The sequence below is a fragment of the Oncorhynchus masou genome, chromosome 17, assembly GCF_036934945.1.
Source record: "Oncorhynchus masou masou isolate Uvic2021 chromosome 17, UVic_Omas_1.1, whole genome shotgun sequence".
NCBI lineage: Eukaryota > Metazoa > Chordata > Actinopteri > Salmoniformes > Salmonidae > Oncorhynchus > Oncorhynchus masou.
In genome coordinates, this window is record NC_088228.1 from 21,489,349 (window position 1) to 21,618,440 (window position 129,092).

The 129,092-nt window shown below is 41.8% G+C and overlaps 2 protein-coding genes across 3 annotated transcripts; both read left to right on the forward strand.

Annotated features, from left to right (window-relative positions):
- The first annotated feature begins 11,592 nt into the window (after positions 1 to 11,592).
- On the forward strand, positions 11,593 to 94,548 carry LOC135558236 (tenascin-R-like). The gene is made up of 22 exons (XM_064991963.1): positions 11,593 to 11,780; positions 30,650 to 31,197; positions 31,504 to 31,980; positions 38,263 to 38,526; positions 39,625 to 39,740; positions 42,711 to 42,861; positions 45,140 to 45,409; positions 47,063 to 47,266; positions 47,994 to 48,083; positions 50,164 to 50,427; positions 53,233 to 53,499; positions 55,697 to 55,816; positions 56,282 to 56,425; positions 62,448 to 62,567; positions 63,216 to 63,359; positions 70,420 to 70,550; positions 72,907 to 73,039; positions 73,336 to 73,487; positions 73,649 to 73,745; positions 84,914 to 85,075; positions 85,537 to 85,700; positions 87,055 to 94,548. The coding sequence occupies exons 1-22, from the start codon at positions 11,593 to 11,595 to the stop codon at positions 87,175 to 87,177; spliced, it is 4,329 nt and encodes a 1,442-aa protein (XP_064848035.1). The 3' UTR covers positions 87,178 to 94,548.
- A 19,106-nt stretch (positions 94,549 to 113,654) lies between these two features.
- Positions 113,655 to 119,068, forward strand: LOC135558691 (uncharacterized protein KIAA0040). 2 transcript variants are annotated; one of them, XM_064992731.1, is made up of 2 exons: positions 113,655 to 113,794; positions 116,041 to 119,068. In XM_064992731.1, the coding sequence occupies exon 2, from the start codon at positions 116,639 to 116,641 to the stop codon at positions 116,954 to 116,956; it is 318 nt and encodes a 105-aa protein (XP_064848803.1). In that variant the 5' UTR covers positions 113,655 to 113,794; positions 116,041 to 116,638; the 3' UTR covers positions 116,957 to 119,068. The 2 variants fall into 2 exon arrangements, with proteins under 2 accessions (XP_064848803.1, XP_064848802.1); XM_064992730.1 differs by having other exon boundaries at positions 113,656 to 113,949.
- Positions 119,069 to 129,092: the final 10,024 nt, after the last annotated feature.

Sequence of the window (129,092 nt, forward strand, 5' to 3'; positions counted from 1 at the left end):
TGCTGCACTGAAAGTAAAGGGGCTGAATAATTTTGCATGCCCAATTTTTCAGTTTTTGATTTGTTAAAAAAGTTTGAAATATCCAATAAATGTCGTTTCACTTAATGATTGTGTCCCACTTGTTGTTGATTCTTCACAAAAAAAATACAGTTTTATATCTTTATGTTTGAAGCCTGAAATGTGGCAAAAGGTCGCAAAGTTCAAGGGGGCCGAAGACTTTCGCAAGGCACTGTATTTAAATGCAAATAATATATCCCCTGTGGTTGTCTTGAATTAGAAGTTTAATGAACACTGATTTTAAAGATGATTTCATAACTGTGACTTTGCCAGTAGTTTCGAGGACAGCATCTTCCCAATAAACTGGAGTATTGTTGTTGGGTCTCACCATGTAAGTACTACTCGTTAAATGTGAAGAAACTAAATATCCAATAGAACTACAGGTGTCCATGTTTCCTTTAGTTTGTATCCAACAAAAGGTAACTTGTAACATATTTTTACCAAGGTAAAAATAAACACCATGAGATACTAGATGAAAAAATACTTCTTGCATCACATGATTTTTAATGAAACAAGTATAGTTTCAATGAGCAATTTCCGTTATATCAAGTGATGCTCTCTGAGTTGTTATTTATATGGTATTGCTCATTCACAAGTGCACATTGATGATCCGTGAGGTGGAATTCTCATCTGATAACACATTTAAAAAAACAAATCAATAAAAAAATAGACAGTCTAGTTCATAGTGTTTTTTCATTAACAGAGAACGCGTTATGGTACAAGGCCAGAGTACATAAAGTAAAATGTAAAGTTTCGTTGGTCGTATGAATGGGATACACATGGGATACACATGGTATACACCGTCCAACGAAATACTTACTTGCCTGTTTCTTTTCCACAACGCAAATTCCTGGTGTTCCAGTGTTCATCTCCCCCCTTTGAGGAATGAGGCTGATGTTAGGACTGATTCACCAGCAGTTCACCTGATACACATCCGTTCTCTGCGCTACATCCACAAACAAAACTGGGGCAACTGATCTCTGTTTAGAGACAGCATGTGTTCAAGGGCAGGCAACACCATCAATGCTTCCCATGCTCCCCCTCCACACAGCCCAACGGCCCAATGAATCCCAATGCATTGATCAGATCCTAGCCAGTTCTACAAGCTAGTCCAATATGCCAATCCAGATGTGACAGCCAGGCCAGCACAGTCAACTTTTGTATAGATACCACCAGGGGGTTGGTTGGCTTCGTCACCCACTTTGACATCACAGCCAATAGCCTTGTCCTGGACGCTGATTAAGTGGAATACTGCCTGTGGGGAGGCATACAGAACAAACATCTATAAAGCTCTATCACATCTATCTATCACTGCCTCGTCCCAGCAGAAATCAAGATAAACCTCTTTGAGCTGCCTTGGTTTATACACTGTAATCCAAAGGTCAGATATTTGCGGGCTAACACATTGTCGGTCAGAACTCTCTCTATGAGCATACAGAAATCAATTTGGTTGTGTGCCATACAGCCTCCAGAGAGGCAATGTCGTCTCTGAAGTGATAGGAGTGCGTGTGACAGTTGTGACAGGAGCCTTCAGAAGTCTGCCTGTGCCGTTGTCATGCCACTACCAAGCTGACTGGCAGAAGAAAGGCCTGATGTGAGTGTAGCTGCATAGATCCCAACTGGGGTAGCCTGCTCAGCAGAATATTGAGAGATTATTTTCTCACCAAATTATCTTATTAAATAATTGGTTTATTTAAGCGTGCAAACTTTTCAACACACTTTAAGAACATATCATAACCAGAACTTCCTATACAGCTTCACCACAGGAAATGGACTGTTGCATTTGCATTTCTATCCCAGATGCATAAGTTATATATAGAACGCAGAGAGCTTGTAATGCCAGAGTTGATTTGCTTAATTAATTGAGTGAGTCATGCAGGAAATATTCTGAAGCACAGGAAGGAATCACTTTCAGCATATTGGTTGTGGATCTTGAACACTACACATGAATCCACCTTATTTCCTCTAATGTCCTCCACATGTACTTCCTCCAACCCTCAGGTCGGTGGCTACTGATCTTTGTAACTCACGAATCTAAAAATGAGTTTGGCAAAGAATGTCATGTATGCCTGTGTTCGGTCATTTGAGACTTGACTATTTGAACAAGACAGTAGAACTGGGAACCGAATCCATGAAGATTGTATGACAGCATCCGATCTGAAATCAATTGCTAAATATCTATGGAAGACAAACAAAAAGGCATTTGAAATTAATCAGAGATTTGAGGTGCCTTTGTGGGTTAAGAAAGCTGTACAAATAAATATTAAAGGCTAAATTGATTGTGTTAGACTTTCCAATTATCTTACCCAATCACTCATTCCTAAGGCTACTTAAGTAATGATCTGGCCAATTGCTGACCCAAACAATTCTCACAATGTTAATTGACAGGACATCTTACTTGTTTACAGAGGGCAGAAATGTGTAATAACACAGATGGTACTGTATAACAGACAGGGGTCAGCAACAACAACAACAAAAATACTTGTTTTTTTTAATCAGAGGTAGGCATATTCATAATCCCTTCCCTACTGCAATAAGGGTCAATAGCAACTGATTGAGGAGTGCAATTTCACTCTCTCTCACACTCTCACCCTTTCTGTGTCAATCTGGAGGAAATATAAGACTGGCCTCCTTTCCTCACCTCCCATCCCAAACCTCTCTGCTCCCCACACGTCTCTGCTCCCCACACCTCTCTGCTCTCCACACCTCTCTGCTCCCCACACCTCTCTGCTCCCCACACCTCTCTGCTCCCCACACCTCTCTGCTCCCCACACCTCTCTGCTCCCCACACCTCTCTGCTCCCCACACCTCTCTGCTCTCCACACCTCTCTGCTCCCCACACCTCTCTGCTCCCCACACATCTCTGCTGCAGTTCAAGGAGAGAGTGGGGGCTGAGGGGTCAGTGTTTTCTCATATATTATTTTAATCGTTGCTGCCACTGCAAAAACATATATAATAGTATACATATATTTTTTAAATGTCTGCTGAGATGTGCTTTTAAGATCAGTGACAAGTTACAACAAATGACATAAGAGAAACCTCCAAGGTAACTATCTAGCTAGCTAGTAATCCTGGAAGTGTAGCCAATCTTATATATAGATGTATGTAGTAATTGTTATCTAAAATACAGTAATTTTATGCTAGTAAAATTATTATGGGGGTTAATATATAATTGGTTACTGATGTCAGTGAGAATTCAAATTAAACTGTCCTCGATTTTCAGAAGAGTTTCAAAGGAAACTTGTTTGCAATAGAATGTTCTTTAAAGAATTCACCAGGAATGGGAGATACCTAGTCATTTGCACAACTGAATGCATTCAACTGAAATGTGTCTTCCGCATTTAACCCAACGCCTCTGAATCAGAGAGGTGCAGGGGACTGCCTTAATCGACATCACCGGCGCCTGTGGAGAAGTTGTTGTTGCGGGTTAACTGCCTTGCTCAAAGGCAGAATGGCAGATTTTGACACCTTGCCGGCTTGAATCAGTGAACTTTCGGTTATTTGCCCAATGCTCTTAACTACTAGGCTAAGTAACCTTCTCACGCCCCCAACCCAGCTCCAGGAATACCCCACATGCTCCCCTTAATTTCCAACAATTCTATAAACCTTTTTCTTTTTTATTTATTTTGCCTTTATTTAACCAGGCAAGTCAGTTAAGAACATTCTTATTTTCAATGACGGATTTGTACCTTGTCAGCTCGGGGGTTTGAACTCACAACCTTCCGGTTACTAGTCCAACGCTCTAACCACTAGGCTACCCTGTGGCTACCCTACCCTGAGTATTGTAGATTGAGGTTGCAAGCAGGGAAACATTCTCAAAACCAAACCAATCTCTGATGTGCAGAAAAATAAAATAAATTCAGGTGCATCGCTTGGTGGGTGTATACAGATGTGGGATCTTAATTTGAGCCAGTTGGGGAAATTATCCTGCAATGTGTAATGAAATGTGAATTATTATGTGGTTTATAATTAATTGACATTTCTATTAGTTGATTTATTTCTCGTAAGGGAAAATCACGTCTGAAATGTCAAACCTTTTTTTAACCTCAAATACTCTACAAGTTTAAAATGTCCTGTTATTCTGCAACAGCGTGATACAATTAAGATCCTACGTCTGTAGCATTTCGGATTTTTCCAGTGAGGGAATGGGACTTGTATGCCTCCAGAAGGCTGTTGTTGTGCTTGCCACAGGCCATAAAGCCATTAAAAACCTCTTAATCAGATGTGGCTTGCCCACAGCACATTACTTGAACTGTCAGTTCTTTTACGCTGACTTTGATGGATACATTTACTAGTTGAAAGCATGTGGAAAACACTGCTCGTAGCGCCCAGCATGGAGTGCATGGGCTTATTTTAAGGTGTTGCTAATGTGGTGCATTTTAAGAAAATAAATAACTAACTGAATGGACTTGGCAGGTCAAACATTTACCTTTAGGATGGGTTTTAGGGTATACATTCTTGGGTTTTGAAATGTAGCCCATTGCTAGTTCACTATTTGCTGCTTTCTGACAAATGAACTGTGCTTCATTGAACCCTGCCACTCAATGAAATGCAAGAGATAAAAGCACTTAGAAGATCCTTGCGTATGCCAGGCAGGTAAAAATGAAAGTCTCTGCTCCTGGAATGAAGACTCCTTTAAAAGCTGAAACATGTCTGCTTTTTGTTCACCTCTAAAGTTAAGAGCAAGTGTAAAATGTCATTGTGCAGATACATTTTCCATCAATTATGTCACGCCCTGGCCTTAGTATTTTGTGTTTTCTTTATTATTTTGGTCAGGCCAAGGTGTGACATGGGTAATTATGTGTTTGTCTTGTCTAGGGGTTTTGTAGATTGATGGGGTTGTGTTTAGTATAGTATTCTAGGTAAGTCTATGGTTGCCTAGAGTGGTTCTCAATCAGAGGCAGGTGTTTATCGTTGTCTCTGATTGGGAACCATATTTAGGCAGCCATATTCTTTGGGTATTTGGTGGGTGATTGTTCCTGTCTCTGTGTTTTGCCCCAGTTAGGACTGTTGTTGGGTTTAACGTTTATACTTTTGTAAATGTTTCATCTTTCATTAAAGATGTATAAAGATAACCACGCTACATTTTGGTCCTCCTCTCTTTCACCAGAAGAAAACCGTAACAAATTATTTTTTATTTTTTTTGGTCCCTATCACTCTGCTAGAGTTTGGCTTATGTTGTTGCCTCTAACTCCAGGGCTCTAATTTGAAGAGGCCTGTGCTAAGATATTGATTTATGGATTTTAATCAGTTGTCTTATTTGGCATGCAGGAATGTCAGATAGTTATAGATATGCACAGCCAATTTTTTTCCCACCCTTGGCTTGGCCTGCCCTGCTGGGAACTGGCAAAGTCCAGATTAATGACTGTGGAAAGGGCCTGTGGTCTGCTGGGTTCAGGTTAATCATACCTGGTACTGCTCTGTGAGAGTTGGCATCCTGATTAACTGAGGATTCGCTTAACTAGCTTAGCTCTGTAAACACCCTTCAGCAACTATTTTGTTTCCTTCCATATCTCATGGACTAGGCTAATAGCTACATAAAATTAATTACTAAAACATGTCTAACAAGAAATACTTGGCCTGGCCTTGCATAAAACATGTATTTGTATCCCTGTGACATTTTTGTATGCAGTGATAGCTAGCGTATAGCCTGTTGCACACAGCAATAAACCAAGAAAACGTCAGACAATTGAAAGATCAAATGACAAAATAGCAAGTTTATGTAAATAAAGCTGATATACTAAGCCTATTCTTGGACTAAAAGGTTTTTCTTCTATGGTTCAATAGACTGTGTTTTTCCTCCTACTGTAATGCTTAGAATACAACACACTACTGCTGTACTGTGCAGTCTCCTAATTCAGCAAGCAAGTTGGTGAGTGTAATGGATTTTGCAACCAGTGTTGAATTCATTATTTCAGTTAGTAGTTTCTGAAATAAAAGCTTGTGTCAAAAGTCTAAGATACTCAGGAGAGCTTTGAACCGCTAACAATGGCTCTTTCAGCTTGCAATTATCCCATCAGCCAGCCCAAAAGATCCTTTGTTTCTAGGATGAAAAATGTATCTTAAATTAAAATGCTCCATTTATCCAGTAAATTATTATGCGTATAATCATTTGTGTATTGAGGCATGACGCATTTTCATTATCTAAAAAATAGTTTTTCACTAGCACGAGAAGTTGTCACATTGAGTGGCTTTTCCTTTTCATTTTGTTATGCATTCTGAGGTTGAACTTGATATGTCATAGTCAAGGTTTTAAAACTCCAGTTGTGGAACTAACGGTTTCAATATTGTTTGAGGAAACCTTTAATAAATACAGTTAATAACAGCTTTTACCCCCCCTCCAACCCACCCCTCCCGCTACCCAATTTTTTGTTGGTAGAAAACGACAAAACAGGTTTTCCATGACAGGTGATAAATGGATGCTGTGGGGGAATCTATCTGCTGCATCAACAAATTGAAAATGGGATCTCCAAAAGATAACAAATTACAAGAAGCCAGCAATGATTCACACAGAGACCAGCCACAAGTAGTATTGTAGAGATCCCATTTACCTTCTCCTTATAGTCATACTGCTGGCAAAGTGACAAATTCCCCCCAAAACAATCTGTTATGTATGATAGTTTGAAGTGTAATGCATTTGGTGTTTGAATTAATACAATGCATTTCTGTTTGCTCAAAATGACTATCATTATTATTAGCTTTGCTGACCTGCTCAATGAACACCAGGAAGCAGTATGAATTACATTTAAAATCCCTTTCTCTCACAACCATATATGAAATAGAATGACCTAAAACAGGATTACCTGCATCGTTCTCCTCCTCCAGGACTGGGACAGCAGAGAAATAGTAAACAGTGTGTGTGCCTGTGTCTGTGGGTTTGCTTTTGTGCATGTGTGTGTGTGTGCGGCACAATAGTACAAAGTGGACAGATGCCCTTGTGGCCAAGGGCCTTTCTTTTAGGAACACAGAGATAGGTATCATCAGCACCATGTCGTATTTCAGATCTAACCCTGCTGCCGTCCTCAGTGTATAATAAAACTGAATAGCTGTCGGAGAGCGAAAATGAAGCAATTTTGGCATATTTGCAATTCCTTACAGCTGACAACACAAGTTGCAAAGGCTGTCACTTCATCTCCCATTAGGTGAGGAAAGGCCCTGAGGATGAGACAAGGTGAGGAAAGTAAATGAGGATTTCTCTTTTCATGTTGAGAGAAGGATTGTCTTCACTACTTTGTTTATTCCAACAGCAGGAGGGTGCTGGCGTAGTATGCATGTTCTTTACCCTGGCTGACAGAGAGCTCATGTGTAGGGGGATAGGCTACGCGTGTGTGTGTGTTTTGTCTGACTATAACACCTCTCCTCTCTTTGTGTGTTGACAGGTGCAAGATTAGACATCGAACACAGGAGAACCACCGCTTGAATTTAAGGTAAAACAGCATAATCCATAAAGCTATGGTTTATCATTCAGTATTTATGGTTTGGAAGTCAGCATGTATATTGTGTTGACATGCACAGTATTGACTTTTTAATGCATCCCTCAGTAAAGGAGATGAGTGAAAAAGCACTGGTTTGTTATTTAAAAAAAAATATGTATTTCACCTTTATTTAACCAGGTAGGCCAGTTGAGAACAAGTTCTCATTTACAACTGCAACCTGGCCAAGATAAAGCAAAGCAGTGCGACACAAACAACAACACAGAGTTACACATGGAATGAACAAGCGTACAGTCAATAATACAATTTAAAAAAGAAAGTCTGAAGAAATGGGATGAGGTAAGGCAATAAATAGGCCATAGCAGCAAGTAATTACAATTTAGCAAATGAACACTGGAGTGATAGATGTGCAGATGATGATGTGCAAGTAGAAATACTGGTGTGCAAAAGAGCTTAAAAGTAAATAAAAAACAATATGGGGATGAGGTAGGTAGTTGGATGGGCTATTTACAGATGGGCTATGTACAGCTGCAGCGATCGGTTAGCTGCTCGGATAGCTGATGTTTAAAGTTAGTGAGGGAAATATAAGTCTCCAGCTTCAGCAATTTTTGCAATTCGTTCCAGTCATTGGCAGCAGAGAACTGGAAGTAAAGGCGGACAAAGGAGGTGTTGACTTTTGGGATGACCAGTGATATATACCTGCTGGAACACGTGCTACGGGTGGGTGTTGTTATCGTCACCAGTGAGCTGAGATAAGGCGGAGCTTTACCTCGTTATAAAGCTATCATCCCTACTACTATACATTCGATGAAGCATTTAGAGACCAGTTTTCTTTCATCTTCAATTAAACCTCTAACTTTTCTAAACTGGTTGAAAAGTTATCACTTATTTCATGCTGCAAAGTATCCTGGTGCTCAAGAGGCCAGAGTAACTGTCTGACTGACCTGGCCATGCTTAATTGTTACTAATGTGATCACAGCATCACAGCTGTAGACATTAATTTATTCGTTCCACACAATAGCAGATTAGGATTTTTTTAATGTATGACGGGAGGTAGCCGGCTCAGAGACTCTAGATGCCTCTGGGATATGGCATCTTTAACTTCTTAATGAAATACTTAGAGGGATTTGTTATTGTGGTGGGGCGGCAGACATGAGATGAAATGGAAGTAAGCCACTGGAAGCCTTAGATCGTGATGCATGCACCAGTCACACACACGCACACGCACACACACAGCCCCTAATGCTGATGAGTTGTCCTCCCAGGGCAAGGTACACTAGACCTGGCAGTCTAACGGGTGGCTGCCTGTTAATGAATTAGACCTGGTGTCACCTCTCTGGGATATGTTGGGAACTGAACAGATCAGAATCCAATGCCCCTGGTACAGGCAGTGGTGATACATGAATAATGGCTTGATCAATCATGGATGATTGGGAATGGATTGGCTTCACTTTCTACACGTTCCGCTTCCTACACTGTATCATAAAGCTTGTTTCCAAACGAGGTAAATCCAAATGTCTTATTAATCATAACCAGTCAAATCTTACTAGGTGGAAGTCACGATGAAACAAAGTATGCAATTTATGAGTCTGCAATTGTTAGCTATGTCTGTTATTTAGTTGTTAACATGCTCCTGTTGAATTGCTTTCAGATTCTCTTCTTTTTTCCTCCACTCCATATACAAACATACACATACGGACAACAACAACTTACAGACGCCACAAACAATGACTCCGTCTCATTTGCCCAGGCCTGCATGCTCACACCCCTATCTCTGGTGCCTGCTTTATTGTTTCAATGTGTTTTTCCTTGCTCACCAAAGCAATTTCAATATTTCAACAATACAATTATTTGATTTTTCATCGTGTTAATGATGGAGGATCTTCCAAGAGTCTGGATGATCATCCAGGTCCTTCCAGGTGCTTTTAGGCAAACTTGAGTCAACGTTTTGGACAAGATGGGTCCCATTATGTCTGGTGAAAATCAAACACTGCCTTCCACAGAAATAGCAGTGTGGTGGCAGTGTGATGCTTTGGGGATGCTTTGCTGCCTCAGGACCTGGATGACTTGCCTTCATAATGCCAATTGAGATGTTGTGGCAAGACTTAAAACAAGCAGTTCATGCTTGAAAATCTACAGAAGTTGCTGAGTTAAAGCAGTTCTACATGCATGACTGAGCCAAAATTCCTCCACAGTGATGTGCGAGACTGATCAACAACTACAGGAAGCATTTAGTTGTGGTCAGTGCAGCTAAAGGTGGCACAGCCAGATAGTAAGGGGGCAATTACTTTTTCACACAGGTGAATTGTGTGTTCAATAACTTTGTAAATTAAATAAATAAAATAAGTATAAAAATGCTTTGTTATTTGTAAATGTATTCCTTTATCTAATATTAGCTTTTGGTTGAAGATATGATAACATTCAGTATCAAAAATAGAGACAATCAGAAATGGGGCAAATACTTTCACGGCAATGTGTTTGTTGTCACTTATTAAGCATCCTAAGTATTCAATATTGTTAGTGGTCAACTTACTGTAGATTGTGATTCTTTTCTTTTTCCTATTGCCATTATTTAATTCTTTCCACAAAAGTTATATCCTGAGATTTTTGAGCATTCTGAAAATATTTTTAGCAAAGTGGACATTGAGTTTACAATATTGGTCGTTTATATCAGAAAGATAATCTCCACATTATCAGGAATCAAGGTAAGACCCAGATGCAGACTGTCAAAGTAACACTGTTTATTGTAGCGACAGGGGCAGGCAAGACAGGTCTAACCAGGCAGGGGCGAAGATCCAGGTTAAGGCAAAAGTACAGGACGGCAGGCAGACTCAGGCTCAGGCTCAGACAGAGGGGTCAGGTGGGCGGAAACGATAGGAGCTGACAGGAAAAACGCTGGTTAGCTTGAACGAACAAGACAAACTGGAAAAAAACAGACAGAGAACACAGGTATAAATACACAGGGGATGATAGGGAAGATGGGTGATACCTGGAGGGGGATGGAGACAAGCACAAGGACAGGTGAAACAGATCAGGGCGTGACAGTACCCCTCCCCCCGCCCTCTAGGGATGCCACCTGGCATTCCACCTGGGCAAATACCTGGTTGACTGGGGTGCTGGCGGGGAAAGTCGGAGATGAGGACTGGGTCCAAGATGTCTTTAGCACCTCTCTTCTGGGCCATAACCCTCCCAGTCAACCAGATACTGGAAACCCCTGCCCCGTGGTTGAACCCTCAGGAGGTGTTTCACCGTGTACGCTGGCTGGCCATTGATGACACGAGGGGAGAAATGGGCCTAGAAACAGAAGACAAGAGACAGTTAGACATGGCTTTGACTCAACACAGAAAAGGTAGTAAAATACGGAGCGTACAGGTCAACAGTGGATGAACAGCAGAGGGGCTAATGGTCTTGGAGTGGGGGAGACAGGTCTCGGCTTCTGGGGGTATAGCCACGGCCCTATAGCAACTTTCCAGTGCCCCAGACTTGACCTTCCTGGATACCGGTCGGTGCTGCAGAATCGAAGTGGCACGGGCCATACTGAACCCCTCCTGGAGGTCCTGGTACTCTGCAGAGCTGGCGGAGAGGTCCAGGGCAATTTCCATGCCCCCAGGAAGACATCCCAGGGCAGGCAGAGCTGACTTCAGGCAATGGGTGTGGCAGGACTGGGCTCCAGCCCACGATGGCACCAGTAGCCCAGTCAATGGAGGGATTGTGTCGATGGAGTCAATGAGTCAATGGAGGGTTTTGACTCAACCAGCAGGAACTGGATGGCCTCACTGTGGTTCCCAGACACACGCAGGCTGACGGGGGTGTTCTGGTGGGTGACACGGTCTATAAAGCGCCCATCCAGCGATCTAACACCCATGGGAATGGAGAGGGGTTGAGTGGGGATGCCCAGCTCAGACGCCATGGTAACTTTCATGAGACTCACATTGGCCCCCGAGTCGATGAGTACCTGGAGAGACTTGGACTGGTAGCCCCACAGCAGGGTGGCATAGAGAGTGGGGCGAGTAAGGGGAGGAGAACAATTATCTTTCAGACCCACCATTGTACTCACTCCAACGAATGAGCTAGCTCTCTTGAAGTGACAGGTAGACACAAAATGACCGGCAGTACCACATTCCAGGAAACTCTGGGTCTCAAGTCTGCGTATGCGATCGGCTGGAGGCAGCCTAGCCCTGCTGAGCTGCCTAGCCCTGCTGAGCTGAATCGGCAGTCTCCGGAGGCTCTTGAAGGGACTCGATTAAGCACGGATCCTTTCGGGGACTTCCAGAGTTTATTAGCTGCAAGGTGAGATCTGAGTGAGCGATAGGAACCGCAATCAAACCTCTTCTCCCTCCTACCTTCCCGTAGCCGACTATCGATCCAGATGGTTAAAGCGATGAGTGAGTCGAGATCTGTCGGTAGTTCTCGGGCTGCCAGCTCATCCTTTACCTCTGCCAATAATTCATACAGGACCGTGTCGAACAGCGCTTCCGGTTCCAGGTACCCTCCCTACACTCCACCTCATAGTCTGCCACATTGAGGGTGTCCTGCCGAAGCTGGAGTAACGTCCGGGAAGCCTCTCTCCCGGGTCGCTCAAACTTTGCATACTTGAATTAGTCAGTAAAGAGGTAAAGGAGTTGAAGGCAGGCCTCGAAATGACTGAATATAAAGCTGTGACAATGGATAAAGAAACAAGCTAGAAGTGACAGTCAATACAATAGAAAAAGATGTTAATGAATTTAAAAAGGAGAACATCTTTCAGAGAGAAGCATTCCTTGATATACATACCAGATCTATGACGGAAAATCTAACACTTTCTGGTATTCAAGAAAGAGAACGAGAAGTTCCTGAAAGATTAGTGAATGAATTCTTTCTTACAGCGCTTCAAATCCCAATCGATGCTGTCGATAAAATCCAACTCGAACATGTACACTCTTTTGGACAACGAGGACAGAGTGATGAGCACCCAATCGTTGCCAAATTTGCTTTCTTTAAAGATAAATAATGGTTAAAAGCCTGTGTAAAATACTCGCTGGCACGAAAATAGGCATGAATGATCAGTTCCCGAGGGAGATTGCAGAACGGGGCAAATTTCTGTGTCCAATCTTCAAGCAGAATAGATTAAAAGTGAAGCGTGTAGCTCTCGTAGTCGATCAACTGTATATTGACAACCAAATGTTCAGAGACACAAAGACTACTCCATTGCTATTCTAAAAATGTAAAAGTTCTCATAGATGAGTCGAATAATGGAACACCAAATTCTAGCCATGGTAGGGATTGTAATATATATTTTTAAATAGATAAAAAAGCAATACATTTAAGAAAATGTTAAATAAACTACAACTACACTATACCATTCAAGATAGGGCATGTTGTACAATAATTATTATTTAACTTTCCATTTAAAGCATTTTATAAGTGGATAAGACAGGATTAGAAGAAAGGAAATCTAGCAAAATAATATATCTTCAAATATAATGAATTGGAACACAAAAGTACTCAATCAACATGATGGAGATGTGTGGATGTATTGTGATGGAAGGTGTGGTGTGTGTTTTTGTGTTTGGAAAGCTTGGCATTTAAACCTGTTATGGCAAGGCGATCCCCTAGGGGAACTCCCCCCCCCCCTCATTCAGCTAAAAAGGTGGCGCAGGGAATTCAAAAATATTCTTTAGAAATATTTAACTTTCACACATTAACAAGTCCAACACAGCAAATGAAAGATAAACGTCTTTTTCATCTACCCATCATGTCTGATTTTTAAAATGTTTTACAGCGAAAACACAACATATATTTATGTTAGACCACCACCAAATAAAAATAAAAAAGCAATTTTTCCCAGCCAAAGATAGTCACAAAAGCAGGATTAGAGATAACATGAATCACTAACCTTTTGAAAATCTTCATCGGATGACACTCATATGACATGTTACACAATACATTTGTGTTTAGTTCAATAATATGCATATTTATATCCACAAATCTCAGTTTACATTGACACCATGTTCAGAAATGCCTCCAAAATATTGGGAGGAATTATAGAAAGCTACGCCAGATAACAGAAATACTCATCATAAACTTTGACTAAAGATACATGTTCTACATATAATTAAAGATACACTGGTTCTTAATGCAACCGCTGTGTCAGATTTGTTTTAAACATTACGAAAAAAGACTACCATGCAATAATCTGAGACAGCACTCAGACGTAAATATATTTCTCCGCCATGTTGGAGTCAACAGAAATACGAAATTACATCATAAATATTCCCTTACTTTGATGATTTTTCATCAGAATGCAGTGCAAGGAGTCCTAGTTCCACAATAAATTGTTGTTTTGTTCCATAATGTCCAATACTAGTGTCCAATTAGCTGCATTTGCTAGCACTTTCAGCTCATATGCCCAAAAGCTGACGCTGGTCCAGGAGAACTCGGACGAAAACTTCAAAAAGATATATTCCAGGTCGAATAAACTGGTCAAACTAAGTAGAGAATCAATCTTCAGTATGTTATTTTTATATATTTCCAATAACGTTCCAACCGGAGCATACGTTTTCATCTGCAGCCAAATGGAACGATGGTGACACCCACAGACAAATGTGCCACAGGGAAATGGCATTCTATCGGGACAGTGACTATTTCTCCTCCCATTCGGTCAAAGTTCACACCAGATGCTCCATTCCACGTTCTACTGAATGAGGACATCTAGTGGAAGGCGGAGGAAGTGCTACCAGATCCATATCTTATTTGGAAGTGGATAGGCGATGACTTGAAATTAGATATGTATTCAGAATTTCACTTCCTGTTTGGAAGATTGCCTGCCCTATGAGTTCTGTTATACTCACAGACATAATTCAAACAGTTTTAGAAACTTCAGAGTGTTGTCTATCCAATAGTAATAATAATATGCATATATTAGCAATCTAGGACAGAGTAGGATGCAGTTCACTATGGGCACGCAATTAATCCAAAGTGAAAATACTGCCCCCTATCCCCAACAAGTTTTAAGTGAGTGGGTAAGGAAACTGTTGCATATCCCAGAACCTGCGAGCAGGGTTTGCGAGAGAGAGCTTTCAATGTTGTTCAGATGAGGGTTATACATCTTAAAATAATAAGTATTTATTGTCCTATCATGATGGAACGGTCCCCAACCCTATACCCCAGACACCCATGCACTAAAGAGAAGTCCTTATCTGTTTTATGGGCTTACTGTATGTTGCCTATATGCAGACACAACAGAAAGAGGAATGTGGACAGAGACCTATTAGAGCAGCACAGGCCCCTCAAGATTCGGAGCATGCCTGGCAGGGTTGGTCCTATAAAGCCAGAGCACCCTGATGGGAGAGCATAATATACAAATAAATTCTCAAAGCTGCTAATGAGAACCTTGACGACCTTGTACCTAGCCGGTGGGGATTCCGGTGGTGTACCCCCTCCCAGGTAGTGGCAGTGCTGGCAACACTGGCTGCAGTAACCCATGGGGAAGGGGTCACAGTCGGACAATCAGAGAGGGGGCATATTATTGTGACCCCTGTGGCACAAAATAATCAAAGGTCTGACTGCACAGAAATGCTTGGGAAAGTGGTCACAACAGGGGACCAGTGTGTGTGTGTTTCAGGGAAAGGGGGTGTTTAGGACTTGACATTGGTCAATCAAATCACTCCATTTTTGCCAATTTTGCTCAATCTTGCATGCTTTCTCAAACAGCTGTAACTGTATATGCATTCGTAAATCAAGTCCTTTCTTGAGTTGGGCTCTGGAATGTAACAACCGTTGAGCATCTGAGCTTATGGTTGATTTGGGGGGGAAATGGGTTGAGTGTGTAAGAGTGTGTGTGTGTGTGTGTGTGTGTGTGTGTGTGTGTGTGTGTGTGTGTGTGTGTGTGTGTGTGTGTGTGTGTGTGTATCCCACATCTGTTGCTAGGGGGTAAGGATGTTCGGGACAATATTGAATGAATCACAATAATTGTTGGCTAAAATAATAATTGCTTGACAAAAATGTAATGCAATGACATTCCTGGTTATAAGTAACAATCCTTTGCATGAACGCTCAACATTATTATGCAATAATTAATTAAGATGCACAAGATTTTTGAATATACGTTGTTTTTAACAGCTATATATAAAGCAAATTGTGTTGAGAGCATTGGAAATGCTTTCAGAGGTTGATCTGCTTCTGTTCTGTGGGTAGTACTGTGTGCTCTTTTCGAAGGATGGGTCCTCTCAGGTGGCCTAGGGATCCGGGGGACAGGGGTGGCCTGCTGGTTGATGGGATGACAACCCAAATTGGGATGGGGAGGGGCTTTAGCGGGTGGAATAGTGGAGAACAATCGGAGGGTTATTTAGTAGCAATGCAAATATCATAGTACAGCTATATATGGATATTCAATCACTATGATACTTTTTAATGGTCAATTTACAAATAGAAATTATGATACAAGTTTCAAATATATGTATCTCATTATGGTAATTTTATAGCCAGTTAAAAAATGTAATGGCTTCGCAGATAATAAGAAGTCTAACAATATTGATCTGACATAAAGAGAAGGAATTTAATACAATTTGGGGCGGCAGGTAGCCTAGTGGTTAGAGCGTTTGGCCAGTAACCGGAAGGTTGCTAGATTGAATCCATGAGCTGACAAGGTAAAAAGCTTTCGTTCTACCCCTGAACAAGGCAGTTAACACACTGTTCCTAGGCTGTCATTGTTAATAAGAATTTGTTCTTAATGACTTGCCTAGTTAAATAATAATAATATCTATTGTTTACAGGAAAAACTCATTTAACAATTTTAGATGAAGTTGTGTGGAAAAAGGACTAGGGGGTGAAATATACTTCTCCCATGAGCAAAGAAACTCAAAAGGGGTGAAGATATTAATTAACAGTCATTTTGATCCGGATGTGCAAATCGTCCAAACAGATCTGCAAGGTAGACGGATGATTTTAAATATGCTATTGGACCATTAACAGATATGGCTCATTAACCTTTACGGACCAAATAATGATCCACGTTTCTTTGAAAATATATATAATAAATGATCAACCCTACAAGCAATACAAGACTCTATTATTATGGTGGGAGATAATTATACTGTTTTAAATACCTCAATGGACTGTAAAGGAAATCACACTACAAACTATCACCCTCATGCTCTTAAGGAAATCATGAATGTCATGGATATATTGTAACTAGTGGATATATGGAGGCTTAAATATCCTGACCTAGTGAGATATACATGGCGGAGGCTCAGTCAAGCTAGTCGTCAAGCTAGTCGTCTTGACTACTATGTCATTCTCGTTGGCACCAATAGTTAAATACGTGTTGATAGGGGGCAGAATTTGGTCGGACCATCAGATAAATTGACATACACATTACACTGAATTTCCACATTTATTCAAAGCCTATTGGATGATAACTTGTTTTTAACTAGGACAGAGCTATTTATAACTGAATTTTTCCGACATAACATAGGTCCAGCAGATCCCCTTATTATATTGGACACTTTTAAATGTGCCATTCGAGGCCATGCAATTCAGTACTCGGCTCTAAAACAAAAGCAATTTAGGTCAAAAGAGTCATATTAGCAAAGGAAATAGAAGGTCTAACAGAACAGATAGATAGAAATAAAAACTGTAGCATAGAGGCTCAGAATAAGTCAGAAGAAAAACAAAAAGAAATGTATGAACTTATTCAAGAAATAACACATGTAATAATAAAGTAAACTGGATGGAATATGGGGAGAAATGCAACAAATTCCTTTTTCATCTTCAACATAGAAATGCTACCAAATACAATTTACTGAAATGTGTCACCCATGATTCACCAAATTATATTTTGAAAGAGGAAGCAAAGTACTTCAAGCATATTTGTTCATTTCATTTCATAATTTTGCACGCCCAATTTTTCAGTTTTTGATTTGTTAAAAAAGTTTGAAATATCCAATAAATGTCGTTCCACTTCATGATTGTGTCCCACTTGTTGTTGATTCTTCACAAAAAAATACAGTTTTATATCTTTATGTTTGAAGCCTGAAATATGGCAAAATGTCGCAAAGTTCAAGGGGGCCGAATACTTTCGCAAGGCACTGTATGTTCACCTTCTCTATGTCTCACAAAGACACGGCGGTTGGAACCAAAAATCACCATTTTTACTCATCAGACCAAAGGATAGATTTCCGTTAGTAGTGGTTTCTTTGCAGCAATTCGACCATGAAGGCGTGATTCACACAGTCTCCTCTGAACAGATGCTGTTGAGATGTGTCTGTTACTTTAACTCTGTGAAGCATTTATTTGGGCTGAAATATCTGAGGCTGGCATCCCAAATTATATCGGGGGTCGGCTTTTCTCTGTCCAATATCTCTACAATTGTATTTGTAAAGGTTTAAATTTTTTCATTTACGTATTTAAATATATTTTGGGTCTCCAAATTCTGTCCCGAAGTGTATTTTCTATTGGTGTATTGGAGCATGATACCGGAGAATGATCTGTTATCACTATATCGTGAATTTTTGTATACAGTCATTTTTTTGGTGCATTTTTGAAAATGTAGTCAAATCTTGAGTAAAAGAAAAAGTATTTTGTTGTTGGGAATAGTAATCTCCAGGTGTCCTGTAAATGATTTGTAGAGATTACATTTTTAGCCTCTTTGGAGGATGCCCGAAGTTGCCTTTTTTATTACTACATCTGCCAATCTTGTCAAATTAATGATTTATGTCCCCTGCTAAAAAATTATTTCTGTCTGGATTTGATCTAATATAGCTGGAATTCTATCTAAAAACATCAGATTTTCCCCTGGTGGGATATACAATGAAATCAATGTATATTTTTCACCACGCAAGGTACAGTGCAACATTAGAAAACAGCCTTCTTGGTCCATGTGCTGAGATAAAAGGGAAAATTGTGTATTCTTATTTATCAGGATGCCTACACCTCTACTGTTACTAGAGTACGTGGAAGCATAGGCCTCTCCAACCCAACTCCTCTTTAAATGTTGGAGCCCGTGCACACTACATTCCATCATGGAGCCCGTGCACATTCCATGTGACAAATTTACCTGAATAGAATCAAAGTTAACCTTATCTGTTCCGTCTACAGTGTTATTGAAGAATCAAGTAAAACATTTTAGCAGGCATGACATAGGAAGGCGGTGGGCATTCTATAATATGGGAGGAACATTGTATAAATACATAGTTATTGTATACATTACATACAGTTTATACAGTAGACAGTGTGGGCATGTGGGCTGAGTAGACATTTAACAAAAAAAAACACAAAAATAAACACATAAAGCAAAATACGTGTACTTGAGATTCTATGCCTTTTTAGGGCTATTAAGCAACGACTCCTCTCTGTTTCAATATGATATGTTGGATACAGGAATAAAGACAGACACCAATGTCAAGTTCAATAGCCTTGTTCAAGCATTGTACAAATCCCTACATGCGGAGTCTGGGGAACAGTCCGGCTAGTCGATTACCTATCAACTAGATTCCGTAGCACTCTCCTAATGAGCCCCCCCATAAAACTGTGGATACATTGTACATACATTTGATTAAAGACTGCCACTTAAGTACTGTGGTTAGTTTGTATAGCCCTGAAATTAAATTATAGTAGAGTGGCTGGTGGGGGTCTACTTGGGGTGAGAGGGTCCTCCGAGAGACTGAAATGGGATGATTGGAGGCCCCACACACACCTCAGAGAAGTGTCTTATGTTCTCCCAGTCAGCCCATCCCAATCCCCTGGACATAGCCCTTCTCCATTCTCACCAATAACAACCATTAAATTAGTTGTAATAACAAACCAGGAATAATAATGATTCAACATCCTTTTCTAATCTGTCCAGAAATCGTATTAATTTTAAAACAGGTTTACGCTGTAATATAATTAAGTCCTTCTCTCTCTCTCCCAAACTAAATATATCTCTCTCCACCACCCCCTCCCAGTTTTCCTCCCTTTACCCCACCCAAGCAAAGCTTATCCCCCCTCCCATCTTTACTCACCCTTTCCCCCCCCAACCAAGCTTATCACTTCCTTCCATCCTTGCCCTCCTTTACTCACCCAGACCAAGTTTATCCCAACCTCCATCTACCCCCTCCCTTCTTCTCAGACACATTTGCACCCCTCGATACATTGATTATTCATCCATTCTCATTCATTCACACACAACATACACCCTATTCCTCCGCACACCCATTCTCTCCCGCCCTCCTGTACATGTACATATTCACATCGTTCACAGACCCACACTTGCCAACATACACACACATCCATAGAACAATTATTGACAATTTTTGACTTACATGCTATATTTCCTCTTATATTGTCTTTTCAGTGACATGTATATCATTGGCTAATTCTATTGTTACTTCCTGGAGAAGAACAATTGCATGGGTAATAGATTGTATTGGGGTGAGAGGGAAAGAATATTGTCTCAATTTACAATAAGCTGGGTTTGGGCATCACTGTATGTAGCCTAGTGTGCTTTTCTCTTCTTTTCTGCTTCTACCTCTCCTCAGGGAATTGAGCTTTCTTTCAATTGGAAAGGTTTTCTACAGCCTGTTCAGGGCTTCATCGGCGCTTGTGAACTCCATTCCCTGTGCTCTCTTCCATACCCACAGTACTGCCGGGAATCACAGTTGAGACTTGATTCCTTTTTCCTCTGGTGAATCCGAATGAATTTCTTGCATTTTTTCCTCAGCTTAGCAGACAGGTTCTGGACCAATCAATGCACTTGCCATGGATTTTGATTTCCTTTCCCCCCTATGCCTTCAGAATGTTGACTTTGTACTGATAGTTGCACAGCTTAATTATTACCACTTAAGGGTATTTAGAGTTCTTCTGTTTCAGATTCTCAACTAGTCTAAAGAAGGCCAGTTGTATTGCTTCTTTAATCAGAACAACAATTTTCAGCTGTGCTAACATAATTGCAAAAGGGTTTTTTAATGATCAATTAGCTTTTAAAATTATAAACTTGGATTAGCTAACACAGGAGTGTGAAACACAGGAGTGAAGGTTGCTGAAAATGGGCCTCTGTACACCTATGTAGATATTCCATAAAATATCTGCCGTTTCCAGCTACAGTAGTCATTTACAACATTACAATGTCTACAATGTATTTCTGATCATTTTGATGTTATTTTAATGGACAAAAAAATGTGTTTTTCTTTCAAATAAAAGGACATTTCTAAGTGAACCCAAACTTTTGAATGTTAGTGTACCTGCCAAGCTTCTCAGATATCAGCTTGAATACTTAGCTGGAAAGGTCTACTTTTTTTTCATCTTCCGGTAAAGACAATATTCTCATATTATTTTGTGTTGTTCTGTTTTCTAACTGGTCAAGTTCATCTTCTAAAGTTTGCACATTTGTTTCCAGAGGCCAATTTTGTTGTCTTATTTCTCCACTTTTGTCTGTACTCTACTTTCCCTTCGAGCAAATCTACTTTTTTTAACAATAGATTTTGACAGTTTGCTTTGGTGAGCATTGAGAGCATTGAGAGCATTTAGCAATGTTTTCCTGGATATCTTTCAGCTGTTCGTTGCTCTCATTTGCATCTCCAAGTAGTTTTTTCCTCTAAGGGAATCCATGTCTTGTTGGGTTCGAATCGCAACATTGCTTTACCCACAGATTAGTACATAATATGTACATAATATATTTTTAAATGAACCTTTATTTGACTAGGCAAGTCAGTTATTAAGAACAAATTATTACTTACAGTGATGGCCTACCCCGGCCAAACCCGGATGACGCTGGGCCAATTGTGCTGCACCATATGGGACTCCCAATCACGGCCAGATGTGAAACAGCCTATAACTGACCACTCACTCTCTCCTGGTTGCTTGGGGATATATTGATCTATTGATTTTAAAGGATTAATTTCAACTATGTTGTCTGGCTGTTACATACAGTTGAAGTCAGAAGTTTACATACACTTAGGTTGGAGTCATTAAAACTAGTTTTTCAAATTTCTTGTTAACAAACTATAGTTTTGGCAAGTCAGTTAGGACATCTACTTTTTGCATGACACAATACATTTTTCCAACAATTGTTTACATACAGATTATTTCACTTATAATTCACTGTATCACAATTCCAGTGAGTCAGAAGTTTACATACATTATGTTGACTGTGCCTTTAAACAGCTTGAGAAATTCCAGAAAATTATGTCATGGCTTTAGAAGCTTCTGATAGGCTAATTGACATAATTTGAGGTAATTGGAGGTGTACCTGTGGATGTATTTCAGTGCCTCTTTGCTTGACACTATGGGAAAATCAAAAGAAATCAGCCAAGACCTCAGAAAAAAAGTCTGGTTCATCCTTGGGAGCAATTTCCAAACGCCTGAAGGTACCACGTTCAATCTGTACCAACAATAATAGGCAAGTATAAACACCATGGGACCACGCAGCCGTCATACTACTCAGGAAGGAGACACGTTCTGTCTCCTATAGATGAGCATACTTTGGTGCGAAAAGTGCAAATCAATCCCAGAACAACAGCAAAGGACCTTGTGACGATGCTGAAGGAACAGGTGCAAAAGTATCCACAGTAAAACGGGTCCTATATCGACATAACTTGAAAGGCTGCTCAGCAAGGAAGAAGCCATTGCTGCAAAACCACCATAAAAAAGCCAGACTACGGTTTGTAACTGCACATGGGGACAAAAATTGTACTTTTGGAGAAATGTCCTCTGGTCTGATGAAACAAAAATAGAACTGTTTGGCCATAATGACCATCGTTATGTTTGTTACGACAGGGAATTTATACTCAGAATAAATGTCAGGAATTGTGAAAAACTGAGTTTAAATGTATTTTCTAAGGTGTATGTAAACTTCATCTTTATAATCACAGTTTTGATGGTACAAAACAGAGCTGCTCCCTCCCCATGCATCCTATCGGTACACGCATGTTCCTCTGACCATTGTTGCATCCCATCAGGAAGTGTTCAATATTTATGACAGTCGATTCAATGTCCAACTTTTCTCGGAGCATGTAGACAGACTTTTTTCCCTTCTTCTTGCACTGTGTTATTTTTTAACCCTATCTGAGTTGACATGTAACTTACTTTCAGTGGATCTTCACAAGGTGATTCTGAGTAGTTCTCACAGACAAATTTCCATTTACAAGTGTGGAAGATAAACATTGCTGGTTGCACACAGGAAGTTTGCACTTTATTTCATTTATTATTTATTATGCACTTTATTTCACTTTATTTCATTTATTTCATATTGATATCATTCCATAAAATATCATGTTACACCTTCCAAGTAAAATCAGTGTATCACTGTGATGTGTATAGAAACTTATTTTGATGATTGAATGAAATCCCAACCAGGTAAAAATGATTTATGATTTCCTCTGGTTTGGCATCTAACTCAAACAGGCACCAACAACAAAACACATTTATCCCGTCTTGATTCCTGTATTTATTTGATCATGTCTCTGACACTTTGTGGTATTATGTTGTTGTGTTGCGCCCTCATTTCTAACTACCTTAACCCCTGATTCTTTCTCGTGGCACAAAGGCATAGAGAAGACATTTCAAATTATAATGACAGGAAGAACAATAACAGCCAGTTCTGGCCCACAGGAAACAGACTCTTCTGAAAAAAATGACTTAGGAGAGGGGGTTATGGAGACCGGGCTGTTTGGGTTGGATCAGAACAGTGATGTAGCTTACGAGGGAGGAGGAGGATATTAGTGGTTGTCAGGCCACAGCATTGACAGATTATTGTATGCTTTGTATAAGTGGGATTCACTGTCAGGTTTGCAAAGAAAGAGGAGTTACACAAACATGGGTTCATTGGAATGCCATAGTGTCTGACTCATTGGCAGTCATTGGCTTTACATATACTAAATGGGGATTCCCTTATCAAATACTTGAGGACTACACTTAGCTGGTTAAGGCCCAGCAAACTGCTGCAGGACTCAAGGGACAGAATTACGTCTTTTAGTGAAATAACATACATCCACTCAAAAAGCCACCCTCTAGATAACACAATCATTATTTTTGAATCCATATTTCCTCGTACTGTAAATGTGTTATTTTAGGCTCGGGCAAAACAAACTTACATCATGACAAAATTAGCATAAAAAGAAAACAATACATAGCCATATATTTAGACATATCCTAAATATATGGCTCTGAAACAATACATCACAATAGAAGAAGTAGTTCATCTAAAAGCCATCACCATGGCGCCCAGCCCCAGTATGCCTGCAGCCTCTGATCTGAGATAATACAGCCTTGTTCTGGTGATACAAATATGAAATTCAATTCGTCCTGAATCATAGCGTCATAAACCCAGTGATTCTTCATTTAAATGCACCGTGGCTGTTTCCAACATGACACCATGTTCCCTATAAAGTTCTACTACTTTTGACCACAGAGCTCTATGGACTTTGGTTAAAAGTAGTGCACTGTATAAGGAAGAGGGTGTCAGTTGGGACACAGCCTGTGTTAGGTAATATTTTTTGAAGGCTATTGAGGACTGATAAGGTCCTTACTTCATTTGGAAATATAGAATGTACATCATTTGTAGACAGGAAACTTCTCCAAATATAATGTGTTAAGATATACTTTTTTTAACAATGTGAGTAGTATTGGTATGTATACTTCTGCAAAAATGGCCTAAGGAGTGAGGAGAAGAAGAGACCTTCAACCCCTATAGGTTGCAGGTGCTGCAAATGAACAGTGGCCAATGATCCTGAAATACAAGGCAATTTGCCAAGTGCAGCTGGAGTAATGAGAATACACTGAGTATACCAAATATTAGGAACACCTTCCTAATGTTGAGTTGCACCCTCCCTTTTGCCCCAAGGAACAGCCTCAATTCATCGTGGCATGGAAAGTGTTGAAAGTGTTCCACAGGGATGAAGGCCTATATTGATTCCAATGCTTCCCACAGTTGTGTCAAGTTGGATGGCCTTTGGGTGATGGACCATTCTTGATACACACGTAAAACTGTTAAGCGTGAAAAACCCAGCAGATTTGCAATTTTTTACTCAAACCGGTGTGCCTGGCACCTACTACCACTTAAAGACACTTAAATATGTTGTCTTGCCTATTCACCCTCTGAAAGGAACTTATACACAATCCATGTCTCAATTGTCTCAAGACTTAAAATCTTCTTCTTTAACCAGTCTCCTTCCCTTCATCTGTACCGATTGAGGTGACTTTAACAAGTGACATCAATAAAGGATCATAGCTTTCATCTGGATTCACTTGGTCAGTCTATGTCATGGAAAGAGCAGGTGTTCTTAATCTTTTGTAAACTCAGTGTAGAATTGTAATGTTGCTAGAGAGAGATTTACAAGGTAGAGGGGCAGAGTGCCAGTGGAGGCTGGCTATTGGTATAGTGAACATGTCAGGGTGTTTGCACATTAACCTGTGCAAATAGGGGTTACAGATTCACTTCCCAGGGCCTGGGTCTGTCTGCGGTTAGCCAGAGCCTGACAGAGCTCTGTAGCAACCCAGCTCCATTAGGGATTCAGCACCATACATGCAGACATCTCTTTATTCAGCAGCTCTGGTCTGGACAGATACTGTATACTGTGTGAAATAAAGGAGGACAGTTTGAGAGATCTCAAGAGAAAGATGGAGTTGAACAGAACCAGGGGGGAAAGGAACAGGTATAGGATCGATCTTAATTCGACCAGTATTGTGGCAGCAAATGAACCCTTTAGCAACAGGATTTTCATGTTTAGTCCATAATGTTGCTTGATTGGTGGTTAGGCTAGTAGCTGGCCAGTATTAGGCTACATGAAACGTGCAATACTGTTAATACAACTGTGTGTTAGTGGGGGTTTTCAGTGAATTTATGTAAGTCACGAAGCTCATCTGCGTTTCCTGCGGCACAGGAAAATGTTCAGCAACAAAATTAAGATCCTACATCTGTAGCAGCATTACAGAATTGCTCTGGTGCTTTGCCCCCCCCCCCATGTTCTATTGTGACACAGGACACTGGGTATGAAGAAATAGTGACACTTCATTCCCCTAGTACAGTATGTTAAACAGGCAATTTGACCTCCTGAAAGATCCAGGCAGCCACTAAGCCACCAAGGCAGGCATTTTTTTGTAGATAGAAAGTCCTCAAGGGGAAAGATATACACATGTGGATTTTAAAACATCTCACAATGTTCAGTACTGGGAAAAGAGGGGGCTGGGCAGGAGGAGTCAAAAGGCTTTAGGCCTCTGTCCCACTCAGATAAGCTTATAAAGTGTATAAAGATATGCAGAGCGTCGCCTCAGTGTTACAACAAGGATGCTATTCCCTGAGGGTGCCGGGTGACACTGTGATCTAGCACGGCACCAGGGAGGGAAGGAACATCAATGTCGCTTTCATATATAATGCAGCATGTGCTGTAATAGCTTGTGTAACCCCTCTTTAAGAACCTCTCAGTGTAATGGCAGCTGAATGAGAAATGAAAGAAGATCGAAATGGGAGCAAGGTGTTGTATAGACACATTTTACAAAAAGTATATTCTCGTCAGATGAAAGTTTTGAAGTTTATTAGAAGTATATATAAAACAAGAGGTAGCCTAGTAACATGATTTATTTCTAACAATTATCCGGGCCTGGCTTTGTGGTGTATCCCAGCCTTCATATTCTTCTTCAATTTCTGAGAAATTGATCTTTGTGCCTTTTTGTCTAATATAAAACCTGACTGCAGGTAATTCAGAATGTCACTCATTGCACACTGAAAGGTTGCAATTGCAGCATCTCTGCTATCTCTTTATTACATTATGATTTAGGCTTCTCAAGTTTTAATAAATAGGATTCTGTGTTATGTTAAGGGAAAGGTTCATGTATTTCTTGACCTACACTAGTTGGTGTTACCACCATGTAGTTTTCAGCATATTACTGTACATTTTCTTTTAATACTTCCCTACAGTATTTCTCTATTGATGACGCATTAGATGGTAAATACACTCAGAGTCAGTGTCATAGGACAATTTCACAAAAAACACAAGGACACCCCAGGATTTTGATTACTGTTGATCAGATCAGACACTGACACATTTTCCATTTGCATCATAACCATAAACATCATATTCTTTATTTATTTAACGAGTCAAGTCAGTTAAGAACAAATTCTTATTTTCAATGACGGCCTAAGAACAGTGGGTGAACTGCCTGTTCAGGGGCAGAACGACAGATTTGTACCTTGTCAGCTCGGGGGTTTGAACTTGCAACCTTCCAGTTACTAGTCCAACGCTCTAACCACTAGGCTACACACATAAACAAATGTTTGCATATATTTAACAACATACAACAGTTGTACCAACCTACAACAATCTACCACAAACCTACAACAGAACAATGGTGTTACTTGTGTAATTTCACCATTACTACACAGGTATAAAATAACTGTAATAGAATTACATATATTTTGTTACATACTGTATATATTTGTACATTTTTATTTAGACAGTTGGAAACAGATGGGGAAGACAGTCAAGTTGGAGAACAGTAGGAAAGGTGGACACAGCGATTGAACCCCGTTCTGCAGTGGGGAGCAGTGTGACTGACCAGCAACGTTACGGCTGGCCCACAGGCTCAGCACCGAATTCTATTTTTCAAACGTCCAGACATGCTATTTATTCCACTTGAGCTTTTGTCATACATGCTCCTTGTCCTGACATTTCAATCAAGCCCCAGGCGTCCTGGTACCTGTTCTCTGTAAGACTGAAAAGTGCTATTGGTCGTCAACAGACAGGAGTTATTTCATGGTCGAGCTTGATGGTAATGTTATGTTCAAGGTGAAAGTAGATGGACGGGACATAGGGGAGGCTCAGTACATTTGTTATTGGAATGGCGGCTTAAAATGCATGACAAGATTTGTGTTTTCATTATTGCCTGTGCTGATACTCTGCTTTTGTTCCTCTGTGATCTGTGATGAGGAGTGGAGCATTTGTCTCCAGTGAAAGTGAAGCACTCTACTGTCGACTCTCGTGAGTCATCCCTCTTCACTGCCTTCAATGCAACTTTATAAGAAAAGTTCTCTTTTTAGACCTCTCTCTCTACATCGTTAAGACAAAACCTGAATCTTTGCATAATTGGAGTATGCATATTTCAACTCTTTTCTTGTATCATCTCCAGCCTGAGCCATAAAAAGAAAGCTTTGGATGAAAGGGATATTCAGCTCATGGCTCTGAAAGAAAATACGTATCTGACAAAAATCCAGGCTTTTCAACTCTTTTTAAAACACACTTTTAAGCGTGCTTTTGGGTGCACGGTGAAATTAAAATGACTTTCTTCTGGTGAATTATTTGCCTGCTCAGGTCACTTATTGATTTTGCGTAGTGCTTGACAATGGCATCCCAAAGCTGTCGGTGCTTACTGAGTGTCCTGTCAGAGTGTGTTGTCAGAGGGTGTACCCAAATGTGTATTATGTAAAGTACAGTTTGTATATTTGATATTGTTTCTGGCAGCCAGTTTTATAGGGTTCATGATCATAAACTTTGAGCAGAATTGCTTTATGCCTCAGTGTTTTTTTATCATTCCAGCTAGCAGGGGGCTGAATTGGGAGAACCAATTCACATTCAATTTCCAGAGAAAATGACCACTTCCAGGAAAACTGACACTATTCTTTTCTGGTCATCTCCCTTTCTGGTTCTCTACTCACTTTCACACTACTAGTCATTACAAGATATAGCCTTAAATGGCAATATGCCATAGTAGTGCCAAAATAATTTCCTTACTTGTCAACGTGCTCCCAGCTCCCACAGTGCCTCCTCACTTCCACCCGTTCAGCAGTAGGCAGCCCGGAGGACGTAGGATTGTTAGTCGCCACGCTGTCAGTTCTCATTACGGTCACGTCAGGAGGATGACCATTAAGTGCATCCAGGGCGGAAATGCGTGATAAAACACCTTGCTCTTGAAGAGTAAATTGAGATAGTCAATGGTGTTGCCCCGAGCCGTTGATCCTCATCCTCCTCTTTGTCGCTTCTAATTGAGAGGCATCCTAATTGAGGCCTGACAACAGGCCTTGACGAAACCCAATTGTCTCCAAACGATGTGGGCCCACTGCAAATGTAGAGACCTAAATACCTGAGGAAAACGTCCTATGAGTTTGTAGTCTCTCTATACAACTTCAATACATTTAGCCCATATGATGCCTGAGCTGGAAAGCAGGGCAATGAGGGCATCAAATCAAAGTGAATTGTCACGTACACAGCTTTTCAGATGTTATCGCGGGTGCAGTGAAATGCTTATGTTTCAACAGTAAAAAAGTAAAAAATAAATTAAGAAATATCAGAACGAGCAACATCAGAACACGCAATTATATAGCATATGGTGTGTATAGAGAATATTGGCAGTATATGCAAAGAAAAGGTGTGTACAGAGTAGTTATGTAGGATGATCCATGACTAGAATCCATGACTACAGTATGTACATATAAAGTAGGTAAAACAGTATGTTTTTTACTCACAGTATGCATATTTGTGCAAATAAACTAAACTAAACTTGGTGGATCTCAGTTGCTGTGGCATAGAGGAGCAAGACCATTATGCAAGTCCCATGTGTGTGGCTGAGAGTGAGTCAGAGAGCCATTCAGGGCCTTTTATTGAATATGTCAATTTGACTATAGAACTGCATGTAACACGTTTCACTTTAATCAAAGGAACCCTGCACTAGTTAATGGGTATGAAAATAATTTTGTCCATTTGATTTATTTCTCATCTTTCTGGTTCTCATTGATTTGGTGGATTCGCTGGTTAGATGGCTTGGGTTTTTCAAATGAGGACACTTCCTATTATCTACGGGCGGGGGGAGGGGTTAAAAATGTACCTGTCCCAAGGCCAAAGTCATATATGATCATATAGCAGCTGAACCTAATATGTTACAGTATATCACAAAGTATATTTAAGCAATAAGGCACGAGGTGGTGTGGTATATGGCCAATATACCATGGCTAAGAGCTGTTCATACGCACGACGCAACACGGAGTGCCTGGATACAGCCCTCAGCCGTGGAATATTGGCCATATACCACAAACCCCCGAGGTGCCTTATTGCCATTATAAACTGGTTACCAATGTAATTAGAGCAGTAAAAATAAATGTTTTGTTCTACCCGTGGTATAGGATCTGATATACCATGGCTGTCAGCCAATCAGCATTCAGGGCTCGAACCACCCAGTTTATAATTGAACATATCTCCCAACTCTCAAATACCTGGAGTGACTTACACACCGTCTCGTCTTCAGTTTTATAATGACTGTTTCAGTTCAGCACACATGCGCCAAGTCAGTTGTATGTTCTCAACCTGAGGGTGCAGTGCTCATAAGTAACCTTTAAAGATTAGCAGTAATGACATGAACTGCAAACCTCATGCCTGTGGTTGGTTTCAAATATGCAGTCTAGGGGAATTGCCCTGCTTTCTGATAAAAAAAAAAACGAGAATAATATGAAAGGTTGACTTCCCATTTCAGTTTAAAAAAAATAAGCAGATTTTCAATCAGATATATTCTTTTGAAAAAGGCTTTAAGTATTCAGACCCCGCAGGCGTCATGGCATGCTGTGTTTGACTTCCTAAAGATACATCTGAGAGACACAACCTTATACACAGTTCAATTTGTGTCCTCTAAAAAATGAATTGTTCTCCCATGAACAGAGAGCATGTGTCATTTAGTGTAAGTCTCACTTTTATTCTGCTGATTGAGCTTTGATAAAATACTTCATCGTTTTAGAAAAGCCCTCTGTCTAGTCTGTCTCACAGAGATGGTAAAATGTCATCGCAGATAATCACTTTCTGACCAGGGGCTTTTCTAGTTTGGAAGCAGTCCCTCAATGTGATTCATTCTGCGGTTTGTTCCTGTGAGAGGATTACAGTAGAAGGAAAAATCACTAAAGCCATGGCTCTATTGAATCCCTGTATCAACATGTTCTATGTGCTCAATATTTCGACTTCCATATCCTGTGGGAAAGATCAAATATTTGGTATTGTGTGCAGAAATATATTTAGGCGTTCTGAACATCGCATAAGCATCCAGTTCTTTTCCACAGCCAATTATTCTTTCACAATAGATCAAAGACTAGTTTCAATTTTTGGAACAGAGGCAAACCCCAACACCCTACTCAACCACCCATCACAGTTTTTCACTATTATCTCTTCCCTGTAGATCCTATCGGAAGTCTGCCGGTAAGCACGGTGGTGTCAGGAGAGCCCGATCTCTAGGTACGAGGCTCTAACACCGTGGTGGTTCACCATGAGCCCTGTACGAGGCTGGCTGCTGGGCCAGGTTCTACTCCTTCTGGGGACCCAGGCTGCTCTATCCCCGTCCGGCGAGCAGGGGAAGCTGGTCCGGACCATCAGGGTCAGACGACAGGCACCTTCAGATGGCCCCACCAGCCAATCTAACAACCAGACCATCAAGGACCAGCCAATGGTCTTCAACCATGTGTACAACATCAACGTGCCCCTAGAGTCTCTGTGCTCAGTGGATCTGGACTCAGCAGTGCCTCTACCTAGCCAGGCCACCAGAGGGGCTGTGTCCAGTGAGGGTGGGGAGGGCGCCACGGAGTTCACAGAGCAGACAGTGGATGCAGACAGCCAGGTCATCTTCACCCACCGCATCAACATCCCCAAACAGGCCTGCGCCTGTCCTACAGCCAACATCGTGCAGCAGCTGGCCATCCGCATCGAGATGCTGGAGAGAGAGGTGTTGCTGCTGAGAGCACAGTGCAGCTCTGGTAACTGTGGCTGTGGAGAGAGTTCAGCCATGGGTAAGTAGGGAATAATAGTACAGCTTGACAGTATTATTAGAGCTACTGTACCCTGGTCATAGGCTAATTTGAGGCCAATGTGGAATGTCAGGGTTTCATTTCATTCAGTTACTGAGCATCTTGGTTTGAGTAGAGAGCACCAGGATATGAAAGCCTGGCGATTTTTAGTGGTCATAGTTTTATTTTAGACTGTTATTTGGTTAAAAAAAATAAAAAATGTACACTGTTACAACAGATGATGTTGACATTAGAAAGCCATACGGTATCTTTAGTGATGTTGTTTTGTGTCCTCCTTTCTTCCTCTAGGTCACCTGGACTTTATTCCCCAGTGCAGTGGCCATGGCAGCTTCAAAATGGACCTGTGTGGCTGTGTGTGTGAGGACGGCTGGACGGGCAAGAACTGCTCTGAGCCGCGCTGCCCAGACAACTGCTCCGGACAGGGAGTGTGTATGGAGGGTGAGTGTGTGTGTGACCGTGACTTCGGGGGGGACAACTGCTCAGAGCCCCGCTGCCCGGCGGACTGCTCCGGTCGAGGGCTGTGCATGGATGGGGAGTGTATCTGTGAGGAGAACTTCACTGGAGAGGACTGTACACTGGGTCGCTGCCTCAATGACTGTTCTGACCAGGGCCTGTGCACCAACGGAACCTGCCAGTGTCGCCCGGGATACGTAGGAGAAGACTGCTCCTTGGCCTACTGCGCCAACAACTGTAGTCAGAAGGGCATTTGTAAAGAAGGCTTCTGTGTCTGCCAAGATGGCTTCGCTGGAGAAGACTGCTCTGCAGGTGAGAGAAAGAGGAAACCGTAGGAAAACAGACAGTAGCTCCTCTTAGAGAGGTATTCATTTACTTAAAAAAGCTTTTTGCTATTGTAGTTTCCAAGAGTGGATATATATGGGTGGATATTTGGTTATTTGAGACAAGCCTCATTCACATTAACTATAAGCACTCGGTTACGTTGCGCCGGATGTCATTCACTTGAATGGTGACGGTCCTCAATGGAGTGGAATCGCAATGACCCCTTGCTGTTGAAGGCTCCGTTGTGAGACGGATGCCACATACATCCTTCTTCTTCAGTCCGGCCAGAGTAAGAGCAACTTGTAAATAATAAAGTACTATTTTAATAATGGCTGATGAGCCAATTATATTTTATGACTGTTGCCTCCCGTTTTAGTTCTTTTTAATGGTAATGACGTTTGTTTTGATTATAATTATTAGGTGGAGGTCACTAGCTACAGTATAGCCTAGCTCAGGGTTCTCCAACCCCGTTCCTGGAGAGCTACTGTCCTGGTTTTCACTCCAACCCTAATCTAGCAAACCTGATTCTAATAATTAGCTGGTTGATAAGTGGAATCAGGTTAGTAACAACTGGGGTTGCAGTGGAAATCTACAGGACAGTAGCTTTCAAGGAATTACATGGGAGAGCCCTGTCCGAGCTTTAGCTGCACTGTAAGATAGCTTGCCTTGCTGGAAGGTTATAGAAACAAGTTGAGGAGAAAGTAACTAAATAAAACAACATGTTTCTCCTGTTGTCACGCCCTGTTTATTTCTCTATTTGGTTAGGTCAGGGTGTGATTTGGGTGGGCATTCTAGTTTTCTGTTTCTTTGTTGGCCGGGTATGGTTCCCAATCAGAGGCAGCTGTCTATTGTTGTCTCTGATTGGGAATCATACTTAGGCAGCCTGTTTTCCACTTGAGTTTGTGGGATCTTGTTTTTGCACAGTTACTAGGTAGCCTGCAGAACGTTACGTTCGGGTATTCTTTTGTTGTTTTGTTGGTGTTCATCAAAAAATAAAGAAAGATGTACACTTTCCACGCTGCGCTTTGGTCTCATTCCGAAGACGGACGTACCGGTCCCACGCATCAGGCCTCCAGTGCGCATTCACAGTCCAGAGCTTCCGGCGACAGTACCCAGTCCAGAGCTTCCGGCGACAGTACCCAGTTCAGAGCTTCTGGCGACGTTTCACATTCCGGAACCTCCAACAACGTTTCACAGTCCGGAACCTCCTGAGATGGTCCACGGTCTGGAACCTCCTCAGACGGTCCACGGTCCAGAACCTCCTGGACGGTCCATGGCCCGAAGCCTCCAATGATGATTCATGGCCCGAAGCCTCCAGTGATGATCCATGGCACGAAGCCTCTAGTGATGATCCAAGACGGTCGGCAGTCCAGAGCCTCCAGCGACGGTTTGCAGTCCAGAGCCTCCAGCGACGGTCGGCAGTCCAGAGTCTCCAGCGACGATCCACGGTCCGGAGCCTCCGGCGACGATCCATGGTCTGGTTCCACAGAAGCAGAGGAATTAGCAAGCGGAGCGGGATCTATGCTCCGAACCGGAGCCGCCACCGAGGCTAGATGCCCACCCGGACCCTCCCTCATAGAGTCAGGTTTTGCGGCCGGAGTCCGCCCCTATGGGGGGAGAGGGTACTGTCACGCCCTGACCTTAGAGAGCCTGTTTATTTCTCTATTTGGTTAGGTCAGGGTGTGATTTGGGTGGGCATTCTAGTTTTCTATTTATTTGTTGGCCGGGTATGGTTCCCAATCAGAGGCAGCTGTCTATCGTTGTCTCTAATTGGGAATCATACTTATGCAGCCAGTTTTCCACCTGAGTTTGTGGGATCTTGTTTTGGCACAGTTACTAGGTAGCCTGCAGAACGTTACGTTTGTGTATTCTTTTGTTGCTTTGTTGGTGTTCATCAAAAAATAAAGAAAGATGTACACTTTCCATGCTGTGCTTTGGTCACATTCCGACGACAAACGTAACACCTGTCTTGAATAAGAAGGTCATATTTTGCCATCTTCCAAAATCTCTGACGAGAGACTCTCCTCCACATTGTCTTGCGTTGTGGAACCCTATGCTCTCAATCCAGTAGCGGAGAATGCAGGAAGATAAGATATTATGTCACAATGTAAATGGGGAATAAGGCTCTGCATCCCATCATATCTACAGATAGTGAATTTTCACAGAAGTTATGGTAAGCAGTCTTTTTTAACTTCATGCGACGAGCAATCCCGTATTCGGGATCCTATTTATAGCCTCAAGCTCATTAGCATAACGCAACGTTAACTATTCATGAAAATCGCAAATGAAATGAAATAAATATATTTGCTCTCGAGCTTAGACTTTTGTTAACAACACTGTCATCTCAGATTTTCAAAATATGCTATTGAACTATAGCTAAACAAGCATTTGTGTAAGAGTATTGATAGCTAACATAGCTATAAGCCTAGAATTCAGCCAGCAACATTTTCACAAAAACAAGAAAAGCATTCAAATAAAATAATTTACCTTTGAAGAACTTCAGATGTTTTCAATGAGGAGACTCTCAGTTAGATAGCAAATGTTCAGTTTTTCCTGAAAGATGCTTTGTGTAGGAGAAATCGCTCCGTTTTGTACATCACGTTTTGCTACCAAAAAAAAACGAAAATTCAGTCACCAAAACGCCAAACTTTTTTTCTCCATAATATCGACTGAAACATGGCAAACGTTTTTTAGAATCAATCCTCAAGGTGTTTTTCACATATCTCTTCATTGATATATCGTTCGTTGAAGTCTGCTTTCTCCTCTCAATCACATGGAAAAATACTTGCAGCTGAAGTTTGCGCACCAATTTCGACGCAGGACACCGGGCGGACACCTGGTAAATGTGGTCTCTTATGGTCAATCTTCCAATGATATGCCTACAAATATGTCACAATGCTGCAGACACCTTGGGGAAACGGCAGAAATTGTAGGCTCATTCCTGGCGCATTCACAGCCATATAAGGAGACATTGGAAAACAGCGCTTCAAAAATTTTGCTCATTTCCTGTTTGAAGTTTCATCTTGGTTTCGCCTGTAGCATCAGTTCTGTGGCACTCACAGATAATATCTTTGCAGTTTTGGAAACGTCAGAGTGTTTTCTTTCCAAAGCTGTCAATTATATGCATAGTCGAGCATCTTTTTCGTGATAAAATATCTTGTTTTAAAACGGGAACGTTTTTTTATTCAAAAATGAGATACTGCCCCTAGAGTTCAAAAGAAAAGTCTATTTAACAAGTCAGTTACAAACAAATTCTTATTTACTATGACGGCCTAACCCAGCCGACGCTGGGCCAATTGTGCGCCACCCTATGGACCTCGCAATCACAAACAGACGAGATACAGTTTGGATTTGAACCAGGGCCTCTAGCGACATCTTTTGCACTGAGATGCAATGCCTTAGACCACTGCGCCACTCAGATCCCATTGGTTCTTTGGGGATATGTAAGCTTTTATTTTCTGGAAAATACTTCCAAGAACAGAATATTTCCAGATAATAGAAATGCTCTCCATGCAAAAGCAGTTGAATCCACAGCGCTTGACCAAAAACAGGACTCCTGGAGTCAAACACCTCATGCAAATACCCTGTGCTTCTAACAGTAGCTATACAATTGGTGACTGTTCGCCGGTGTAACAGCATTCATTTGTCAAAAGTCACATTCACTAGGGAAGATGTGTCACATTAACCTATGCTGAGACAATATCTGAATCAAGCTAGCTTGGGTTCACAGCTAGTTCTCAGTAAGGCTTCTGATCTCCCCCATTGCTGTAGACAGCTGTCATCTCACAAGGGAAAGGAAAAAAAAAAAAAATCATATTACCTATCTACTACCTCACTCCCTCTCATTTTCAGCAGGACCTGCCGAAGCCAAAATTGCTTATTTCTTTGCAATTAGATTTAAGTAGCAGAGGCACGTTTGGGGGTGGTTGCAGAATACAAAAATAGGCCATTCCATTACCAGGGCCTATTCAGGGCTCATAGGGTGGCAGGCATGGTAAGTGTTTCATATTAGCAAAGTAGAAAAATCAGGATATGCTTTTGTGGCCCCGTTTTCTCCTGCTATGAGAATAATGAGACTATGGAATTGAAACAAATCAGCAGCATTCACATGATGAGTTTACCATTCAAAGTGCTATTCATCATTACTCCACCACTTTCGTAAATTATCCTATTGGAAAATAATTATGCGTGACTAAAAGGTTTTCAAAATAGTTTTTACCCCCCCCCCCAAAAAAACAATAATAATAATATATATACACCTAATGCAAATGGTTTGAAGTTTATGCCAGAGAAATACAGGAGTTCTCACTAGTAGTCAGGTTGTATGTGAGCCTGTCCATCCTGTCACCTGTTGTTAACAGAGTTGTTCACTGACTGACAGCCACTTTCAGCCAGACAGAACATATCAATGACCTTGACATCCATAATACCAACAATATTGAATTAAACATATTTTTTGACAAAGCCTTGACTTCATACAGTAGCTCAACTGCATTAAATGACAATAGATGTTTATTTTTTATATACAGTCTTCATGACATCTGCATTTTGTATCACACTTTTCAATTATTACTCAACTTAACTGAGTGATGGTGGAGAGTATGAATGTGTAATCAATAGCTCAATCCAGCAGAGATAGAAGTAGCTTTGCTTACCCTCCTCCAGAGCCATATGACATCACTGTGTCCTCATTCATGCTTTCACTCCAAAACGTATATCTAACTCAACATTAGCTTCAATGTTATGGATCATTTTTAGGATAACCACATTTTTGTTGTTTATACAACGCTGTTTATTAGTGCTGTTTATTACCTTGCATAATGTTAGCGTAATACAATGACCTATGACCTATTTATAATCTCATCTCTGATAAACAGTCCCTAAAGATTAAACTCCAATCACGCTTCTATAAGTACTCACATTATCAGTCTAAACCCAATGCAACAATATGAGATGAGTTGAGGGAGTTCACCCCTCCTACTAATTGTGTTTTGTCCTAATGTACAATATTGGAGGGCCAACCGCTGCCCCGTAAACAGAAGATCAGTCAAGCAGCGAAAGCTGTATCCTGTGAGCAATAACAAGTTAAGTGGATGGAAACAAAAAACAGTGATGTGATGTGGTCCTCAGCTGTGCTGTGGGGCCTTGGCCTCATCATGCCAGCATTCTGACCCTCATGACCCCAGTGTAACACAGTGCAGCAGTGCAGTGGTTCACTCCCCTCCTCTCTCTGTTGATCTAGGATGGATCATCCATCCCAATGAAAGTCTGATTAATGAGAGGCAGACAGCACTGGGGGGAGGGCCTGTCCTGGCTCAAATAATGCATCCTAAATGGCACCCTATTCCCTTTATAGTGTACTTCTTTTGACCATGGTCCATAGTTTTGCACTATTAAGAGAATAGGGTGCCTATTGGGATGTACCCAAAGCCCTTCAGCAGGACCGCTGTTCTAAGCATCTAGACACTGCGTCGCGTGGGCACTCTCTCGTGGGTGTCCTTCATTCTGTTGGAAGGCTTAGTTACAGTGCTCACTCCCTATAACCCATATCAATCACTTTACCACTGCTTCACTTTTTTGTGTCTTACTTAAGACTGAATCTGGTCCATGCGATTAATCTTCCTAAGTGAATGCCGCAGGAGTTTTCCTCACTCCAGGGTCAGTCTTGAGGAGGAGGCAGGCTCGGTTCCATCTGTCGTGTTCGTGTGGAAGTAACTCAAACGCTTCCTCGAGTCCCTCAACGGCTCCCCTAGGAGGGCTTAATGCTCCACCACCACCACTACCACTGAGCCCAATCTACAGAGTAAAGTCCCACACCACTAGCTGCCTTCAGGACAAGATCTGTTACTCACTCTCTCTGATTGAGCTATAAACTTATCCACTCTTGTTGATGCAGGGCTTCATTTGCATTCTACACTCAAACCCTCTCAGGTTTATGGCCTGGCTCTGTGTCCGTTGCCCACAAGAACATCAAAGCCTTCCACAGATCCAAACTCGTATGCAAGCTTAGTTGTGGTGGTGGCCCCACTGGTGTATTGTAAGTTAAAATGAACAGGTCTTGCACTGTTTGTTTTCTCTGCATGTTGAGTGATGCTATTCCAACACGAAATTGGAAGTCAAGTGCAAATCAGAATCTGTTGTTTTTGTAGGTGGGTCAAGTGGGACTGAACAATAATGAATAAGATCACCTGCTGGATGTAATGTAATGCATGTTCCTGCAAGGTTGCAAGGTTTTGATTTCACACTATGCAAATTACATCTCACCCACAGTGGCTCCGGCTCTGAACCTGCGCATGCGGGGAGTGACGGAGCATACCATTGACCTGGAGTGGGAGGGGTCAGTGTTGATGACGGACTACCTGGTCACCTACGTGGCCACCAGCCCAGGTGGGTTCCAGCTGGAGATCAGGATCCCTGGGAACACCACCACCTGCAGTATCCCAGACCTGGAGCCTGGCATCGAGTACAACATCAACGTCTACGCTGTGCTCAACAACGTCATCAGTGCCCCTACCAACACTCAGGTGTCAACCTGTGAGTACAACAGGCAGCCATTTTCTCTAATTATATTCAGGCCTCATCATGCCAAGTGGACCTCTGCTTAAAGGGGGAATCTGGTGATTTATAATTGGCATTCTTCAAGAATCAATGGGTAGGCCTGTATATAAATAATAACACATGATCTAAATGTATGTACCAAATGCAGATTAGTCCTTTAAGTCCTCCACAATGTATTCATTTTCTGCTTAGTTTTCCTGGATACTGTGAAATATCCATGCACTTAAAGCTCACCTTCAAACAAAGTAACCATATCATACATTATCCTAGGTATACATCTTGTCCTCACTTAAAAATGTTTAAAGTTTTTGACAACAACAATACAAAAACTCCCATATACGTTCACAGCCACATCTTGAGTGAAATCTTGTTGGAAGGAGGACAGACATTTTTGCCTACAGGATGTGACTAGACTCCTGCCACCTGCTGGGTATAAATGTCAGATGGGCAAATTGCTGCAGTCTCTTAGTTTCCATTCAATGCTTCTCAGACATATGCAAAACTCTCACTCCGGCCCAGAATAGAAAGCGTTTTTTTAAACAGTAAACATTCAATTATCTGTCATGGAATGATTGGTCCTTCGCTAAAAATTACAATTCCCATCGGCAGGCAGCACTCCTAGTTCTGATATGATCACACATTTTGAGTATGTTCATGCAATTCTGCTGAAGCTTTTTCTCCCTATAATACAATATATTTGTGAAGCTTTACATAGTTAGTTCTTTGCATATCTATTTTAGTCCTTCTGATTAAGACTGATCTAGTGTATTTGGAAATGTTGTTTTCATGATGATGTGTTTATAGATCAAAGCTTACCCAATGAGGAAAATGTTTACATAGGGGCTATGCTCACTACCACAGTATTCAACTGTTTTTTTAAAAGCAATGGATGTGCACCTGCTGCCTGGCCTGCCCTCCACTATGAAAGACACATGGTTTAACCACAGGGTGGGTGGGGTATTCTTCCCCCTGCACCTATTCCCAGAGAGGAATTGTCTCTGCCTTTGTAAAGAGGGTGATTTATTGAGCATACAGAAGATGGACGCCTATAATACATCTCTCCTTGCCTCCTAGATCTCTCAAATCCAGACGGTTTACTCTTCAAATCCATCACAGAGACGTCAGTGGAGGTGCAGTGGCAACCTTTCTACTACTCCTTTGATGGCTGGGAAATAAGCTTCATTCCCAAGGTAAGGTTTCACAGGCAGAGAGGACAGATGTGGATGAATATTCATCTTTAGCCACATACTGTAAATAAAGCATTTGAACGAATGCAGAGTAAATAGTACAGGGTAGATATGATTTGTTACTTTGTACCTACAATTGCTGGAATCCCCTATCATGCAAATAATCTGTCTCTGTCTACGGATTTGGGTAAACATATTTCAGGGTTTGGAACCAGTTCAGGTAACAAAACCTGAAAAGACGAATCAAAACCAGGATCCAAAGTGATCTATACTGTTCCGGAACTGAACCGTTATTTTCAAATCATCGGAACTGGTTAATAATGCTATTTTACATTCCAAGCATTTTGCCCCCACAAAAAATGCTACAACGCAAAGTCCTCACTCTGTCACTCAGAAATGTATTCCAGTGTGTGTGCGTGTACCCAGATAGCAATGAGGAATCGGCCCAGAAGCGGCCTTCTTCCGGGTGGCAGGAAACGATTGAATCGGCCCGGAATCGGGTGTCGGACTCGGCCGCAATCAAAATGAATGACTGCCCAGAATAGGCCCAAGTACATCGGGCCGTTTCTGTCTACCGGAATTCAGCCAACTTTGCCTGCATCTTACCAGAATCCCCTCAGAATTTTTATAAATGTATACAAAATTACTGGTTAGAGCCAGTTTGCGCTGTTCTGTGAAGGGAGTAGTACACAGTGTTGTACGAGATCTTCCGTTTCTTGGCAATTTCTCGTTAGGAATAGCCTTCATTTCTCAGAACAAGAATAGACTGATGAGTTTCGGAGGAAAGGTCTTTGTTTCTAGCCATTTTGAACCTGTAATCAAACCCACAAATACTGATGCTCCAGATACTCAACTAGTCTAAAGAAGGCCAGTTTTATTGCTTCTTTAATAGGACAACAGTTTTCAGCTGTACTAACCTAATTCCAAAAGGGTTTTCTAATAATCAATTAGCTTTATAAAACTTGAATTAGCTAACACAACGTGCCATTGGAACATATGAGCAATGGTTGCTGATAATGGGCCTCTGTACGCCTCTGTACAGTAGATATTCCATAAAATAATCTGCCGTTTCCAGCTACAATAGTCATTTATAACATTAACAATGTCTACACTGTCTTTCTGATCAATTTGTTGTTATTTTAATGGACAAAAAATGTGCTTTTCTTTCAAAAACAAGGACATTTCTAATTGACCCCAAACTTTTGAAAGGTAGTGTACATATGCAGCTTCCCCATGGAGATGAAAACATTCAGTCACTCTGGCTTCAAAACATTCAGAACATGGTTAGCGATGTTCTGGAAAGAGCAGCGTGACTCTGTACACAGGCTTCAAAACATTCAGAACATGGTTGGCGATGTTCTGGGAAGAGCAACGTAACTCTGTACACGGCAGTATGCTGAAGAGCAACAAATACAAAAACAACAACAAACTGTACAATAAAACCTGTCTTTGTCAGCTCAGGTGAGTTCTATCTCAAGAAGCTTTTTTTTAATACCAACATTATATTGCCAAACCAAATTTAACATGCACTTTTGATATGCCCATCCTTGGCTAGAATTTGACTCTCAAATTGTTGAAAAAGTGGAACATTTTGGGAGGGGGATTGATTTCTCACCGTTCAACTTAAAGTCTCTGTCAAATTAGATGATGGATTGCCCAAGGCTTATTGACGATTAGGTGGATCAGCAAGCAGGAGCCGTCTTCAAACTCATAACCATAATAGCTACAGGTTCAAAGTTAGGAGAGCTTTCCCTTTAATTCCCTCTATAAACACAAGGTACTCTAATCCTCAGTACCTCTCTCCATAATTGGCTTTCTCATTTAGGTGTTCCCGGCTAGGAAGGATAGAAGTTTGGCTGGGCTCAAAGACTTTAAGCCTGGGGCTTTTAGATGAAAAGCATAAATGCCATGGACATTAACTTGGAAAGCTTTTTTGGAGGTGACAGGCTATGAATACCAAATGGCATGGGAGTAGTTGGGTCACAGTGCACTTCAATCTACATCATTTGGTGTGATTCTGTCTAAGAGACTGTCTGCTATCTATCTCCTTCCCCATAAGGGTTTGAGGGGTTCAAGCTCAACGTCAACACTTGGGAAATCATATTAGAAGTCAGTCTCAACCTCTGTGGGTTTAATCCAAAGCGCCCTGAAACTTGACAATATCGTAATGGATGTGAGCAGAAAAGCAGCGACTAGTGACAAACAAGAGTTCACAGTGCCAAAAGCAATGAGAGATGAGAGCTCACCCACCCTACACCAACAGCAGTTATCTGAGACAAGGTAGCCTGACAATATTACATATTCACAGTTGTTTACACAATATACCATACCAATGTACTTATCAGGGTTGTTCACTTCTCAATCATCCAGTCAATCAATCAATCAGTCAATCAATCAATCAGTCAATCAATCAATCAGTCAATCAATCTATCTATCTATCTATCTATCTATCTATCTATCTATCTATCTATCTATCTATCTACCTCTCAATCAAATGTTATGTGGATCAACCTTTTTACAATGTCATTTATCACGGAACTCTTAACAAGACCTCGAGCTTAACTGCCAAAAGAACAACTAACTCAAGCTGAATTTATCATAAAGTCAGTCACAATATTATATTTATGGACGCCATAGCTTGGTGCTCGTCAGAGCAGTGAGGGTTGAGGTTTGTTCAGATCCTTCCCCTGCACTACCGTCTGTCCAGGAGTAGCCCAGGTGGAACCATAAATCACTCCTGCACGGGCAGCAGGTGGGGTTGTTTACCTGTGTATGTATATTATAGTGAAGACACAATGTGTGTCCCAAATTGCACCCTGTTCCTTTTAGAGCGCACTACTTTTGACCAGAGCCTATATTAAGTAGTGCACTATATAGGGAATAGGATTCCATTTGGAAACCATACTATGTACTGTATGACAAGTGGAGCCCAAGTGAAGCCAAAGCGTTATGCTCGTTTGTGTTCTCTGACAGGACAATGATGGAGGGATGACAGCCCAGCTTCCCAGCACCATCACTTCGTTCCACCAGACAGGGCTGAGGCCAGGGGAGGAGTACACCGTCAACCTGGTAGCTCTGAGGGACCAAGGCCGCAGTCAGCCTGTATCCGCCACCGTCACCACATGTATGTATGGTTCTGTGATTTCTCAAATCTCACCAAACCATAATTCACAAACTTCTATCTATCTAATATGTCCATCAACATTTGGTTGTTGAAATATCCCCGCTGGTAGGTTTTTGAGGGTTTAGACCTGTGGGTGTCTTGTGTATGGCATCCATATTAGGAAGTCCCACAGTTTTCAGACTTAACTCCCGCAGTTGGTCCACAGTTTCCATATACCTACTGCAGCTTTTGTTTCTGTATTATCCCCATGTCACTGAAAATGAGTCTCTTTGCCGCTGTTGTCTCCACAGGATGTGTTCCCTACCCTGTTCTTTCCATGTGATAGTCTTCAGGCTAATCAGTGGAGCTCAGAAAAAGACCACTCAAGATGTGGGGGACTCACACATACACATCTCACATACACTACATGCATCACACGGCTGAGACTAATGGGAAATGTCACCTTGACGAATGACTTGGTCTGCCAGCAATTATGCACTTAATGTAAACTTCACCCGGGAATTCCTCAGACTGACAGTTCCAGACAGTGGGATTAGATTCAATTGAACTTTTCCATAACAATTCAAATTACGTGTCCGCAGTGAAAACACCATTAATTTTCCAACCCAGGCCCACTGTCGGTTGTAATTAAGCCATTCATAATTCATGAGCCTTCATACATTTTTCACCATGTCCACCCACAGATACCTTATTGGATAAAGAAAGACAAATTTTAAGTCACTCAATTATTTATAGGTGTAAAGATTTAGCCATCCTTCTTTGAGGAAAGAAAAAAAAGAGAGAAAGATACCAAACTTCTGGTGAGGGAATGAGGGAATTCGTTCTTGGCCAAGAATCTTGAAACCCCTAGTGTGAACTTCGAGATAACACAGCAAACGGTTTTCTGTCTGGTTTATCACATTAATAGTTTAGCAGTCAATTACAGTAGGTGTTTCAGGTGTTAATCTTCAGGTCAGAAGAAATGGATGCGGTTTAGCTTAGTTACAAGGCCTTTTGAAGCAGCAGATGTTCCCTGCAGACTCAGTGAAAAATGAGTAAATTACAAGGACAGCCAATTAGCACTCTCTGAGAGAAACGTGACCAATCAGAGGGCAACACTTTGACATTGGTCCCTCACAGAATGACAACGCTATAAAAGTAGTGTACTGTTCAGTCGAGCTAACTACACTGCAGCAAATGTTCCTCCACGTCCAATAACATTTAGTTGTTTATGCTTGTTTAACCAACAGCATCATTTGTTTTCTCAGATGTAATCAAATTATTTAACAATCCACACAATTGCCATGGAAACTATTTGATTATTGGGTTTATTTTTGTAGTTATTTTAGTAATGCCCCAAGTCTCTTGATTTGTTTTACATGGTCAGCAATTACTAAACTGCATTCCCTGCCTATCATGACACAAGGCGAGACCCAGATGCAGACACAGGAGGCAGATGGTTGGAGTCTTACAATATTTATTAATCCAATAGGTTAAGGCAAGAGAATGGTCTTGGACAAGCAAAAGGGTCAAAACCACTTCAGAGTCCAAAAGGTACCAAAGGGCAGGCAGAATCAAGGTCAGGGCAGGCAGGATGATCAGGCAGGCGGAAAAGTAGTCCATAGTCCGGCAGGGGTCAAAACCGGGTCAAAACCGGGAAGACTTTCAAAAAGAGAATGGCAAAAGGAAAAACACGCAGGAAAGACACACGGGAAAACATGCTGGTTGACTTGACTAACATACAAGACGAACTGGCACAGAAAGACAGGAAACACAAAGATAAATACACTGGGGAAAATAAGCCACTCCTGTAGGTGGTGGAGACAATCACAGGAACAGGTGAAACAGATCAGGGCGTGACACTGCCAGCACCTCCATTTTACTTCTCTAAATGTGAATCAAATTTCAAAAAGGCACTCAGGCAAACATCTGATACACTGTACATGTATCTTGTTGCAGGTGCATCATGGGAACAGCGATAATTTCAAAGAAAAGAGAAACCCACACACTGCTCTTGCTTGTATAACTTGTTTTTTATTGTAGCTTATGTTTCTAAATGTGCAAAGCAATGGTTTTAATTAATTCTGGTGCTACTTGGTACAGCAATAGTCATGTAGAACGTGCCTCTTGCAGTATTAGTGTGAACTGTATAGATGCTTAAATGGAACCCTATCCCTTATATAGAACCCTATGTGTCTGGGTCAAAAGTAGCACACTACATAGGGAATAGGGTGTGATTTTGGAATCACATTAGATCATGAACCTTGTCATGTAGATTTACCTCTCATGTCCCCTACAGTGATTGATGGGCCGACAAAGCTAATAGTGCGTGATGTCTCGGACTCGGTGGCCTTCGTGGAGTGGACCAATCCCAAGGCCAAGATGGACCAGATAGTGCTGCGTTATGGCCTGGTAGGAGGGGACAGTCCCAAGACCACTTTCCGTCTGCAGCCCACCCTCAGCCAGTACTCCCTGCAGATGCTGAGGCCAGGCTCTCGCTATGAGGTGTCCATCAGTGGTGTTCGCAAGGGCAATGAGAGTGGAACCATCTCCACAGAATTCAGCACCGGTGAGGACCGTACAACAATAGGACCGTACTGTACAAGTAGCTGCTTCCACATTATTGTGTTTGATGGAATAAGATGTTTTCTTGTGAATACATACAGCACTGTAGACACAGCCATCACTATAGACACATCCATCGAATATACACTACCGTTCAAAAGTTTGGGGTCATTTAGAAATGTCCTTGTTTTTGAAAGAAAAACTAATTTTTTGTCCATTAAAATAACATTGAATTGAACAGAAATACAGTCTAGACATTCCATTTTAAGTGGAATATCTGAATAGGCGTACAGAGGCCCATTATCAGCAACCATCACTCCTGTGTTCCAATGGCATGTTGTGTTAGCTAATCCAAGTTTATAATTTTAAAAGGCTAATTGATCATTAGAAAACCTTTTGCAATTATGTTAGCACAACTGAAAACTGTTGTGCTGATTAAAGAAGCAATACAACTGGCCTTCTTTAGACTAGTTGAGTATCTGGAGCATCAGCATTTGTGGGTTTGATTAAAGTCTCAAAATTACCCGAAACAAAGGACTTCCTTCTGAAACTCATCAGTCTATTCTTGTTCTGAGAAATGAAGGCTATTCCATGTGAGAAATTGCCAAGAAACTGAAGATCTCGTACAATGGCGTGTACTACTCCCTTCACAGAACAGCGCAAACTGGCAATAACCAGAATAGAAAGAGGAGTGGGAAGCCCCGGTGCACAACTGATCAAGAGGACAAGTATTTTAGAGTGCCTCACAAGTCCTCAACTGGCAGATTCATTAAATAGTACCGGCAAAACACCCGTCTCAATATCATCAGCGAAGTGGCGACTCCGGGATGCTGGCCTTTTAGGCAGAGTTGCAAAGAAAAAGCCATATCTCAGACTGGCCAATAAAAATAAAAATATTAAGATGGGCAAAAGAACACAGACACTGGACAGAGGAACTTTGCATCCCAGAGTCACCTCTTCACTGTTTACGTTGAGACTGGTGTTTTCCACTCCTTTTTCTATCCTGGTTAGAGCCAGGATAGAAATGTATACAAAATTACTGGTTAGAGCCAGTTTGCGCTGTTCTGTGAATGGAGTAGTACGCAGTGTTGTACGAGATCTTCAGTTTCTTGGCAATTTCTCGCATGGAAAAACTTTCATCTCAGAATAAGAATGTACTGACGAGTTTCAGAAGAAAGTCCTTTGTTTCTTGCCATTATCCATGTAAAAGGATAAACTTGGATTAGCTAACACAACATGCCATTGGAACACAGGGGGGATGGTTGCTGATAATGCGCCACTGTACGCCTATGTAAAAATCAGCCGTTTCCAGCTACAATAGTCATTTACAACATTAACAATGTCTACATTGTATTTATGATCAATTTGATGTTATTTTAATGGACGGGAAATGTGCTTTTCTTTCAAAAACAAGGACATTTCTAAGTGACCCCAAACTTTTGAACAGTAGTGTAGCACCTACTGTACTCTTGGCTCTTGACATTTTCACAATGTCTTCTCTGACAAATACAGTAAAGAATGGCATAGAAATAGTCATTAGTAATTTTATTTCTATGGTCATATCATCTTTTTTTACGATCTGACTTGCTGATGAAACTGCACGTGGAAACTATGTCTCACTTCTGACGATTGGTCTCAGTGGCCCCAACATTGTCAGTTCTGGTGTTCCTCTCAGAGATCGACGCGCCCAAGAACTTGCGAGTGCTGTCCAAGTTCTCCACCACCCTGGAGCTGGAGTGGGACAACAGCGAGGCGGAGGTAGAGGGGTACCAGGTGGTCTACAGCACCCTAGCAGGGGACCAATACGAAAAAGTCATTGTCCCACTCAACGATGGACCCACCAGCAAGACCACACTCACAAGTGGGGATCATTTGAGTTTTTGTTACACCTCTGTTTTTAGAACAAAATGTTGCTTACTCATGATTCACTATAGTGGCATTGTGTAGTATGATAAGGATGTCTGTTGAACGAACGAGTGAGATACAAACGTTGTACACTTTATTAAAACATTTTAACTAAAGAATATTAACAAGTTGCCGACATGAACAGTTTTCAGATATGTGGGAAACGGTATGGTGTCTGTCTTACGTAAAGGGCATATCAGAATAAGGGAAGGCCTTGTCTGTGCGGGATGACAGCAATCAATGCTCTCCTCTCTCCATTTCTGTAACCTGATAAGCTTACTGTTGTAATATTGAATGTGACTCTGATTAATTATGCTTTTGGAAAAAGGTTAGCAGAATTTTTCAGAAAACATATAGATAGACGTGATTTGTTGCAAGCCCCTCATTATTAATGCAGTTCTGAAAGGCTCCATCTGCCTGCTCATTTTTCCTCTTTAATATCATCATACTGTATTGTCTGCCGGGGTATTGTATGGAGATATCCATTCACATAACCAGCTTGTGTTTATGGTTTTCTATTCATATACAAATTAAAATCAGCAGTTGTTGAGGTATTGTCTATGTTTTGTCTCTGTCGTTGTCAATCTCTCATTCTCATTCTCATTCTCATTCTCATTCTCATTCTCATTCTCTCCTCTCCTCTCCTCTCCTCTCCTCTCCTCTCCTCTCCTCTCCTCTCACAGACTTGTTGCCAGGTACAGAGTATGGCATTGGCATATCGGCTATGCTTGGCACCAACCAGAGTTTTCCTGCCACAATGAACGCCAGAACTGGTAAGTGAGTTAATCGCCTGGCTCATCTGTGCAAATCAGTGATCTGACACAGAAAATCACAACTACCAGTATCAGCAAATAGAAATTCACCACCCTGTTCTCTTTTGTTTCTTACATGTTTTGTTTGTTTGAATTTCATTGAAGCATGAAAGAAAATCATGTCAAAATACCGATTTGCAGTGCCTTCAGAAAGCATTCATACCCCTTTACTAATTCCACATTTTGTCGTGATACAACCTGAATTGTCTCACCCATCTACACACATTACCTCATAATGGCAAAGTGAAAACATGTTTTTAGAAATGTTAGCAAATATATTAAAAATGAAATACAGCAATATCTCATTTACATATGTTGTCACACCCCTGAGTCAATACATTTTGGAATCACATTTGGCAGCCATTACAGCTGTGAGTCTTTCTGGGTAAGTCTCTAAGAGCTTTGCACACCTGGATTGTACAATATTTGCACATTATTCTTGAAAAATTCTTCAATCTCTATCAAGTTGGTTGATGAGCATTGCTATACAGCCATTTTCATGTCTTACCATAGATTTCTAAGCCGATTTAAGTCAAAACTGTAACTAGGCCACTCAGGAACATTCAATGTTGTCTTGGTAAGCAACCAGTGTATATTTATGCCTTTTTTTGGCTATTGTCCTGCTGAAAGGTCAATTGGTATCCCAGTGTCTGTTGGAAAGCAGACTTAACCAGGCTTTCCTCTATGATTTTGCCTGCGCTTAGCTCCATTTAGTTTATTTTTACCCTAAGAAAGTCCCTAGTCCTTGCCGATGACAAACATACCCATAACATGATGCAGCCACCACCATACTTGAAAATATGAAGAGTAGTACTCAGTGATGTGTTGTGTTGGATTTGCCCCAAACATAATGCTTTGTAACCAGGACATAAAATGAATTACTTTACCACATTTTTGTGATGCATGTTTTGGAATGTTTTCTTCTTTGCAGGCTTCCTTCTTTTTACTGTTTCATTTAGGTTAGTATTGGTGGAGTAACTATAATGTCATTGATCCATCCTCAGTTTTCTCCTATCACAGCAATTCAACTCTGTAACTGTTTAAAATCCACCAAATTCACCATCATGGTGAAATCCCTGAGTATTTTTCTCCCTCAACGGCAACTGAGTTAGGAAGGGTGCCTGTATCTTGTAGTGACTGGGTGTATTAATACACCATCCAAAGTGTAATTAATATCTGCACCATGCTCAAAGGGATATTCAATGTCTGCTTTTTTTACCCTTCTACCAATAGGTGCACTTTGTGAGACATTGGAAAACCTCCCAGGTCTTTGTGGTTGAATCTGTGTTTGAAATTCACTGCTCGACTGAGGGACCTTACAGATAATTGTTTTTATGGGGTTCAGCAATGAGGTAGTCATTCAAAAATCATGTTAAAATCTATTATTGCACACAGAGGGAATGGGAATACCTAGTCAGTAGCACAACTGAATACATTCAATTGCAATGTGTCTTCCGCATTTAACCTAACCTTTCTGAATCATTGTTGTTGGGGGTTAACTGACTTGCTCAATGGCAGAACGGCAGAGTTTTCCAACTTGCTGGCTTAGGGATTCGAACCAGCGACCTTTTAGTTACTCACCCAATGCTCTTAGTCCATGCAACTTATTATGTGACTTGTTAACTTTATTTTTACTCCTGAACTTATTTATGCTTTCCATAACAAAGGGGTTGAATACTTATTGACACAAGACATTTCACCTTATATTTGTTTTATTCATTTGTTTTAAAAAAATCTAAAAAGATAGTTCCACTTTGATGTTATGTGTAGGCCAGTGACAAGAAATCTCAATTTAATGCAATTTAGATTCAGGCTGTAACACAACAAAATGTGGAATAAGTCAAGAGGCGTGAATACTTCATGAAGGCACCTGTATACTGTATGTGTATTTTTGTCTCTTTTAATTAGCTGCACTAAATCAAATTCTTTACAACTTTGGTTGGTATGGCAATCAAGAATTGAATCTTAAATATAAATTGTTTTATTGGTCTGTTCACTATATGTTGATTATACTTGAACTACTCATTACTGTGCGTTTCAGGTCTAGATGTCCCCATGGACCTCACTGTGACAGCGTCCACAGACAACACCATCACCCTGCTGTGGAGGATGGTCCAGGGGCCTATCGACCACTACATGGTCACCTACACCTCCTCATCTGGCCTGACCACGGAGGTGACCATCCCCAAGGACGTGACCACCACCACACTCAATGACCTGGAGCCAGGCACAGAATACACCATCACTGTAGCTGCCCAGAGGGGAAGGCAGCAGAGCACTGCAGCCACCATCGATGGCTTCACAGGTACTGGAAGTGTACTGTACAAGGACCAAGTAACTGACACAACTGACATTACGTCATACTATTATGAATAACAGAGGTGGAAGTAGTCTAAACATAGCAATAGCATTTACCCAGTGGTGGAAAAAGTACCCAATTGTAATACTTGAGTAAAAGTATAGATACCTTAATAGAAAGTTACTGAAATAAAAGTGGAAGTTACCCAGTGAAATGCTACTTGAGTAAAAGTCAAAAGGTATTTGGTTCTAAATATACTTAAGTATCAAAAGTAAAACTATCAATAATTTCAAATTGCTTATATTGAGAAAAACAGCACCATTTTGTTATTTTTCAAATGTATGGATAGCCAGGGGCACACTCCAACACTCAGACATAATTTATAAAAGATGCATTTGTGTTTAGTAAGTCCGCCAGATCAGAAGCAGTAGGGATGACCAGGGATGTTCTTTTGATAAGTGTGTGAATTGGACCATTTTCCTGTCCCGTTAAGCATTCAAAATGTAACAAGTGCTTCTGGGTGTCATGGAAAATAGAACATTATTTTCTTTAGGACCGTAGTGAAGTAAAAGTTGCCCAAAACATAAATAGTAAAGTACAGATACTCCAAAAAATTATTTAAGTAGTTCTGTTTTCACACCACTGCATTTGCCCCATGAGTTAACCATGGTCAGAGGTTATTTTCCCCTTCCAGAGATTCTACTGGGCTCTGGTCAAGATTAGTGCCCTATGCCATTTAGGATGCAGACTGGACTGGAACTGCACCTGTACCAGTTTAATTTAGGATGCAGTTTGGACTGTAACTGCACCTGTATCAGTTCCATTTAGGATGCAGACTGGACTGGAACTGCACCTGTAGCAGTTCCATTTAGGATGCAGACTGGACTGGAACTGCACCTGTAGCAGTTCCATTTAGGATGCAGACTGGACTGTAACTGCACCTGTACCAGTTCCATTTAGGATGCAGACTGGACTGGAACTGCACCTGTACCAGTTCCATTTAGGATGCAGACTGGACTGGAACTGCACCTGTAGCAGTTCCATTTAGGATGCAGACTGGACTGGAACTGCACCTGTATCTGTTTCCGCGGCAGGTAGCTTAGCTAGTAACCCGAAAAGTTGTTAGTTCGAATCCCCGAGCTGACAAGGCAAAATAAATATATTGATGTGCCCTTGACCAAGGCACTAAATCAATTGTATTTATCACATGCTTTGTAAAACAACAGGTGTAGACTAACAGTGAAATGCTAATGGGCCCTTCCCAACAACGCAGAGAGAAAAAACATTTAATTATGAAAAATAATAACACAAGGAATAAATACACAAAGAGTAACTATAACTTGGCTATATACACAGGGTACCAGTACCGAGTCAATGCAGTGGTACGAGGTAATTGAGATCGACATGTATGGATAGAGTGACTAAGCAACAGGATAGATAATAAACAGTAACAGCAGCGTATGTAATGAGTCAAAAGAGTTAGTGAGTTAGTGCAAAAGGGGTCATATAGTCCACTTAGCTATTGGTTAACTATTTACGTAGCAGTCTTATAGCTTGGGGGTTGTTTAGGGTCTTGTTGGTTCCAGACTTGGTACATCGGTACCCTAATTGCTCCAGGGTTGCCTTTGATAATGGCTAACCTTGGCCATGACCCCACTCTCCGAGTGTGTCTCAGGGGGAGTTGGGATATGCAAAAACACATTTCCAATTCACACGTGCGTTTAATACACACTTGTACATGAAAAACAGGACAAATTGGCATCCACCAAATGAATCTATTAGATGAATAGATGATGTACAGTAGTCTATAAATTACGGCTTATTTTCAAATAAACTGGATAAAGGTTAGCTTTTTCAGTGAAACTCTCACATCCCTAACTAAGCAATTATGTCGCTGAAAAGTAGAGATTATTGCTGTACTAGAGAATAGGCTTGACAATTTTTTTTACCTTTATTTAACCAGGCAAGTCAGGTAAGAACAAATTCTTATTTTCAATGACGGCCTAGGCACAGTGGGTTAACTGCCTGTTCAGGGGCATAATGACAGATTTGTACCTTGTCAGCTCAGGGGTTTGAACTTGCAACCTTCCAGTTACTAGTCCAACACTCTAACCACTAGGCTACCCTGCCGCCCCAGGGTGGATTTACTTTGGGAAGGAGACTACAAATCGAGCTACTAGATAGTGTCAAGCTTTGATGCAACAATTCATGTTAATAAGCTATTACATGAGGTTGTTAATCCCATAACTGTCCTTTATCAAATTGACCCATCCAATGGAGAAAAAAATTATATCAACGTTTATTTGCGTTCACTCCATTAATCTTTCCTGTCCCTCTTTCTTTCACACTCATCTACATCAGACAACAACCTGTCCTGGCTGTCTTTATATTTCCTATTGCATCTTCTTGTTCTGACAACACACTTCAACCAGTGTCTTTTATTGGTGAATCTTTCAAAAACAGCCATGCCTCGTTGACAGACATGTTTTCATCCAGTCTCTGCTGTCAACTTTGACATTCGTCCTTTGCTCAGCATTCAGCCTCATTCCATTGTCACGGGCCTTCCACGCTGTGTGTATTCCATTTGCAGCTCTTCACTTCCACGCTCCCCTGTCATGCTCATTACTTTACTGCCAGTCTCACTGAGAAGGAGAGAACCTCCAGAGAGATCTGCCAATTAATAACCAGCCATGCCATCCACTGACTGACTGGCTGACTGAGAAACTCAGCACCTCCAACCATATTGACAGCAGCTGTCCCTTACAGTCCTTCATGACCATGCAGCCAGTCTCTTTGACCTTTGACTTTCAGGCTTCCGCCCCATCATAGCACTCTACTTGTCTGATGTCACATGGGACTCGGTGACGGTGGCATGGAGTGCCCCTGCCCCACCCGCAGACCTCTACATCCTCACCTATAGCTCTGAGGACGGCACTGACACGTCCAAGGTTACCCTGGATGGATCCAAGACCCGGTCCTCTCTCAAGGGACTCCTGCCCTCCACAGAGTACACCGTCAGCCTTATCACCATACATGGAGAGGTGAAGTCTGAGACTGTCACAGCCACGCTCACCACAGGTAGGCTATTTATCTCTGCAAGGGGAAACAAGGTTGTGTTCATTAGGCACCAAATGGAATAAAACAGACTGAAACGATGATAAACAAACAGAAAAGTTAAGTCCTGCTGCAAAACGTGTTGCTACAGTGTGCCCTGATGCATACGACCCAGAGCTACGCTGGAGGTTCCCATGGTTCATGGAGGGTCACACAGGAACGACAACATGGCTAAATAACTACTGACTAATACGAAACTGCTGCAACATCTTACGCATTGATTGTCCACCGGGTGCATTGATGTCTGATTTTGGCTGATGGTTTGCTGACACAAGACAGTTGCTAACGAAGGACTACATTTTAGAATATATAAAACTTCCTGTACTTAGGATACACATCACATTATACATGCAGTACGTGCTTTGAGTTTATTGTGGTATTCAAATGGCGTTCTGTTTGTCAGCAAGTAGTCTAGCTCCAGAACAGAACAACATCTTGACACTTTTATGGCGTGTCTCCTCTTGCTCATTAAGATTCTTACACACACAGCTGCACTCACTGCAGAACAATGTTCCCCTCCACCTTTCATTTCTTTATTAATGCTTGGGTGTGTAATCCTCCCATAATTACCCCTGGAGGTGTCAGGAATATTCAGCTGTCGCATCAGCAGGCTGTTACTCACAGTTACAGCTGCCAAGCCCAAGGGAAGATCTATTGTCTGAGGAGGACAGGACAGCTCTCTAAACACTCTGATATTAACTCCTCGGAAAGCCACCTGCATACTGCTGTCTGATTACTGCTCTGTCTGATTACTGCTCTAGTCACTGTCTGCCAGAGTGCCAGCCATTTTCTCTTTGTCTGGTGACATACAGATTTCTGGAACGAAGGCTAGGGGTATCGTAGATTCAGACGGATGCATTTGTTGCAGCTCTTTGGCATCTGTGTGTTTTGTTATTTAGTTGCTATTTTCAGCTTGTTATCACACTGTTATTATATGCAAATTTAACCACAGGGTTGGTGGGCTTGCTGTGGCACCTGACCGTCTTTGTAGGTTGAACGTATTTCTTTATGTTGAAGTGGTAGTTCTTATGGTAAATCTGAATAAAGTGATGACAACATGTTTACTGTACCATATGTTGTAATGCCTCAGGTGAATGCAGGTTAGACTTGGGTTGCATCCCAAATGGCCCCTATTCCCCATTCAGTGCACTACTTTTGACCAGGGCCCAAAGGGCTCTGATCGAAAGTAATGTACTCTATAGGTAATAGGTATCATTTGGGACGCACATTGGATCAGCAGAGCACATTGATGCAGTCTGTCAGTTTGCACAAATTATCTCATGTCACATGAATACTGAGTCTAAATTCAGAGCTATTACAGCAGCCTGCACTGCTGAATGGGAAATAATTAAAGATAGGCATACATGAATAATCACAACTTATTTACACCACTCTTTCCTACTAGCAGAATTTAAATGAGGCTGAAGCCTAACTTATGAATCGTCGTCAGTGCTGGTGGATAATATTCATTATTGTAATGGAAATTGGAGGGTGGTGGCGTTGGTTTTACAAGCATTTCTATAGCTTCATTCCACAACAATAGAGAGAACCAATCTCTCTATCCCTTCCCTCCATAATGGATGCCGACCTTATACGTCCCTTTAATTGTTTGCTCACATTGTCTCTGGTAACCTTTGCTGTCGCAGCGGTAAGAGCTCTGGGGACACATAAACAAATCATGAACTAATCCCTTATGGGCAACCACACTCGATCACAATGCAAATATGCCGCTCTGTTCTCCTGGCTCTGGCCAGAGAAGCATGCTATTTTAGTACATATTTTATGATGTACCTAATATGCAGGATAAACACAGGGCTTTTTACACTATGGTAGGAAAATGTGTCCAGAAATGCATTGGTTTTTTTTTATCAATAAAGAAGCATTTTTATCTACGCTTTAACTTCCAGTGCCTTGAGTGTCCTCCAAGAGTAGCTGAAATTCCTCTTCTCTTCTGTTTATTCCCTAATTCATGCACCTTGATTGGAGACAGAGATAGTGTCAGTGTCCCCTTCCCTTTCATATACATGGGGACATGGAGCGAGCCGTTTTCATGAGAAGGTTATGTTAGATTTCAAGAACATCTTGTATTAGTGTATAGTGTGTGTCTCAATAGCAAGGACATCTCTTCGTTCTTAACATGTACTATGATTCTCTATTGGAGGAATGGATCCACCTAAAGAGATGACTGTGTCATATGCCACTGAAGACTCCGTCATCATATCATGGTTGAGACCATTTGCTCCCTTCGACTACTACAAGATGTCCTATCAATCAGCAAGAGGTAAGCAAAAACATCTGGCATGTTTTCATTGAAAAGTTCATTTAAAAAAAATGATGGGTAACACTTTATTTGGGTAGACCCAAGTAGATGGTTTGTAGATATTCCGTAGATGTTCAATAACTGTCAACCACATTTCAACAAACGATCCACTAACACCATAACCCAAACCTCAACCTTAACCCTCATCCTACTCTAAACTTAAACTTTACCATAAAGTTTACCCTTAATCTAATCATTATTCTGAACCTAACCCTAACCGTAACCTTAGTAAGCAGTTGCTTATCAACCTATAGTTTGTTGATAGTATAACAGTTTGTAGATATTCTATATGGGACGATCCAAATCCAAGTGTGACCAAATCATGTTTTTCCATTGTTTGGCATTGGAGGAGAAAGTTCAACTTCTTATAAAAGAAAGGCTGCATCATGTAACAGTGCGACATTAAATGAATACAATGTTCTTCAGGGACAGTGGACAGCGTGGTAATTGACAATGACGTCACTAACTACACCCTGTCCAGCCTCCACCCAGCAACAGAGTATGAGATCAACCTGAACGTTGTGCGAGGCAGCCAGGAGAGCAAGTCCATCGCCACCACTGTCTTCACAGGTCTGAGCTCTGACCCCTTACTATCTTTTCTGACCCCTTACGATCCTGTACTGCTTAAGCTATAATCATTATATAATCTTTGTCTCCACATCCTATACAACTTCTGCAAACATGCTGTGGTACCCCTAAACCCTTACCATCTCAGCCATCATGCCACTATAAGGGACGGACAATGTACCATTCGTATAGGTCCAAAGGTAAATGTACACATTATATTGATGGAATCTTCGTCTCCACATCCTGCACAACTATCAAATAACAACCAATACAATCCTGTTTTGGTATTTTTTTCCAGTGAGTCAATGTTTTCTTGACTGACAAGTGAGTTAGCTTGTTTGCTAAAATGATAGCTAGAGTTATTCTTATATGTGCTCCTCGGAGTGTGAGATTGGGGAACAAAATGTTCTGGAGTCAGACATAGCGTCTTTCCAAGATAAATGGGACTTTCTGTCTTTTCAGGGAAATGTATTATTAGTACCCACTCTGTGGATCTCTCACATGGCCACCTGCACACTAAGAAATGATGTTCAGACAGTAGAATACCTGCCTCTCATTGCTGCTGCAGCGAGTGTAACTACCATTACCCCCTTGGCCTTATAATTGTTAGCCTCACCTTATCTCTGCTTCTCCTCCTGTCAGACAGGCAGTCAGGCAGTTTGTCAGTCAGATAGACAGACCTCCGCAGCATTGAGCTGTGTGAGATTTGAGATATATTTGACATCTAGTGAACCACCAGAGAGAGGTGTGTAGGCTGCGGTAGCTCCTCTGGGTGTGAAGTGAACTCCGCTAACATGGGCTTAACCAGCTCGCCACTGTATGCAAAGGGAGTGCTCCACTGCATACTGATGAGCCAGGTAGAGATGTCTTTCCAAAAACCAAAAGGTTCAGGACTCCACACACACAAAGACAGAGAGACAGAGAGAGACAGAGAGAGACAACGCCCTTAAATTGAAATTGAATTGAGGGAGGGAGGGAGGGAGACAAAGCCCTGGAATTGAATTGAGGGAGGGAGACAGGGAGGGAGACAAAGCCCTTGAATTGAATTTAATTGAGGGAGGGAGGGAGGGCGGGCGGACATCAGACAATATGACAATATGACAGACAGAGAATATGACAGATGGACGATGACAGAGAAAAAACATAGAGAATACCATGTCAACTACTGATTTTAATTTGTATGTGAATAGAAATTGTTAGACATCCCCCTTTAAAGCAGAAAGAATCTCTGCATTTTGACATGCCAACTCTTCTTCTAATGAAGGGCCTAGGGTGCTCCAGTGAGCACATTTGCTGCTACACATCACCCCCAAATAAACAAAAAAGGGAAAACATTCTTCATGTAATTCAAAACCAGAAAACACTAATGTTTACTTTGCTATTAACTTATTTTCAGAGAAACAGATGAACACTAGCCTTCTGCTAATGCTGCAGAGTCGCAGGCAGTGTTTCACAAAACTATGTGAAGGAGCACTTGGCAGCTCTCATTAAAACAGGGTCATAAGTAGAACAATATCATTCCATTGTGGTGTGGTTCAGCAAGAAAGAGATAAAACCGTTACGGAAAGAGGAGCTCGCTGTGCCTAAAATTGTCTCAAAATCCAATGTGTCAGATGAGAAGCTCTGCCATGAACGGAGCTGGGCTGGTGCTCCACTTACAGGCCAGAAACAAAAACACGGACAGCTTATTAAGATCCTTGGCGCTAAGGAAGAGTTTTTGTGTTGTCGCTGGAGAGTCCTGCCGGCTGGGTAGCTACTGTTGTAAGGCACTGAGGGACTAGCTGCAATTCCAAAGGTAAGGACTGTCCAGGCTTCACTCGATCTGAGTCAACTGTCCAGATAATGGCCTTGGCTGGGGCGGACAGGTACTGTGGTTCAGCAGATTCTGTTTTTTTTTACCACGTTGCATTTAATATTAGCTATTAAAAATTTTGCCTAGTCAGACCATTACTACTGTTCCAGCTGGCGGATAGGTGTTATTTCTTAGGTAGTGTAAAGCGTAGCACAGATCATTTTTAAATAACCTTTACTTGGCGATACTTCCATGGCTAGTTGCAGGTTGTTTGTTTGAATTTACAAAATGCTCTGTTATTAGAAAAAAAAAATTTGGGCTCCATGAAGTAATCCATCAAATCTTATCTCATTGATTGAGACAGGTGTCTACATCACGTGAAAAGGTTATCCCACTACCTTTTCACGAAACCCAATTAGCCTGACAAAAACCCTGCATTCTGATTGTTCTAAACTTTGCTACCAGCCCTCATTGAAAGTTACATGTACAGTAGTCCATATCGAATTCATAATGATGAAAGATGACAGATGACGGTTATCATGGTAAAAAAAAACATATGGTAACTTTATTGGTAAACCCACAATGATATTGACATAGCAAAAGTCATGCTATGACTAACAGAATGTTGTGTTTGCTATGCTAACGCTGAAGTTTACTAAGAAAGCGACGAAACAAAGCGTTTCCCTTCCTGGTTGTCCATTAGGTTGAAGATAACAAAGGGGCAGTACAGTCAGAAACATTCATTCCTGTTTTTTTAATGATATTTGAGGCTGAAATAACATGAAATAAAATGGCCGTTAGTGTAAGAGGTTTTTTGAAAACAACGCCTGGATTTTCAGCCTGTTCAGGTGGGATGGTTTTTTGGCCCACAGCATGACATCACAATCTGATCTGATTATTCTGACCAATGACCAGACAACTTTTATTTGAATATGTATCCTCATACTTTGAAGGGGTACGCGGTGGTAGGCCTAGACGATCCTATCTGCCAATCAGGGCATTGGGTATGTAAATATATTACAACTTGTGCATCACCCCCACATGGCCAGAATGATAATTTCAATGGCAAAAGGAGGCTCAGTCAAAACCTACTCATTCAAGGGTGTTTCTTTATTTTACTATTTTCTACATTGTAGAATAATAGTGAAGACATCAAAACTATGAAATGTAGTAACCAAAAAAGTGTTACATTTGAGATTCTTCAAAGTAGCCACCCTTTGCCTTGATGACAGCATTGGACACTCTTGGCATTCTCTCAACCAGCTTCACCTGGAATGCTTTTCCAACAGTCTTGAAGGAGTTCCCACATATGCTGAGCACTTGTTGGCTGCTTTTCCTTCACTCTGAGGTCCAGTTCATCCCAAACCATCTCAATTGGGTAGAGGTTGGGTGATTGTGGAGGCCAGGTCATCAGATGCATCACTCCATCACTCTCTTTCTTGGTCAAATAGCCCTTACACAGCCTAGAGGTGTGTTGGGTCATTGTCCTGTTGAAAAACAAATGATAGTCCCACTAAGCGAAAACCAGATGGGATGGCGTATCGCTGCAGAAACCTGTGGTAGCCATGCCTTGAATTCTAAATAAATCACTGACAGTGTCACCAGAAATGCACCCCCACGCTTCACGTGGGAATCACACATGCGTAGATCATCAGTTCACCTACTCTGCACCTCAGAAAGACAGAGCGTTTGGAAGGAAAACTCACCAATTTGGACTCTTCTTATTGATGTCCTTTAACGAGGCAAGTCAGTTAAGAACAAACTCTTATTTTCAATAATGGCCGAGAAATAGTGTGTTAATTGCCCTGTTCAGAGGAAGAACGACAGATTTTTACCTTATCAGCTCAGGGATTCGATCTTGCAACCTTTTGGTTACTAGTCCAACGCTCTAACCACTAGGCTACCTTCTGCCAATTTCTTTGCAGAAATTCAAACATGAAAGCCTGAGTCACACAGTTGCCTCAGAATAGTTGATGTTGAGATGTGTCTGTTACTTGAACTCTGTGAAGCATTTATTTGGGTAGAATTTCTGAGGCTGGTAACTCCAATGACCTTATTCTCTGCAGCAGAGAGAGGTAACTCAGGGTCTTCCTTTCCAGTGGCGGTCCTGATGAGAGCCCGTTTCATCATAGCATTTGATGGTTTTTGTGGCTGCACATGAAGAAATGTCTTGAAACTTTCCGGATTGACTGACCTTCATGTCTTGAATAAATGATGGACTGTCGTTTCTCTTTGCTTATTTGAGCTGTTCTTGCCTTAATATGGACTTGGTCTTTTACCAAATAGGGCTATCTTCTGTATACCAACCCTACCTTGTCACAACAACTGATTGGCTCAGATTATCAGTTCCACAAATTAACTTTTAACAAGGCATACCTGTTAATTGAAATGTATTCCAGGAGACTACCTCAGTGTTGATGTCTTCACTATTATTCTACAATGTAGAAAATAGTAAAAAATAACAAAAGACTCTGGAATGAGTAGGTGTGCCTAAACTTGTGACTTATACTGTGTATTTGGATTTATTTTCATGAAATATACACACAGAGTGATTTATTAGACATACAGTGATGATTTAATAAATAAAATGCACATTCTCCATGGGGCTTTAAGACAGCATCATAATTCCATACAGAAGGGTTCTGAAATAAACACATTTGGGAAAAACGAGAATGTCTTGATGTGAATTTCATCAGTACAGAAAGTTTGCCATCAAAGTGGAAAATAAATAAACACAAATAAGTACCTTACTGTGATCGTTTTCAATTAAAATGGTCAAAAAGAAACAAAATAACTTCTTAGCAAAGAGCAATTTCTAAAAGAAGAATTTTGCTAAGACTGTGTGGTAGTGGTCTGAGTGGGGAGGAGAAAACTGAAAACTAGCTGTTATTGGCAAAAAGGTTTGGAACTCTCTTTCTTATTAGCCTATTAACTCATTTACCGCCTGGTGACAGGCAGAACAAACTCCATACCACCAAAACAGGTGGAAATTTAATGCGGTCTTTTCAAACATGTCTTACGCTAAAGGGCATTATCATCACAATTTCACAGTATTATTCCAATCTCATAGTTGGAAAAAGCATTTACTCTATACTTCCGGTTGTTTAGCCTAACCTCTACTTACCGGCAGAAATGGTTCAGTCCAAGCAGGGCAGGGCTCTGTGAAAGTATATAGCTGGGCGTTGAGCTCAGAATCTTGGTTGGTGAACAGCTTGTCCTGAGACTGTGGGAACTTTTGAGTAAGTTTATTTGTACTTTATTCTAATTAAGCTTTCTCTTGTCATTTTCATTTTCCCGGGAATACATTTATTTATACATCTTATGCATGAATTATTTATTATTTTTGTAACAATTTTTGTTAATAAATCTACCACCTCTTTTGCACCCAATTTCTGGCATTCCGCTTCCATCCTTCTCCATCGATATCGTCTTTAAAGGTTCATCCTGTACCAACTAGTCACAAACACATCCCTACTCAGTAGTGGTGCTACTGACATCCCCACACATCATTACATGCTTTATTCAATCTAATATATTTTTTTATTTTTTATTTTTTAATTCTGACATATACTCATTAGTCTCAAATAGGACAATCAACAGTTACAGAAATACAATTATTATTTTTTTCAATCTAATCTAAGTCAATTTTATTTCACTTCAAATTGGCAGCTTTTATTAGATTAAATTAAATAGTATTGTAATTTAAGTAATGAGTGTAATCAAACACCTTTCATTCACAAGCAGTGTGATTAAAGTTCCTAGATATAATCATAGACATTTCCCAGAGATGGGGGTATGGTGAATTAACGGTTGATTCAAGTCCTTTCAAGGCAAGCTGTTTACTTCTGTATTCTCTATACTTTTTCTGTTAAGCCAAAAATCCATATGAAAACTTGGAAACACTAAGTGAAACATGTAATTATATTTCTACTCTCTCTTGGTTCTTCCGGTAAGTAGGGGGTCTGAAATAAAAGCTTTTAAGAACTGTTCTTCTGTGTACTGTACAGAATATTTGACTGTATAATTTGCCTTTGATTTCAGTTATGCTAGCAAGAATTGTGATCTCAACTGGAGAAAAGAGTCATTATAAATTAGCCTCAATCTGCAGAGTATATAGTCCACATGGTGGTCTGCAAATTGGAACATACAGTTGATTACATTTTGGAAAGTGATGGGGCCATCTCGGTACCCTCTCTGAGTCATACATTGCTTTCATCTCTTTCTTTGATATAGCGATGGACATGCCAATGGAACTAACAGCCCTCAACATTACCCCACAAGGAGCTTTACTCCGGTGGAACCCTCCTCTGTCCAGCGTTGACAACTACGTGTTCACCCTCACCTGCTACCAGGGTAGGCGGATTGATTGTCTTCTCACAGCCACGTTTCTCCGCTACAGGGGTGGAGCTGTAGAGTGAGACCAGCTGGACTGGACTCCTGCCAAGTCGGCTCTCAGAGGAAAGTGTCGCACAGCTACATGGAAACCAGCTCAGACATCCGCTTGCTAGTCGATGCAGCTTTCATCAATATGGCCACAAATTATGGTTCTTCAGCAACCTCTTGCCAATGTGTTCTATTGACTCTTTGGTGTGTTCATTAGGTGTCCTTTCTAATTTACTCAGCCAGGCAATGAAAACATTGGCTGAACATTTTTGTTAACCTATTAATTTTCACCATCGACATGGATCCTGGTATTTCTGAGGCTACAGCAAACCATTTATTAAACAGGCAATTTATTTAGATTTAGTGTACAAAGTTTAGTCATGCAAACAAATAAGGAATCATGAATTTGAGCTAAATGGATTTAAACCTGATTTATGTAACACCCATAGGAACCGCAATCTACCAACCCTGACCGTGTACATGCGTATCCAAGGCAACCGCTATACATGAATAATTAAGACTCCAAATTGTTTAATGTAATCATAAAAATCAGGTTTGTTTACTATCTCATGTATTCTCCTCATCTAATATGTATTTGTGTTCCTCCTACTCTTGTAGTGACAGCTAATACCTTCCTGGTGGAAGGTGTGAAACAGGAGCACCAGCTTAGTAAACTCAAGCCCAGCACCACTTACTCTGTAGCCCTCTACGCCACCAAGGGACCCTTGACCAGTGGAACTGTCATCGCCAACTTTGAAACACGTATGTTAGTTACTTTACTTGCTTAGTTACTTACCTCCCAGCTGTTCAGAAGCAACCCACACAGACTGAGAGCAGCTACAGTACATATATATAGTGCTATAGTGCCTATAGTGCCTTCAGAAAATATTCATACCCCTTGACTTATTCCACATTTTACTGTGTTACAGCCTGAATACAACTCATAACACTCATAATACCCCATAATGAAGAAGTGAAAACATTTCTGCAAATGTATTTCAAATTCAAAACAGAAATATTCCATTTACATACAGTTGAAGTCGGAAGTTTACATACACCTTAGCCAAATATATTTAAACTCAGTTTTTCACAATTCCAGACATTTAATCCAAGTAATAATGACCTGTCTTAGGTCAGTTAGGATCACCACTTTATTTTAAGAATGTGAAATGTCAGAATAAAAGAAAAGAGAATGATTTCATTCAGATTTGATTTCTTTCATCACTTTCCCAGCGGGTCAGAAGTTTACATGCACTCAATTAGTATTTGGTAGCATTGCCTTTAAATTGTTTAACTTCAAAGGTTTCGGGTTGCCTTCCACAAGCTTTCCACAATAAATTAGGTGAATTTTGGCCCATTCCTCCTGACAAAGCTGGTGGAACTGAGTCATGTTTGTAGGCCTCCTTGCTCGCACATGCTTTTTCAATACTGCCCACAAATATTCTATGGGATTAAGGTCAGGGCTCTGTGATGGCCACTCCAATACCTTGACTTTGTTGCCATTTTGCCACAACTTTGGAAGTATGCTTGGGGTCATTGTCCATTTGGAAGACCCATGTACGACCAAGCTTTAAACTTCCTGACTGATGTCTTGATGTTGCTTCAATATATCCACATTATTTTCCCCTCTCATGATGCTATCTATTTTGTGAAGTGCACCAGTCCTGCCTGCAACAAAACACCCCCACAACATGATGCTGCCACCGGCTTGCAAGCCTCCCCCTTTTTACTCCAAACATAAAAATGGTCATTATGGCAAAACAGTTAAATTTTTCTTTCATCAGACCAGAGGACATATCTCCAAAAAGTACGATCTTTGTCCCCATGTGCAGTTGAAAACTGTATTCTGGATTTTTTATGGTGGTTTTGGAGCAGTGGCTTCTTACTTGCTGAGTGGCATTTCAGGTTATGTCAATATAGGACTCGTTTTACTGTGGATATAGATACTTTTGTACCTGTTTCCTCCAGCATCGTCACAAGGTCCTTTGCTGTTGTTCTGGGATTGATTTGCACTTTTCGCACCAAAGTACGTTCATCTCTAGGAGACAGAACGCTTTGCTTCCTGAGCGGTATGACAGCTGCGTGGTCCCATGGTGTTTATACTTGCGTACTATTGTTGTGTACTTGTGTACAGATTAAAGTGGTACCTTCAGGCATTTGGACATTGCTCCCAAGGATGAACCAGACTTGTGGAGGTCTACAATTTATTTTCTGAGGTCTCGGCTGATTTTCTTTTGATTTCCCCATGATGTCAAGCAAAGAGGCACTGAGTTTGAATGTCGGCCTCAAAATACATCCACAGGTACACCTCCAATTGACTCAAATGTTGTCAATTAGCCTATCAGAAGCTTCTAAAGCCATGACATACTTTTCTGGAACTTTCCAAGCTGTTTAAGGGCACAGTCAACTTAGTGTATGTAAACTTTGTGTCATACACAAAGTAGATGTCCTAACCGACTTGCCAAAAATATAGTGTGTTACCAAGACCTTTGTGGAATGGTTGGAAAACAAGTTTTACTCCAACCTCAGTTTATGTAAACTTCCGACTTCAACTGCAAGTATTCAATACAATACAAGTATCTAAGAGCTTCCCACACCTGGATTGTACAATATTTAAACATTATTCTTGTTAACGTCGATCAAGCTCTGTCAAGATAGTTGTTGATCATTGCTATACAGCCATTTTCAAGTCTTACCAGAGATTTTCAAGCCGATTTTATTTAAATCTGTAACTACGCCACTCAGGAACATTCAATGTTGTCTTTGTAAGCAACTCCAGTGTATATTTGGCCTTGTGTTTTAAGTCATTGTCCTGCTGAAAGGTGAATTTGTCTCCCAGTGTCTGTTGGAAAGCAGACTGATGTCACGTTCTGACCTTAATTGGTTTGTTATGTCTTTGTTTTAGTATGGTCAGGACGTGAGTTGGGTGGGTAGTCTATGTTCCTTTTTCTATGATTTGGGATTTCTGTGTTTGGCCTGGTATGGTTCTCAATCAGAGGCAGCTGTCATTCGTTGTCCCTGATTGAGAACCATAGTTAGGTAGCCTGGTTTCACTTTTGTGTTGTGGGTGATTGTTTCCTGTGTCTGTACCATATTGGACTGTTTCGATTTTCGTTTGTTCATTCACATTGTTGTTTTGTATTGTTCAGTTTTATATATTAAAATGGACACTTACCACGCTGCACATTGGTCCGACATCTCTTACTCCTCGTCAGAAGAGGACAATCGTTACAACTGAACCACATTTTCCTCTAGGATTTTGCCTGTGCTTAGCTCTATTTATTTTTAAATAAAAAATAAGTAAATCCCTATTCCTTTCCAATGACAAGCATAGCCATAACATGATACAGCCACAGCCATGCTTGAAAATATGAAGAGTAGCACTCAGTAGTGTGTTGAGTTGGATTTGCCCCAAACATAACGCTTTGCATTCAGGACATGAAGTTAATTTCTTTGCCTCATTTTTTGCAGTTTTCCTTTACATGCATCTTGTTTGCCTTACTGCAAACAAGATGCATGTGTGGGAAATTATTATCATGTACAGGCTAACTTCTTTTCACCCTGTCATGTAAGTTAGTTTTGTGGAGTAACTAGAATGTTGTTGATCCATCCTCAGTTTTCTCCTGTCAAAGCCGTTAAACTCTGTAACTGTTTTAAAATAACCATTAGCTTCATGGTGAAATCCCTGAGTGGTTTCCTTCCACTCCGGCAACTGAGTTCGGAAGGACACCTGTATCTTTGTTAAGACTGCCTGTATTGATACACCATGCAAAATGTAATTAATTACTTCACCATGCTCAAAGGGATATTCAATTTCTGCTTTTATTTTACCCATCTACCAATAGATGCCCTTTGCGAGGCATTGGAAAACCTCCCTGGTCTCTGTGGTTGAATCTGTGTTTAAAATTCACTGCTCGACTGAGGGTCCTTACAGATAAATGTATGTGTGGGGTGTAGAGAAGGTAGTCATTAAAAATTCATGTTAAACACTATTATTCCAAACAGAGTCCATTCATGCAACTTATTACAGTGGTTCCTCCATTAAAAGTTGTGTCATACTGTAGCACACCTTGTAGGCTGCTGGAGCATTCCGTGGCACGTCATTTAATTGTCAGCCATTTTTCTATTATTGCAAGTTAGTGCTAGTTTGACCACCAGAGGGCATATTTGAGAAGCATTTGATAGTCTTCCATTTTGGCATTACCAGATAATTTAAACACTTTTTTGTAATAACATAGTATAAAGGATTGATTTTAAGAAATTTGGTCGGGAATAGGATGGTCGGGAATAGGCTACAGCAGGATTTGAGGATTCTAAATTGTTTGCCTTCATCGGAAAACTTTGTTCCAATATTTCTGTAAATCAGTGATATTTATTCCCATAGTAATTCGTCATGGATCCATAACTAATTCAACATTTGCATGTTGAAAATAGTATTTTTATCATAATTCCTTACATAAGGGAGAGCAGTGTCTGTACTAGAGAATGTGAGCATGCAGGAGACTGGGGTTCAATTCCTCGATGGGGAGGAAAAGTACGCTGTCCTTTTAAATAAGAATTTGTTCTTAACTGATTCCATATGTGTTATTTCATAGTTGTGATGGCTTCACTATTATTCTACAACATAGAAAATAATACAAATAAAGCAACATCCTGGAATGAGAAGTTGTGTCCAAACTTTTAACTTGTACTTGCTTAATTAATTTGATTAATATTATGGTGTTTCTATTACAAGAAAAACAAAAATCCCTCTGGGTTTCCATTAGGATGGAATGGAAAATATGGCGCTGTATAACGTGACAGTCGGCAGTACATTACTGGGCTATTTAGCAAAAGAAAGCCTGGGTTCAATTCCCCGATGGGGAGGAAGAAGTAGGCTGTCCTTATAAATACAAATTTGTTCTTAACTGACTTGCCTAGTTAAATAAAGGTTACACTAAGAGCATAACATTTCTGCACCCTAATTTTCTAATTCTAGTCTAACCAATACCTAAATGGAGATTAAGTGAAAATAAAAATATTATTGATTTATCAAGACCAGTCCCCATGCTTGTCTCAGAGCAATGCAAAATGGTGCTAAAATAGTTGCAGGCTATTGCTTCAAATCCTATTGCTTCTAACTTCAATATGCTCTTTAAAGAAATTAGACCTACACCAATTTTAACAGCACATTACTCAACACTAGTGAGACTCATTTCACCTATGGTAGGCCTACAGTATCTAAAAATACATTTTTCAATGACGTGTCTCTCTGCCAATAATTACATTTAGAGGATTGGAGGATTCTAAATTAATATCTAAGGGGCATTTTCTGTTAGGATCTGTGAGAATATCTGAGAATATCTAAAGGACTTTTATATAATTCTAAATTCATTAATTATAATAAGAATAATAATCTCTTTGTTTAAAAAGTAACAATATTTTGGAGATTTCGTTTTAATTTAACCGAGAGTGAGTGAGAAAAAGCCAATTCTTGAACATGGGATGTGACATTTTTGCTCCTGAACTTGTTTAGGCTTGCCATAACAAAGGTGTTGGATACTTATTGACTCAAGAAATTTCAGCTTTTCATTTTAAATTAATCTGTAATAACATAATTTCACTTCAACGAGGGGTATTGTGTGTAGGCCAGAGACACAACATCTAAATATAATACATTTTAAATACAGACTATAACACATCAAAATGTGGAATTTCTGAATCACATGTTCAAGAAGCAGAGAGAAAGGCTCATAGAAAGGCAGGATACCTGGAGCTACTTGAAACTTGCTCCTATTCAATTAACGGGTGCCCTTTTACACCTCCCAGATAAAGTGTCTAATTAGCAACAGGAATCATTGCCCCTCTTACTGAGGCCCTTGCAGTGGCTGACCATGTTTCTACTCCTGCTATACAGTGTCCATATTAGGACAGCCTCAGTCTGAGCAAGATTTTTGTTCAATCTCCGCAGGAGTTGCCGAGACTGAGGCTGTCCTAATATGCCACCTTACTCCTAGCTAATGACCTCCACAAGCCAATGAGATCATACCTACTCTACGGCAGGGGAGGGAGAAGAGGAGGGAAGAAAATGGTCTAGTTTAGTTTAGTTGGGGCTCTAAACTTATTTTTGGGACAAAAATTCTCTGTCAGCAGCAGGCCATTAATATCCCCAAGGGAGCAGAGCGGCAGAGTTTTATCCAGTCTGCACAGTGCTGGAGCTGCATGAACATTTTCAGAACACATGGGCGGTTGCTCTGCCTCTGTAGAGTACAAAAACTTATTCCCCCCCCAAAAAAACAACCAGTACTTTTTTCTGGCTTTATTTTTGTCTTGTGTCTTGCAGTAAAAGTCTCCCTAGAATGAGGGGCAATTCCCCAATGTTTAATCAAACAGTGGCCTTTGCAAAACTTAATTTATTGACACTGTTTTTGGCAAAATGAATTTGTCTAAAGTGTCACAGGCCATTGGCTTTGCTACTCCAGTGCTAGCCTTGTTGTCTGATGTTGACACATAATCACTGGATGGGATGGCGAAATTCACCAGACTTTATTGGGCTTTTTTGCATTTGCGTCTCATTAAATGTTTTTGATGTGGTTATGCATTGCTTACGCTTTGTTTCACTGGCTATTATGCTCTGATAAATAGTTCCAGTGTTGATGACCTCTTATGAGCATCAAGTTATTGGTTGACTCACTTTCTAAATGACTTGACCAGTGAGAGATATGTTATTCACAGAAGTTTTTATGTTTCTTCCAAATAACTAAAGCTTGGTTTTGTATCCACCTGAACCAGTGCATTGGGATGAACTTTATAATTGTTTCTTGAAGGAAACACATTTATTTTGTCTCAGTACAATGTATACAGGAGTAATAGTAATAATAATGAATTACTGCCCTTGCCATCTGTTTGTCTATTGAGACACCTCTACATTTGCATGTGGCAAAACTATAGAACATTAGAATGTTACAGAACGTCCTATTGTAAAGAGTGTTAACACGCCTCAGAGTGCAGGCATACTGTAATTAAAGAGAGGGAATGAGAGAGAGAGTCGAAAGAAGAATTGACCGAGATCAGAGAGTGAGCAAGAGAGAAAAGAAACAAGAGAGACGTGTAGGCATTGTGATGACTGAAAAAGCTTCTGAGATGTGCCCTCGGACGACATGAAAATGTTGAATCAGTGTCCATCACAATGAAAGGGAAAGGAAAGATAAACACTCTCTCAGGCATTGCAGTCATGTTGAGGAGACAGGAGGAGAATGACAGTCTCTCCTGGAAGAGGCAGTCAGGTCAGTGTGGACATCCACATTGTAATTTTCTCTCGTCGGCACTACTGCAGTGTTGAGATGTCATAGCATCTCATGTAGAAAATCCTTCAGTCCTGAGGCTATCAGTGGTAGAACACGCTGTTGATTACTGAACTGTCATAGATCCCCCCCCCCCTAAAAACACCTGAGGACAACAGGAGGAGGGAGATATGAAAATGAGAGAGATAGGAAAAGGAGTGCATGTATCAGCTATCTATATGTGAGAGGAGGATAGGGTCTTGGATAAAAAAATATTCTGTTTGGAATGGCTAATTATTTTTTTAGCGTGAATTTTCAGCAGATAAAACATTTTGCATTTATGGATGCTGGGTAAAGGACATGAGAATGCATGTTCAGAAGGGTGACTTCAACTAAGGTCCGCTAGAGGGGGATCATCAGATTAGGGGAGAGACCATAATTGGGCAATATTTCCAATTGAAGTACAGTATATGGATTTTTAAAAATTGACCACCAGACATAATGATTTGACTCAATGGAACTGTTATGTGATAATCTGCTATTTGATTGGTCCCCTGTAGCCATGGACGCTCCTCTGAACCTGACGGCTAGCGAGGTGAACCACCGCAGTGCCCTCATCTCCTGGCAACCGCCCATCGCAGACATCGACAACTACATGCTCACATACAAGTCAGTGGACGGCAACAGAAAGGTAAGTAGAATACAGTAGGTCTTATCTAACTTCCTCAACAAGAGTTTCCAATCACTCTCACACAGACACACACTGAACTGTATAATCAGGCCAAAGAAGCTCACATGGGGAATTGAGATGTATGGCTGTCACGGTCATGGAATTTTGGATGATGGTAATTGGCCTGCCAAATGACCACGGTCACCATATATACTTTTTTAAACAGTTGACCATTTTACATTTCAGCTAGGATCAATAACGATACAAATTCCCGGCTGTCCCTGTTCATTCCACCCAAAACATTTTTGAGTTATTTTCATGACGGTTTTCATCCACATCTGTCAGTAATTTTTTTTAATGATTTTTTTTTTTACACTGTTATACTGTAATTGTGCCAGCACTATTGATATGAGCCATAAGTGTTATCTGTAGTGTTTTCAAGCTGCCAAAATACGATCCTGGTCCCGAATCTGTCTGTGCTCTTGTCTTCTCCATTGCTGTCATTGTCAAGTCAAACATTGGCGTGACAATGAATTAGTGACAAGGAGTTAGCATCATAGCCCAAACATACAGGCTACCAAACTACTGCCGTATTTTGTCTATGAATTTCCAATCTAAATCACACACTGTAGCCTCCATGCTGTATCATCAAGCCAAACGTGCTCACAGGAGATATGATTGATAATATATGAGCCGTAATGTGAGTGTTATCGGTAGCGTTTTGAAGCTACCAAAACAGTGGACATCCTGTATCTCCCAGACAAATTGCCTCTTAATACAGGCCCATGCAGCTCTACTCCACAGTGGATGCCCAGGCAATAGAGCCATTTAGATCTTTTAATTTGCCTCCTGGAACATTTTTCATTTTAATAAAATTCTTTGATGTAGCTGGGTAATAATAATAAAGTAGATTAACCGGTCTATTCTGATGCAATATCTCTATTAATGACTCACCAGGAACAATTCCCCTGATATTCTGCAGCAGATATCTCTCTCAACTAATTACATCATACAGACAGAGCCCAAGGATACGTCCCAAATGGCAACCTATTCCCATAGGGCTCTGGTCAAATGTAGTGCACTATAAAGGGAATAGAGTGCCATTTGGTACGAAGTCACAGAAAGAGCTCAAGACTGTACTGTACTCACTGTCTTGGTCTTTTATATATCTTTCAACACACACACACACACACACACACACACACACACACACACACACACACACACACACACACACACACACACACACACACACACACACACACACACAATGTTAAGATGCATGTGTTTTACTATATTGACCTCTTTTGGTGCTTGTGTTTGTCCAGTGGGTGTCAGTCATGCACAGAGGAGTTGGTTTAAGTCAAAGACTATGTTGTTTTACTCTGAGTTCATTTCTGTCCGCATAAATTATTCCTAACCTCCTCTCTCTGTTAATATAATGTTCATATTCAACACAGCAATCTGTTTTAGTTTGGTTAAGAATCATATGTTGACCTTCCAGATCAGAGCAATACTAGTTATATACAGTAATTAGACAACCTCTATTGTAAATGATTCCTTGTACATGATCAACAATTCCAAACATGCAAATATTTTATATTAGTAACAAGTCTTTCTAACAAAAAATAATAATCTTTACACTGTTTCGCTGTCGTTTTTTTTGTAAGGTCCATTGTGAGAGAAACATCAATTAAAGAGCGGTTTTAACTGCATAATTCATCCAACAAATTGCCTTAAAATGTGACTTTTTACAAAATGGCTGAATATTTCATCCAGTTCTTCATAGATATTTCATGTGGCTCAAAGCCCCATTAAATTCACAGTTCACTCTGCTGTCACGGCAGGCTCCTAGAGAGCTTATCAAAGAGATCTCTTTTTCATCTGCCAGAAAAAGAGATCTCTGAGAGAAACATGATGCCATCAGAAGATCCGCTTGATAAAAGTTGGTTTGTCAAAAGCAACGAAAGGGAATTGAGCCATCTTGAGATTTAGACAGAAATATAAATTCTTCTTCTTCCTGACAGCTCCTTATAGCACCAGTGTCTAAGGTCCTTTCCTCTCCTCAATCTGTGATTTAAGTTCTCCTTTTTAACTCTAAGAAAAACACAGGACAGAGTTGTATAAGGACCAACAACACTGAATAATGAATTCAACATGTAAATGGGCCTCACCTACATTTTTCATTTCTGTAGATGTGCCTGGGTGCTTTTGTTGTTTGTTGGTACAGTAGGAGTCAGAGTCCCCTCTTTGAGCTACTGTCTGCTATACAATTGTTAGGATTGTATCTAGATAAAACAGTTTGCTGTACCGTATCCACTCATAGTTCCGGTTCCCTGGTGTGTGTGTGTGTGTGTGTGTGTGTGTGGTAATACAGGAGCTGATCCTGGATGCCGAGGACACTTGGATCCGTCTGGAGGGGCTGGCAGAAACCACAGAATACACTGTGAGGTTGCAGGCTGCCAGGGGATTAGAGACCAGCGGAATCGTCTCTACGGCCTTCACAACAGGTAAACACACAGACGCATGCAAGCACACAGATATACACACACACACATTTACCATTTATCCCCATATCCACAATCTCTATCTAAAGTCCAATCTCATATTCAATAAGCATCTCAGAGTAGGATAGCTAATCAAGGATCAGATCTCCCCTGTCTATATAATCGTATTCCCTATGATCCTGTATCAGCAGTCCTATATAAGCAGTCCTACTATGACACACTTTATGAATATGGCCCAGTCCTGGTGATTCTCCATTGTGTTGAGCTGATCTCATGTGCTCTGTTCTCCTCCTCTCCAGGAAATCGTCTGTTTGCCACCCCACAGAACTGTGCCCAGCATCTGTTGAACGGGGAGTCCCTCAATGGCGTCTACACCATCTACATCAACAGAGACGCTAATCAGGGAGTGCAGGTCTACTGTGATATGACCACAGATGAAGGAGGCTGGATCGTAAGTGTCTCATAGCAAGATATATATACCTTGCAGACAAAAACCCAACAACACCCAACATTTCAGTGCAAAGGGTGCCATTTGGGACTGTACTTTATCAAAATGTTGGTAGAATAAAGTTTTGTCACCTGGTCTTATCTTTATCTGTATCTGTGTTTCAGGTGTTCCAACGTCGTCAGAACGGCCTGACAGACTTCTCCAGGAAGTGGAGTGACTACAGGGTCGGCTTTGGAAACCTGGAGGATGAATTCTGGCTCGGTAAGACTGTTTTCTAGATGACTCATCTCAACCCCATAACACTTTTTCGGAGGTATTTTATATCTAGCTCTGTAGAGAGGTGCCCCCACTCCTGGGATAGAGAGTGTAGTTTGAATTGTACACTACTTAAATACATGCTCCAGTACTTTGGCGACTAAGAAAGTATTTTTAAATACTTTGGGCTGGATGTGTCAATGTGTAGTTCATGCATAAGCTATGAAAATAATTACTGTCTCACCTCAATTTGCCACGAAATCCATAGTTTGAAAGCGAGTGTTTTCCTGAAGTTGGGCCTTACAATTTAATTTTTAAAATTGTATTTCACCTTTATATAACCAGGTAGGCCAGTTGATAACAAGTTCTCATTTACAACTGCGACCTGGCCAAGATAATGCAAAGCAGTGTGACAAAAACAACAAAACAAGGTGAAAACAAGACTCCCTAAACACAAGGTGACCGGAAACATGACCGAATACAAACAGTGCAGCTATTCCCTCTGCAAGGAAATCAAACAAGCTATGCGTCAGTATAGAGACAAAGTGGAATCTCAATTCAACGGCTCAGACACAAGAGGTATGTGGCAGGGTCTACAGTCAATCACGGATTACAAAAAGAAAACCAGCCCCGTCACGGACCAGGATGTCTTGCTCCCAGGCAGACTAAATAACTTTTTTGCCCGCTTTGAGGACAATACAGTGCCACTGACACGGCCTGCAACGAAAACATGCGGACTCTCCTTCACTGCAGCCGAGGTGAGTAAAACATTTAAACGTGTTAACCCTCGCAAGGCTGCAGGCCCAGACGGCATCCCGAGCCGCGCCCTCAGAGCATGCGCAGACCAGCTGGCTGGTGTGTTTACGGACATATTCAATCAATCCCTATCCCAGTCTGCTGTTCCCACATGCTTCAAGAGGGCCACCATTGTTCCTGTTCCCAAGAAAGCAAAGGTAACTGAGCTAAACGACTACCGCCCCGTAGCACTCACTTCCGTCATCATGAAGTGCTTTGAGAGACTAGTCAAGGACCATATCACCTCCACCCTACCTGACACCCTAGACCCACTCCAATTTGTTTACCGCCCAAATAGGTCCACAGATGATGCAATCTCAACCACACTGCACACTGCCCTAACCCATCTGGACAAGAGGAATACCTATGTGAGAATGCTGTTCATCAACTACAGCTCGGCATTTAACACCATAGTACCCTCCAAGCTCGTCATCAAGCTCGAAACCCTGGGTCTCGACCCCGCCCTGTGCAACTGGGTACTGGACTTCCTGACGGGCCGTCCCCAGGTGGTGAGGGTAGGCAACAACATCTCTACCCCGCTGATCCTCAACACTGGGGCCCCACAAGGGTGCGTTCTGAGCCCTTTTCTGTACTCCCTGTTCACCCACGACTGCGTGGCCACGCACGCCTCCAACTCGATCATCAAGTTTGCGGACAACACAACAGTGGTAGGCTTGATTACCAACAACGACGAGACGGCCTACAGGGAGGAGGTGAGGGCCCTCGGAGTGTGGTGTCAGGAAAATAACCTCACACTCAACGTCAACAAAACTAAGGAGATGATTGTGGACTTCAGGAAACAGCAGAGGGAACACCCCCCTATCCACATCGATGGAACAGTAGTGGAGAGGGTAGTAAGTTTTAAGTTCCTCGGCATACACATCACAGACAAACTGAATTGGTCCACCCACACAGACAGCATCGTGAAGAAGGCGCAGCAGTGCCTCTTCAACCTCAGGAGGCTAAAGAAATTCGGCTTGTCACCTAAAGCACTCACAAACTTCTACAGATGCACAATCGAGAGCATCCTGACGGACTGTATCACCGCCTGGTACGGCAACTGCTCCGCCCACAACTGTAAGGCTCTCCAGAGGGTAGTGAGGTCTGCACAACGCATCACCGGGGGCAAACTACCTGCCTTCCAGGACACCTACACCACAAGATGTTACAGGAAGGCCATAAAGATCATCAAGGACAACAACCACCCGAGCCACTGCCTGTTCACCCCGCTATCATCCAGAATGCGAGGTCAGTACAGGTGCATCAAAGCTGGGACTGAGAGACTGAAAAACAGCTTCTATCTCAAGGCCATCAGGCTGTTAAACAGCCACCACTAACGTTGAGTGGCTGCCGCCAACACACTGACTCAACTCCATCCACTTTAATAATGGGAATTGATGGGAAATTATGTAAAATATATCACTAGCCACTTTAAACAATGCTACCTAATATAATGTTTACATACCCTACATTATTCATCTCATATGTATACGTATATACTGTACTCTATATCATCTACTGCATCTTTATGTAATACATGTATCACTAGCCACTTTAACTATGCCACTTTGTTTACATACTCATCTCATATGTATATACTGTACTCGATACCATCTACTGTATCTTGCCTATGCTGCTCTGTACCATCACTCATTCATATATCTTTATGTACATATTCTTTATCCCCTTACACTTGTGTGTATAAGACAGTAGTTTTGGAATTGTTAGTTTGATTACTTGTTGGTAATTACTGCATTGTCCGAACTAGAAGCACAAGCATTTCGCTACACTCGCATTAACATCTGCTAACCATGTGTATGTGACAAATAACATTTGATTTGATTTGAAGAGTTACTCATAAACAAACGTACAGTCAAAAACACAAAATAAAATAAAATTTGAAAAATATATGTACAGTGTGTGCAAATGTAGAAGAATAGGGAGGTAGGCAATAAATAGGCCATAGAGGTGAAAATAATTACAATTTAGCATTAATACTAGAGTGATAGTATGTGTGATGTGCAAGTAGAGATACTGGGGTGCAAAAGAGCAAGAGGGTAAGTAATAATATGGGTATGAGGTAGTCGAGTGCGCTATTCACAGATTGGCTGTGTACAGGTACAGTGATCGGTAAGCTGCTCTGACAGCTGATGCTTAAAGTTAGAGAGGGAGATTTAAGACTCCAGCTTCAGAGATTTTTGCAATTCGTTCCAGTCATTGGAAGCAGAGAACTGGAAGGAAAGGCGACCAAAGTAAGTGCTGGCTTTGGGGATGACCAGTGCAATATACCTGCTGGAGCGCGTGCTACGGGTGGATGTTGCTTTGGTGACCCATGAACTGAGATAAGGCGGGGCTTTACCTAGCAAAGACTTATAGATGACCTGGAGCCAGTGGGTTTGGCGACGAATATGAAGCGAGGGCCAGCCAACGGGAGCATACAGGTCACAGTGGTGGGTAGTAAATGGGGCTTTGGTGATAAAATGGATGGCAATGTGATAGACTACATCCAGTTTGCTGAGTAGAGTGTTGGGGGCTATTTTTAAATGACATCACCGAAGTCAAGGATCGGTAGGATAGTCAATTTTATGAGGGTATGTTTGGCGGCATGAGTGAAGGAGGCTTTGTTGCGAAATAGGAAGACAATTCTAGATTTAATTTTGGATTGGAGATGCTTATTGTGAGTCTGGATGGAGAGTTTAGTCTAACCAGACGTCTATGTATTTGTAGTTGTTCACATATTCTAGGTCAGAACCGTCCAGAGTAGTGATGCTAGTAGGGCGGGAGGGTGCGGGCAGCAATCGGTTGAAGAGCCTGCTCTTAGTTTTACTAGCATTTAAAAGCAGTTGGAGGCCATGGAAGGAGTGTTGCATGGCAATGAATCTCGTTTGGAGGTTTGTTAGCAAAGTGTCCAAAGAAGTTCCAGATGTATACAGAATGGTGTCGTCTGCGTAGAGGTGGATCAGAGAATCACCAGCAGCAAGAGTGACATCATTGATATACTGTATACAGTGAAAAGAGTCAGCCCGAGAATTGAACCGTGTGGCAACCCCCATAGAGACTGCCAGAGGTCCGGACAACAGGCCCTCCGATTTGAAACACTGAACTCTATTTGAGAAGTACTTGGTGAACCAGGCGAGGCAGTAATTTGAGAAGCCAAGGCTATTGAGTCTACAGATAAGAATGCGTCGCAAATTTTCCAGGGTGGGCCCAACAGCTCAGTGGACACAGCAGAGAGAGAGAGAGAGAGCAATGACGTGGTGCACGTAGTACGCAGTTTTCAGGGGACCACTTTTGGCTCGGGAGTACTACTTTCAGAACTACAGGCTAAAAAGTACAGAGGAAACTCTTTAAAATAGGAATAGGAGGCCCTTGTGTTTGTGTTGCGGTCTGCTTATGCTTATCTCTCCCAGAGCAGGGTTAACAGTTGACCTCATTTACACATTTGTTTGTAGTCTCTCTGCCTCTCTCTCTGTCTCTCTCTCTCTGTCTATCTCTCTCTGTCTATCTCTCTCTGTCTATCTACCTCTGTCTCGCTCTCTCTGTCTCGCTCTCTCTGTCTCTCTCTCTCTGTCTCTCTCTCTGTCTCTCTGTCTCTCTCGCTCTGTCTCTCTCTCTCTGTCTCTCTCTCTCTGTCTCTCTCTCTCTGTCTCTCTCTCTCTGTCTCTCTGTCTCTCTCGCTCTCCTTTATTTTTTATTTTATTACTTCACAACACTAGTTCTGTGATTTATTAATGGATGTATTCTGCTCTCATTTCTCACTGCATGGTAATTGTTTTTCATAAATTCTCTGATTCTGAAACAAAACAAAAGGCTCGCTCCTTTGATGCACTGTGAAACATTTCTGCAAATCTCATTATAATAGCCATAATTATATTCATTAGAAAAGCTGTTTCTTCATGGGCCAGTTTTCATGTTATTGTTTTGGAAATAGATAAAAGATTGTACTCATGAATACTTCATAATAGAAATCCCAACCTTGAGAAATACTTTTGGTACTTTTAATTAGAAAAATAGAATGACAAGACAGTACACTTTCAGAACCCAAATCTGTCTGTTTGATAAAAGGATTGTTAATTCATTTAACCTTTAGAACATTACAGAGTCTTGATGACCCTGCATTTACGTCAGAGCGTTCATCCATGCCACTTTCTATATCAGCAAATGCCACTAAGCCCCTACCCAGGCTGTACCACATGTACTAGTGACACACAGATCCTGGTAAACGACTATGATTCATGACTCATGCCTGATTGGTAAAAGCACTTCTCATTCAGTAAATATTCCTTATGACTTCATTGGTTTCATTTCCCCTGACTCAGTTCTGTGTTCACTCCTGCTGGCAGACCCATGCTGCGCCCCAAATGGCTGATCAGGGGTGCATTCATTCTGCCGATTCTGTAAAAAAAAAAAATCTTAAACGGTAGTAAACAGAACAAAACTGGGATAAACATACCTGAATTTGTCCAGTAGAATCTCTAGCGTGCACCTATTGGACTAATGATTACACCCTATATCAGCTAGATGCAAGCAAGAGTGTGAAAGTTGGTAATGAATGTCACTGTCTGTCCATGAGTCACCGCAAATTTGTCTCGACCTGTGTGCACTTACATTGTAAACTTTCATTCATAGGCTAGGTAGTAGCAAGCTCATGATGGGTATAGCGGACAATTTGAGCATCATGTAGTAGCCTAAACCTATCACTGTTACATTGAACTGGGTGAATGGAATATGAACGAGAGTCATCCAATATGCTGTCATAGAAGTCAGGCCCTCAAAAAATCCTCTTCCCTCATCTTAAACGGCATTGACCGCCACTGGTATAGATAGATATGACCATGAGAGGAGAATAGTGGTGCTCCCGGAGGACAGCATAGTGGATCTTCAGATGATGTAAGCACACAGCACCTGACCTTATCTACAACATCCTGCAGTACAGGGAGACACAATAACATTTGGTATAACTACCCTGATATGGAAGAGCTCTATTTACTGGGACACTTAAGATTACGATTTGCTCACACGGAAGAAACGGGAATTAGCGGATGATATTATCAGTAGCCGTTTTTTTTATTACAGTTGGGGCGCTATCCATTAATCGGACTCATTGACCTGACCCTGGCCAAATATATTGTCAATTTGAGGTCGTAATATAAAGAAATTGATGCAGTTGTGCAATATGCAATTATTATTGCACTTTTTAATTTGCCCCCTCATTTCTGTGGAAGTGTAGGAGTAAGATGGGTAATAAAATGATAAGAGATGTTAATTTAGGAGATAAAATTTGAACAGAATATAGCCTCTGAGTGCATTTTTAATCATGCTGGCAATGAAAAACTAAGCTATCTAAGCGATGAATAGCAGATGATCCTGCATTCTGCGATGGCAAATCTGAGTTCACTCAATGTTTAACACATCTTATTACAGCAATTGCTTTTCCCCTGTCACCATCAAGTGCCTTCTTTGCTGTCTAATGCCGACTGTATCTTTTGCTGACATATCGAAGACCAAGCCCAGTTTTGCTCTGGTTCAGCCCAATGCTTATCATCGGAAGCTTGACAGCTTCAAAAAACTGCCATCTGCTATCATGAGGCATCTTCAACATCATATGATTTTCAGCTTGAGGTTAAACAGGAAACATCCATGCCAAGCAGGAAGGTTTGTTATCTTGGGAAAGATAGGTATAATCTCGCTGGTCCTTATCATCACAGCCTGGTTAGGCTCTGGGCTGGCAGTAGCAGCAAGGCCAAATCTGCCACAGACTGTTGACTGGAAGATATGGACACTTTTCACCATCTGACCACTTCCTGTTATCTCTACATGTCATTTGCTGTGTGCATCAGTTTTAACCATGTCAAGGTGCAGGTAGAAGTTCATTTTAGACTTGAGTAAGTGACAGTTATCATTTGAAATTAGCAATGATTTTATATACATACAGTACCAGTCAAGTTTGGACACACCTAGTCCAATGTTTTTTCTTTGTTTTTACTATTTTCTACATTGTAGAACGATAGTGTAGACATGAAAACTATGAAATAACACATATGTAATCATGTAGTAACCAAAAAGTGTTAAACAAATCAAAATATATTTTATATTAGCCACTCGTTGCCTTGATGACAGCTTTACACACTCTTGGCATACTCTCAACCAGCTTCATGAGGTAGTCACCTGGAATGCATTTCAATTAACAGGTGTGCCTTGTTAAAAGTTAATTTGTGGAATTTTTTTCCTTCTTAATGCGTTTGAGCCAATCAGTTGTATAGTGACAAGGTAGGGGTGATATACAGAAGATAGCTCTATTTGGTAAAAGGCCAAGTCCATATTATGGAAAGAACAGCTCAAATAAGCAAAGAGAAATGACAGGCCATCATTATTTCAAGACATAAAGGTCAGTCAATCCGGAAAATGAAAAGAACTTTGAAAGTTTCTTCAAGTGCAGTCGCAAGCGCTATGGTGAAACTGGCTCTCATAAAAACCACCACAGGAAATTGCAGCCCAAATAAGTGCTTCACAGAGTTCAAGCAACAGACACATCTCAACATCAACTGTTCAGAGGAGACTGTGAAACAGGCCTCCATGGCCGAATTTCTGCAAAGAAACCACTACTAAAGGACACCAATAAGAAGAGGGGACTTGCCTGGACTAAGTAACACGAGCAATGGACATTGTCCTTTGGTCTGATGAGTCCAAATTTTAGATTTTTGGTTCCAACCACCATGTCTTTGTGAGAAGCAGAGTAGGTGAACGGATGATTTCTGCATGTGTGGTTCCTACCTTGAAGCATGGAGGAGGTGTGTTGGTGTAAGGGTGCTTTGCTGGTGACACTGTGGACAATTTATTAAGAATTCAAGGCATTCTTAACCAGCATTCTGCAGTGATACGCCATCCCATCTGGTTTCCGCTTAGTGTGACTATCATTTGTTTTTCAACAGGACAATGACCCAACACACATCAAGGCTGTGTAAGGGCTATTTGACCAAGAAGAAGAGTGATGGAGTGCTGCATCAGATGATCTGTCCTCCACAATCACCCGACCTCAACCCAATTGAGATGGTTTGGGATGAATTGGACCACAGAGTGAATGAAAATCAGCCAAAAAAAGTGCTCAGCATATGTGGGAACTCCTTCAAGACTGTTGGAAAAGCATTCCAGGTGAAGCTGGTTGAGAGAATGTCAAGAGTGTGCAAAGCTGTCTTCATGGCAAAGGGTGGTTTCTTTGAATAATTACTACATGATTCCACATGTGTTATTTAATAGTGTTGATGTCTTTACTTTTATTCTATAATGTAGAAAAAAGCCAATATAAAGAATAACCCTTGAATGAGTAGGTGTGCCCAAACTTATATATATATATATATATATACAGTGCACTCGGAAAGTGTTAAGACCAATTTCCTTTTTCCACATTTTGTTAGGTTACAGCCCTATTGTAAAATGTTTGAAAAAGTTTTTTCCCCCTCGTCAATCTACACACAATACCCCATAATGCTGAAGCAAAAATCTGTTTATATAATATAATATCACATTTACATAATTATTCAGACCCTTTACTCAGTACTTTGTTGAAATACCTTCTGCAGCGATTACAGCTTCGAGTCGTCTTGTGTATGACACTACATGTTTAACACACCTGTATTTGGGGAGTTTTTCCCTTCTCTGCATATCCTCTGAAGCTCTGTCAGGTTGGATGGGGAGCGTCTCTGCACAGCTATTTTCAGGTCTCTCCAAAGATGTTGGATTGGGTTCAAGTCCAGGCTCTGCTGGGTCACTCAAGGAAATTCAGACTTGTCCCGAAGCCATTCTTTCGTTGACTTGGCTGTGTGCTTAGGATCATTGTCCTTTTGGAAGGTGAACCTTTGCCTCAGTCTGAGGTCCTGAGCATTCTGGAGCATGTTTTCATCAAGGATCTCTTTCTACTTTAATCAGTTCATCTTTCCCTCGATCCTGGTTAGTCTCCGAGTCCCTGCAGCTGAAAATCATCCCCACAGCATGATGCTGCCAACACCATGCTTCACCGTAGGGATGGTGCCAGCTTTCCTCCAGACGTGACGATTGGCAATAAGGCCATAGAGTTCAATCTTGGTTTCATCGGACCAGAGAATCTTGCTTCTCATGCACTGAGAGTCTTTTAGATGCCTTTTGGCAAACTCCAAGCGGGCTGTCATGTACCTTTTACTGAGGAGTGGCTTCCATCCGGCCACTCTACCATAATGGCCTGATTGGTAGAGTGCTGCAGATATGGTTGAACTTCTGGAACATTCTCCCATCTCCACAGAGGAACTCTAGAGCTCTGTCAGAGTGACTATGAGGTTTTTGGTCACCTCCCTGACCAAGGCCCTTCTCCCTGGATTTGTTCAATTTGGCTGGGAAACCAGCTCTAGGAAGAGTCTTGGTGGTTCCAGACTTCTTCCATTTAAGAATGATGGAGGCCACTGTGCTCTTGGGGACCTTCAATGCTGCATAAATGCTTTGGTACCCTTCCCCAGATCTGTGCCTGGACACAATCCTGTGTCAGAGCTCTAAGGACAATTCCTTCAACCTCATGGCCTGTCAACTGGGGAACCTTATATAGACAGGCGGTGTGCCTTTCAAATAATTTCCAATCAATTGAATTTACCACAGATGGACTCCAATCAAGTTTTAGAAACATCTCAAGGATGATCAATGGAAACAGGATGCACCTGAGCTCAATTTCGAGTCTCATAGCAAAGGTTCTGAATGCTTATATAATAAAGGTTTTTATTTTTTTATTTTTTATAAAAACTTGTTTCCTTTGTCATTTTGGGGTATTGTGTGTAGATTTATGAGGAAAACATTTATTCAATTAATTTTAGAATAAGGCTGTAATGTAACAAAATGTGGAAAAAGTCAAGGGGACTGAATACTTTCCGAATGCACCATATATACTACATGACCAAAAGTATGTGGACACCTGCTTGTCAAACATCTCATTCCAAAATCATGGGCATTAATTGCTGATATAACAACCTCCACTCTTGTTGGCAGGCTTTCCACTAGATGTTTGAACATTGCCGCGGGGACTTGCTTCCATTCAGCCACAAGAGCATTCATGAGGTCGGCATCGATATTAGCCGATTAGGCCTGGCTCACAGTCGGCGTTCCAATACATCCCAAAGGTCTTCCATGGGGCTGAGGTCATGCTGAATCAGGAAAGGGCCTTCCACAAACTGTTGCCACAGAGTTGGAAGTACAGAATAGTCTAGAATGTCATTGTATGCCGTAGCGTTAAGATTTCCCATCACTGGAACTAAAGGACCTAGCCCAAACCATGAAAAACAGTCCCAGACCATTATTCCTCCTCCACCAAACGTTACAGTTGCCACTATGCATTTGTCCGTCGGACAACCAGATGGTGAAGCATGATTCATCACTCCAGAGTCCAATGGCGGCGAGCTATACACCACTCCAGCTGATGCTTGGCATTGCGCATGGTCATCTTAGGCTTGTGTGCGCCTGCTCGGCCATGGAAACCCATTTCACGAAGCTCCCGAGAATATAGTTATTGTGCTGATGTTGCTTCCAGAAGCAGTTTGGAACTCAGTTGTGAGTACATTATGCACTTCAGCATACGGCGGTCCCGTTCTGTGAGCTTGTGTGGCCTATCACTTCACGGCTGAGCTGTTCATAGACATTTTCACTTCACAATAACAACACTTACAGTTGACCGGGGCAGCTCTAAAAGGGCAGAAATTTGACGAACTGCCTTGTTGGAAAGACAGTGCCACATTGAATGTAACTGAGCTCTTCAGTACTGGCCGTCCTACTACCAATGTTTGTCTATGGATATTGCATGGCTGTGTGCTCGATTTTTATACACCTGTTGGCAACAGTATGGCTGAAATCGACAAATCCACTAATTTGAAGGGGTGTCCCCATACTTTTGTGTATATATAGTGTATATACAGTACCAGTCAAATGTTTGGACACACTTATTCATTCAAGGGTTTTTCTTTATTTTACTATTTTATAGTATAATAGTATAATAGTGAAGACCCCAGTGTGACGGAAAAGCAGCCAACGGGTGCTCAGTGTATGTGGGAACTCCTTCAAGACTGTTGGAAAAGTATTCCAGGTGAAGCTGGTTGAGAGAATGCCAAGAGTGTGCAAATCTGTCATCAAGGCAAAGGGTTGCTACTTTGAAGAATCTCAAATATAAAATGTATTTTGATTTGTTTAACACTTTTTTTTTGCTTACTACATGATTCCATATGTGTTATTTCATAGTTTTGATGTCTTCACTATTATTCTACAATGTAGAAAATAGTAAAAAATAAAGAAAAAACCTTGAATGAGTAGGTCCAAACTTTTGACTGATATGTATGTATAATATTTGTGTGTTTTTATTGTCTCTTCTTCAGGTTTGGACAACATACAGAAGCTCTCAGCTCAAGGTCGCTATGAGCTCCGGATCGACATGAAGGATGGCCAGGAGTCTGTCTACGCCAGCTATGACAAGTTCGCCATTGGAGACGTCAGGAATCTGTACAAACTCAGGATAGGAGAGTACAATGGCACAGCTGGTGAGCGCTTATTCTATGTGGTGCTGATTTAAGACCAATCAACTGATCTATTAAACATATATGACCTCTGGCAGCCAAGACATTTTTATTTATTTTACCAGGCAAGTCAGTTAAGAACAAATTCTTATTTACAATGACGGCCTAGGAACAGTAGGTTAACTGCCTTGTTCAGGGGCAGAACGACAGATTTTTACCTTGTCATCTCGGGGATTTGATCTAGCAACCTTTTGGTTACTGGCCCAACGATCTAACCACTAGGCTACCTGCCGCCCCACTGAACAATAAAAGCCTTTTTCCTCCATCTTCTTTATGGTTTCTTGATTAAATGTATTGTACTTATTTTATCTCCCATCCCTCAACACTTGGCTCTAGCCCTGTAGTATTATATGCTTCAGACTGCCAGTGTACCCATGTCATTTGCTGGTTCCATCAGTTCAATTCATTTTTATTCCCTGTCACAGGGGACTCGCTGAGCTATCACCAAGGCCGCCCCTTCTCCACCAAGGACAGAGACAATGACATCGCCGTGACCAACTGTGCTCTGTCCTACAAAGGAGCCTGGTGGTACAAAAATTGCCATCGGGCCAACCTGAACGGGAAATACGGCGAGTCGAGACACAGTCAGGTTGGTGTCCCTGTTATCATCCGCACTGGGACTGAGCAGTGGGACTGAACAGCTGCCTCAGCTTACCACTGTGATGACTGGAATTAAAAGCCACACTGTGAGATTCCCAGTCATTTCCATTAAAGACGTAAAGAAAACTTTAAATCTCTTACTGCTTTCCCAACAGTGTGATATTTGTTACAAGTAAGTCTTGTAAAGAGCGTTTGATGAGACTACTACAGAAGCCTTGCAACATTACACAGATCAGCAGTTTCCAATATAACCATTTGATGACCTGAAATGATCTCAGACATAAAAAGAGGAACTAGCTACAGGTAACTACCAAAATAAAGGAAACACCAACATAAATTGTCTCAATAGGGCATTGGGCTACCACGAGCTGCCAGAACAGCTTCAATGTGCTTTGGCATAGATTCTACAAGTGTCTGGAACTCTATTGGAGGGATGCAACACCATTATTGCATAAGAAATTCCATAATTTGGTGTTTTATTGATGGTGGTGGAAAACGCTGTTTCAAGGGCCGCTCCAGAATCTCCCACCGGTGCTCAATTGAGATCTGGTGACTGAGACACACACACACACGTACTCACTCGCACACACGCCCACACACACACACTTTAAACCCCCTATACTCCTTTGAGAATCTTCTTTCAAAGTCACTGAGATCTCCTCTTCTTGCCATGGTAGCCAAAATAATGGGCAACTGGACTTATTTATACATGACCCTAAGCATGATGGGAAGTTAATTGTTTAATTAAACTCAGGAACCACACCTGTGGGGAAGCACCTGCTTTCAATATACATTGTAACCCTAATTTAATCAAGTGTTTTCTTTATTTGGCAGTTACGTGTGCATTGTACTGTAGGTAAGATAAGAATGTCTGAATTATTTTTTATCCACTAATTGAATTATGGTCTACAATGACCATAGTAAGTTCAAACCACAAATAGCATTGAAAATGTCCACACATTTTTCTGAACAGCACAATGGGCAATATTAGAAATACCACTAAGGTTGGTCTGAGTCAGCTGAGGAGACAGGAGACAGCTGAGGAGACAGGAGACAGCTGAGGAGACAGGAGACAGCTGAGGAGACAGGAGACAGCTTAGGAGACAGGAGACAGCTGAGGATGTCACATTTGAATTAGAAGTGAACTGAACATTGAGGACAATATCCATATTAGACATACTGTATAAGTCATATAGTAAAGTTTGTAGCGTACGCACATCCTTGATAAATGAAGTGCACTGTACATATTCTAAGAAAACCACGTTGTGTAATACCAGATATCTTTGTTTCTGAACACGGTTCTCTCTTGATCCTACATTTTGTCCTCTCTTCATCCTATACAGGGTATCAACTGGTACCACTGGAAGGGCCATGAGTTCTCTGTCCCCTTTGTGGAGATGAAAATGAGGCCGTTCAACTACCGCAGCATCAGTGGCAAGCGAAGGAGGTCCACTCCTCCAGAGTAAACCTCTACACCTTACCCCTCAACCCCAATCCAGCTTGCTGTTCCTACTTTTACATAAGGCTGAAAGACAAAAGGAGGAGCTATGCAATTTATACAAAATTTGAATGACAATGGTTCTGTTAGCTAGCCTAGATATCCAGACTGAACTCAGCTCTATTTCATGTTTGTTTCACAATCCATTCAGTCTGGATTTTAAGGCTATCTATTTGCTAAAATAGGGAGGTAAACCATAAGGTTTTTGTGTTTAGTTATTTGCCCTGTCCTGGAAGATGAAGAGATGAACTCAGAGTAGCTGTCATGATCTTCTCTCTATCTATACAATATAAGTACATGAGAGCTGGGATTATTTTTCCCATTAAAAAAATAAAGTAATTTTAACAAAATTCTATATGCCCGTAAACAAGTAAGATATCTCTATTTTTATAACTGATATTGTAACAAAGTTAATGTATTACATGATATAATTTGATGCCTTGTTATTGATATTTTTATTGAAATAGCAACCCTCCATGAGCTTCATAGTCAAATGCCTGCATGGAGAAATTCATTGGACATTGACAAAACATTGGCACTCATAATGAGCCAATCAGCATTAGCAATCACCAAGCTACACACCAGCCTGTAGCAGTGGATTCAACACCAGCTATTGATTTATTTATTTATTTATTAATCCACACCCTTGTTGGAATGGAAGAAACAGGATCATCAAACAATAGCTGCTCAACTTGAAATGTATAGGCCTCGACTCCAGTGCCCATTTAGTAGGAAAATAACAGTGAGCAAGTTATTTGCGCTGAGGTAATACATAGTATGACCATTGTCATTCAATACTTGTCTTTACACTGCCCTGCGTAACTCAAATATATAACATTGTTGACCAATATTCACATACGGTATTCTCCATGAGGAGATTCCAACTCCACAAACAAACATAAAGCTGTGTGAAGATCCTGTTGAGGAATTAGCACTCTCAAATGTTTCCCCGCTATGTTACTTGCATTGATGGTGCTAATAGTTCTGACATGAAACCAAAGATTTGCTGAAGAGAAAATGCGCTGGCGACAGAGCTCTCTTTCTTTGTAGCCTCATCATCACCTTAGCAGATGTTTTTGTGATCCTCGGTTTTAGGCCCAGCAACAATTCTCATGGTTACTTTGTGAACATTAGTTCTTTGTCAGTATTTTAGTGACTGATTTGAAATTGATAAGCTCATTTACTGTATGTTGGTGTTCGATAGTCGTCCTGTACGTTATACAATCCTCCTGTCTCACCCGTATTTAATGTTTAACTATGTTATGCCACCAGTGCAAGTAACACTTGGCCTGCTGTAGAGAACCCCTCATGTCCTCGGTGTACATTTGATGGATACACTATAATCCTACTTATCCAATACTTTTCATCAAATCGTTTAACGGTATTGTTCTCCTTAGTTGTTTTTATTGACTAATTGACAAATATTTCCATTCAGATATGGCTTAAGTACCCTCACCCAATCTCTACAAACTGTAACAACCACACAGTGGGTCATAATCATTTTGTACATTTTATGTCGTTCATTGTCCTTTAGACTTGATGACTTGAAACAATGGTGGTTGTCCATCCTATAGACTACTGGTACTAATATATCCATTTAAGAATTAGGAGGAGGAGACATTTCAGTATTTACTTTTGTAGATGCAGAGTAATATAGAAGCATTAAGAAACGCTGATACTACTTCCCCTATTGTTCTAACCATAGTTGTTAACACAGACTTGCTTTGAAAAGGGGTGAGCCTACTGCATGCTATCAATCATGATCAACACCTCCATGATAACAACAAATGTGTCACCAGAATCTGCATCGTTGGGAAGGGCTCTTAAGCAAGCATTTCACGGTAAATTCCATACCCTTTGTATTCAGCGCATGTGACAAATAAAATGTGATTTGATTTTGATTTACTTTTGAATTTAAATGTTAGAAATTCTCCTCTGAATTCTGCTTGTCAGGTGACTGTTTCAGATCTGTTAATGCAATGCATCTCCCAGAGCAAGACAGTGTTTTCTTTTTTACTAGAATAGGATGTGTACTTATTTATTAACTACTTAGACTAACTTTGCTTCATGGCACTTTGTGCAAGGAATGAGTGGTGAAGCTCTGTAGATAACAGATGGAATGTATGTAACATAAGAGATATCACTTTTGTCAAACGCTGGTGTGGCCCGAATTGTAATCCAAATGCTTACTGACTCCTGCTCTGTTTCACAGAAATCTGAAATTAATGAATTGTCAATCAATCAATCAGAATGACACAGTCTTATTTTGCAAAGCCTCACGTTTGGTCAAGTGAAGTGTTCTGATTATTCAGAAGATTATCCAGAAGTTGATGCAGGCCTATTCCAAGCTGTAGGACAGGTATACTGTAATTCTTATTTATGTTATGATTCCTTTCAGTAACTTAACCTTTTCCTTCACACCTCTGGTTTAGCAGGGCTGTGTGCAATGTGCACACACATTAAGCTCGTTGTCACTATTTAAACCCCCAGAATCTCTTCCAAGAATTCAACTTGAGGTCTGAGCTGGAAAAGTATTTAAAATGCAGTGATTAAATACCCTTACCTGTTTTGATATGGTTTCAGGGGAGCCTAAAGAGAGAATATCTACAAAGAACTAGAATTCTGATTGGAAGGTATTAGAGTATTAAGATACTGTTATCTTGTGTTTGGCTTATGATGTAAAAGCACATCTAACTATTGAAGGGAACCTCAAGTGCAAATGCATGTAATCAATGTTGGCTGAGAAAATGCTGAGTGCTAAAGATTATAAACAGATTGAGGGATACCGAGGAGGAAAAAAATGCTCACTAAAAATGTATTGTCTGTAAGAAAGGTAATAGAATCTCAATATGCTGAATATAAAGTTGTTTAATCATGCCTTTACACTCCAGGACAACACTTTGCACATGCACTAAATTGTCAAAAGTATGTGGACACCCCTTCAAATGAGTGGATTCAGCTACTTCAGCCACTCCCATTGCTGACCGGTGTATACAATCGAGCACACAGCCATGCAATCTCCATAGACAAACATTGGCTGTACAATGTCCCGTACTGAAGCTCTCAGTGACTTTCAACTTGGCACCAACAAGTCAGTTTGTCAAATCTCTGCCTTGCTACAGCTGCCCTGGTCAACTGTCAGTGCTGTTATTGTGAAGTGGAAACGTCTAGGAGCAGTAACGGCTCAGCTGCAAAGTGGTAGGCCATACAAGCTTACAGAACAGAACCGCCGAGTGCTGAAGCGCATAGCGTGAAAAAATTGTTCAACCTTCCAAATTGTTCAACCTTCCAAACTGCCTCCGGAAGCGATGTCAGCACAGCTTCAGCACAACTTCATGAAATGGGTTTCCGTGGCCGAGCAGCCGCACACAAGCCTAAGATCACCATGCGTAATGCCAAGTGTTGGCTGGAGTGGTGTACAGTTTGCCACCATTGGACTCTGGATCAGTGGAAACGTGTTCTATGGAGTGATAAATTAGGCTTCACCATCTGGTAGTCCGACGGACAATGCTGGGTTTGGCAGATGCCATGAGAATGCTCCCTGTCTGACTGCATAGAGACAACTGTAAAGTTTGGTGGAGGAGGAATAACGATCTGGGGCTGTTTTTCATGGTTCAGGCAAGGCCCTTTAGTTCCAGTAAAGGGAAATCTTAACGCCACAGCATGCAATGACATTCTAGACAATTCTGTGCTCTGAACTTTGTGGCAACAGTTTGGGGAAGGCTCTTTCCTGTTTCAGCATGATTTCAGGTCCATACTGAAATGGTTTGTCGAGATTGTTGTGGAAGAACTTGACTGGAACTGCACAGAGCCCTGACCTTAAACCTTCGGGATTAATTTGAACGCAGACTGCAAATAAGGCCTAATCGACCAACATCAGTGCCCGACTTCTGTAATGCTGTTGTGGCTGAATGGAAGCAAGTCCCTGCAGACATCTCACGGAAAGCCTTCACAGAAGAATGAAGGCTGTTATAGCAGCAAAGGGGGACCAACTTCATATTAATGCCCATGATTTTGAAACGATATGTTTGACAAGCAAGTGTCCATATACTTTTGGCCATGTAGTGTACGTAACAGGAGTATTTGTGATGCTGGAACTAATTCCATAAACTGTGGAAACTGAACCGTGTAAATAAAGTAAACCTCTACCAGGCATTGTCAGACCTCTACTGGACAGCAACTGTGAAGCAGAATAATAGACAGTACCATTCAAAAGTTTGGACACACCTACTCATTCCAGGGTTTTCTTTATTTATCCTATTTTTTACATTATAGGATAATAGTGAAGACATCAAAACTATTTTAAAAACACATACGGAATCATGGAGTAACCAACTTTTTGGGGAGATACTTCAAAGTAGCCACCCTGAGCATGGATTACACCTTTGCACACTCTTGGCATTCTCTCAACCAGCTTCACCTGGAATGCTTTACCAACAGTCTTGAAGGAGTTTCCACGTATAATGAGCACTTATTTGCTGCTTTCCCTCACTTTGTGGCCCAACTCATCCCAAACCATCTCAATTGGGTAGAGGTCAGGTGATTATGGAGGCCAGGTCATTTGATGCAGCACTCCATCCTTCTTGGTCAAGTTGCCCTTAAACAGCATGGAGGTGTGATGGGTCATTGTCCTGTTGAAAAACAAATGATAGTCACACTAAGTGCAAACCAGATGAGATGGTGTATCACTGCAGAATGCTGTGTTAGACATGCTGGTTATGTGTGCCTTGAATTCAAAATAAATCACTGACAGTGTCTCCAGCAAAGCACCCCCACACCATCACACCTCACCCTCCATGCTTCATGGTGGGAACCATACATGCAGAGATCATCCGTTCACCTACTCTGGGTCTCACAAAGACATGACGGTTGGGACTAAAAATCAGACTACAGGACAGATTTCCAGTTCCTGCAATGATATTGACTTCGTCTATTACCAATTAGGGCTATCTTCTGTATACCACCCCTACCTTGCCACAACACAACTGATTGACTCAAACGCATTTCAGAAGGAAAGAAAATCCACAAATTAACTTTTAACAAGGCACACCTTTTCATTGAAATGCTTTCCAGGCAACTACTTCATGATACTGGTTGAGAGAATGCCAAGCGTGTGCAAAGCTGTCATCAAGGCAAAGAGTGGCTAGTTTGAAGAATATAAATATAAAATATATTTTGATTTGTTTAACACCTTTTTTGGTTATTTAATGATTCCCATATGTGTTATTTCATAGTTTTGCTGTCTTCAATATTATCTTACAATGTAGAAAATAGTAAAAATAAACAAAAACCCTTGAATGAGTAGGTGAGTCCAAACTTTTGACTGGAACTGTATAGATGTTTTTATTTTATTTAACTAGGCAAGTCAGTTAAGAACTAACTCTTATTTTGGCCTAACCCAGTTAAGGTTAGGGTTTGGCCTAACCCGGAGGACGCTGAGCAAATTGTGCGCCACCCTATGGGACTCTCAATCACAGCTGGTTGTGATACAGCCCAGGATCAAACCAGGGTTTGTAGTGACACCTCTAGCACTGAAATGCAGTGCCTTAGTCCGCTGCGCCACTTGGGAAGAATGTGGTTAATTCTTACATGTTTGGGGAAAAAAAATGTATTTCCCCTTAGGGCCAACTCGATCTGTCCTACTATTGCTCCAATGCCATCACTTTCATCATAAAGGAGAAGGAATAGTCTAACACACACCGTTGTGATTCCATTTCTATGGTTCTGATAATAGGACTGCACATAATCAACCTCACAGAAAAGACTCATGCTTTAGTCACAGTTTATCACAGAGCCTATGTAAATTAAATGACGGACAATTGCATGGCAGTATAAAACATCATGCAGATTATGGGTGAATTATCTCATCACTTCAGGATGATTATATCACTGACAGAAGAAGGAGCTAGATTCAACTGAAGCATTGGTTTAGAATTTCCACTCACCATCAAATACAATGATAAGGTCCAGTGGCGGGAAGTGGGAGAAAATTGAGCAAGAAGAAACCTGGCCGACATTCTGCTAATTATCATTGCTCTCAATACAGTTTTCTGCTCACAAAACTAGAATCTGTTACGAACAGAGTACAAATAATGTGTTGGTAGTAGGAGTACAAGGGCGAATTGAGTTATTGCACACACGTACTTCACAGAGAAGCAAATACATGCTAAAAAGCACCAGTAGGATCTCACTAGCTCGAGCTTGGCTCTGCCCACGTCCTTGCTTGTTCTGCCACAGTGGTTAATTTGCTACTATTGGAAACAACGCCAATTAGATACCTTGGTTTGTTTACACGTGTCTTTGATTATATTGCCCTAGAATCATTAGTGCTTAGTGCTTAGAAATATAGATTTGACCTTTTTTGATATGCTGTAGGAATAACATTGCTGTTACTCTGTTAGTAGGCATTCTAAATTAATGTTGTTGCCCTCTCTACCCAGGAGCTGATGTAGGAGGATCAGGACAATAGTCAGATTGGACCTGTATCCCAAATGGCACCCTATTCCCTGACCAGGGTCAAAAGTAGTGCACTATATACAGAATAGTGTCCCATTTGGGATGCAGTTAGGGTTTTGAATGTGGCCTGAGGCCAAGTTAGCATCTCGACCTTAAAGGATTTATGAGCGGTGACTTGTATGAGAAGCTGCTCTTCTATTTGAATAGATGAGATACTGTGAAGCGTCTTTCTCTGTTTTATCTTAACACACACAGCAGATCTTTGTATTTATATCTGAGAGAGGTCTGAAGATTTTTCTGTCAAAGGATGGGAGTGAAATTAAGACTGCAGTTTTCTAACAATGTCGAGGGCAGACTTTACTCTATTATTCATTTGCATAACAGATGGTAGCAGCTCATCTAGTGCTTCAGAATGTTCCATATTTCCCCATTACTTAAACCAATCACAGCTTCACAATTTACTGGAACAACAACTCTCACTGGCTCACAACTCAAACCCACAATCTGTTCCTCTGTTGTGTGATTTAATCAGGCTTAGAGTAAGTGTGTGGAATATTTTCCTGTCATTTATTTATATTGTGGTATTTATGACTACTAGACACAGCTATGTTATTAATTGTTCCATTGATGCAACACTGTTGTATAGCTGAAAAGAGCCCCAAGGATTGTTAAAAGGTGTACTTTACCTGTTTGGCTCAAGATCCCATGAAGAATGTTGAGGAAGGTTGAGACCGTGGAAAAACTACTTTGATTAGTATCTGGATTGTGTTGTATAATCTTGGATATTACTGATCAGATTAGTTCTAGTTTGACTTAAAACATGTACTGTATAGTAAATTTTTTAATACATTTTCTACATATTAATAAAATATTCCAATAGTCATTGTTGCTGTTTACAAGTGCAGTTATTTCAGATGTTATTTTCTGTTTCAAGTCCATTTACATGCTTTATAAATAAACACAACAATCTAACAATAATTTCACTCACACTAATAGTTGTTTTTTGCTTGAATTTCATTCAAAACTCCGATCTCTTGGCCTATTTGTTTTTACAGAGAATGTATTCTCAGTAACTCACATGTACAACATGTTGTGAGTTCATGAAAGTGATTGATTGAAAATTAAGTAAATGTGTGGGTGATGTTGTGTTGGGTCATGCAATGATGGGATTCTCTGTGATGGCTGCAGCAAAGGGGCTGCCATCATACTCAACACTAACTGACCCAAAGAGGAAGAGCCTGACGGAGACATTAGGATGTGTCCCAATTAGCAACGTCCCGGGGAGAGTTCTCTTTTCTTTGTGAAGGGCAGGGCGCCCTGGAATGGGTTTGCCCTGAGAGAGGGGCCCAAGCCCTGGAAAGTGTTGCGGTTCTGGCGGTGTCCGGTGAGCTCTCGCTGGCCCTTGAAAATCCGGGGGAGAAGGTGTAAATCTCGCGCCACCCTATTCCCTATATATTTTGATCAAGTAGTGCATAACATAGGGACACAACCCCAGAGTCTGACAGAGACTCACACAACCTGGATATCATGCTTAAGCATTAAAAATCAAATCCAACTTTATTTGTCACATGCGCCAAATAAAACAAGTGTAGACCTTACCGTGAAATGCTTACTTACAAGCCCTTAACCAACAGTACAGTTCAAGAAGATATTTACCAAATAACTAAAGTAAAACATAAAAAAAAAAAAAAAGTAACACAATAACGAGGCTATATACAGGGGGCACCGGTACCAAGTCAATGTGCGGGGGTACAGGTTAGAGGTAATTTGCACATGTAGGTAGGGGTGAAGTGACAATGCATAGATAATAAACATTGAGTAGCTGCAGTGTACAAAACAAATGGAGGGGGGGATCAATGTAATAGTCCGATGGCCGTTTGATTAATTGTTCAGCAGTCTTATGGCTTGGTGGTAGAAGCTGTTACGGAGCATTTTGGTCATAGACTTGGCGCTCCAGTATCGCTTGCCGTGCAGTAGCAGAGAAAACAGTCTACGACTTGGGTGACTGGAGATTCTGACCATTTTAATGGGCTTTCCTCTGACACTGCCTAGTATATAGGTCCTGGATGGCAGCAAGCTTAGCCCCAGTGATGTACTGGGCTGTACGCATTACCCTCTGTAGCGCATTACGGTCAGACGCCGAGCAGCTGCCATACCAGGCAGTGATGCAACCGGTAAGGATGCTCTCGATGGTGCAGCTGTATAACTTTTTGAGGAGGAGGGGGAAAAGGTGTTCTGCCGTCTAAACGACCTTCTTGGTGTGTTTGGACCATGATAGTTTGTTGGTGATGTGGACACTCTTGACCCGCTCCACTACAGCCCCGTTGATGTTAATGGTGGCCTGTCAGCCCGCCTTTTCCTGTAGTCCATGATCAGCTCCTTTGTCTTGCTCACATTGAGGGAGAGGTTTTTGTCCTGGCACCACACTGCCAGTTCTCTGACCTCCTCCCTATAGGCTGTGTCGTCGTTGTCGGTGATCAGTCCTACCACAGTTGTGTCATCAGCAACTTAATGATGGTGTTAGAGTTGTGTTTGGCCACACATTTGTGGGTGAAAAGGGAGTACAGGAGGGGAGAAAGTACACACCTCTGAGGGGCCCCAGTGTTGAGGATTAGCGTGGCAGACGTGTTGTTGCCTATCCTTACCACTTGGGGGCAGCCCGTCAGGAAGTCCAGGATCCAGTTTCAGAAAGGGGTGTTTAGTCCCAGGGTCCTTTGCCTAGTTTTGAGCTTCGTCGGCACTATGGTGTTGAACGTTGCACTGTAGTTAATGAACAGCATTCTCCCATAGGTGTTCCTTTTGTCCAGGTGGGAAAGGGCACTCCACACTGCCCATCTGTGGATCTGGGTCATCTGTGGATCTGTTGGGGCGGTATGCGAATTGGAGTGGGTATAGGGTTTCCGGGGGGATGCTGTTGATGTGAGCCATGACCAGCCTTTCAAAGCACTTCATGCTTGCTTGAGCACAGGGACTATGGTGGTCTGCTTGAAACATGTTGGTATTACAGACTCAGTCAGGGAGAGGTAGAAAATGTCAGTGAAGACTACCGAGAGCATTATCACACAGTCATCCAGAACAGCTGGTGCTCTCAGGCATGCTTCAGTGTTGCTTGCCTCGAAGCGAGCATAAAAAGCATTTAGCTCATCTGGTTTGTTCGCGTCACTGGCAGCTCACGTCTGGATTTCCCTTTGTAGTCCATAATAGTTTTCAAAATAGTTTCCTGTCCAGCCGGCTGAGGCATAGGAGCCTGACATCAAGGCTGAGGCATGAACGCCTGTCGATCCCGCTGCGCATGGAAGCCCGATGATCCGTCGGAGACGGAACAGTCTAACGGGCCAGCTGGGCGAACAAGACCTGACGATCCGGCTGAGGCCCAACTTGGGATGGGCGCCCTCCGAGCCAAACCCAGGGCAAGGAAACCTCTTGAGCCAGCTAGGACATGGAAGCCCGACGAGCTGGCTAGACATCCCCAGTTCCATCGGCTGCGACCCAGGACCGACGTCACCACCAACCGGAACACCAGTACTCTCCAATGCTTCGTGTGATGGCTTCGGGATTCTGTAAGGGCCAATGTCGGACAGGGGAAGCAGGTACGGGGAGTCAGACATTTATTCGGGAACAGACGAGAAAACAAGACAGGAACAGCGTCAGAACACGGGTAACACAGACATGAGACAATTAATCCCAAAGCAGGGAACAGAGCTTGGGAACAGACAGATATAGGGAAGGAAATGACACAAGTAATTGAGTTCACGTGAGTTCAATGATTGCTGATGCGCGTGACAGGGGAATGACAGGTGTGCGTACTGATGGTGGTTTGAGCGCATAATGCTGGGGATCCTGGCGCCCTTGAGTGCCAGGGGGAGGAAGAGCGGGAGCTGGCGTGACAATAATGGAATGTCTTAATTAGTCATTAATTAAATAAAAATGTCTAGCTAGCAGAAATGATGCACTAAATAATGAGCAACACAATTACTGCCGGAAGTAGTTATGTTAAAAACAGAACAGCATACTGTGGGAAAGACCAAAGATTAGGCCCAAGTCATGGCTATCTATACTCTGTCCTTATCCAAATACAACATGGACAGCGCTGCTTTTGATAAACATAATTCTTTCTGCCTTAATTGAAAAAACATGTCACTGACTCCAGGTTGTCACGAGGTATTGCAATATACTGTGGTAAAACAATAATGAACCTATAACAAACAGTAACATAGGATAAATGTCAACACCTGATGTTTGGTGTCTGTAGCCAGCTTGAGCTTAACACCAGAATAGGACACTTGGTATTCTTCACTGTGCTCGTAATAATGTGTGTGTACTCCTGCTTAACTGCACAATTGTCTCACACATACTGTATAAGGATGACAACCATTAATGGGTCCTGAGGTCCCTCTGCCCCTCTTCCAACACACCAGTCATTTCACAGATCACTGGGAGGAATGTGATGAAAGGCGACACTGTAAAGTCCCAAACCTCAGCCTGGTTGGGTGGCTTGCGTTGGTTTCACAACTCACTGAGCCCTGGAAGCAGATTGGGTATGACAAGTACTGCTCTTCGTTGGACTGTGTAATAGTGCCGTAATCGCGTTGGCTTAATTGAGAATTGAGGGACCGGGAACGGATTGATGGGCAGCATTGATACTTCTGACATAGCTAACATTTAGTAAACCAGTGGGGCTACGCAAAAACATTAATGTTTCCAGGCCATGAAGAAGACTAGTGACAACTCCATTGGAGGCAGGAAAATAAGAGGTATGAGTTTTTGTCTACATGTTGTGCTGTCTCTCTCTTGCTTTTTCTCTTCTTGTAGGGCGTGATTTAGTCAGTGATCTAGTGTGGTGTACGTTTGTGTGCAAGGTGGTTGTTATCTGAACTGATCATATAGAGTTTTGCCAAGGTTACCAGAATTGTGCTTTACCAGCAAATCACTGATAACTCATCAATAGTGAATAGCCATGATTACAAAGGCAAACTATGTCAGCATTGTGCAGTTATTGAAATGGGCTTGTATGTTATAATTAAGGAATCATAAGATATCAGTCTTCATGTATTGTTAAACAGTCCATGACGAGGACTATGACAAATGAGAACTATGCAATATTTGCATGTGGCGACATGCTTACAAAGCATCATTTCTGGAGTGTAAATATTCTGGTCAGAGTTGACTCCTATCACATGCTGAGATAATACAGGAACGAGATCGTCTGTGTATAAGTCAACATGGTCAGAAGGTATAGAATTACTCTACAATGTGCAATCTTTTGTTGGAATTGATGCTCAAAGGCATCATCTCTGTACAAATCCCCTCCTCCTTCCACCCATGAGTCTATTCAAACCACTCTCTTTTGTCCCATTTATTAATATGCCACAGCATAGACAATCACAAAAGTGCCTCTTAAGGCTGTGGACTGGGCGAGCATTGTTAATGCTTTGCTTCTTCGTCTCCAAAATAAGTAATGTTTTGTCCTGGAGACCTTATTCCTGCCCCTCTGGATGTAGTCCAAGTAAGCGCTTCCTGGTCCATGTGAATGTGAAGTCTCAGGCCCACTTTATCGTTCTGCCTCAGGGCTCTGGGCTCTGTTCTATATCTGTCCAGCTCAGAGCTGTTACAGGCCGTTCAGGGTGAAAAATTATAGAAATGCGCCCCAAATAGCACCCTATTCCCCAAAGCACTATAAGTAGTGCACTATAAAGGGAATATGGTTCCATTTGGGAAGCAGACTAGAAGTAATAGAACTGAAATCTCAGGACATGCAAGTGAAAACATTCAAGACACAGCAGCATTTCATTTTGACACCTCTCTAGTTCTGTGTTTTTGTGTTAAACCATACAGTGTGATAATGTCATGTTGTACGATGGAACGCACAATGTTTGACCTCTGTTACTGTTTCTTTAATGTAATTTTACGTTGATGATTGAATCCTAATCTAAGTCATGCTGTGGAGCATGTGCTTCTTCTAGACTCTAGCTTGGAGCTAGAGCTATCATTATGTTTGTATTATTTTGAGTGAGCTCATTGCTCTTGAAGACTTTTAGGCCAGGAATGAACATGAGGTCAATCCACTGCCTGGTGGGAAACTCTCTACAATATGTCTGTTCTTTTAGAGGAGGGGTAAAATATGCCTATTTATTTAACCAGGCAAATCAGTTAAGAACAAATTCTTATTTACAATGATGGCCTACCACGGCCAAACCCAGACAACGCTGGGCCAATTGTGCACCGCCCTATGAGACTCCCAATCATGACTGGATATGATACAGCCTGGATTCAAAACTGTAGAGACTGTAGTGATGCCTTTTGCACTAAGATGCAGTGGCTTAAACCTCTGTGCCACTCGGGAGCCCTATAATTATAAGATTCCACATATGCCTGAAATATAAAGTTAGGAAACAGTTGCATATGTTGTGGCAGGTATCCTTATGGGAACTGCATAGATCATTACCAGCAATTCAGTTATTGATTATTTGAGTTGCCAATATAACGAAGGTAAGGTACCTACTTATATATATATATTGATTAATGACAGTTACCTGAGAAATAGATGTCACTGGCATTCAGAATTTAAAAAACGAATGCGAGATTAACCAAGCTTTTCAAATGAGAAAGTATCTCCAGAATTATTGGCACAATTGATGAAGATAATAAAAAAAGACTATAAAATATGTACAGTGCATTCGGAAAGTATTCAGACCCCTTGACTTTTTCCACATTTTATTACGTTACAGCGTTATTCTAAAATGGATTACATGTTTTTTTTTAAATCCTCAGCAATCTACACACAATGCCCCATAATGGCAAAGCAAAAACAGGTTTTTAGACATGTTTGCTCATTTATTTAAATGAATTTAATTGAAATGAATTTAAATTTAATTTAATTTAAATGAAACAGAAATACCTTATTTACATAAATATTCAGACCCTTTGATATGAAACTCGAAATTTACCTGAGGTGCCTCCTGTATCCATTAATCATCCTTGAGATGTTTCTTGATTGGAGTCCACCTGTGGTAAATTCAATTGATTGAACATGATTTGGAAAGGCACACACCTGTCTATATTAGGTCCCACAGTTGACAGTGCATGTCAGAGCAAAAATCAAGCCATAAGGTTGAAGGAATTGTCCGTAGAGATCAGAGACAGGATTGTGTCGAGGAGGAGATCTGGAGAAGGGTACAAAAAAATGTCTGTAGCATTGAAGGTCCCCAAGAAACACATTGGCCTCCATCATTCTTATTTGGAAGAAGTTTGGAACCACCAAGATTCTTCCTAGAGCTGGTCACCCGGCCAAACTGAGCAATCAGGGGAGAAGGTCCTTTGTCAGGGAGGTGACCAAGAACCAGATTGTCACTCTCACAGAGCTCTAGAGTTCCTGTGTGGAGATGGGAGAACCTTCCAGAAGGACAACCATCTCAGTAGCACTCCACCAATCAGGCCTTTATGGTACAGTGGCCAGACGGAAGCCACTCCTTGGTAAAAGGCACATGACAGCCCGCTTGGAGTTTGCCAAAAGGCACCTAAAGACTCTCAGACCATGAAAAACAAGATTCTCTGGTCTGATGAAACCAAGATTGAACTTGTTGGCCTGAATGCCAAGCATCACATCTGGAGGAAAGCTGGCACCATCCCAGGTCTCTCGAGTGGCGCAGTGGTCAAAGGCACTGCATTTCCGTGCAAAAGGCATCACTATAGTCTCTGGTTCAAATCCAGGCTCAATCACATCCAGCCATGATTGTGAGTCCCATAGGGCGGTGTACAATTGGCCTGGGTTTGGCCAGGGTAAACTGGCGTTATAAATAAGAATTTGTTCTTTAATGACTTGCCTAGTTAAATAAAGGATACATAAAAATCCTTATGGTGAAGCATAGTGGTGTTAGCATCATGCTGTGGGGATGTTTTTCAGAGGCAGAGACTGGGAGACTTGTCAGGATCGAGATAAAAAATGAACTGAGCAAAGTACAGAGAGATCCTTGAGAGGTTCATTAAAACTTTCTCCAGCGCGCTCAGGACCTCAGACTGCGGCAAATATTCACCTTCCAACAGAACAATGACCATAAGCATACAGCCAAGGCAATGCAGGAGTGCAGGAGCTTCGGGGCAAGTCTCTGAATGTCCTTGAGTGGCCCAGCCAGAGACCGGACTTGAACCCGATCAAACATCTCTGTAGAGACCTGAAAATAGCTCCCCATGCAACCTGACAGAGCTTGAGAGGATCTGAAGAGAACAATGGGAGAAATTCCCCAAATAAAGGTGTGCTCCCGCTTGTAGCATCATACTCAAGAATAATCGTGGCTGTAATCACTGACAAAGGTGCTTCAACAAAGTACTGAGTAAAGGGTCTGAATAGAGCTGACGCTTTCAAGGAACGGGACTCTTACCTCAACACTTATAAGAAATCCCGCTATGCCCTCTGACAAACCATCAATCGTACAACACCGGCTCAGACGCTCGTCGGATATGGCAGGTCTTGCCAGCTATTACGGACTACAAAGATCCAAGTAACATCGAAGCATGCATGAGAGCATAAGCTGTTCCGGACGAACTTGTGATCACGCTCTCCGTAGCCGATATGAGTAAGACATTTAAACAGGTCAACATTCACAAGGCCGCAGGGCCAGAAGGATTACCAGGACGTGTACTCCGAGCATGCACTGACCAACTGGCAAGTGTCTTCACTGACATTTTCAACATGTGCCTAACCGAGTCTGTAATACCAACATGTTTCAAGCAGACCACCATAGTCCCTGTGCCCAAGAACACCAAGGTAACCTGCTTAAATGAAATGACTACTGACCTGTAGCACTCACATCTATAGCCATGAAGTGATTTGAAAGCCTGGTCATGGCTCACATTAACACCATCATCCCAGAAGCCCTAGACCCACTCGCATACCGCCCCAAAAGATCCACAGATGACGCAATCTCAATCACACTCCAAACTGCCCTTTCCCACCTGGACAAAAGGAGCACCTTTATGAGAATGCAGTTCATTGACTTATGCTCAGTGTTCAACACCATAGTCTCCACAAAGCTCATCACTGAGCTATGGATCCTGGGACTAAACACCTCCCTCTGCAACTGGATCCTGGACATCCTAACGGGCCGCACCCAGGTGGTAAGGGTAGGCAACAACACATCTGCCACTCTGATCCTCAACACTGGGGCCCCTCAGGGGTGTGTGCTTTGTCCCCCCCCCTGTACTCCCTTTTCACCCATGACTGCGTGGCCAAACATGACTCTAACACCATCATTAAGTTTGCTGACGACACAACAGTGGTAGGACTGATCACCTACAACGATGTGACAGCCTATAAGGAGGAGGTCAGAGACCTGGCAATGTGGTGCCAGGACAAAAACCTCTCCTTCAATGTGAGCAAGACAAAGGAGCTGATCGTGTACTACAGGAAAAGGCGGGCTGACAGGCCACCATTAACATCAACGGGGCTGTAGTGGAGCGGGTCGAGAGTTTCAAGTTCCTTGGTGTCCACATCACCAACAAACTATCATGGTCCAAACACACAAAAACAGTCGTGAAGAGGGCACGACAACATCTTTTCCCCCTCAGGAAACTGGAAGTGATTCGTCATGGGTCCCCAGATCCTCATAAAGTTCTATAGCAGCACCATCGAGAGTATCCTTACTGGTTGCATCACTTTCTGGTATGGCAACTGCTCAGCATCTGACCGTAAGACGCTACAGAGAGTAGTGCGTACGGCCCAGTACATCACTGGGGCCAAGCTTCCTGCCACCCAGGACCTGTGTCAGAGGAAGGCCCAAAAAATTGTCAAAGTCTCCAGTCACCCAAGTCATAGACTGTTCTCTCTGCTACCGCACGGCAAGTGGTACCGGAGCGCCAAGTCTAGGACCAAAAGGCTCCTCAACAGCTTCTACCCCCAAGCCATAAGACTGCAGAACATATAATCAAATGGCCTCCCGGACTATTTACACTATTACATGTTTCAGTATAATAATACACAACTCTATATCACTAGGCTCTGTACACAATTCCTGGAAGCTGAAAATGTTACAGTTGTTCCATGGCCTGCATACTCACCAGACATGTCACCCATTGAGCATGCAAATGGTGGTCACACTTAATACTGACTGGTTTTCTGATCCACGCCTCTACTTTTTTTTAAAGGTATCTGTGACTAACAGATGCATATCTGTATTCCCAGTCATGTGAAATCCATAGATTAGGGCCTAATAAATGTATTTAATTTGGCTGATTTCCTTATATGAACTGTAATTCAGGAAAATATTTATGTTATTGCAAATACAATCACGTAACAACCCACTAGGCTGTTATGTTGTTGTTTCCACATAGTTTCAACAAAAATAAATAAATATGATGACGTTGAATCAACATGGAAAATGGATTGAATTTGCAAAAAGTAATCAACAGAAGGGATTTTAATCTATTTTTCATCCAACTTTTATCCTAAAACCAATAACATAGTGAATTTTTTGGTTGATTTCACGTTGAATTCACATTACTTGACAGCGTTGGGCCAGTAACCGAAAGGTTGCTAGATCGAATCCCAGGGCTGACAAGGTAAAAATCTGTCAACCCACTGTTCCTAGGCTGTCATTGTAAATAAAACATTGTTTTAAACTGACTTGCCTAGCTAAATAAAGCAACAACAAAAAAAGTATATACTTTTTTAAAACTCAACCAAATGTCCTTCAAAACTAGACATTGAAATGATGTCTGTGCCAAGTGGGTAAAGTTGCTCCCTCCCCCAAAATATACACTTCTGTAGGTGTTTCTGTGGAATCTTTTCCTTTCTGTGTACATACCACATGGTGATACTGGGTAATTTACTGAGAAATGCAACAGAACAATACAGACAGAGAAACAGAAAGTAAGTTGCCAGACCACACAAGTTCATGTCTCCATCTTGCTGATTTCCTCCTGAAAATCAGATACTTCTGTTTATACTATAGATGTTGTCTGATTTACTGGACTGTATGTACCAGACAGTATACCCTAGTAGTCAACTACTGAGAATAACAAATCCAAGCATTGGTAGGGTCTCTTAATCCATGTTCAGACAGGTTGACAAGGTGCCTACTTTATTCTGCCTTTTAAAATACTTGAATAACGGGAAGGAAGAGATGAGTCACTTGGGAATAACCAACCGGCTTAAACAGTGTGTCCAGTATATCATGTGGTCAAATGTACCTTGAGTCAGTGGTGTAATTTCAGCTAATCCGCGTCATTTTTAAAAAGTTGAATTTTATTTACTGCATTTCTACACAATTTAAAACCATTCAGAGAACAACTTGGCTGCTGTCGCTTCATTCACCTCAGCTGACAAGGGACATATATTTTGACGACAACAATTCATACAGTACGTCATACCGTTCGTCATACAGCACGTCATACAGCACGTCATACAGCACGTCATACAGCACGTCATACAGCACGTCATACAGCGATTAGTTTCTATGCACTGGGATTAAAAACGTGTCGTTTCGTTTCATATCAAGTCAAACAGGATTTACGTAGTCATCTACAGCCATCTTCCACCTCTGCATTCTTTAGAGCTGTTCACTGCAGCGAGGCAAACAGCATCCCCGTCCACTCTGAGCTGTCCGCATGGTCTTAAAACCAGCCCGCTAAGTTTTAAGTTTTAATATTGCATGCAAAAGTACAGTGAAATGCCTTTCTTGCAAACCTAATTTCCTTTTAATCGGGATTGGAATGATTTCTGTAGCCAATTTTAAATTGTTGGTGTTGAGCTAGGGTTTGGTGTCTGCCATACTCTGCCATAGCCAATTGACGCCCCTGCCTCGAGTTCTCGACCTTTAGCCTGGAATTGATTGGCTACTTATTGATGTGCTTTCGAACTCAATAGTCTCTTTCACATGAATCTGATATCATAGACACAGTCAAATTACTTTCATCCAGTCACATTTACACAAGCTGTATTTTGGACCAGTCAGTCAGAAAGTGGATTGGAAAGTTCCTAAACAGGCCTTTGTTTACATCAGAGCTAATAACTACTTTTTCTTTACAATGCCATCACTGAAAATACAGGAGAGCTACTTCCATATATAGAGTAATCTCCATCAAATCAACTTTGTGTGTTCTTCAGATCCCTCCTCCTGTTTTCATTGCACTGGGCCAAAACATTTTACAGGAGTGACTCATGGCCTGCTTTGCTTTTGGGACCTGTTAGCAACGGAACGGCCGAGCCTATTTTTGGCCTCCGCATCCTTCTGATTTACTTTTCATTAGCACACGAGCTCATAAAATGTGCAGAGTAACGTTTCAAAGGCCCCCTAATGCTGCTGTGCAGGGCAATGCAGGGCCTACCCCCAAATATCCCCAAGAAGAGCCACTTCTTTATGAGAATGTTTTCTGCTGCGCAGTGTTCTTGGTTTCTGCCACAAAATTGAGAATAGAGTTTCCAAACAGGAAATTAGGAGAGATAATGGGTTGATTTAGCAGCACAAATAAGGCAATCCTAGCTTTGAGCAATGACTGCGGTAGTGCTAGTCTTTACATCCTGATTACAGTTCCTTTACCTCTTTACATCCTGATTACAGTTCCTTTACCTCTTTACATCCTGATTACAGTTCCTTTACCTCTTTACATCCTGATTACAGTTCCTTTACCTCTTTACATCCTGATTACAGTTCCTTTACCTCTTTACATCCTGATTACAGTTCCTTTACCTCTTTACATCCTGATTACAGTTCCTTTACCTCTTTACATCCTGATTACAGTTCCTTTACCTCTTTACATCCTGATTACAGTTCCTTTACCTCTTTACATCCTGATTACAGTTCCTTTACCTCTTTACATCCTGATTACAGTTCCTTTACCTCTTTACATCCTGATTACAGTTCCTTTACCTCTTTACATCCTGATTACAGTTCCTTTACCTCTTTACATCCTGATTACAGTTCCTTTACCTCTTTACATCCTGATTACAGTTCCTTTACCTCTTTACATCCTGATTACAGTTCCTTTACCTCTTTACATCCTGATTACAGTTCCTTTACCTCTTTACATCCTGATTACAGTTCCTTTACCTCTTTACATCCTGATTACAGTTCCTTTACCTCTTTACATCCTGATTACAGTTCCTTTACCTCTTTACATCCTGATTACAGTTCCTTTACCTCTTTACATCCTGATTACAGTTCCTTTACCTCTTTACATCCTGATTACAGTTCCTTTACCTCTTTACATCCTGATTACAGTTCCTTTACCTCTTTACATCCTGATTACAGTTCCTTTACCTCTTTACATCCTGGTTACAGTTCCTTTACCTCTTTACATCCTGGTTACAGTTCCTTTACCTCTTTACATCCTGATTACAGTTCCTTTACCTCTTTACATCCTGATTACAGTTCCTTTACCTCTTTACATCCTGATTACAGTTCCTTTACCTCTTTACATCCTGGTTACAGTTCCTTTACCTCTTTACATCCTGATTACAGTTCCTTTACCTCTTTACATCCTGATTACAGTTCCTTTACCTCTTTACATCCTGATTACAGTTCCTTTACCTCTTTACATCCTGATTACAGTTCCTTTACCTCTTTACATCCTGATTACAGTTCCTTTACCTCTTTACATCCTGATTACAGTTCCTTTACCTCTTTACATCCTGATTACAGTTCCTTTACCTCTTTACACTCTTTGAAAAAAGGGTTCCGAAAGGCTTCTTTGGCTGTCCCCATAGTAGCACCCTTTTTGGATCAAGGTAGTGTCAGGATTTGGCCAGGGTTGTTCCGGGTTTTTGTCAGTAGATGTCCCCATTGTGCTTTTTGTCCCTATGTTTTTCCCTTGATCCTCATTATTATTTGCACCTGTGTCTCGTTTCCCCTGATTGTATTTAAACCCTTTGTTTCCCTCAGTTCTGTGCTCTGTGTTTGTATGTTAGCACCCTGCCCTAGTGTTCTGTGTACTCTTGTCGATTCCGGGTGAAGTTCTTGTGGTATTCTGTTTTTTGTTTTTGTTTATTTTTTGGTGAGTTTCTTTTGAGGTCTTTTTTGTGTTTTTCCTACCACCTTTTGGATTTGCCATTTTTTGCATTTTAGGATTTTTTCTTTATTAAATACACCGTCTTAAGTACTGCTGTGTCTGCCTCATCTTCTGGGTTCTGCTGTCTATTCGTGGCTCAGTTGGTTAAGTGACTGTTTCTCACTCCGGAGACCCAGGTTCAAAACCGGGTCCTGACAGAAACACAGAGCCAAAAATGAACCCAGAGGCAGCCAGTTCCCAGGACCTTTTTGCCACGCTGTCCCACCACCAGGAGACTGTCCAGCGCCACGAAGCCGCCCTGGTTCAGCAAGAGGCCTTAATGGCTAGACATTCTCATCTTCTGTCGGAGATGCTGACTTCCATTAAGCAAATATCTGATCGACTTACCCCGGCAACAGTTTCCGTCCCAGTACCTCAGGTTCACGTACCCATGGCAGTTAACCCCCTGGCTGAACCTCGTCTTCCACCTCCCCAACGGTTCTCAGGTGATCCAAGTGCTTGTAAAGGCTTTCTCACTCAATGTTCTCTCTCCTTTGAGCTGCAACCCTCGTCGTTTCCCACCGACCGGTCTAAGATCGCATATATCATCACCCTGCTGTCGGAAAAAGCCCTGGCCTGGGCTACTGCTGTGTGGGATGCCCATAGTTCCTGCTGTGCCAGCTTCTCTGCCTTTGCTGAGGAATTCAAACGAGTGTTTCAAGGCCCAAGCAGTGGTTCTGACTCAGCCAAACAGCTCCTGACTCTCCATCAAGGTTGGCGCAGCGTGACGGACTATGCCATCCAGTTCCGCACGGTGGCAGCAGCGAGTGGCTGGAACAACGAGGCGCTCACGGTGTGCTTTCTGAAAGGCCTTTCCGACACTATCCAAGATGAACTGGCCACTCGGGAACCACCGGACAATCTCGAGTCCCTGATCAAGTTGGCCTCACGCATTGACCAGCGTCTGAGAGAGAGAGAACTCAACCGTAGACCTCTAGCCCCTATCAGTCCCAGCTCCGAGTCCCCACCTTTATCATCGCTGGCTCCACCGGAACCCATGCAGATTGGACGCATCTCCCAGGCTGAGAGAGACCGCCGGATGAGGGAGCGACGCTGTCTATATTGCGGCAAACCGGGCCATTTCCGTTCCACGTGTCCCGGGCTCCAGGGAAACGCTCTGTCCCGTACAGACCGGGGGAACTGTAACGGGAAACATAACCTCCTCCCATCCGTCCAACTCCCGTCTGCTCATTCCAGTCACCCTCTCCTGGGACAACCACAAGCTTCACCTTCAAGCCTTGGTAGACTCTGGAGCTGCAGGTAACTTCATGGATGGTGTCTGGGCGAAGGAGAATGGCGTTCCCTCTGAACCTCTAAGTGACCCCATGAGGGTTACTACATTGGATGGAAGCCCTTTGGGATCTGGACTTGTCACTCATGTCACTACCTCCTTGAGACTTTCAGTTTCACAACACCAGGAATTGATGAACTTTCATTTGATCTCCTGTTCCGAGTTCCCTCTCGTCCTTGGATACCCCTGGCTTCACAGCCATAACCCTCACATCGACTGGTCTGTGGGCACTATCAAGCAGTGGGGTCCTACGTGCCAAGCTACTTGTATTTTCCAGAATTCCCCGAGTTCTACTCCCGAGTCTTTAGAATCCATCGACCTGACCCGAGTTCCCGAGTGTTACCATGACCTCAAACTGGTGTTTAGCAAACAGAGGGCCACCATGCTACCACCCCATAGATCTTACGATTGCCCCATCGACCTGTTTCCGGGCACTTGCCCCCAGGGGTCGGATCTTTTCCCTATCTCCACCCGAACGAGCTGCTATGGATACCTACATCAAGGACTCTCTGGAAGCAGGCCTCATGCGTCCATCAACCTCCCCGGCGGGAGCAGGGTTTTTCTTTGTGGCCAAGAAAGATGGTGGATTACGTCCTTGCATCGACTACCGGGGACTCAATGACATAACCGTCCGTAACCGTTACCCGCTACCCCTTATGGCCACAGCCTTCGAGCTGCTCCAGGAAGCAGTTGTTTTCACTAAGCTTGACCTGCGGAACGCATACCATCTTGTGCGGATCAGACCTGGTGACGAGTGGAAGACCGCTTTCAACACGCCTACTGGTCACTATGAATACTTGGTGATGCCCTTCGGCCTGACCAACGCCCCAGCGGTGTTCCAAGCGCTCATAAACGATGTGCTTAGGGATATGCTTAACATATTTGTCTTCGTTTACTTGGATGACATCCTCATCTTTTCGAGCTCCCTTCAAGAACACACTAAGCATGTCAGACAAGTACTCAAACGCCTCCTGGACAGCCATCTGTACGTTAAGCCGGAAAAATGTGAATTCCATTCATCCCGAGTACAATTCCTGGGATTTGTAGTGGAACCCGGTCGAGTCCAAATGGACCCTAGGAAGGTAGGGGCGGTAGCGGATTGGCCCACCCCCAAATCCGTTAAGGATGTTCAGCGTTTCCTGGGCTTCACAAACTTTTACCGCAAGTTCATCAAGAACTTCAGTTTGGTGGCAGCTCCTCTCTCAGCTTTAACCAAAGGTGGCAATGCAAGGTTTTTGTGGGGAAGAGAAGCTGAGACGGCCTTCCAAGGACTCAAGCAGCGCGTCCTCTCTGCTCCCATCCTGATACTACCGACTACGGATGAACCATTTGTGGTGGAGGTAGACGCATCAGAGGTTGGTGTTGGAGCTGTCCTGTCTCAGAGGGGTGAAGACAAGAAGCTTCATCCGTGCGCTTTCTTCTCACACCGGCTTACCCCGACTGAGAGGAACTACGATGTGGGGATCGTGAACTCCTAGCGGTTAAGATGGCATTGAAGGAATGGAGACACTGGCTCGAGGGGCTTCTCACCCGTTTCAAGTGCTTACGGACCACAAAAATCTGGAGTATATCCAGCAGGCGAAGCGATTGAACTCTAGACAAGCTAGATGGTCTCTCTTCTTCAATCGATTCCAGTTTATCCTCACCTATCGGCCCGGGTCGAAGAATCTCAAACCGGATGCCCTGTCCCGAGTCTACGCTCCTGCCATTCGAGATGACACGGACATGCCTGTCCTTCCTGCTGCTAAGATTGTGGCTCCGATCTCGTGGCAAGTTGAGGATACCGTGAGACGTGCTCAAGCTAGCGAACCGGACCCTAAAGGAGGCCCTGCCAATCGGTTGTTTGTCCCCAAGGCAGTGAGGACTCAGGTCCTTCTGTGGGGGCACTCCTCTCGCCTCACCTGTCATCCGGGCGTAGGTCGCACCTTGGAGTTCATCCAGCGTAAGTTCTGGTGGCCTACCATAAGAGAAGACGTTGCCACTTTCGTCAATGCCTGCCCCGTGTGCTGCCAGGGCAAATCTTCTCACCTCCGCCCTCAAGGACTCCTTCACCCTTTACCTGTTCCCCACAGACCCTGGTCCCATATCTCATTGGACTTTATTACTGGACTTCCTCCATCCCATGGCAATACTACTATCCTAGTCATAATCGACAGGTTTTCAAAGGCGGCCAGGTTCGTTCCTCTGACTAAGTTACCTTCTGCCAAGGAAACGGCTGAGTTGGTAATTAATCATGTGTTCCGAGTCTTCGGCATTCCTCAAGATGTGGTTTCTGACAGAGGTCCCCAGTTCGCCTCAAGGTTTTGGAAGGCCTTCTGCCAACTCATGGGGGCTTCTGCCAGTCTATCTTCAGGGTACCATCCGGAGTCCAACGGCCAAACAGAGAGGATGAATCAAGAGCTGGAAACCACCCTCCGATGTATGACTCGTGACAACCCGTCCACATGGTCATCCTTTATTGTTTGGGCCGAATACGCGCACAACACCTTGCGCTCCTCCTCCACTGGTATGTCCCCGCACGAGTGTCAGTTTGGCTATGCTCCTCCATTGTTCCCGGACCAGGAGGCAGAAGTCAGAGTGCCTTCAGCCTTGAGGTTCGTCAGACGCTGTCGGCTTATGTGGAGGAAGACCCGTCTTAATCTGATGCGTTCCTCACAGAGGTATCAACAACAAGCCAACAGACGTCGCCGTCCCGGGCCTACCCTGCGCCCCGGCCAGAGAGTCTGGCTTTCCACAAGAGACTTACCTCTACGGGTGGAGTCTCGCAAGCTGTCCCAAAAATACATCGGTCCCTTCAAGGTTGCCAGGAGAGTTAACCCAGTTTCTTATCGCCTACACTTACCCAGATCCCTTAAGATTAATCCCACATTTCATGTGTCATTGTTAAAACCTGTTGTTTTTTCTCCCCTTGTCCCGGCAGACAGACCTCCCCCTCCGCCTCGTGTCATTGGAGGCCAGCCGGCTTATACCGTCCACCGGATACTGGATTCCCGCCGGGTGCAGCGGTCCTGGCAGTATCTGGTGGACTGGGAAGGCTACGGTCCTGAGGAGCGCTCCTGGGTTCCTGCCAAAGACATCCTGGACCCTGACCTCATTCGTCAGTTCAGGGCCCTCCACCCTGAGAGAGCTGGTAGGAACGTCAGGAGCCGTTCCTAGGGGGGGTTTCTGTCAGGATTTGGCCAGGGTTGTTCCGGGTTTTTGTCAGTAGATGTCCCCATTGTGCTTTTTGTCCCTATGTTTTTCCCTTGATCCTCATTATTATTTGCACCTGTGTCTCGTTTCCCCTGATTGTATTTAAACCCTTTGTTTCCCTCAGTTCTGTGCTCTGTGTTTGTATGTTAGCACCCTGCCCTAGTGTTCTGTGTACTCTTGTCGATTCCGGGTGAAGTTCTTGTGGTATTCTGTTTTTTGTTTTTGTTTATTTTTTGGTGAGTTTCTTTTGAGGTCTTTTTTGTGTTTTTCCTACCACCTTTTGGATTTGCCATTTTTTGCATTTTAGGATTTTTTCTTTATTAAATACACCGTCTTAAGTACTGCTGTGTCTGCCTCATCTTCTGGGTTCTGCTGTCTATTCGTGGCTCAGTTGGTTAAGTGACTGTTTCTCACTCCGGAGACCCAGGTTCAAAACCGGGTCCTGACAGGTAGAATGAATCCTCTGTGGAAAGTGTTCTACATGGAACCCAAAAAGGTTATACCTGGAACCAAAAAAGGTTCTTCAAAGGTTTAACCTATGGGGACAGACAAAGAACCCTTTTAGGATCTAGCTAGCACCTTTTTTGTAAGAGTGTACGATTCAGTCCTCACCCCTCAATGTGAAGTACGACAGTATATAGCCTACAGACAGGTAACTGGGTGTAGCTTATCCCAATAAACTCCACGTTATAACAAAGCCTGGAGCAAACAGAACAAATCTCACATTCTTATTGCAAAATTAGGATTACTGTGATCATGAAACACATATACTCACATGGCCACAGCCAGCATATTCATGGTTCAGTAGGAGGTTAACAAAATAATACAGTCAGTCAGACAGTCAGAGCACCTATTTGGTTTAAAATAACATATTCCAGTGGGTATTTTTCCCTATCTCTGTCCTCATCTCTCTCTGTGAATTACAGTACAAGGGTCAAAGTGTGTATGTTGTGGGATGTGACAGTCTCTTACCAGTGAGTGCATGCTGTTTGCCACAGGCATGGATGAGGTCCATTCTCCTCACGAACAGGGTCACATGATCTCTCACAGATTTCTACAGAGCAGTCACACATCAGTGCATCTCTCTCTGCTTCACCTGTTTCCCTGCTCTGTCCACACCCTGAGCATACAGGACACACACACACACACACGCCCACACACACCCACGCATGCACACACACTTTAATTTCCTCTTTCCAATTAGAGTTAGTGAGGTAGCGCTGAAATGGGTGAGGTGTTTTGGTTAATTTTAGGTTTATAACACTTATAATTATGCGCATTAATGTTGTGGTAAAGAGTTCAAACACTAAAGTCAGCAGCTCTTTAGAATACGAATTTGAAAACATCAAGTTACAAACTGCAGACAAATCCAATTAATTATGAGCAGTGGGATTCTCAGGGGAGCTCTCTGTCCTCTCTCTTTTTTTCTCTCTCGCTCTCTCTCTGACATCACTGGGAACTTGTGTGTGTATAAAGTAACCACAAGAATGCAGCGTGTCAGGCAAGGGAATGCGAGTACAGACAGAGGGCCCTTTCTTTCACAGGGTATGCGGGGCAGGGAGAAGGGACGCTGCACTGAGAGAGTGACACACACGGGCAGAGAGAGGTAAAGAGATACAGGCACAAAGAGCACAGTTCAATACAGACAAAATATGGGGCAACATTGAGAGCTTAGAGAATATCAACAAAAAGCAGGATTTACAAGGAAGAGGAGAGGGAAAAAGCAGCTTTACTGGCCCGGACTTCTAAAACCTTTTGCCGGTAAGGTGTACATTTCAAAAGACTGTTGAGAAATGATGAATGGGAAGCTGTTGATCTTGAATGCTGTTGATCTTATTTGGTTGAGTATCTGTGGCTAATGAGTCAATGTATATACTTATAATACTATGCGTGAACTGGAAGTCTTGTTTTGGAATGTCCCCTCCGTCGGTTAAACAGGTATTGTGATGTACCAGGTGATATGTTGCTGTTCAATCACTACTCAGTGCCATTCTATAGCATATCTCTATCAGGAACTGTACATCTTAAATATAGCATTGGGCCTTTGCACAATGCTTTGCACATTGTCTATGACTAGTGACATTATGGTTTCGATGACTGAAACCAAAGGTTGACCTAAGATCTTAAATGTCTGAGATTTCTATCATTTGATTTGAAACTTTGCCTCGTTATGCTCTCTCCTCTACTTATACTATTTCACTCTCCCTGACTCAAAGGTTACCTTTCAGCTTGAACTGTAACGCATTGCGAGAATGTCCTCTCTTATATTGTGTGGAGATATGGGCATGTTCCCAACTGTTCCCATCAAAAATATGCAATATTGTGTTTCTTACCACGCACGACACTGATTTTGAGTAAAGATATGAATTTGGTACACTAACACATGACTTTTGCTGTCTCTAAACTTTTGACTATCTCTGCAAAAGACTGTTGACTGACTCTTATTATTAAGATAATTAGAATTGAACATTCGCCAGTTCTTCTTCATAAGGGTTTTTCAACAAATCATTACCGTGGGCCATTCATTAAATATTCCTGTTTTGCCTTGTGTTGCCTGCTGTCATTCAGGCTTTTAGGTAGGGCAGAACAGAGTTCCAAGTTCCATAAATAGCTGTAGCTCACTAATGCAGTCATAAGAGTTTTTCCCCCATCCTTGCTTTGTGAACCACTGAAAGTATCTTCCTGTTCACAGCTGATCATAGGCCAAGACAATGTTATGTCATTTTGTTACGTTGTTGTTATTTTACATTAATTCCCACAGCCTGACCAGAGTGCAAAGGCCGTCTGATGGCATGACACACTATGGAGTGGGGATGTTGTGATCGAGAATTAGATCTTGATAGATTTTTTCAATGCATTGAGCTTTCATTGATTCTCTTCGTTCTCAATTTCGGCTTGAGAACTACCTCAGCGTCTGTAAATGTATGTGGGGTGCACTACAACAGACCTCTGGCCATTTTCTACTCTGGCGAGGAAGACGATTCTTACACCTTGCTGGACAATGCTAATGAGTGATATCCCACTGGGATAAGATGTAAACTCCACATCTATTTTACGTTGAACCAGCATTCCAGCATTCCATTGAAATGACGTGGCATTGATTAATGCGTGCGTGCCCAATGGGATTGTTACTCATTCCTTCCAGTCATCATACCTTGTATGTCTCAACTTTAGACTCAGCATCACCATAAAACAAACGCATAGACCTACATACATGAATAATGGAGAAGCTTACATTCAATGGATTTGGTGAACAAAATGTGTTTAGCTGAAATGGGACCTTAATGTTGTCAAACTGCAAGTAGGTGCAGCCTTCCTAACTCAATGCAACAAAGTAGCAGCAGCGCACCGTTTCCTGTTTTGTTATGCTAGGAAGGAAGTGAAGCTGACTATGGGTAAGCCAATTTCACACATGGACTGTGAGACAAACACAAATGTTTTTTCTGTTCACTTGCAGTCAGAAACATTTGGCTTAGAACATGGAGCAGGAAATATAATACATCTTTTTTTTCCCCTCACAGGGCCATAATCCTAGTCAACATAAACCTGTAAACGACCCTTTGACCTCCTGGATACCCATAACGGTTACCATTGATCCAAGTTACAGTGGAGTGCTACACTCAGTCAATGTTAAAGTCAAAACCATCAAAGCTAGGCCGCCATTAGCCGGCACATTTAAATGTATTTCCCTCCATGGTGCATTCAGGCAGCCAGAGCCATGACATTTTCCTCCAACTTTAATGAGAGTAAAGCTGAATAAGATACTTGAGCAGGGGAGGGAAGAGAGTGAAAAGGCACCAGTGGGACTGGGGTTCACTCTGCTCACCTTCTTCTCTCTAATTCTCTCCACAGAAAATGTCCTCATTCCATCACTTCTCCCAGAGGAGAATGGATTAAAATAGAGAGGAGACTCCAGAGGACGTGAGGTGGGATCCCATATCCCAAAAGAGGAAACAAACAAACAACACAAACAGGCAGACTTCATAGACCTTCCCATCAAGGCAAGGAGAGATCGGAATCATTACAGCAACTGAAGGATTACAAAGGAAAAACCCCCCTCTCTCATAAACTATTGATCTTTGGACTTCAAACTTTCATAAAAAATGCGTTGGTCTTCAAACCCCCAGATAAGGCGGTTAAGGAAGGAGGGGAGGATAAAGAGATTCTCCCTGCATCAAGAATTTTTCTAGTCTGTCCCATCCTCCCTTTCCTTCATCAGATATTCATTGTGACTGGGATGTCCTACTATATCAGCGAAATCTTCAATGTCATGAGTTCACCAGGAAACTGAAACCAGCACTAAATCAGGGTCAAATCACCACAAGAACAATCCCCTGATAACAGCAACACCCTTGCTGACTACTTCATTCAGAACGTGTTCACTATTGTAATTGGTTTCTTCTTCAAAGATTACCCTCAAGAGGAATTGTTAAGGCACTGTCAGTGAACAATGAAGGAAGACATCTTGGATTTTTTCAGTGACTTGTGGAAGGTGGCCACCACTAAGCATGACCAGGGAATCTATAACACAGTCTGCCTGGTGGTGCTGCTAGCCCTGCCTATGCTGGTGCTCTTCACTTCTCTGGTGGTGTGCTGCCACTGCTGCTGCTGTCGCCACGCCAACTGCGCTGGTTGCTGTGCAGACAGCCCCAGCTCAGCCACAGCAAAATCAGACAAAAATAAGAAGAGTCCGAAAGATGAGGACTTGTGGATCTCGGTCAAAACAGGACCTATGACACCAGACAGGGTTGCCCTGACGATGGTGTAAGGTTCAGATAAGGTTTAATTTGTATTCATAAGAAGCTCTTCTTTTACTGCAAGGTACAGGTACATGATGCCGAGCACTGGTGTTCAATATGCTCGACAGAAACGGTTGAAACACAGTAAAAGAGCCAACGATGTGTGTGTGTGTGTGTGTGTGTGTGTGTGTGTGTGTGTGTGTGTGTGTGTGTGTGTGTGTGTGTGTGTGTGTGTTCTTCTATCCATGTTGCGACCTAAAGTCCCCACAACGATAGTAAAACAAGTCAAATTCCCATGTCCTCATGAGGACAAAGACTATTGGGTTAGGTTTAGGATTAGGGTAAGGGATTAGGTTTAGGGGTAAGGTTTAGGGTTTGGGTCAGGGTTACAGGTTAAGGAAAATAGGGAAAATAGGATTTTGAATGGAAATCTAATTTTAGGTCCCCACAAGGATCGAAGAACAAAACGTGTGTGTGTGTGCGTGTGTGCGTGTGTGCGTGTGTGTGTGTGTGTGTGTGTGTGTGTGTGTGTGTGTGTGTGTGTGTGTGTGTGTGTGTGTGTGTGTGTGTGTGTGTGTGTGTGTGTGTGTGTGCATGTGTGCGCGTGTGCTTGCATACGTGGGTGTGTGCTTGTGCATGAGCAAATGTGTGTATGTGCAAGGAAGAGTGATAGATGACACATGGTGTATGTGTTAGTGTGCACTTCTTCTGTGTGAAATTCACTGTCTTCACATTTGGGGACTATTTATATTTGCAATGCTGGAGGCCAGCAATCTAGTATTGGGATTCAGTTAGAATACTATTTTGAATAGGTTAAACCATTTTAAGTTCAAAGCACTTGCAGTTATTGCACTTACAACAGAAATGTGTGTAACTACATTGAAATATTTTGCTGTACTTGCTATGCCCACTGAATGGAGATCTTAATTCCATTTATGAGTTAATTATCAAACGCAGAATTTAATAGAACCAAGTGAAGCACTCAGATCTTTCAATTGCATTGCTCAATGTATACATTTCTTTCCCCGTAGAGTATCCTACATACAGCAGCTAGTATTGTGGATAAAAAAATGTGTCTAACAGTTCCGTGTTTTACGCTGCCTTATGCTCAGATTGATGACACAGATTCATGTTTACTGTCTTGCACTCTCCCTATTGGTTCATAATATCATTATGCATGGACACCAGGCTCTCAGATGTGTGGGGCGCTGAGTGGATCCTTCTTATATCCTCCATCCCTCAGTGCCAATGTAGCCCTCGGACTTAAAATAATAGTTATTCTATCTCAAAACTGGGATTCCTAAAAAGTGTGTCCGAGGATTTGGTCAACTTCCGTCAGATGTTTAAAATCCTAAATGAATCAGAAGTGGGCAGGGTCAGCTATACCATAGCTATACCAAGGACCCCTTATTCATGTCCTCATTACATGTAGCGTAGCAAGACCACTCATGGTCTGTAAAGTTCTCTACTTTTGATAGATTTAAACACACAATTTTGAAATCATAATGGTCACAACCATAAACTGTCAAGAAAAGGGCAATTAAACTCTGCCAGATTTTTGTCTGACGTCAAGTCCATCAGAGTGCTGTAAGATCTGAGAATTGTTGTGTTTTTATTGGGGATTTTCAAATGAATCATTTTCTATATTTTACAAATGTTTGTATTTTTGAAACAAAAGTAGAGATTGTTCCGTCTTTCAAGAATCTCTGAATTGATTTGCAATTTACAAATCCGGTGACAAATCATTTTTATTTGTTATGTATTTGTGATCCTTATTTTGAGCTTAAAGACTTCTGCGTTAGTTATTCATATGTAAAAAGTCTGAGGGTGGAAAAATTATTTTCCTTTGCAAAGGGGGGGGGGGGGGGATTTGCCGTTTGTTTGAACAGGAAGTCTGCCATAGACGATAGTTTCACATTCTATCACAGAAGCTGTGATCCGTCCCAATTATGCATGAGAACATACTGTATATTCTGGCTGTTTTGTTATTACACAAGAAAAAGCTTGTGGTAATCATTCAAGTTATGAGCTCAGGCCACAGTGGATACCGCAGGCATCATTTATCCTGTCATTTGATTTTACATAACAGCTATATGGAGAAAAGGGGGACAAAAAATAAAGTACTTTTTATGCTTTGTTAATTCTTTGTTGATTGGCTAATGTTTGGCTCAGGCTCACAATATGTGCGATTAGATTAGGGCTCTATTCAGTCTGTATCGCTGAAGGGGTACAGATTGCACAATATAAATGTGAAGGCAATTTCCGATTGTGTATCACAATCTCACCTAACGTGTGGAAAATTGCATTTCAATTTCAATGACGCTGTAACGCTGAACTTCTGCGATACGAATTGAATAGAGCCCTAACAATATACGATACATTTTATAATGGAAAATGTAGGCCTTTACCTTTAGAGCTATTTCCATTTTGTTATTAATCATGTTCTGACCTCGAAAGTAGTTTATGGACACCAACTAGTCGCTGCAATCCAGTGATTATGCCCATTCACATATCAGACCCATCTTCACTTGGAGATCATCATACATCATTTCTGTCATCTTTGTTGTACATGTTGACTTCATCCCTACGGGGTTTGGGCAATTTTATCATCATTTTATCTGATGTTTGGTAACTGACAAAGCATTGGATGTTTGAGCTTGTTATTTCGAATTGATACATAGTGATACATAGTCTGACTCTGGAGCAGTGACTAGCTAATGGTGTGTCAAGTGTATGGTGTGGGGGTTTCCCACTCTCTGTCACACATGCTGTGTAGCTGAGTCCTACAGCACTGACAGACCCAACCATCCAGAGGCAGAACACAGCCATGCAGTGGAAAGTGCGAGCTGATGGCAGCTTGCCTGCCATGACACACCCCTCCCACTAACTACTCCACCTCTGAACAAACAAGCCTTGTTAGAATATTACACTACCACGCATGGGGAAAAAATACATCAACCCTACGCATAGCCGCCTCAACTGTGATTGGGTTCATGTTCATGGGTACTCGGTTGTTTGAAAGTCCTCGTCAGATGACACATGCTTTGGAATCTGTTGAAGTCCAAACTTGTGCTCGTGTTAAACTTGTTCCCTGGGAGTGAGACAAAAATAGACACATACTAAAATCAAACACTGCTGCAATTATAGACAAAAATGTAAGTGTAACGTGGAATTTAACATAAAATTGTATTCCTGTACCTGTACTACACCACCTTTTATATACTCGAGGTGAGGTCCTCGGGGTTTATCTAAAATACACAGGTTCTTTACATCCGGGAGTGGAGCATGGGAATGATCGGGACAGAAATATAAGTTTTATTCACAATCACAATTACTCAAGCAACTCAATGAAATCTTCTCTTGGACATCTTCTGCACCTAGTTCTCTGTACAATCACTGCTGACAAGCACAACGGGGTGAAAATCATCCTCAGAGTTCCATTAGCACACAGACATACATACATCAATGAGTGTATTACATTGCAATCAATATTCTTATTGTTTCTGGCCAACACACAAAATACATATTGTATCTAGGGTGTCGTGCCATGGGAGAAGGGGAACAGGTGCCAGTGGCTATGTGCAACCTTGCCATGAACATGCTCACAATTCATTGTCATCACTTTGATCTAGGCCACAGTCTCCACACCCATCCTCCCAAGGCACGCTAATCTGCACATAGTGAGGGGGTCCCCTGAATGAATGAAACAGACAAGTATGTATACCTTTTGCCACACAGTTGGCAATTACAGACTCCTGGTGCTGACAGAGGCTGCATTCAACACTTCAACAGTTTCACACTGTTACATAGGTATGACAAAATAAGCTTAGACTTTCTATATGTTAATTGACAATAGACGTAACCAGGTACAGACTTCAGAAAACATTTAGAGTTGGCCTATGCAGCACGAATAAGACTTTAAAAGAGTCATGCTCAGGGTTAAGCTGTTTATTTATTTTCCTACGGGAGGATTAATGTGATTTGTCTAACTGAATAAAAAAGTGTGGAGAATTGTGAGGCATTTCTTTCTCTTTCCATCACTATTATATACATCTCAGCACTAAGAGGCCACTTGCCCCGCAGTGCTGTTATAGGAACCAATCTTATTTACCAAAATGTGACATCGGTGTGGCTCAAATGGGCTATTGCATCAACTGGCTCCCGTGAGACATTTCAAAAGCTTAACTACCATATTCCAGGATGGGTCTCTTCCTCTTCTTCTTGTCATTCTTGCTTAACTCTGTGTGAATAGCAATGCAAGAAAAGATATTCACAGAGTGATGTACACAAATCATTTCTCTGCAGTGGATTGCAACGACAGCTGAGAAACCAGTGGAAGTTGAGAAACCTCAAGTTCAGACAGGAAACGTCACATATCCGTTTAACCATTTATTAGAAAAGATTACAATACATGCAATATGTTGTCTTGGCGTTAGGGTCTGCTCCTTCGGGGTAGCTCACTACCAGAGCCTGCATCATGATAAAATAATAATAATCACAGGCAGTGAGCAAGGTACGCTGTACCAATCCCCAAAACTGCAGAACCGCTGACAGACAACAAACTATGTGTATGGCAGCAGCATGTCCTTTAAACAGTAATTCAGCAATGCCATGTGTATGACATGGTGTAGCATTCTGAAACTCTACAGTATAGCAGGCACACCTTACTGAGATAGCTTCACAGAAAATCTCAGGAGGCTTATCTCTCGTATACTGACCACATGGGGTCCTCGCCAAGGCAAGATGAACCTGCCATCTTGGTTAATGAAAAGAATCAACCCATCTACACTGTGCCATAATCACGACACTGAGATAGCTTCTCAGAACTATGTGTAGGCTTATTCTCATGTGACGCACAGTCCAGTGCCCTCCCTGAGGCAAGATGAGCCGTCATCTGGTACATGACAATATTCTACCTGTGACCCCTGGCAACCACCTGCATCTACAGTCAGTGTTATAGCAGATTGTAATGCAATAAGAGAGAAGCAACATGGCTATCGGACCATGGGGCTGACAATCATGACAAAATTAGCCATTAATGCAGGAACTCAACGAGGCTTCCACAATCTAAGAACATTTAATCAAATGTAACATTTATAAGCAGCAGAGGATCATCGGCCCATGATCTTGAGGGTGAAGCTGGGACTGGTTGAGAAGCAGTAGCAGTGCCCATGATCTTGAGGGTGAAGCTGGGACTGGTTGAGAAGCAGTAGCAGTGCCCATGCTAGAGTAAGATGTCTATAGCTCAGAGCTAGCATGATCAAATCAAATCAAATTGTATTAGTCACATGCGCCGAATACAACAGGTATAGACCATACAGTACCCGCAAAACTACCTTCCTAGAAGGCCAGCATCCCGGAGTCGCCTCTTCACTATGCCGGATTAAGTGATACGACATGCTATTCTATAAAATAATTTCTCCGTAAATAATATTACCTGATTGAGCTAATCATGTAAATGTAATTAACTAGAGAGTCGGGCGCCACAAAATAATATTTATAGAGCTGTTATCTTCCGAATAAACTCTTAAAGACCTAGTAACATTTTACATCAATAGCAGTCAATATTAATCGTCATCTTAATTCAGTCTCATCTGAAAGTTGTACATTCTTGGTTATCTGCACAAACCCTGGCTCACAAGTTGAATCAGCAATACAAAATTGGGTTTAATTATTTATTTACTAAATACCTATCTAATCACACAGAATTACACATAAACATAATTATATCATAACTTGATTACAAATTACGTCATAAAGGAAAACGTCCCTAGCGGGCAGAACAGATATGACAGCTTGTTACACAAAAAAAAGGGGCTGGGTTTGAGTGAAAGAGCGGGAAGACTGAGGAACAAAGGGAAGAAGCTGTGCTGATGCATTCTAAATTACCGCCCATTTGGAAAAGGAAAATGCATTCATATTTACTCTGAGCTGCGCTTTGGTAGGTTGGTGGTAGATGGAAGGCCGTGTTGCCCAACCGAGAATGTCTCTCTTTGTCAATTGGAGTAGTAACGTTGTTGGATGATAGACGGGATAGTCTGTCTGTTCCTTCCTAACCCTCATTTGCATCTGCTGTTGCTAACTCAACGGCTAGGAGGTATCACTTCTGTAGTGAATAAGAGTTCATACCATTCGCAACCAAAACTCACGCTGAGTTCTGTAGTAGCTTAGCTTAGTTCTGTAGTTATTATCTGAACCATTCTGACATGGGACCGTCGTCCTCGCGTCCTCGGAACAGGAGGTTATATTGTCATCAAGGCATTATTTAGGAAGGGAGAGGAGGGCGTGTTTGAAAAGTTGTATAGCCCATGTCCCTTCACAGGGGCGGGCCACTGATTGAGCAGAGCCCTATCTTATGAAAACCCAAATCTCACATTTTAGAAGCTAAAATAACATTTCATCCCATCACAAATAATTTCATATTCAAACATTTAAATTGAACAACAATTCCATGTGAATCCGATAACTCTGATGTGTAGACTTTCCACTGTAGAGTTTATGTCATCTTATCATTGATGAGAATGTCTCAGATGACAACCGAACTGACATCATATTCATTAAGTACCACCGTGTACAGTGGGGAGAACAAGTATTTGATACACTGCAGATTTTGCAGGTTTTCCTACTTACAAAGCATGTAGAGGTCTGTCATTTTTTATCATAGGTACACTTCAACTGTGAGAGACGGAATCTAAAACAAAAATCCAGAAAATCACATTGAATGATTTTTAAGTAATTAATTTGCAGAATATAGTCCCCCCATCTTCTGATGTTCCCAGAATCTCTATGTTAACCAGGGGTTTTGTAAATGTAACCTCAGTAGGGTAGAGAGAGGAAAAAGGGGGGAAGAGGTATTTATGACAGTCATACACCTACCCCCAAGGCCAACGTCATGACACTGTTGACGTTGAGACTGGTGTTTTGCGGGTAATATTTAATGAAGCTGCCAGTTGAGGACTTGTGAGGTGTCTGTTTCTCAAACTAGACACTCTAATGTACTTGTCCTCTTGCTCAGTTGTGCACCTGGTCCTCCCACTCCTCTTTGGTTAGAGCCTATTTGCGCTGTTCTGTGAAGGGAGTAGTACACAGCGTTGTACGAGATCTTCAGTTTCTTGGCAACATCTCGCATGGAATACCCTTCATTTTTCAGATAATGAATAGACTGACGAGTTTCAGAAGAAAGGTATTTGTTTCTGGCCATTTTAAGACTGTAAGCGAACCCACAAATGCTGATGCTCCAGATACTCAGCTAGTCTAAAGAAGGCCAGTTGTATTGCTTCTTTAATTAGCACAACAGTTTTCAGCTATGCTAACATAATTGCAAAAGGGTTTTCTAATGATCAATTAGCCTTTTAAAATGAGAAACTTGGATTCGTTAACACAACGTGCCATTGGAACACAGGAGTGATGATTGCTGATAATGGGCCTCTGTACGCCTACGTAGATATTCCATAAAATATCAGCCATTTCCAGCTACAATAGTCATTTGCAACATTAACAATGTATTTCTGATAAATTTGATGTTATTTTAATAAAATTGTAATTTTCATTCATGTGGGACAACGCTTGATAGCCAACAGCTAATCACCATGTGGGTGATTAACAAGCCCTCCGCATGTTAGATAATGCTCGTATCAACAGCCATACAACACAGCCGGAAGCTACAGTATAGCAAGCCTGATTGGTCATCGCACCACAATATAGTGTCAGCTTCCCCACTAACGTCAAAGGTGATCATTTGAAATCTGAGAAAAATCTAATTTTAGGATTCGAAGTAGTTTATACTTTTTTTAAATGTGCTGCGAATATGCTTAGTGACGGAAACCCAGTAATAATATTTGGAGATATCACGCTGCTCGGCTGCTGAACGGCGCATATGGCAGTCCACAGCATTTGGACAGCACTAAGGTACTAGATGTGAGTCATGCCCAGCTACTGTGCATGAAGCTCGTGACCTACAGCATGATAAAAAAAATACTATAGCCGAGTGAGCTGTATAAGGCTATAAGATACTTTGCATATGCACAATGTACAAGCATGCACAAAACAGCTTACTGCTATGCTAGAATAAAGACACTCCAAGATACTGCTTTATCTAAATGTTTCATGTGCACGACAGCAAGAATGAAGATGACCACAGTAATTAAAATACTTAATAATGCATGTCATTATCCCAGATTATCCAAGGGACAATCTGTGATAAAACCAACACGATTATCCCACCACTATTTGATACTAGTTGGGGAAAGACCGGAGAAGTGACCACTAATGTAATGAACAGCTATGGATGACAGTTAAACTATGGTTGAATTACAGGGTTAGTGTGCAAGCATATGTTTACAACAATCAAATAAAACACACTACAAGCAAGTGCCCAGATGTCCAACGTTTTTGGGCAGTGAGGCTCAGGCCAGTGCATTGATGGGGGAATAGTGGAACAACAAAACATTAGTAGCCTAAATATATCACCATGCCCTAAACGCGTGCTCTTGCCAGCGATACAAGCAACATGCTATGACAATTATGTGCATATGATGAATAAGTAACATACAGTGCATTCGGAAACTATTCAGACCGCTTTGACTTTTTCCACTTTTTGTTACGTTACAGCTATCAGGATAAGGTAAGACTCAGATGCAGACCGTGTTGAAGAAGGAACAATGTTTATTACAGCAACAGAGGCAAAGATATAGGACGACAGGCAGGCTCAGGGTCAGGCAGAGCGATCAGCCAGGCGGGTTCAGGGTCAGGACAGGCAAGGGTCAAAAACCAGGAGGGAAAAAGCGAGGCTGGGAAAAGACAGGAGCTGACAGGACAAACGCTTGTAAGCTTGACAAATAAGACAAACTGGCAACAGACAAACAGAAAACACAAGTATAAGTACAAAGGGGATAATGGGGAAGAAAGGCGACACCTGGAGGGGGGGTAAACAAACACAAAGACAGGTGATACAGATCAGGGCGTGACACAGCCTTATTCTAAGATGTATTCAATTATATTGTTTTTCTCATCAATCTACAAACAATACCCCATAATGACAAAGCAAAAATGGTTTACTAGAAATGTTTGTAAATGTATTCAAATTAAAAACAGAAATACCTTATGTACTTAACTATTCAGACCCTTTCAGCTCAGGTGCGTCCTGTTTCTATTGATCATCCTTGAGATGTTTCTACAACTTGATTGGAGTCCACCTGCGGTAAATTCAATTGATTGGACATGATTTGGAAAGGCACACACATATCTACAGTATATACGGTCACACAGTTGACAGTGCATGTCAGAGCAAAAGCCATGCCATGAGGTCAAAGGAATTATCTGTAGAGCTCCGAGACAGGATTGTGTCGAGGCACAGATCTGGGGAAGGGTACCAAAACATTTCTGCAGCATTGAAGATCCCCAAGAACACAGTGGCCTCTATTATTCTTCAATGGAAGTTTGGAACCACCAGGACTCTTCCCAGAGCTGGCCGCACGGCCAAACTGAGCAATCGGGGGAGAAGAGCCTTGGTCATGGAGGTGACCAAGAACCAGATGGTCACTCTGACAGAGCTCCAGAGTTCCTCTGTTGAGATGGGATAACCTTCCAAAAGGACAACCATCTCTGCAGCACTCCACCAATCAGGCTTTTATGGTAGAATGGCCAAACGGAAGCCACTCCTTAGTAAAAGGCACATGACAACACACTTGGAGTTTACCAAAAGGCACCTGAAGGACTCGCATACCATGAGAAACAAGATTCTCTGGTCTGATGAAACCAATATCGAACTCTTTGGCCTGAATGCCAAGCATCACGTCTGGAGGAAATCTGGTAGAAGCATCATGCTGTGGGGATGTTTTTCAGAGACTGGGAGACTAGTCAGGATCGAGGGAATGATGAATGGAGCAAAGTACAGAGAGTTCCTTGATGAAAACCTGCTCTAACGACCTAAGACTGGGGGCGAAGGTTCACCTTCCAACAGGACAACGTCTGAAGTTCACAGAAGAGCATCTGGATGTTCCACAGCGCTACTGGCAAAATATTCTGTGGACAGATAAACTGAAGTTGAGTTGTTTGGAAGGACCACACAATATGTGTGGAGAAAAAGAGGCACAGCACACCAATATAAAAACCTCATCCCAACTGTAAAGTATGGTAGAGGGAGCATCATGGTTTGGAGCTGCTTTGCTGCCTCAGGGCCTGGACAGCTTGCCATCATCGATTGAAAAATGAATTCCCAAGTTTATCAAGACATTTTGTGTGAGAATGTAAGGTTATCTGTCTTCCAATTGAAGCTCAACAGAAGTTGGGTGATGCAACAGGACAACGAACCGAAACACAGAAGTAAATCAACAACAGAATGGCTTCAACAGAAGAAAATACGCCTTCTGGAGTGGCCCAGTCAGAATCCTGACCTGAACCCAATTGAGATGCAGTGGCATGACCTCAAGAGAGCGGTTCACACCAGACATACATCCCAAGAATATTGCTGAACTGAAAAAGTTTCCTAAAAAGGAATGGTCCAAAATTCCTCCTGACCAATGTGCAGGTCTGATCTGCAACTACAGAAATTGTTTGGTTGAGGTTATTGCTGCCAAAGGATTGTCAGCCAGTTATTAAATCCAAGGTTTCACATACTATTTCCACCCTCAATAAAGACATGAAAATGTATAATTGTTTGTGTGTTATTAGTTTAAGCAGGCTGTGTTTGTCTATTGTTGTGACTTAGATGAAGATCAGATCAAATGTTATGACCAATTCATTCAAAAGTCCAGGTAATTCTAAAGGGTTCACATACTTTTTCTAGACACTATATGTTAATGTGATATTTCATTTTATTTTATTTTAATTAAGAAATTGGCCAACATTTCTTAAAGAAAAGTATTGCTTTGTCATTATGGGGTATTCTGTGTAGATTGATGAGGGGAAAAATGATTGAATCAATTTTAGTATAAGGCTGTAACATAACAAAATGTGGAAAAAGTCAAGGTGTGTGAACACTTTCCAAATGCACTGTAAACTAATGCATGACTAGAATGTAGCAATAATACAATTAGTGTACGTGTAAATACTGCCTCTTAGTGGAGAGAAATAGAGTGTGTTAAAACAGAAAATAATCTCAAGTAAGGGAACTTCTGAGTTCAGTGTTGTTATCCGTCTGGCTGCTAGCTAAATCAATGACAAATGGCAAAATAACCCAGACATGGACCACACACTCTGCATCGAATAGCAGGCAGGGGAAGCAAAATAGTGTTTGCTTTAAGACACTCGCAGTTAGCCACTGATTCTTTTCAAACCACTCATTGTTAAATTTGCAATTTCCGACTTGTGTAATGTTTATGCCCAATGGCCAATGAGCACCAACACGTTTTATCTCTGATTTCTCTTCATATGACAATGAATGAATAGGATTTGCCAGTAGATTGTCGACGTGATTCAGGATGATCACTGCTTATCTAGCTTGCTAGCTACGATTTTAAAGTATGATATTGACGTGATCAGTCCAATCAAATCTACGTGATTTGACATATTTAATCTGTGACCAATGACCTTGAGCCTTCTTGGACGGGCACATCTGCTGTAAATCTACGAGAGCACCCAAGGGGGCATGAACTGCCTAGCTCTCCCATAGATTCTGCTGTGATGTCGTGTCCCCACGAGTGACAGAATCCTGAGCCAATCATGGTGCAACCAGAGAAGATGAATAACCCCTACGCTCTGTGCTTTTGCTGGCTGACCCTCCACCACAGAAAGCACTGCGCCAGGCCGAAACAGCTGCATTTTAGAGCTGCCTTACTCAAAGAAATAGACCAAGTTTGCATGCTGCTTTATTAAGTTAAGGATCTTTTTTTCGCATTGTTTGCTAAACGGATATGTCACACGAATGGATGCCAGAATTACAGATATGGCTCAAAGCAGGTGAGGCTCTAAATGACGAGTCACCACTGGTTACAGAGCATAAGCAAAGAATGATCTAGCTAGCAGAACACAGACATACATGGTGAGTATGCATGTCACCAAGAACACCAGCGCTCACCAGAAAATGCAACCGCTTGGTATCGAACGACCAACAGCAGTAGAGGCTGCGGAGAATGAATTAATATAAGGATACCTAGTCAGTTGTATAACTGAGTGCATTCAACTGAGATGTGAGAGGTGCTGGAGGCTGCCTTAATCAACATCCAT

Coding starts and splice junctions, on each gene's coding strand:
- LOC135558236 (XM_064991963.1), top strand. CDS start 11,593: ATGACCGGCAGTACCACATTCCAGGAAACTCTGGGTCTCAAGTCTGCG. Junction 55,817..56,281: donor GTCCTATCAATCAGCAAGAG/GTAAGCAAAAAC, acceptor AATGTTCTTCAG/GGACAGTGGACAGCGTGGTA. Junction 70,551..72,906: donor CAGTGGACGGCAACAGAAAG/GTAAGTAGAATA, acceptor GTGGTAATACAG/GAGCTGATCCTGGATGCCGA.
- LOC135558691 (XM_064992731.1), top strand. CDS start 116,639: ATGAAGGAAGACATCTTGGATTTTTTCAGTGACTTGTGGAAGGTGGCC.